General features: G+C 39.4%; 1 protein-coding gene across 1 annotated transcript; it reads left to right on the forward strand.

The window, feature by feature from the left end:
- Positions 1-45,366: 45,366 nt before the first annotated feature.
- On the forward strand, positions 45,367-82,349 carry SLC35F5 (solute carrier family 35 member F5; the record flags this gene model as incomplete). Its single annotated transcript, XM_084238231.1, has 15 exons — positions 45,367-45,421; positions 46,211-46,301; positions 46,447-46,588; positions 49,712-49,855; positions 53,519-53,581; positions 55,368-55,452; positions 56,207-56,397; positions 61,051-61,132; positions 61,861-61,948; positions 66,372-66,436; positions 67,563-67,667; positions 71,726-71,885; positions 75,430-75,520; positions 81,563-81,717; positions 82,274-82,349. Exons 1-15 carry the CDS (start codon positions 45,382-45,384, stop codon positions 82,347-82,349), a joined length of 1,578 nt encoding a protein of 525 aa, XP_084094357.1. The 5' UTR covers positions 45,367-45,381.
- Between the last annotated feature and the right edge of the window lie 61,830 nt (positions 82,350-144,179).

Raw genomic sequence — 144,179 nt, forward strand, 5'->3', positions numbered from 1 at the left:
AAATCTTTAAAAAAAAATGCACCTTCTAAATTCCCCATGCCATTCCAATTTGAACAATACTGGCTTACACTGCTGCCCTAGGTTAATTCCTTAGTCACCCTGGTATTACACACTATGGAAAATCTGAAAATCTTAGGATAAACAGTGCAGTTTTTTTCAAATCTATTTAAATTTCTCAAATTTGAAGCAGTGATATTAAGTGTTACCAGTTTTCACAAATTTGAAATAATGTGAATCCTTCCAAAATTAAAAAGTAGTTAAAATTGAATTAGATTCAGGAACAAAAAAGGAACATTAAAAAATAGTGAACTTTGAATAAAGTAGTTTGTGCTCATGTTGTTTTCTTAATTTCTGTTAATATTGCCTGTTAATAAGAGGGGAAACTGGGTGAAGAACACATAGAAACTTTATAAATCTAAAGTTGTTCCCAAGTGGAAAATCTATTTTTGAAAATCAAAGCATTAACAGTATTCTGCAAGAAATGTTCTCTAATATTATAGGCTTATGAATTCTGAGAATGCCATCCCTTGCGTGATGTGGATTCTTCTGGGAGGAATAGAATAGCCTGTCTAGAATTATGCAAGTTTTAAATTATGTGAGATTTCAGGAACTTAGTCCATGAATATTATTCACTGCCTGGTGAATTATATATTCATATCCCGTTTTGAAAACTAAAACAGGAAAAACTAAGGATTTAAGTTTGAATCATAAACCTGATAGAAATCCCTCCTCCCAATAAAAACCTAAACCAAAACTCCCTCTTCCAGTTTCTGACAACAGAATTGTGACAGTAAAGCCTATCACCCTATGCAATCTTTGGATAAGTATGTGATTAGAGGCCTGGTGCTCAGTGGGGAATCTGGAAATCATGTGCCCAGGTAGAGTTTTTGTTTAACTCCATAAGGCAGAAATATAAGCAGGTGAATCCAAATCATGCAGGCATAAATCTTTTTTAAAAATTTGGCTTTTGTCCATTCAGTCAGTGTGATGTCCCCCTCCTACCATTTTGTTCTCTCCCATTACAATCATCTTGGGAGGGGTGGTTTTAGTTTGGTATCATTTCACATTCCTCTGTAGGTTTCTTAGTAGATAAAATTTATCTTTGTATAGACTTCACAGTTATAAAGTAAGTCCTAATAATTTACATTCCAGGTGTCTCAAGAATTATAGTTCCTACTTTTTCTGTTTCTATTTAGAGCACATATCTTGAAATACTATGCTACACTCCCCCCACCTCCACCCCTGTCTCATTTCTTATACTAGCTTTTCTCTGATATTGAGTGGCTTTGGGATAAACAGTGCAGCTATATTTCACATTAATTTGAATTACCAAGTTTGAAACACGGAGCATTGAAAAATATTATTAAACTCTCACCTTTTGCATACTTATTTAAATAGTGTGAATTCCCCACATTAAACATTAAACATTGTATATTGTGCATTAAAAATAGGTTGATATAAAGAATGCATTACAATGGCCTAGGTTTATGTGCACTAGGACTGTTATTTCTTGCATTGCAGTTGCTCTTAAGGGGAAAATCTGTCTGGATGTCTTCTACATTTGTGAATAATGTGAGGTTTTCAGGAGCTATTCCTAGAATGACTCTCCAGGGGTTTTGTGATCCAACTCCCCTATTGTGTATCTGTTTTATTATAGTTGATGGTGCGATTGTATCAGGGTGCAAAGGAAATCATCCTTTACTACTCTGGGCTCTTCTAGACTGGCAAATAATCAAGCAAGCATCAGACAGATGATAAGTGAAAAAGTCAAAAAAGAAATTTAGTAATAACATGCATATTTCCTGTACACTTGTTTCAACCAGCATGACCAAGTCATTCATGTGGCTTAGACATTATCTTAAGTAGCTAAGCCAGAAAGACTGGGGGCTGGGGATAGAAAGGTAAGGTAAATTAGGGAGATTACCAGGGAAGCTATAGGAGACTAAGATATGCAGATTTAAGTTTGCCTTTACAATAAAAAGGAGATTAGATCTTCCTGGTACAAGCCCTTACTGAAGTTTATATATAAATATCTTTTTCATTTTTTAAAGATTTATTTATTTATTTATTTATTTATTTATTTATTTATTTATTTATTTATTTATACAAGCACTGGGTACAGTCAGAAGCGCAGGAGGGTGAGAGAATTCACCAGAGCCAGAGTGGGGAACAGAACAGGCAGAGTGACGAAATACACTGCTGAGGGGAGCAGCAGGCATGGCAGGAGAGGTCTGTCTGTCGTGCCATGTGGGACCCTCGCTGGCAGGTGGAGATCTAACCGGCGCTGCAGAGGCTGCAGGCAGCTTCATAGTCCAGCGCTCAACCGCTGCGCCACCAGGGGAGGCCCTATAAATATCTTTTTCAATAGCAAACTCTGCTCTTTAGAGCACTCCCATGAAATCTACCTTTTGCCAAAAAGATATATTTTAGGGTGGTAGATGTTTGCTCCCCTAAACTTGCTTTTCCTTTTAGTGAGTCCCTGTAACAAGGGACCCCAAACTTAAGGACCGCACACTCTGAAAGGGGGTTCTGCCATCTGCCATATAAAGGGGAAGGAAGCAGACTCTTAGTGTGAATGATCATTAATAGTACTGTTAGTGAGCAGACCAAGGGGGGAGTCTCTGAGAATCCCCAAACTTGCATTCGGTAAATGAGTTCTGCCATCTGCTACATAAAGACAAAGAATACTCTCAACCTGAAAGAACTTTAATAAGATTACTGTGCATAGAGAGAAGAGGAGAAAGGATAACTTTCCCAATAAAACATCCAAAGTTACTGATCCCTGCATAAGTAAATGTCCAGTCCAATAAGGTTGGCCCAAAGTGGGATCACTGAGGCCAAAAAGCTTACCATGAGTCTAAGGCACCTTCTTGTGAGGAGCCATGGGAAAGAGCAGAAGTTGGCCAGGCAAGTCTGGGATGAAAAGAGCAAAATCAAACAAAAGTAGCAGCATGTGTTATCAATCTCCCCACCTGTCTCTCACCCAGGTCTCCTCCAAGTTTGTCTACCTATCTCGACTCCACATGTCTCATTCCATGTCCCCCAAGTCCCTGGTGCAAGTGCAAAGCCGAGAAGCAAGCACAGCTTCTTCACATGTCTCACTGCTCCACTTGTCTCCTCTAAGGTCTTCTTCCAAGTCTCTACATCTTCTTGCCACTCAACTCCAAACTTCCTTAGATGGAGGTGGGGGAACATGGAACCTCCTCTTTTTATGGAGATTACTCAGTATAGAACTAGTGTGCTTAGAAATAAAAGAGAAGAAAAGATATTCCTAGCAATATATTTTTTTCCCTGCAGTTAAATCCCTCAAATTACCTATCCCCTAATGGAAAAATATCCAGCCAAACAGAGTTGGCCTGAAGTGGGGTTGCTAGGGCCTGAAAGCCTAAGGTAACATTTGGCAAGGAACCATAAGAATAGGGTTAGGCAGGTCCCAGAGCGCTATGAAAGAAAGAGGTACCACATCAGGATAATGACTGCCATTGTTTTCCAGTTTTAGGTTTTTATTTCTCCTTGGTTCCGATATTAATCTTCTGCTTTTAGGAAGGCAGCTCCACTCTGCTGAGATAGATGGGACTAGATAGAACAATAAGCCATTTTACTTATGGAATTGTTCAAGGCTGGAAACGCTGTTAAACCTTTTTTATATGTTGTTCACTTGTTTGTTTCTTTTCATGTTTGACTTTTCCATGTCAACTGAAATTGCTCAGTCTTTTTAAAAAAGGCTTTGCATACCTCTTCTTTAAACAACTAGATCTCTAACCATTATTTTTCCTTATTCTAACAGTGGTTCATTTTGTTAATCATAAGATGAAAATAAGTAGCTTTTTGCCCATGCAAACAGTTTTCCTTTTTGGATTAAAAAATGTGAATCAATTCATCTTCAACAGACACAATTTGACTCTAGCTCCCCTGAGGCATTCCATGGCCTATAATTTAATTCCCTTCCCTAAATCTTTCGGTTACTGCAGACCAGTGGGAAAAAAATGAAGTCTTTCCATGTTTGCCAATCTTTGGGTAGAGTTTAAACACCTGGAATGGAGGAAGGTGAGTTGAGCTAGAATTGGGGCTTTCATACTCCACACAAATTTTTTTCTCCATGAATTTCTGTGTTTTTTTTTATCCAGAAAGATGTAGCCACTTTCATAAAATTTTATTAACCAAAAAACTAGTGCAGTAATTCATTACTGTAGTAATCTTTGCAAAATTGTTGTTGCTTTGTTTTGTTACTTCATGAAGTGAACATCACGAAGGCATGGACTTTGTCAGAGAAGACCAGTTGGCACATAGTAGGAATTACACACATTTTCAATGAATGCATGATGGTTCAATAACTGAGATCTTTTGAAATAGCTTCAGAGGAATTGAAAGAATGACGTAGAGAACAAGAGTAGAAGGAGCATTGGACGAGGAGTCAGAAGGGCTGAGTTCTACTTCCACCTTGCTCTGAACTAGTAAACTATATACCTTGGGCACGTCCCTAAACTGATCTGAAAGTCTTCTTCTCTCTAATTAAATTCTTATGATAGTTACTTATGCTTTGCTTTAGTTTCTGAATGTCAGTTCTGATTCAAGATTCTTACAGATTTAGTAGATGGAATACTAAAATATGAAGCATTTATGCAGTCTATATAGCTAATGCCATACATTATGCATTAGAATATTTTTTACCTAAAATATTAAGACTTGTGACCAACACAAGTCTTAACAATGATTTCACTCTAAGATATATGTTATATCAGGGTCTCCCCGGTGGTGTAGGGATTAAAGTCTCAGTGCTATCAAGCTATTGTCAGCCACTTTGGCATGAGTTTAATCTTGGCCAGGCAGCTAACCCCACATGGCTGCTACAGACCTCTCTTGTCCCACCTAATGCTCCCTTCAGCAGTGTATTTCAGTAGATCTGCCTGTTCTGCTCCCCACTCTGTCTCTAGTGAATCCTCTCACCCTCCCAACTCTCCTGCACCTCTGGCCTAAACCCCAGTTCTCATATGCATAAATAAATAAAAATAAATAAATATTTAAAAAATAAAAGATTTGCGTAATATCAAATGTCATTTGTTTAGTCAAAATCAACATCTTTTAAAAACTATACCCCTAAGGTCTTTTATATTTAGGACTACCTCTATGTATTTACTTAAATGATTTCACATTGTTCCTTTACTAATTTAAGGACTGTTCATGTTAAGGAATGGTCATTGGAAGGCTAAGCCCAGAGATAGATGGTTGATTAGATTCAACCTACAAACCAAAGAAACCACGTGTGTGATTCAGACTGCATAACTAGAATTGGAATTACTCTTGTAAAGCAGCCAGTGAATAAACAATATCCCTACTGGGAGTTAGCATTTTCTTAACTTCATGATCACCTGAAAATGTCAAAGGCAAGGGCAAGCTGAATCTTGCTGCCAAATAAGTACAAGCATCTTTCCTCTAAACTTAAAGGATGAGGTAACTGGGATTCTTGTTATCTGGAACTCCAGTTGCCTTCATCCAATAAGTACATTTCTAAGAAAGGCAAAAATACCTAAAGGCAAGAGAATGCAAGCTTTCATAGTTGTTTCATTTAGTTATCTTTCATTTGTCACTTATTTTGAAGGAGACACTATTCCAGATCAATGTTTTCTAAACCAATTTATAAGTTTATGAAATGTAGAATGATAAAAATACATTTTCCATCTCAAGCCAGTACACTTAACATATACATATGCAGGTGCACACACACCCACACACAGAGGAAAAACTGAAACCAAGCTTCTTAAAAATAATGCCTATCTTAACTATAGTCCAGCCATCTTATGGTTCTTTAATATCATTCCTTTTTTCAAAAAGTACTGAGTAAGGGATCTCCCTGGTGGCACAAGGGGTTAAGCCTCAGCACTATGAAGCTATCAGCAGCCACTGGAACACGGGTCCTATATCCAGCCAGGGAGCTACCCACATGGTGCAGCAGACCTCTCTTGTCTCCCCTGCTGCTCCCCTCTGCAGTGTATTTCAGTAGATCTGCCTGCTTTACTTCCCACTCAGTCTCTGGTGAATCCTCTCACCTTGCCATACCTCTGACCTACACCCCAGCTCTTGTATGCATAAATAAATAAATCTCTTTTTAAAAAAATGTACTTTAAAACGTTTTTAAAAAAAAAACAAATAAACCTAAGACAACATTTTCCTACATGCTTCCTGGAGATTCAAAGAGAAATGGGATGCCTCTCACCAACAAAGAGGCAAACAGTTCAACAAATAATCAATAGAAAGCCAAACACATACAGTTAATGGTGGCACCTGGGTTAGGACTCGGGAGTCTTGCCTGCGCAGTATCTTTTCTTTGCACTGTTACAACAACTTCTGGACACCTGCCAGAGAGATTCCATGAGCCCTGCAGTGTCCTCAAGTTCTGCCCGCGCCTCTCACAGCTCCAGAAGAGGAGTGGCCTTATGACAGAGGATTGGCAAGATGGTGACTGAGGTGGATGTTTCTCTCCCCTGCAGCCTGAAATTTCCCAAGCCAGGAAAAAAGATGAGCTTTGAACCCAGCACAGTATTCACTAATTTTTAGACAATGGGGACAAGATTCTATTCTTTGAGAAAGATGTTTTTGACTAGAAAGGAAATTACCTGGTGCCTCTGGAGAAATCCATCAATATCGCTCTGTCTTCAGGAGTGTGAAACATGGTACAGGACCTAGTCAGATGTCTGGCCCTCAAGAAGCCCTTGGTAGTGCACCACAGGTACTTCTTTAAGCAACCGCACATCGGTGGCCAAGTCTCCTCCGATCAATGTCAGCACATGACCAAGGGGTAATCAGGGACCCCAAACTATTAGGAAATGTATGCTCTAAAATATATCCAGCCACACATGTGCACAAAGGCAAAGAAAACATACTCTTAGTGTGAAAGATTTTTAATATAATTAGTGTAGAAATAGAGAAAGAGAGAAGAAAAGATATTCCTAACAAAACTAAAAATTCCCCAACCCTTTTTGGACAAACACCAGCGAAATAGGGTCAGCTTGAAGTGGAATTTCTGTGGCCTAAAATATTGCCATAAGTCTATGGAAACTTCTGGCAAGGAATCTTAAGAAAAGAGTTAGGCAGGTCCCAGAGAGTTGGGACAGAAGGAGAGACACAAAATTCAAAACCAGGCCTCCCCGGTGGCACAGTGTTGTGAGCGCAGTGCTGTGAAGCTGGCTGCAGCCTCTGCAGCACAGGTTCGATTCCCACTGGCCAGGGAGATTCCCCACATGGTGCGGCAGACCTCTCCTGCCTCACCCACTGCTCCCCTCAGCAGTGCTTTTGGTCTGTCTGCCTGTTCTGCTCTCCATTCTGTCTCTGCTGAATCCTCTCACCCTCCGGTGCCTCTGGCCTATACCCCAGCTCTTGAATAAATAAAAAAAAAATAAATAACTAAATCTTAAAAAAAATTCAAAATCAAATCACAAACCAAGGTAATGGTTGCCATTGTCTCTGCCAATAATCAGCAGCAAAAGTTCTCTTCAAGTGTCTCCATGTGTCTGTCTTCCATGTATCTCCTCTCATGACCTGGTTGCAAGTTAAAGCATGAGAACCAAGGGAGGTGGGCCTGCTTTCCTTCTGTATTATGTAGGTTCACCTGGCCATTCAGTTCCACTTCTAGTTCCAAGTAGTTCCCTTGCTTGGAAAGTCTGGTTTGTGACGTAGTGATATTTGTAACCCAAGGTGGCTGCATATAAGTGGGGACAGAGAAAATGGTGCCTTCCCCATTTCACAGAGGCGAATCTGTAACATCAGGATGCTTCCTTCCTTTACACAGAGCCCCTAGGCAGGGTGCTTGGGGTGTGGATGGTGCTAGAAAGGCCACACTGTGGAAGGGTTGCCTCTAGTTCATCCTTGACTCCCAAGCTGATGGAATGCCCAGAAAGATGGTGTGGCCATCACAGAGGTGGGGCACTGTCCCTTCCCAGATGAAAATGTGCCCACAAATCCCAGGGCCTTGCCCAATCCTTCTGGGTTTTCTTTCTGCCAGTGTCTGTGCCACTCGGCCCTCCAGACAGGCAAAAAACCCAAACAAACATAATATATGCTGTCCTGGGAGCTGGGCCACTGGATACCACATGCAATAAGAATGAAGATGAGGGGCCATCCATCCTTGTGGCGCAAGGGAGTTAGGTCTCAGCACTATGAAGCTGTCTACAGCCACTGTGGCATGAGTTCGATCCCCAGCCTGGAAGTTAAACCACTTGGCACGGCAGACCTCTCCTGTCTTGCCCACTGCTCTTCTCAGCAGTGTATTTCAGTCGGTATGCCTGTTCTGTTCCCCACTCTGTCTCTGGTGAATCCTCTCACCCCCTGCACCTCTGGCCTACACCCCAGATTTTGTATGCTTAAATAAATAAAATAAATCTTTAAAAACAAATGAAGTTGAACTACCTAACACCACATACAAAAATTAACTCAAATGGTTCAAAATCCAAATGTATGAGAAAATAACTAAACTCCTAGGAAAAAATATAGACGTAAATCTTGATGACCTTGAGTAAGGCAGTGATTTCATAGATAAGACCTAAAATACAAATACAAGCAACATGAGAAAAATAATAGATAAATTGGATGTCAAATTATCAAAATTAAAAAATTTTGTGCTTCAGAAGGTATCATAAGGAGAATGAAAAGACAAACCATAGAAGAAGAGTAAAATATATATCAGAGGAGATACATGTATCTAGCATATATATAGAATTCTTACAACTCAATAAGAAAAAGACAACTAAACAATAGGTAAGAGATCTAAATAAGTATTTTCCAGAACAATAAGCACATTAACAAATTGTCAACATCAGGGCAATGAAAATCAATACCACACCCACTATAAGGGCTATAAGAAGAAAGACACATAATGACGAGTATGGTCAGGGATGTGGAGAAGTGGAACACTTGTACACTGCTGGTGAGAATATAAAATGGTGCTACTTTGAAAAACAGTCTGGCTGTTTTGTTAAAATTTATATTCCTAAGAACACCTGCACCCCTATGTTTATAGCAGCACTGTTTACAATAGCTAAGCTTTGGAAACAGCCCAAATGCCCAAAAATAGATGACTGGATCAAGAAGATGTGGTACATATATACCATGGAATATTACTCAGCATTCAAAAAAGATAAACACATGCAATTTGCAGCAACATGGATGGCGCTGGAAGGGATCATGCTCAGTGAAATAAGCCAAAAAGAAAAAGAAAAATACCGGATGGTCTCACTCATAGCAGGAATCTAGAAAACTTAAATAAGGGACCAGGAAAATGAATAACTATAAGAAAGTGAAAATCAAAATCAACAAAAACTATGAACCAGAGACACTTTTTGGGGGGCGGGGGGCGGGAGGGGAGGGATTGGGTTCAGAATGGGGGGATTGCAATTGTATGGGGAATATAAAAATAAAATTTATTAATTAAAAAAATTTATGTTAAAGTAGCATTTGTTTATAACATTATAAACATTGGGGATATGAGGGCGGGAGAACAGTATTCTAAAAGAACTAACATTTTAATTTAGGACATGCTATGTGTCTTAAGTCCCTGGGAGGGTGGCTGTTTGAAACTGGTAAGTAATGAGATTGTAGTGTAAACAAAGGTCAAAAGTTAAAGGATAATACCCACCAATTTAGACAGTTTGACCTATTTATCAAGGGCATGGGCACCGTTGTTCCTTTTTAGGGAGTGATGTTTGTATTATTTTATGAAACTGTCTGAAAGATATAGCCATACATGCAGACAGAAGAGAGACTCAGGGTAATACCTCAGTTTATTTTACTTACAAGTTCTAGAGACAAGAAGCATAGCATATTTCACAGGGACACATGGGAAAGACCCCAGGGTGGTCAGGAGGCAGAAGCTGAAAGCAAGATGGTTTAGGTGGTTGCCTTTGAGGTTTCCACAGGAAAAGCAAGACAGGGCAGGGTTGAGCTAGTCTGAATAATTTTGGTGGTCTCTAAGTGTTAGAGTTGATCCTTAGCTTCTTGGTACCTAACCCTGGCATGATTAAGGATTATTGCCTTCTCGGGTACACAGACCAGATAGAGGCTGTAAGGCTCAGGAGTGATTAGTTTGCATTTCAAAGATATGGTCCAGATGGCCCCTTCTCACTAAGAGTTGGCTAGCTCCTGGAAGGGAAATCTCTTCTTATTCAGAAAGGTTTTTTAAAGATGTCAAAATAGGGCTTCCCTGGTAGCACAAGTAAGTCTCAGCACTATCAAGCTATTGATCCCTGTCCAGGGAGTTCGATCCCTGTCCAGGGAGCTACTCACATGGCACAGCACCCTCTCCTGTCTCCTGTCTCACCCTTTGCTCCCCTCAGCAGTGTTTCAGTAGATCTGCCTGTTCTGCTCTCCACTCTGTCTCTGGTGAATCCTCTTACCTCCCCTCCCGCACCTCTGGCTTACACCCCAGTTCTTGCATGCATAAATAAATAAAATAAATCTTTAAAGATGTCAAAATATCATAATACGCAGAAATTAAAAACATTTACAACATAGTTTTGGTTATGTGGAGAATGAGGTACTTCAGACACACATTTGAGGGTTAATTAATGATAGTTTTTTCTCTCACCCTTTCACTAGAAATCAAAAATTGGTTCTTAACTTCAAAAGTAACTTTTTGATCCCAACTTCAAGGTGATCCTTATAAATAACAGTTATATACATAAAAAATATAAAACATGTGAAATGAAAGCTGGCCTGCAACCACAAATCACTGCTACTGTTCAAAATTATTTTGAAAGCGTATGTTTCATAATGAAACATATATTTATTGTGCCTTCTGGTGAGAGTTATGTTAAGGAAGGAGCAAATAAAATTTGAGATGTGGATATTATTCTCATGCAGAAATATTGGGTGTCTGCATCATTTCCTGTGGTTCAAAATGTGGTTGAAGATTTTGAAAAGGACAGATAGAAAATTTGGTATGGGTAGCACCTGCCTATACCATAAAAATTGTGACGGCTATTCCATTGATATCACTGCCATTGGACCAGGTGACCATGTCCCCTTGCCTCTTGGTCAGGACACTATCCTCAGTATAGCATCTATTTTTTCTAAAGGTTTATTTATTTATTTATACAAGCACTGGGTACAGTCAGAAGCACGGGAGGGTGAGAGAATTCACCAGAGCCAGAGCGGGGAACAGAACAGGCAGACTGACGAGGAAATACACTGCTGAGGGGAGCAGCGGGTGCGGTAGGAGAGGTCTGCGCGCCATGTGGGACCCTCGCCAGCGGCCAGGGATCGAACCGGAGCTGCAGAGGCTGTGGGCAGCTTCGCAGCCCAGGGCTCAACTGGTTCGCCACCAGGGGAGGCCCCTCAGTATAGCATCTTAATGAGCTCAGGGATTATTTCTGAGTCATATTGCTATTCTTTCTGATGTTAACTCAGCACTGTTTTTTCCCCACTATTTAACTTTGTTCAAATCCCGTAAGGAAGGAAGAAAGATGACTGGCTTCAGTGTTAGCCATTATTAGCAATAAAAAATTAAAATAGCGGCCAAAAAATATTAAGTGCTTGCCATGTGCAAACATTCTTAGAAGTCTTAATCTCGTCTTTTAGGAATAATCCTCGTACTTTAGGAAACTGAAACATTAACTCCATACCCTTTGAAAAGAAAGAGAAAAAGGAAATAAAAGGGAAGAAATCCTTTGGCACAGATATGCTTGTATCCTGGAGTCCTTTTCTCAGCTTCAGGTTTTGTTTTTTTGTTTTTTAATTGAGGTAATGGTTTATAACGCTGTATGTGATTCAGAGATGTAGAATCACACCCTCCAAATGCATGTCACCATACCACACCCACAATCAAGGCACCCAGATTTCTCCACCATAGTCCATCAAGGCCCCCACTTTGCTTTCCACCTCACCTTTTGTAGTCTCAAATCAGCCATCAGATTTCTGGTGTTTATTATTGGCTTTATCTGACTCTTTGTTTTGTTTCTCTATATTCTGCATATAAATGACACCATTTGGTACTTGTCTTTTTTCTTCTGATTTAACCCCGAAACACTATCCCCTCCAGTTCCATTCATGTTTTCACAAATGGAGTTTATCTTTTTTAATAACTGAGTAGTAATCCATTGTGTATGATACCACATCTTCCTGATCCACTCATGTGTCTTTGGGCATTAAGATTATTTCTATTGTTATAGAGCAACCCTGATATTAAACGGGTTCCTGGCTGTGGGTCCTCACCCGCGCGCTTTAAAGGGACTTATGAATACTCTACTACAGACACACACAAAAGGGTTAATAAAAGGTTTATTTACAAGAGAAAAAGAAATAAGGAAAATGTACAACTCAGGGAGAAAATAGGGAAATAAAGTCCTTAATGCATCCTACCTGATCCAACGACCTGGAAACCCAAAGTCACTCTCAGAGCTGGCTGGACGCTGCGAGCTGGCCGAGAGCCCAAAAATGGAGAGACCCCCAAAGCCCACGTGTCTGCCTTTTGTATCCACCTGGCTGCTTAACCCCACCCTCAGGTCCCAGCCACCTTCCCTTTGGTGGTGATGGGATTTGGAGTTCCCAGTGTCTTTGGCTTTGACCTGGGGTGGGGGTGGAGTCCACAAAGCCTATATGGAATTTGCTTTGGGACATCCTTTTCCCCCTAACACTATGACTTGTAAATAGTGCTGCAATGAACATAAAAATGTGTATATATCTCTTAGGATTAGTGTTTTTGCATTCTTTGGGTGGATACCTAAGAGTAGAATTGCTGGGTCACATGGTAGATCTATTTTTAATATTGAAAACCTCTATGCAGGTTTTTTTTAATAGGAGTTGTATCAGTCTACATGTCTACCAATAGTGTATAAGCATTCCTCTTTCTGCACATCCTCACAATACTTGTATCTGATCTTTTTGATATGGGCTATTTTCACAAGTATGAGGTTGTATCTCAATGTGGTTTTGATTTTCATTAACCTTCATGATAAATGATCATCAGCATTTTTTCTTGTGCCTGTTGACTATCTTTATATCTTTGGAGAGGTGGGCACTAGTTATTTTTTAGGTCAGAAAATAGAGATACAGGAAGAAGGAATTCAAGATCACCCTTACATGGTCATTCATTACTATGGACTCTCTGAATGTTCAAGTTGAAGAGGACCCTGGTCCAATTCGTTCACTGAACAACAAAGTCCCAAGAGATGCAGTGACTTTGTCAAGTCACTTGTCCAATTAGAAAGTAAGGTTAGAAGAATTGAAGTCTTAAATGAATAAGATAATTTGGGATTTTTAGTGGTTAAGTATTGTTATAAAGCAAAAGAAAATACAGAGAATAGAAGGACCAAGGAAGATGAAGGAGGGGGATGTTAGAAAGTATGCAAAGTTTACATTTGCCATGGTGACCTTTGGTCTCTTAGACACAAGTTTTGCAATTTTGTGAAATGGGAGTTAGGATAGGAATATCACATGTGGATCTTAAACCAGAATCACTGCATGAGTACTGTGGGATTAGATAATTTAAAAAACATGCAATGCGAAATACTCAATATTCATTTAGTGCCCTCTGCAGTTCTCTTTAGAATCATCCTACTGGAATGCTTTTCTATTTTCTATTTCCATCCCCCATCTTCATTTCCTCAATAAGCCACTTCTTTTCCATATTTCTCTAGAGACTTAGTATACTTATATTCTGGAGAAAATTCTTGCCCAAATATATGTGTGTGTATATATAAGTATACATATGCACACACATACATATATACATACATTTATATATCTAGTAAAAATGTATAGATTCATTGATTAAAAGTTTAAAAAATTCAGAAATAAAAGCAAAATTTAAAAATCACCATCATTCCAGACCTCTCTGGTGGTGCAGGGGTTAAAGTTTCAGCACTATCAAGCTATCACAGGCCACTGTGCTTAAGTTTGATCCCTGGCCAGGGAGCTAACCCACATGGTGCAGTATATTTCAGTAGATCTGCCTTTTCTGCTCCCCACTCCATCTTTGGTGAATCCTCTCACCCCTGCACCTCTGGTCAATACCCCAGTCCTTATGTGCATAAACAAAATAAATCTTTAAAAAAATAAAACTCACCATCATTCCCTACTACCTAGGTATAAATATTGGTAATATTTTTTCTTATCTCTTCAATTTTGGGGAAGGATTTTTTTAATATATACACACCTAAGCACACACATTGCAAAAATAGTTGAGACCAGCTATATACATGTAATCACTTGTTTTCATTTAAAGCATTATAACCATTTCTATATGCCATAATCTTCTTTGTTATTATTATAATCATCTTGAATATAACTTTGTCTGAAATAACACAATTTATTTAAATCAATCACTAGTATTGGATATTTTGGTTGTCTGAAATCTTTTGTTAATATAATATAATACCTTATTGGGCATCATTGGAGCAAGGTCCCTGCACACAACAGTGGTGATTGTTTACTCAGGATAAATTCCTAGAAATAGTTTAAAGGCAGGAATGTAATTGAGCACAAATTAGGTAAGTACATAATTAAGGGTCTGATATGTACTGTCAAATTGTACTCCAGAAGAATTATGGAATTTTACAGTCCTATTAGCATTATAAAAAAGGTAAGTGTGTGTATGTATGTATGTACATATGTATAATTGTACCTGTATGTTTATAAGTATGTGTAAGTGTATGTTTCTTCCAGTTAGGTGAAGTCCTACTTAGCTTAATTAATTATATTGAACTAACTCGAACTGTTATAACAAATAAAATCTAAAGTTGCAGTGGATTAACATAACAGCTGTTTATTTTTTGCTCATGTAGGTGTTCATTGAGGGATTCTGTAGGGCTGGTCTCTCCAAAAGTGTCAAATGGGCATTTTTCATTTTGTCCAGAAAAGGCCTCTTGAGCTAGAGGGATTTGAACTAGAAATCAATCAAGTGCCTATAAACCTTGGTGTAACAGAGTGGTGCCCAGGAAAAGGGGAGGTTCCAGGTTCCCCGTCCCACCTAAAGAAGGGTGGAGCTGAGCAGGGAGGAAGAGAAGAACCTGGAGAGGAAACTGGAGAGGGAAGGAAGCAGGATGGAGAGCAATGTGGAGACCTGAAGTAGGCACATAGAGCAGAGAGACTTGTGAAGAAGCTGCACTTGCTCCTTGGTCCTGGACTGATTGAGACAGATGTAGGTGAGAGACCCATGCGGAGGTTAACAATGGCAGCTTTTATATTGATTTTGATTTTGCTCTTTCCTCCCAGACTTCTCTGGCTGTTTCTGACCCCTTCCTATGGGTCCACGCTGGGTGGCAGGCTTTCGGGCCTTGCTCTGGGCCAATCCCATTTGAGTGGACTTTTACCCACGAGGGGATGGGTAACTTTGGGTGCTTGATTTAGAAACTATATTCTTTGTCTTTTCTGTGAACACTTTTGTTCACTAATTGTATTAAAGTTCGTTTCCATTGAAGGCCTTACATGTTTTGTCTTGATGAAGCTGATGGCAGAACCTATTTAGAGTAGGCAGGTTTGGGGGTATTGGGTGCCCTCTCCCTGCCCTGTAACATTGGGAGGTCTATTACCATCACTTAAAGAATGTAAATTGTTTTGGGATGAGAGAAATGAGGACCCAGAAGGCTAGAAGAAGCTTCTGTCCTTGCCTAAGTTCCTCACCTCTCCCAAATCAAAGAAGAGATACCTAGAAGAATGTGTTTTAGACACCCTCATCCAGTTGTACTTTTATCAGTGAACATATCTTTTTTTTTTAAGATTTATTTATTTATGCATGCAAGAACTGGGGTACAGGCCAGAGGTGTGGAGGGTGAGAGGAGGATTCACCAGAGACAGAGTGGGGAGCAGAACAGGCAGACTGACTGAATTACACTGCTGAGGGGAGCAGCGGGCGAGCCAGGAGAGGTCTGCTGTGCCATGTGGGTAGCTCCCTGGCCAGCCAGGGATTGAACTCATGCTGCAGAGGCTGTGGACAGCTTCATAGATTGCGTCTTAATCACTTGCACCACCAGGGAGGCCCTGGTGAACATGTCCTTTTATCGAAGAATGTCTTTTTTACTCTCAGTATGGATGAGGTAACTCCCTTCCTTTTCTATCATATGAAGTCTCCTCCTCTCTCTACTGATGCCCCAAGTCCCTAAATACAGGATAAAATGCCCCTGGTCCACCCCACTAGTCTTTAGAATTTATAACCATGTAAATTCTCCTTACATGTATTATTAGATTGATTGTTTTTCCCTTGCTAATCTGTCTGATGCTGTTTTGATTTCTTGTTTAGCCCCAAAAGACTCCAGATAGGTTTGAGATGATTTCCTTTGAGCCCAAACAGTTCCTAGTTCAAGATGGCTTCGTTCCTTGGAGTGATTTCCATCTTTGGGCTAGGAATTCTCTAGTGCCTCAGCATTGTTGTAGCCATCTGCTGGGTATAGAGGAGGATGAGAAAGCATGATGGAGGTAAAATGTCATATTCCATTGGTTAGAACTCACTCACATAGACAAGCTATTTATAAGTGGAAAATGTGGTCATAAATTGCTGCCACAGAGGCCAAAAAGGTTAAACCTAAGCAGAACAACACTGTAGATTCATGAAATTAAAAAACTTACTGCTGACAGAAGCAGTCAATTGCAGTCTTTAGCAATGACATTCCCTCCTACACATTGAAGTAGTTTTTTAGAATTTTAATTAGGGCAATTTAAGTTCTCTGAAGACTTTCCACCTGCATATTTGCAAATATATGATAGGCGTTTTTAACACCAATTTCACACTTAAGAAGGTCTTCCCATTCAATATAATATTGTTAGTTTTTCAAGGTAGTGCATTTATATGATAATGAAAGGTGTTAAGTGCCTCATTAAAATAATTAATCATGCACAGAGTATGACTTTACATTTGACAACACTCAGTCCATTTATCTGCGGCAGTGCTTAGAATAATACTCAGGCAGGTAAATTTGCAGGTACATTGAACACAACCGTGAAGGCTGTCCTTCTATTTGATAGATGTGTTACCTTTTGTCCTCTTCTAGAAGACAGCGCATTGCTTAACAAAGATATATTTAAGGTCAACTTGTAGAAGCATGATTGGCTTTACGTTATTTCACGTTAAGTGAAAGCTAAGCAATCTGCCAAGATGATTATTAAATAATCTCAGAAATGTTCATTTAGAAGGTTCTGTGAGATTTTCATAGAACTTGCAACACCACACTTTGTCTCCCTAAGAATTACCTTCAGCATATTTTAGTCACATAGGAAGATTTAGGAGAAACAGAAAGCAATTTCAAGAGGAAAAAAATTGTTTCCTGAGCAGTTCTCTGGTTATGCTCCCTTGTCTCCCTGATTTGAACTATGATAGAGAAAATAAAGTTTAATCTTCCTTCAAATCTTTCAGGGCTTCAGTGCTAAAAGGAATTAGCTGTATAAGTTTAAGCATAATTTTGAGCTTCTTAGTGACAAATAACAATATATACGCATTAAAGATCATGCTATTCATTGAATGCTTTGTTATTATTTGTCAGTTTTAAGCAACATTTGTGTTTTGTTATAAGGTGTGAAACAATGACATAGGCATTAATATTTGCTTCAATGAAAACAAGAGGTTCTGACAAGAAAATAGGCTCACTGCCAAAATGTTAAATAAGTGGTGGAGTTGAGCCCAAATGGAAACCAGGAGCCAATATTATAATGTTACTAATGGAGAAAGAATCAAATTCTTGCTTTCAAATCCTGGGCAAATATGCTGAACAGCAGTAGAACAAGATCAGTAAATATAAAAATACAGTGGTCAGAATGTTGTAGAGCAACCCCGATACAAAACGGGGTGCCTGACTGTGGGTCCTCACCCGCGCGCTTAAAAGGACTTATCAATGCTCTACTGCAGGCACACGTGAAAGGTTAATAAAAGGTTTATTTACAAGGGAAGGGGAAATGAGGAAATGTACAGCTCTGGGAGAAAAGCGGGAGACAAAGTTTTAAATGAGTCCTACCCGATCCGCCGATCAGGAATCCCAAAATGGCGCTCTGAGAGCTGGCCGCCAGCCAGGAGCGGTGAAGCCGGGAGGCGAGCGATCGCGAGCCAGAGAGCCCAAGGCCCACGTGTTTGGTTTTTTATATCCAACCTGGCTGCCCAACTCCACCCTCAGGTCCCGGCCACCCTCCCCTTGGTGGTGATGGGATTTGTCTTCCCCAATGTCCTGATGGTTTTAGTCTGGAGTGGGGGTGGAGTCCACAAAGCCTGTATGGGATTAACTCAGGACATCACTTCCCCCTAACAAGAACAAGGAAGATAATGAAAAATAAAAGGAAACAAGGGGAGATAGAATCTATTAAAATGCTTGAGGATTTGCAATGAATTTGAAAATATATAAGCCCCTACACAAATGTATGTGCTGATATTTTAACAAAACTCTTCTCATCTTGCCTGATTGCCAGCTTCTGATTCTTTTCCTGGCAAAAACTGTTTTACTTCTGGCACTTTAAATAAAAGAAGCTCTTGATACACATAAGTGGTCCACTCTACCTAATTCCAGAAAATATCCACCTCTACTCAAATCTTTTTGTTGTTGTTGTTGTTTGTTAATTGGCTATTATACTGTGATAGGTATCGGGCTAGCAGGAGACCTGACAGCACAAGCTGTTACAGGGCAGCCCCGTTATTGAACGGGTTGCCTGGCTGTGGGTCCTCACCCGCGCGCTTACAAGGGACTTATTAATACTCCACTACAGACACACACAAAAGGTTAATAAAAGGTTTATTTACAAGGGAAAAGGAAATAAGGAAAATGTACAACTCAGGGAGAAAACAGGGAAATAAAGTCTTTAACGCATCCTACCCAATCCGCCGACCTGGAAACCCAAAAAGCACTCTCTGAGCTGGCTGGACGCTGCGAGTAGGCGGGGAGTCAAAATGGGGGACCCCTCCAAAGCCCCCGTGTCTGGCTTTATACCAACCTGGCTGCTTAACCCCACCCTCAGGTCCCAGCCACCTTCCCTTTGGTGGTGATGGGATTTGGAGTTTCCAGTGGCTTTGGCTTTGGCCTGGGGTGGGGGTGGAGTCCACAAAGCCTGTATGGAATTAGCTTTAGGACATCCTTTTCCCCTTAACAAAACTTCCATCTGGACTTGAGTGTTATGGGATGGGATAACCCTGTATATTTTAAATACTTAAAGACTTTCAATGGTTATTAATAACTAAGTTCGCACTGAGTTGCAATGTATAGCAAGCAAACATTAACCATATGAAGTCCTTTGGCTTTATATTAAACTCTTTGATTTCTGAGATTAACTTTATAATTTTTTTTAAATCATATTTCAGGTGCTGTGATTTTGAAAGATGCCCTGAAGCAACTTGCTTGGTGTTTGCCACTTTCCCTCATCAATTTAACATCCCTTTATGTATCCAGTCTCTCCTGTTATTACTCTGTAAATTGCTATTCTGCATCTTTCTGTGGTGTAATTGCCTAGGTCAGAGCTGGAATCTAGCACCAGTTCAATAGAGAGAGGCTCATCCCAACAATGATTTGCTAGCAGTGATTTAAGGCACACACCTTCATATGCTCAGCCTGATCACAAGCTTTCATAATGATTCTTCACTGACTTTTAATTTCCTTTCTTCCTTCATTCAACAAATATTCATTGAATGGACAGATGCTATTCCTAGCCTTGGAGATAAAGCAGTGAGTAAAACAAATCCTGTTCTCAAGGATTTGACATTTGAGCATAGGGATAAAATTAGTAAACAAACAAAACAAATATGTAATATGGTGGGTAGGGAGATAAAGCAGGAAGATGGGGACCAAGTATGACCTCATTGTGAAGAGAAGGTGCTATTTTTACATAGGTGGTCAGAGAAGATCCTGTTACAAGGTAACATTAGAGCAGCTATTCAGGGGAGTAGAAGAAACAGACTTTGTCAAGGCCTGTATTTGTTATCTATTACTGCAAAACAAATTATCTCAAAGTTAATGGCTTAAAAAAAAAAACAATGTTTATTATCTCACCCTTTCTCTTGGTCAAGAGTTTTAAGTGACTTCACTGGGTGGTTTTGGCTCAGGATCTCGTAAGAGGTTTCTGTCAAGATGTCAGCCAGGGTTGTAATCTCTGAAGGCGTGACTTGGGCTGGAAGAACCACTTTCAAAATAGCTCACTCACGTGGTTCTGGTTGTTGGCAGAATCATCACTTCTCCTTTATGGACCTCTCTATAGTCTGCTTAAGCATCACCATGACAGTAGCTGGCTGTCTTAACCCAGAGCAAACAGTCCAAGAAGAGGAAAGAGAGAAGCCAGGTGTTTATTATGACCTACCTGCAAAAGTCACCAGCCCCAAATCGCTGTAAAATCTGATTGCTTCACAAATCATTCTGTTAGGGGGAAGTGATGTCCTGAGTTAATCCCATACAGGCTTTGTGGACTCCACCCCCACTCCAGACTAAAACCATCAGGACATTGGGGAAGACAAATCCCATCACCACCAAGGGGAGGGTGGCTGGGACCTGAGGGTGGAGTTGGGCAGCCAGGTTGGATATAAAAAACCAAACACGTGGGCCTAGGGCTCTCTGGCTCGCGATCGCTCGCCTCCCGGCTTTACCGCTCCTGGCTGGCGGCCAGGTCTTAGAGCGCCATTTTGGGGTTCCTGATCGACGGATCGGGTAGGACTCATTTAAAACTTTGTCTCCCGTTTTTTTCCCAGAGCTGTATATTTCCTCATTTTTCCTTCCCTTGTAAATAAACCTTTTATTAACCTTTTACGTGTGCCTGCAGTAGAGCATTGATAAGTCCTTTTTAAGCGCGCGGGTGAGGACCCACAGTCAGGCACCCCGTTTTGTATCGGGGTTGCTCTATAACAGTTTGGCGCCCAACGTGAGGACTTTTGCTTTCCACAATGGACAATACCTGGAGGGATTCGTTTTCTTTCAGACTGGAACCCTGGAAAACTTTCATCTGAGACTGTATCCCAGCATCCATATGTTTCATCTTCATCACCATGGAAATGGTGGCAAAAAGTGAAAGGGGAGAATTGTTAGGGGGAAGTGATGTCCTGAGTTAATCCCATACAGGCTTTGTGGACTCCACCCCCACTCCAGACTAAAACCATCAGGACATTGGGGAAGACAAATCCCATCACCACCAAGGGGAGGGTGGCTGGGACCTGAGGGTGGAGTTGGGCAGCCAGGTTGGATATAAAAAACCAAACACGTGGGCCTAGGGCTCTCTGGCTCGCGATCGCTCGCCTCCCGGCTTCACCGCTCCTGGCTGGCGGCCAGCTCTCAGAGCGCCATTTTGGGGTTCCTGATCGACGGATCGGGTAGGACTCATTTAAAACTTTGTCTCCCGTTTTTCTCCCAGAGCTGTATATTTCCTCATTTCCCCTTCCCTTGTAAATAAACCTTTTATTAACCTTTCACGTGTGCCTGCAGTAGAGCATTGATAAGTCCTTTTTAAGCGCGCGGGTGAGGACCCACAGTCAGGCACCCCGTTTTGTATCGGGGTTGCTCTATAACAATTCCTAGAGTATAGGAGGGCAATAGAGAAGGGCCTGGATCCCATGAGATGAGGATCATCTTGGAGCCTGCTTTCCACAAGTTTTAGTAAGGAGAGAGGTTGGAAAGTTCAGGGAACTTGAAGAAGCATGGTGTGACAATATGGTGGGTACAGGGAAATGAGAGAGTCTGAGGAGCAAGGGGAAATCAAGTCATGCTTTACTTTATAGGTCAAAGAAAGGACTTTAAATTGTTTTCTGAGTGAGGACAGTCTTTGGATGATGGCAGGATCATTTATTGAATTGCTAAATTCTGTTTGTTCTTCTAACATTTTCCCTTCCTCCCCACTGCCTCAGGGCTTATGACTGAGCTGAAAGTAGAAAAAGCCTGAAGCTAAGTAATCCTATAAGGTCGTTAGAAACTTAACCTCTAAGATTAAGAGGTTTTGGGTATTTTTTTTAAAGATTTATTTATTTATGCATACAAGAGCTAGGGTACAGGCCAGAGGTGTGGCACCAGAGACAGAGTGGGGAACAGATCAACTGAAATACACTGCTGAGGGAAGCAGCAGGCAAGGCAGGAGAAGTCTGCTGTGCCATGTGGGTATCTCCCTGGCCAGGGATCGAACTCATGCTGCGGTGGTTGCGGACAGCTTCATAGGTTGCGTATTAACCCCTTGTGCCACCAGGGAGACCCAGGTTTAAGAGTTTTAAATGATGCCTGTTAGGTTTCCTGTTGGACAGGGGACAAAATATTGCTTTGATTAACCCCATGAGTGGGGAAAAAAGGTTGCGAGAGGCACTGAAATCTATTTCTAATCCTGGGCTGTTGGACTCTCTCCTTGCTCCATTTGAGTATCACTGAGAGAGTGTGGAAATGGCTTTGTGGGTTCTTGGATAGGGAGGATTGAAGCAGAAGAGCCACAGGACCTGGGTGTGGTTTGCGATGCAACTCAACAGTAGCTAGCATGACTCTGCCAGGTCCAGGGCTTTTGCACAACTATTCTTGCAAAATAGTTCTTCAAAGTTACTGAAGTTAAATTTCTCACCAGTTCACCAGGAGAGAGGATCATTTTGTGCACTGATATTCATTCACAATGGATGCTTTAAAGAGGTTCTGCCATCAACTGCAAATAGACAAAGCATACTCTTAGCGTGAAATAACTTTACTAGAATAATATGCATAGAGAGAGAAGATAAGAAAGGATAATAGTTTCCCAAAAACACCCAAAGTTACCCGTTTTCTCATGGGTATATGCCCAGTCAGGCAGGGTTGCCCCAAAGTGGTCCACTAAGGCCAAAAGTTGCCACAAGTCTAAGGCTCCTACTGACTGGGAATGATTGAAAAGGGGCAGAATGGGGCCAGGCAAGTCTGGGATAAAAGCAAGATCAAAATACAAATCAAGGTAACGGCTTCCATTGTCAGCTTCCACACAGGTCTCTCACTCATGTTTCTTCCAAGTGGCTCTACGTATTTTTCCTCCAAGTCCCCCAAGTTCCTGGTTCAAGTCCAAAGCCAAGAAGTAAGCACTCCTTCTTGCGCATGTCTCTGCTCTACATGTCTCCTTCAAGTCCTCTTTCAAGTCTTCCAAGTGTTCTCTCCAAATCTTTGCTAGTTTCCCCTCAATGCTCAGCTCCACCTTCATTACATGGGGTGGGAAACATGAAATCTTCCCTTTTTACACTGTTATAGCAACATATAGCCAATGTGTTTTACTGAATTCCACCGCTGTTACTGTTTGCTGGTTCTTGGCTTACTTTGAATCCATCACATTAGCATAGACATTTTGTTTTTTGGTTTTTTTTTAAAGTTTTATTTATTTATTTATGCATTCAAGAACTGGGGTATAGGACGGGGGGGGGAGGGAAAGGATTCACCAGAGAGAGTGGGGAGCAGAACAGGCAGATCTACTGAAATACACTTCTGAGGGGAGCAGTGGGTGAGACAGAAGAGGTCTGCTGCAACATGTGGGTAGCTCCCTGGCCAGGGATCGAACTTGTGCCGCAGAAGTTGCAGATAGCTTCATAGTTCTGATGCTAAACCCCTTGCACTAAGGTCCCTGGCATAGACATTTTGAATGCAGCTAGATTCCCACAAGGATCTCCCCTCTTCGCATCTGCATGATCACCATGAAATGACCAGTCTGCCACCTTAGTCGCCATTGAATCCAGCTTGGTTTTCCAGCTGCAATAAACTACAGTCTTCTGCCTGAAGATGATGACCTGAAACAGTCTGAAGCAAAATGTGAAACTCTAGCTCAGGAAAAGCCATCTTTGCCAAGATGCCTGGTGTGATGGTCACACCTAGAACAGTGTCATCTCCACAGAAAAGGGAGGCTCCAGTTTCCCTGCCCTACCTAGGGAAGGGTGGAGCTGAGCAGGGAGGGGAGGCCACAAGGGACCTGGGAGAGCACTTGGAGAGATGATTTGACAGAGGCACATGGAGCAGAGAGACACATGAAGACGCAGCCACGCTTGCTTCTTGGCCTTGGATTTGCATCAGGGACTTGGGGCACATGGAAGGAGATACTCGGAAAAGACCTGGGTGAGAGAACCATAGGGAGGCTGGGAATGGCAGCCTTTATCTTGACTTGTACTTTGATCTTGCTCTTTTCCTTCCAGACTTGCCTGGCCCCTTCTTCCTCTTTCCTATAGCTCCCCACCGGAAGGTTCCTTAGACTTGTGGCAAGCTTTCAGACCCTAGTGGCCCTGCTCTGTTTGTCTGGGCATTTACCTCTGAGAGGATGGATAACTGAATGTTTTATTGGGAAATTAATTATTGGTTCTTCTTTCTATAACATGCTAATTTTTTGAAGTTCTTTTCTTTTGTTTAGAACTTTTTTTTAAAGATTTACTTATTTATGCATACAAGAACTGGGGGGTAGACCAGAGGGGTTGAGAGGATTCACCAGAGACAGAGTGGGGAGCAGAACAGGCAGATCTATTGAAATATACTGCTGAGGGGAGCAGCGGGGGAAGCAGCAGAGGTCTGCTGCATCATGTGGGTTGCTCCTGGCCAGCAGGGGATTGAATTCATGCTGCAGCAGCTGATGATAGCTTGATAGCACTGTCTTTAACCCCTGCGCCACCAGGGAGGTCCCTGAATTCTTTTCTATTGAAGGTCTTACACTAACTGTTTGTTTTGTCTTTATGCGGTGGATGGCAGAAACTATTTAGAGCATGCAAGGTTTGGGGGTCCTGGGGTGCTCCTCATCTGCCTGCTAACTACACCACTCTGAAAGGAATGGGTGCTATGAACTGTAGCATCTACACCTGAAATGTTTGCTCTACCCTGCTGCAGTTATTACGGTCATTGTCTCTGTTGACCAGTGATAGTGGAGGTTCAAATGTACCCTGGCAGAAGCTGAGAAGGTGACTACTTTTATGGGTCATTGCATGTTCCAGGAGATAATTTCCACAGTTGTATTGGGGTTACTGAGGTTGAATTTCCTGGACTCAGCAGTGCTGTTAACTGATTTGCATTTAGGAAGAGATGCCTAACAGCTGTTAACTCAAGTCTGGCAATCACTTCCAAGAAATGTTGATGGAAGGATGACAGAAAAAGCTGGCCTGCTTGTCTTATTTGGCATAAGAACCATGGTGATCTTTGTCACTGGTTGTGTGGCAGAGAAACAGACACTGGGAATCTAAGATTTCTATGGAGGAAGTTTATGGTGGAGGAAATGGAACTGGGTTTTAATACCAGCACCTATGAGGGAGTGATGCAAACTGGAATAAGCAGAAATCAACTGTCTCTTGAGTTGCTCTGGACCTATACTATAGATTGTCCTGATTAAGCCTAGGTTATCTTTGTCCCTCATCTTTCCAGTCTTGCTTTAATAAGGGCTGCCTCCAGGGCAGTGACCTTGGGTGAGGTTGTTCTTTGGTGACTCTGCTGAGAGCCCTCTCCCAGCAGCTAGAGAAATGCAAGTTGTATAACCTGAGAAGATGGGGCTAGGAGGAGGGAGAAATGGATCTTGCAACATACAATATCCACCACAATGTACAGAATGTCTTCTCCAAGATTACTTGCTTATGAATTTTAATTCATTCTCCAGTTTTCCTACTTAGCATTATGAGAAAGTATAACAGGGTGGTCCCCAGGAAAGGGGGAGATTCCAGGTTCCCTGCCCCACCCAAAAGAGGGTGGAGCTAAACAGGGAGGAGAAGAAGCTAGAGAGGAGACTGGGGAAGAAAGGAAGCAGGGTGGAGAGCCAAAAGGAGACCTGGAGGAGGCACATGGAGCAGAGAGACAGGTGAAGAAATTGTGCTTGCTTCTTGGTCCTGGATTGGTTGAAACAGATGTGGGTGAGAGACCCATGGGGAGGTTAACAATGGCAGCTTTTATCTCGATTTTGATTTTGCTCTTTTCTTCCTGGACTTGTCTAGCTGTTTCTGACCCTTTTCTGGGGGACCCTGCTGGAAGTTGGCTTTAGACTTGTGGCTGGCTTTTGGGCCTTGCTTTGGGCTGATTCCGTTTGGGTGGACTTTTACCTACAAGGGAATGGGTAACTTTGGGTGCTTGATTTGGAAACTATATTCTTTGTCTTTTCTGCATTGCACACTAATTGTATTAAAGTTCCTTTTCATTGAAGGTCTTGTATGTTTTGTCTTGATGCAGCTGATGACAACCTATTTAGAGCAGACAGGTTGGGGGTTCTGGGGTGCCCCTCTCCCTGCCCTATAATAGAAGAATTGTGGAAAGAGAATGCAGGTGGTTGAGCGCCGCACTGTGAAGGTGTCTGCAGCTTCTGCAGTGCGGGTTCAATCCTGGCCGGCCTGGGAGAAATCCATATGGCGCAGCAGACCTCTCCTGTCTTTGTCCGCTGTTCCCCTCCGCAGTGTATTTCAGTTATCTGCCAGTTCTGTTTCTCCTCTGTCTCTGTTGAATCCTCTCACCTTCCTGCACATCTGGCCTGTACCCCAGTTTTTGTATAAATAAATAAATCTAAAGAAAAGAAAAGAAAAGAGAAAAGAAAGGGCTTTGGTACTGTTCGGTATGAGGGGGAAAGTGTTGTTTGCAAACATGGCACCAATGTCAAAAGTCACTTGCTTTTTACCCAAGCTGTTTTTCCTCTGAATCATTGCATATTACTAAGTCAAGTATGGTTGGAATTCCCCTATCTGCTGTTTGGGATGCCTTTACTGTAATGTACCAATAATTCTTGGTATCAAATCCTGTTGTACAAGAACTGTGAGGATTTGGGATTCTCCACATGGCACAATACCAGCTTGGTGTTTATAGACTTTTGACCTTACCATTAGTAATGTAAATGCCAGTGGCCTGATCTATATATTTTTATGCACAACCGTTATAGGGCAGCCCCGATACAAAACGGGGTGCCTGACTGTGGGTCCTCACCCGAGCGCTTAAAAGGACTTATCAGTACTCTACTGCAGGCACACACGAAAGGTTAATAAAAGGTTTATTTACAAGGGAAGGGCAAATGAGGAAATGTACAACTCAGGGAGAAAAGTGGAAGACAAAGTTTTAAATGCATCCTACCCAATCCGCCAATCTGGAATCCCAAATGGCACTTTGAGAACTGGCCGCAAGCCAGGAGCCCTGAAGCCAGGAGGCGAGTGACAGAGCGAGCCCCCCAAGGCCCACGTGTCTGGTTTTTATACCAAACCTGGCTGTTTAACTCCACCCTCAAGTCCTTGTCTTTCCCAATGTCTTGATGGCTTTGGTCTGGAGTAGGGGTAGAGTCCATAAAGCCTGCATGGAATTAGCTCAGGACATCCTTTCCCCCTAACACAATGACAGGTCAATCAGAATCCTATTATTTAGAATTGCTGATTATTCAATAATAGATAGTGAATATGCAAATAAGTGGCTAGGGCCTCCCTGGTGGTGCAAGGGGTTAATATGCCACACTATGAAGCTGTCCACAGCCACTGTAGCATGAATTCAATTCCTGGCCAGGGAGTACCCACATGGCGCAGCAGACCTCTCCTGTCTCATCCACTGCTCTCCTCAGCAGTGTATTTCAGTTAGTCTGCCTGTTCTGTTCCCCACTCTGTCTCTGGTGAGTCCTCTCACCCCCTGCATCTCTAACCTGCACCCCAGCTCTTGTGTGCATAAATTAATCTTTTTTTTAAAAAAAGAAAAGAAGTGGTTATGCAGAGTTTAGGGAAACTGAAAATACTAATTATTATTACATATTCAGATGTCATGCAATTCTTGTTTTTATTTATTCATTTGAGTTCTGCCTGCATTAGAAAGTTTGTAAGTGACCAATTTACAGGAAGGGGAAAATTCAGTCATAGTGCTATCTAGGCCTTTAGGAAAAAAGTGGTTATTTAGGAATGTTAATTTTTAACTGAAAAATAGTTGACTGTTTGCCTGGAAAAGATTTTACCACTGGAACACTGAGAAGTTGGCACCTTTCTTTTCTCTCTTCCCCACAATGCTTCTACATAATGCTAAATAGGAAAACTAGAGAATGAATGAGAACTCATAGAAAAGTAACCTTGGGGAAGACATTTTGTGCCTCATTTTCATCATCTATATAATAAAGGTGTCAATCTTTTCCCCACTAGCACCTTTCCTCATTGTTGTAGTAAGTGAGTGAGGCTTAATTGTTGCTCTCTGTTTGGTTCATTGAACACCTTTGTCTCGGGGGTTCAACAGACAGACATTGCAAAGTTTACTAGAAAAGGCATGGATATTGAAAGGAGTAAAAATTGGATCAATAACACAACCTATCAGGGTGATTTTCCATTATTATTCTTTTATTTTTCAGAATACTTCTACAAAAAGGAACTTACTAGTTTTTCAAAATAGTTGATACTTAGCAATTTTCAAAGACAACAAATGAGTTTCAAGGGATTTAAAATAATTGAAAGATTTCAAACATCTATTATATCAAAATCTATTGCAATTATTCTGATTTTGCTTAACTTATCCCATCTTTTGCTAGTGAGAACTTAATGAAGTTGTTCCTGAATCATTTTGACATGACCAAGTAATCTTTGATAGCTTTCTGGCTTCTGGTATGACAGGATGCTCCAGACCTCAAATCAGTCATTCAACACTTACTTTTATAATGTTTAGGCAGACTGGGCCTCCCTGGTGGTGCAAGGAGTTAAGCACCTCGAGATGAAGCAATACGCAGTCTCTGCAGCACTATTTCGATACCAGCTGGTCAGTGAGCAACCCATATGGTGCAGCAGACCTCTCCTGTCTCACCCACTTCTCCCCTCAGCAGTGTGTTTCCGTCAGTCTGCCTGTTCTGTTCCCCACTCTGTCTCTGGTGAGTCCTCTCACCCCCTGCGTCTCTGGCCTGTACCCCAGCTCTAGTATGCATAAATAAATAAATCTTTAAAAAATAAAATTTTATAATGTATAGGCAGACTGAGTAATGGAAGGCCAACTTTTTAACAAATCTGAAAAGAGTTTATTTTTAGTTGCTGAAAGGTTAAGTAAGTTTGTTAGCAGGACAGAATATACTTAAAAATGCAAATGATTTAATACAGTATTGTGATTCTTTTCACTGATTCTTTTTGGAAAGAAAGCCAAAGTTTGATGAGGGCTGACTTCAGAGTGACTAGGAGAAGGGAAGAAGATCACCTCCTCTCTCTCATATTAGCTTCAACCTCTCTTCAGTCTTGAAACAGGGACCTAGAATATGACATCTTACTATAAGTGCTAAGAATTACTATTCATCTTTGGTTTTATACAAAACTTTTTTTTTTAAAGATTTGTTTTTTGTCTATACAAGAGCTGGGGTACAGACCAGATTCGCAGGAGGGTGAGAGGATTCACCAGAGACAGAGCGGGGAACAGAACAAGCAGACTGACAAAATACACTGCTGAGGGGAGCAGCAGGCGAGACAGGAGAGGTCTCTTGCCATATGGGATGCTCTGAGGCTGGCAGGAATTGAACTGGCACTGCAGAGGCTGCGGACAGCTTCACAGCGCTGTGCTCAACTGCCTGCTCCACCAGGGAGGCCCCTATACAAAACTTTTAGATAGCAGCTATAGCCAAATGTATTTATTTCATTACTCAATTAATTCAGCAAGTAAAAATTGAGCTCTAGTATTACACAAAAGCAATCACATAGACTTTGTGTGCAGTATAAAATAATTACATGAGAAAAATAAAATATATTCTGCTTATAAAGTGTAGAAGGAGAGACAAAATAAATGCAGGAAAAATTAGATTATGATCTGGTATTAATATGTAATTATGTGTTCAAGCAAAGTGATATTTAATACTTATTGCTATAAAGCTTCAGAGGAGAGGAGACATTAATTAGTTTAGCATTGTCCGAGATGGATTTATGGAGGAATTGGTCTTTGATCCAAACCCTGAAGAATGAGTCATTTTCAAGGATTGAAGAAGGGGACAGAAACATGTGAGCAGTTATAAAGCTGACAGTAAAAATGATACAGAGAACAGTGGGGAGGCGAGCCACTTTAAAGCCTGAGAATTTGGTCAGTACCTTTAAAATACTTCGGCCAAAATCAACTTCATGGCAAGTATGAATGTTACGTGGAGAAGATTAGATTTCAGAAAACCATCTGTGTCCTTCATCTCCATTGCCAAGGTCTTAACTGTTAACTAGTGCTAACATTTATTTCTGGAAAAAATCCAGGTGTATGAGAAAAGCAGGAAAAGAATGATAAGAATTTGAAGCGGAAAAGAAAATACATGCAGGATAGAGACACGTTAATGGCAAGGAAAATGAGGTAGTAAATTACTCAAACAGAGTAGTTTACTCCTTATTTGACAAATATTCATTGAATACGTAAATGTTCAAGTTATATGCCAGGCACTAAGGATACAGAACAATACTTTTTATTTAAATTTGTTAATGCTGTGAATAATTGAAGAACTATCAATACCTTGATGTAGATGACTTAATAATTGAATCCTTAAGATTGAAATTTCAGACTATGCAATAGTCCCTTAGAGGGGATATTTTTTAAATTTGGTCACAGATGCCTTTCTTATCATCTCAGATGATCCCATGTGTTTAGGTACCTACTCTGCTATCAATGTGTAATGCCAAATCTGAAGAGTGAATGGATCTCCTCCAAACTGTTAATCTCCTCTCTCTCTCATATCCCTCGCCTTTAACAACTCTTAAGAGGACAAGAGAGCAGTAACAGAAAGAAGTCTGAAAAATTGAGGACCATGGATCTAAGAACATTAACTATAGGCTAGCAACTGTGGACCAGGGGGGGTCCTTTAACAAAAGTTGCCAGAGATTTGTCAGGCATTCATTCCATTGATAAAAATTAATTTAGCTTCTCTATGCTTTAGACACTGAGCTGGATGCTAGGGATGTGGTGGTGAACAAGACAGAAAAAAATCATGAAGAGGATACTCAGGCAGAAAATAATCATATACATACACACACACATATATATATGCATACACATATGCATATTTGTTTATACACACTGTATTTTCATTTAGTGGTAAATTGTAGTGAAAAAAGTCTGTAGTAAGGTAGGAGAATGATGAGTGTTCAGGGTGTGCTTACATGTGCTAGAGGGTGGGGACCAGTAGTTTTAGATTGTGTGAATTTGGGGAAATCTCTCTGAGACGACATGAAACACTTCAGGAGTAGTATTTTTTTTTAAGATTTATTTATTTATGCATACAAGAGTTGGGGTACAGGCCAGAGATGCAGGGGGTGAGAGGATTCACAGAGACAGAGCGGGGAACAGAACAGTCGGATCGACTGAAATACACTGCTGAGGGGAGCAGCAGGCGAGAGAGGAGAGGTCTGCTGCACCATGTGGGTCACCTTCCTGGCCGGGGATCGAACTCATGCTGCAGAGGCTGTGGATAACTTCATAGTGCTGTGCTGAACCCCTTGCACCACCAGGGAGGCCCAGGAATAGTATTCTAAGGAGAAGAAATGGAAGATGTAAAGGCTTTAAGGTGGAAAGGGCTAAGGATGATAGAGACAGCAAGAAGATGGTGTGTCTGGAAACATTAGAGGTAGGTGATAAATGGCAAAGAGGTAGAAGCCCGTGAACTCAGGGTCTTGGAAGATCTCAATAAGGATTTTGGATTATTCAGTGTGATGGAAACTGGGATAGTTTTGAGGATAAGCATACTCTGATTTTATATTTTTAGAGGGTTATTCTAAATGCAGTTGGGAACTCAGAGCAGATCCATAATGAGGCACTTTTAAGTAGTCAAGGTATGAGTTGATGGTAGTTTGGACTAGAATGTGGGAGTGAAGCTCATGAGAAATAACTAGACTCAAGACTTTTTGAAGGTGGAGGTGACAAACATGATGTGCTTGGGTGTGAGAAAAGAGGCAAATAAAGGGTAACACTCCCTACCCCCCATGGTGAATAGCAGACCTATTTCCTGAGATAATGAAAGGTTGTGAGAGGAAGAGGTTTGACACCCATTCAATGTTTGTCAAATGATCCAAAGACTCAATCAATGATGTTCCAAACTTGGGGTGATGGAGCTGATGAGTAATTTACTTCTTCACTATTCCAAGATGGTAAAAGTGTGTCATAATTTGGAAGAGCTTTAGATCGTGAGAGAGTTTCTCGAGTTTTAGACATTAGGGGTATAGAAATCTCTGAAGAACTACAGAGTATTAGACATTTTACATAGGAAAAAATTAAACTAGTAGTCTAAAAGAATTAGTACTAGATTGAAGATCAGGATATTTTCAAGATTTTAGATGAGGAATAGAGGAAAAAAAATAGGTATTTTGCTTAAAGGCCTCTGACTTTTTCCTTGACCATGCTCCTCCACTGACATCCCTCTTTAGAGGTTCAAGAATGGAATTTTTTTTTTTCTTGACAGCAGACAGCATAGGAATAAGCAATTAGACACTGTCCCTTCAACTGAAATGGGGACTCAGAGAATCTCTCCAAGTTTTACATGGTTTCTTACAAATGTAGCTTGGCATATGCAGCCCAATAAAAGAAGCACACCACTTCCTTAATTAGTCAGTTCCATCTCACACAAGAACCTTCTTGTAGCCACATAAGTGAATCATGTTTATAGCAGATGGCAAAGGTATAATTCTATTTCAGGAAACTATCTGTCATTCTTCTTTGCTTTGTGCATTCAAGCAATTGCCAAGTCCATTTTCCCAACAGTGTTTTATATATATTTAATTTTTAAATTCTTTATTTTGAAACATTTAAATTTATAGAACAATTGCTAAGGAAACTGCTATGAACTCTTGAATATTCTTCCTCTAGATTCTCTGTAGTGTCTTACCATATTTTCTTTATCACCATCTCCTCATAGCTATACATGCATGTAAATGAACACATGCATGTTATTAGTACTATTTGTGTTATTGCACCAATTAAATGTAAGTTACAGATACCATAATTCTTTGCTCTTTTTTTGATGTACCTCCTATGCACACAGCCATTCTCTTATAACCATAGAACGATGATGGCATTCAGTAAGTTTAATTTTAATATTGTATTACCCTTTAATGTAAAGTCCATATTCAAATTTCACCAGTTATCTCAATAATAGACTTTCTATAGCTTTTTTTCTTTCTGATCCATTGCATTATACTTAGTTGTCATGACATATTTCATGCTCCTCTTCTTTTCCTATCTCTGTAGTTGATATTTATGTTAAGATAATAGTATTTTCTTCCCTTAAAGAAATCACCAAGTACCTGTTACATGTTTGGCATTATACAGGGCCAGGAGAGGACAAAAAAGTAGAGATGACATTTCCTGTTTTGTTATCTCTTGGGAAGACAATATTGCTCTTCATGAAATAGCTAGGCTAGCTTCAAAGCTATACACAATCAATTATGAAATAAAGTGTAGGTAAGTGCTGAAGGAATTTGGAGAGGAAAGAAAGGACTAGAAAGAAGGGAAGGAGGGAAAAAGCATGGTAGGGTGATAATTAACCTCCACCTCTCCAAGTTAGGCTCTACATTTCTCTTTTGATAAGTAGAGAGGTGAGAAGGATGATTTACTTTATTGTTCTATAAAACTACAAGTAAAATTTCCATTCATTACACCCAAGTATGGCAACTTCAGCACTACTGCCATTTTTTAAAGATTTATTTATACATACAAGAACTGGGCTACAGGTCAGAGATGCAGGGGGTGAGAGGATTCACCAGAGACAGAGCAGGGAACAGAACAGGCAGATTGACTGAAATACACTGCTGAGGGGAGAAGTGGGCGAGTCCAGAGAGGTCTGCTGTGCCATGTGGGTAGCTCCCTGCCCGGGGATTGAACTCCCGCTGCAGCAGCTGCAGACCACTTTATAGGTTGCGTCTTAATCCCTTGTGCCACCAGGGAGGCCCTTTACTGCCATTTTGGGTTGGGGATAATTTTGGCATTTTTTGGCATTTGTTAAGGGGCTTTCCTGCATATTAAAGATCAAACATTCTCTCTTGCCTCTACCCATTAAATACCAATGGCACCTCCCTTGTAACAAGCAAAATATGTCTCTGGAGGTTGTCAAGCATCTTGTGGTAGAGAGGGTTGGGGTGGGGGAGGGTGGATAAAACCAGCCTATAGAGAACCAACACATTAGACTGAGCTCTTGAGAAACAGGGGCCATTTCTGATTTATTTATGACTATGCAGCAAGCACCTTATCTGACCCAGAATAGGTATGTGATAAAAAGCAAGTTAACATACCAAAGAACTATATTTCTTCTAATTTGTTCAACATCCCTACTGTGTTCATATTGAGTTGTCTCCACTATAGATTTCCCAGGGATTAAAAAGAAAGGGTTGGGTTGGCTCCAGGTAATCTTTATGATGAAACTGCATTTCAAAATTCAAAGAGGGAGTTGACCAATTATTACAAAAAATAGACACACAAATCCAGCAAGGTGTGCAATTAGTTTCAGAAGATTTATCATTTATTTAAGGAAAAAGATCATTGACAAATGGCAGGGAAGGTGGTGGGATGAACACAGTTGACAACTTACCAACAACATGAAAAGACTGAGTAGAATATGCAGAGGAGCTGGTTTTAATGCATCTGGGGGAACTGACTCGGTTTTTGAAGAAAATAGAAGTTTAACCATGTTAAACTATGAAAGATGCATTTTTATTTCAACAAAGGCACATTGTAAAAAAATCATTTTACTTGTTTTAAAATCATTACATTTAAAATATTACCTTAATCTTTGCAATGTGGGATGTTGGTAGAGGAGGATGCAGTGCATATGTGAAGGCAGGGGATCTATGGGAACTCTCGTATCTTCTATGCAACTTTCTGCAAATTAAAACTGTTCTCAAAAAAAAAGTATTGAAAAAATATTAAAATATTATTTTAACATTTACTAAGATGTTAATGCTAAGTTCGGTAGCTTCTAACCACATTTTTCAAATTCTCCTATTTCATGTGTGATTCTCATACATGATGATCTAAAAACTCAGACTTTTACAGTGATAATAGTTGCTCCAAAGAGTCATTAATGAGGCAAATTCCTGGCAAGGGGAGAAGCTAAAGTTAAGGTCACTCTGAGATGAGGATTTTCTGAGAGCTTTGGCTGTCTTCTGTTCTCACTGCCAACAAGTTCCTAATTTTGAAAGTACCTATTTTATATGTTAATTGAACTGCAGTTTAAAACCTTTGAAAGCACAATGAAAAGGACTTTAGAAGGTGAAGTAGTACTCTAGGAATTTTAAATTTTGCACAAGTTAGCTTTTAAAATCTAGCCTAACAATATTCATGTAAAAATAGTTCACTGCTTAAGTAAATGAGACCTGGATACTTAGGTGTATCTTTTAGGAGGTAAATTGAAGACATTTTCAACAGGATTTATATTCTCCTACCACCTGCAAGGCACTATTTTCATTGCAATACCCTATCATTAGTCAACTCATTCCATTTCCCAGCTTGGAACAAGCAAGCACTGGGCTCCACTTTGTCAGCTGTCAATCCTATTTTGTGTTTCAAACTACTTTGCACACTGAAATAGTTGAGCTCTAGTTTTATCTCTGATATTCTCTCATGGCTCTTATAGGTAATACATGGGTTAGGCTTTAATGACACTATTCTTTATTTCCTGTTCTATTCCTATGTTTTTTCTTTTTTTCTTTTTTTTTTTTTTTTTTTTGAGGGACCCTTGCTGGCGGTCGGGGAATGAACCAGCACAGCCTCACAGCCCAGCGCTCAACCACTGTGCCACCAAGGGAGGTCCTTCTTATGTTTTTAGTGCTCAACCAGTTGCATTCATTCAACAAATGTGTACATTTTCTAGGTACTCTTTTAGGCACTAGAGGTATGCAGATAGGGTCAATATTTAATACTTTTTATGTTAAAAATGTTCTATTTTCAAAATATTTCTCAAATTTGTCTTTCTCTGCATTTTCAAGACTCCTTATCAAATCCAAGGCAACTTTGTCTCTCTCAAGATTCACACAATATGCAGCCTCTGCAGCACTGGTTGGATCCCTCGCCTCTGGTGAGGGTCCCACATGGCCCTGCAGACCTCTCCTGCCATGCCCGCTGCTCTCCTCAGCAGTGTATTTCGTCAGTCTGCCTGTTCTGCTCCCCGCTCTGGCTCTGGTGAATTCTCTCACCCTCCCATACTTCTGACCGTACCCAGTGCTTGTATAAATAAATAAATAACTAAATCTTAAAAAAAAAAAAAGATTCACACAATAACCTTCTGATTCCTCCCTTTGTTGTAGAGCAACCCCGATACAAAACGGGGTGCATGGGATTAACTCAGGACATCATTTCCCCCTAACACCTTTCCTCACTATCCACTTTCCTTTTCATTTTTCATATGCCAGCCAGAGTAATCTTTGAAATATCACCAAGAATATTGTCACTTTCTTACTTAAAACTTATCAATAGCTTCCTATTGAACTAAGAAAAAAATTTAAACTTTTAAAAAAAAATTATTTATTTATGCATACTGGGGTACAGGCCAGAGGTGTGTTGGGGGGGAAGTGTGAGAGGATTCACAAGAGACAGAATGGAGAACAGTACAGGCAGATTGACTGAAATACACTGCTGAGGTGAGCAATAGGTGAGTCAGGAGAGGTCTGCTGCACCATGTGGGCAGCTCCCTGGCCAGGGATTGAACTCATGCTGCAGTGGCTGTGGATAGCTTCATAGCTTGCATCTTAACCCCTTGTGCCACCAGGGAGGTCCACAAAATTAAAACTTTATTCATGATCTGTGGGACTCTGTACGTTGGTCAACATTTACCAACTTCTTTATTCCTATTTCAAGGCTTTTGCCACACATGGTCTTCTTTCTTAAACCTACCTGTTTTCTCTATTATTTTGCTGTCCTCATAGTGTCACTTACCGGCTCAGTCTTAGTCTTCAGAACAAAGATCACCTCCTTAGAAGAGCATAACAGATCTTTGAAAACAGGCCTCTCCTAATTACTATCACATTCCTATGTTTATTTCCTTTAGAGTCCTTATCACAATCTGTATTTACTCTTTTAAGTATTTATTTGCTTATTACAGTCTACTTCTCCTTTATGGAAAACAAGTTCCAGATTTTAAGGAGCCTTACTGGTTTTGTTTATTGCTGTATCTCCAGTTCTTTGATGTTAAAGTCATTCTAAGTTGGTCCAGTGACTTGACTAGAGGATGGAACACAGTAGGCATACAATGGGTGCTGAAGACACAATGACTATATCCCCGTATCATCTAACAAGGGCGACACATAACCGCATCAATAAATACTATTAATTGTCAAATAAAGGCTTATGATAGGAAATACCTTTTCAGACTTATGTTTTAAATTGTAGTTAAATAATATTTTGCTATTCAGAGTTACTAGAAATTAGTCTTACCAAGCTTATGGAGTAAGATGGCTAGTGTAATAAGTAATAAATATGCACATATTTGTACCAACCTGTATTGTAAAACTTTCTAAAGAATGTCCTGTTCATAAAAAGTCATTTTAAATATTTAAAAAATTATTACATCATGAATAAGGGTCTCAGTCTTGTTCCTGATTCTTTCTTTCTTAGGTTGAGTCATTTTCCAGAAAAACCTTGTGGGTCTGCTAGACTTAAGTGGTCTGCTCAGCCACCGTTATGGTTACCTGCAATTCTGCATTCCTATACAAAAGTCAAAACTGTCCAGTCACAATCATATTAATTTTCAGGAACCATTAGGTTAGTTTGTCAAAGACTTGGGTAGAGCATTCTGAAAGCCTCTTTGACTCAAACTACAGCTAGAGATAAAATGATTCAGCTATGCCTTAAATTCACAGGTGTTTTAGCTTGTGATAATTTGACTATTGCAAATGCATGTGCATTTCTTCACTTAGGAATGCTTATTGCTTATTGTTTTATAAGGTATGCTTATAAGTTTATTGTATGCTTATTGTTTTTTTTTTTATTAGATATGATTTCTGGTGTTAAAATATATCCACAAATTTAACACTTCCCTCTGCAAAAGGTCAAAGTGTAATTCCATTTCCTCCCTTCTCTACCCAATTGTGTGTGGGTGAGACTTAACAACTTGCTTCTTATGACTTGTGAATAGTAGTGCAAATGATGGCTTGATGCCCCAGGATAGGTCATAGAAGGATAGGTCATAGGTTATACTGCTTGCTCTGGAAGAATCCATAAGCCACCATGTCTTGAAGACAGAGTCCTTTCAGATGTCTGCCTAAGGAGGAGCTGAGACCTATTGCCAACAACTCACTATCATGCTATCACCAGCCACTGAAGCATGAGTTCGATCCCCCACCAGGGAGCTACCCACTCGGCACAGCAGACCTCTCTTGTCTCACTGCTGCTCCCCTCAGCAGTGTATTTCAGTCAGTCTGCCTGTTCTGTTCCCCACTCTGCCTCTGGTGAATCCTCTCAACTGCCTGATCCCTGCTAACCCACACCTCTGGCCTACACTCCAGTTCTTATATGCATAAATAAATAAAAATAAATCTAAAAAAAAAACAGAACACAAGTCAAAGATAGGAAATGAGATAACTTAGAAGCTGAGGAGGTTGAGATCATGGTGGTAAGTGGATGTGACTGTCAGTGAGCGCATTACCATGTTCTAGCCTTCTGGTACAGGAACTCAACTGTCAGGAAGTTAGTAAGTTAGTTAAAGACACAGCATGTGTATGGACAGTACCATTTAAAATTCTTCAAGAGCAATTCGATGGACCTTATATTCTCTTTTCTAGTTTCTTGTTAATTATGCCCTTAGCAGTAAGATATACAAGGAAGTAATACTCAAGTGAGAGCATTTTCAATATGGTGATCAGTTTGGTGTCCAGCATGGTACAGAGTTAAGAGGATACTGGAGGAGTACATTTATATTCAGTATTTTCTAGCTGAGCAAATACCTGCCCTAATTAGATATGACAACTTTTTTTTTAAGATTTATTTATTTATTTATACAAGCACTGGGTACAGTCAGAAGCGCCGGAGGGTGAGAGAATTCACCAGAGCCAGAGCAGGGAACAGAACAGGCAGAGTGACGAAATACACTGCTGAGGGGAGCAGCGGGCGGCGGGAGAGGTCTGCGCACCATGTGGGACCCTCCTCCGGTGGCCTGGGAGCAACCGGGGATCGAACTGGTGCTGCAGAGGCTGTGGTCAGCTTTGCAACCCAGCGCTCAACCGCTGCGCCACCGGGGAGGCCCCCTGCCCTAATTAGATAATCAGTTTTATCTATGACATTATTTCCTTTTTTTTTTTTAATAGAGGCATGTTTATTTATTTGTTTGTTTGTTTTGTTTATACAAGCACTGGGTACAGTCAGAAGCGCTGGAGGGTGAGAGAATTCACCAGAGCCAGAGCGGGGAGCAGAGCAGGCAGAAGGACCTAAGTACACTGCTAAGGGGAGCAGCGGGCGGCAGGAGAGGTCTTCGCGCCACGTGGGCCCCTCCTCTGGTGGCCGGGGGGAGGGATTGAACTGGCACCGCAGAGGACATGGGCAGCTTCGCAACCCAGCGCTCAACCGCTGCGCCACCGGGGAGGCCCTATGACATTATTTCCTTTAAGGCAGAACCCATGTCTTTAGCAGTGTCCCTACAATACCACTACACAGATAGACATCAAGTGGATATACAATTTCTGATTTATGAGAAGTGTTCTTATTTAAAAGTTCTTAGGTTTTATCATATACAAAAGTCCTAACTCTTTGGGCCTAATTTCCACAGTATGCAACAGCCTCCACACAGCTTACCTACTCTGTCTTACTCCCCAGCGCTACTCTCCATTCATCTTATGTTTTGCAAATCAGCTAATAGCTGTCTCTAGAACAAACCATTTTTCTGTTGCTCATGCAGAAAACCAGAATACGGCACCCCAAAATATACTATTTTGGCCAAAGGATAATTTTGAGCTGGAGGCAAGTGAGAATCAATAGATGTAGAAAGAAGTCTCCTGGAGTTACCCTTATCTGACTAAATGCAGGCATTTCTGAAAAATGAAAACTGCCATAGTTTCCCTTCCAGGGAAGTTTTATGCACAAGATGATAACAGAAAATCAGTGCTAAGATAGGCCTACACAAACAAACATTTAGTGCATTAGTTTCCCACTATTTGACAATCTTCAAATTCTAATTTTTTTCCTTTGTCTTGTCACTTATCTACAAATTGTTGTGTTAAGATGTTATATCAGCCAAGGTGAGTTACTTTTTGCTAAGCATTCTTCAGAATGTTGTGTACTATATGTGTTAATAAGCTATTTGTCTCTTGTTAATCTTTGCCAGTCTAATTTCATAGGCCTGGCCAGGGAACCTAGGAGGGTTAAAGTAATTTTTTGTCCGCTATACTCATTCTTTTAGGAAAAAAATCACTTCTCCCTGGAGCCCCTCACTAAATCCTACTCATCATTAAAATGAAGTTCAGACTCCATCTGTTTTCTAAAGTGTTCTTTTACTCGAAGAGAAAAATTATACTCCCAGAACTCTGGGCCATGCCTTCAAGGATATTATGAATAGTGGCCACTAATCAAATACTATCTTGCGGTGTCTCTTCTATGAATATATGGACCTTTTATTAAAATTTGTTGATTTCTCCAATCTGCTTGCAAATCCTTTAAAATGCAGGTCTTGACTTTATACAGTAAACTGTATAAACTGGTAGTTACTTAAATATCTTGGAACCACAAATGTTTATGACTTCTACAGCTGTGATTTACCCCGTAACATACAGAGGGTCAAACTCAAAAGCAGTCTTTTATACACAGTAATTAAAAAAAAAAAGTGGGGCCTCCCCGGTGGCGCAGCGGTTGAGCGCTGGGTTGCGAAGCTGCCCGCGGCCTCTGCGGCTCCGGTTCGATCCCCGGCTGCTCCCCGGCCACCGGAGGAGGGTCCCACATGACGCGCAGACCTCTCCTGCCGCCCGCTGCTCCCCTCAGCAGTGTACTTCGGTCCTTCTGCCTGCTCTGCTCCCTGCTCTGGCTCTAGTGAATTCTCTCGCCCTCCCGTGCTTCTGACTGTACACAGTGCATGTATAAACAAAAACAAACAAACAAACAAATAAATAAAACATGCCTCTATTAAAAAAAAAAAAAGTGAATCTCTATGCTCTATCCAAAAAAGTGAACCTCTAGCCATTCTTAGAAACAAATCAAACCATACATTTTTTTAAGATATGTGCCCTGCATCTGGTAGGTACTACAAAAATAGGATTTACAGTAGCTCATTGACTTCTATCTTCCTTAGTTTCTACCCTTTTTACAACCTGAGAAAGGCAAATATGTATCTTTAGCCAACTACAAAGGATGTCTTCCTTCTAGTAAGAGTGCCTTCAGTTCCCCAGGCCAATAACTTTAATCAGGGCATACTTGAAGCCTTTCCTTTATTCTGCGAAAAAGCTTTTGCACTGCCCTGCCTTTGAGTCTCTGCCAAATGCAAGTGATGGTGACTGATTCGTTGGTTATAGTGAGCTCTGAATAAACATCGTTCTCCTCATTTGCGTGTTTTTATCTCCATATGTGGAATTTACATAATTATAAGTTACATAATTTACAACTAGCGCCTTAAAAACTCTATATATGTCTACACATAGTTATTTGTAATTTTGCAACAGGGTGGTCCCCAGGAAAGGGGGAGGTTCCCTGCCCCACCCAAGGGAGGGTGGAGCTGAGCAGGAAGGGGAGAAGCTGCAGAAGAGACTAAGGAAGGAAGCAGGATGGAGCCAGGAGACCTGGAGGAGGCGCATGGAGCCTAGAGACACGTAAAGAAACTGCGCTTGTCTTTTGGTCATGGACTGGGTGACACAAATGTGGGTGAGACCTGTGGGGAGGTGACAGTGGCAGCTTTTATCTTGATGTTGATTTTGCTCTTTTCCTTCCGGGCTTGTCCGGTTGTTTGTGACCCTTTTCTGTGGGTCCCCACTGGAAGATGCTTTAGACTTGTGGCAGGCTTTGGGGCCTTGTTCTGGGCCGATCCCATATGGATGGACTTTTACCCACGAGGGGACGGGTAACTTTGGGTGCTTCATTTAGAAACTAGACTCTTTGCCTTACCTGTATTGTTTCCTAGTTTTATTAAAGATCCTTCCCATTAGTCTCATGTGTTTTGTGTTGATGCGGCGGATGGCCGAACCCATTTAGAATAGGCAGGTTTGCGGGGTTTGGGCTGCCCCTCTCCCTGTCCTATAACAATTTCACTAAGGCTTAAATCTGAAATGTGGTTTTTGACACTAGTATATAAGAAAGTTAGTGAGTAACTGCCCTGTACATACACACCACTTTGCTTTCATATACATATTAAGGTGTATGTACTTTACTGGGGAAATTACATTCTTTGTATATTGGGGGATTTTTTTAAGGAGTCACACTTAATGCTTGATGCATGTTAAGGCTCCACTACTCAGAGTTCAAAAAGACTTGAAGAGTAAAAAGGAAATTAATCAAAATGGAAAGATCAGACTTTTTAAGCCTGTGAGATTAGGAAAATGAAGGTATCAATTTATGCTCATTTTTTAGTAAGCTGACTAAAACTTTAGGTATTAAAAATGTCAAGAGACAGCAGGATGTTTAAGTTCATTCAATAAATTTTTTAAAAAACATTTATGTATACAAGAGCTGGGGTGCAGGTCAGAGGTGCAGGAGGGTACGAGGATTCACCAGAGACAGAGTGAGGAGCAGAACAGGCAGATATACTGAAAAACACTGCTGAGGGGAGCAGCAGGTGAGTCAGATTTCTGGTGAGCAATGTGGGTCAGCTCCCTGGCCAGCCTGGGAGCAAACTCATGCTGCAGTGGCTGTAGATTGCTTCATAGTGTTGAGATTTTACCCCTTGTACCACCAGGGAGGTCCCAATAATTTTTTTAAAAAGAATATTTATTTGTAGAAGAACTGGGAAGTAGGCCACAGGTGCAGGGATGATAGGATTCACCAGAGACAGAGAGGAGAGCAGAACAGGTGGGGTTATCAAACACACTGCTAAGGGGAGCAGTGGGCAAGACATGAGAGGTTTGCTGCCCTATACATGGGTTAGCTTTTGTATGGGGCTTGAACTCAGGGCATTGTGGTGATGGTGTCGAGATTTAACCCTTAGGCCCCCGGGGAGGCCCCATTCAATAAATTTTACCTGCCAACTCTAGGTATTATCCTACATGCTAGAGAAAAATATAAACAAAAATCCTTGCTCTTATATGGTAGATATACAGATCTCCCTGGATTTAAGGTCATGTTACAGCATGATAAACCCATTGGAGGTTGAAAATGTCAAAAACACATTTAATAGACCTAACAAACATTTTATCTTAGCCTAGTGTATCTTAAATTTGTTCAGTAGCCTACAGTTGGACAAAAACATAAAACATAGAACCCATTATTAATAAAGTGTTGACCACCTCATGTAATTTACTGAATACAATAACTGAAAGTGAAAACATTCTGGAGTATTGTTTTTTAATTCTCATGAACTGGTGACTGACTCAGAGCTGTTACTCACTGCTACTGCCCAGCATCATGAGAGAGTGAACATACAGAATATGACAGGGAAAAGATCAAAAATCATTATTCAGGGTATGAATATTGAATACTGAATACTTGTGTACCACCATAAAGTTGGAAAAATTGTGAGTGTATCTGAAAATTTAGGCAGTGAGGAATTGGTGTCAAGGAAAAGGTAAAGATAAATGCTTGTTAGACTTAGTCTCATAGAGGTAAGAATTGAAATTACCAGATCAGAAAGCAGTTTTCAAGATACTGAAGTTACTGAGGATTTAGACTTGGGCAAGGTATATATAAAAGGACAAAAGAGATTGCCTATAGGTAGGCTGGTTGTCACAAAGCAGTCTAGAGGAATTTCCCTCAAAGAGGGCTGGGAAAGAATGTTAATGGAAGACTAACCTAAAATTTGACACTATTTGAAGAAGGCCTGTTTAGAATTACCTTACCCATTAGAACATTGCAGCATTGTGCTTTAATTTATCAAATGCTCTGGTGGTAAGTGGTAATTTAAGTTTATGTACAGTTACAAAGTACCATCATTTGCATCATTTCTAAAGAATGTTAAGAAAGGAATAAACGGGTGCTGGAATACTTAATATCTACAACCAAATTTCCCCCAACTAGTAATTTCAAATAAATGTTTACAATTTTTCTACTTTGCATGATAGGTATCTCCGTGCATGATGCTGATAAGTAATTTATTAGAAACCGATTGCATCAACACAAAAGCTGTGCACTGGTATTGTTTTACGTTGGAGTGTGTATCCAATTTCAGTGAAGCAAGATTTTAAAGACATATCTTAAAGAAAATTTAATTTCTTCTACTATCTGATAAGACACATGTAGTTAAATTATAGAACCCTCCCTTTTTAAAAATAATTTTTAAGAAAGATTTATTTATGCATGGAAGAGCTGGGGTACAGGCCAGAGATGCTGAGTGTGAGAGGATTCACTAGAGACAGAGTGGGGAGCAGAACAGGTGGATCGACAGAAATACTCTGCTGAGGGGAGCAGCCCAGGAGACAGGAGAGGTCTGCTGCGCCATGTGGGTAAGCTCCCTGGCTGGCTGAGGATTGAACTCATGCTGCAGTGGCTGCTGATAGCTTCATAGTGCTGAGACTTAACCCCTTGCGCCACCAGGGAGCCCCTAAATTATAGAACCCTTTAATCAATTTTTGTTTTCTAAATACAAGCCAGGACACTGGCCAACACTTTTCCCCTATGGCATATTTAAGAGATTGCTAAGAAAACATCTCCACAGTTCAACAGTTACTAACATTTGTGAAGGTCTCAGTAACTGATATGAAGTGACCAAAGCCCTCACAACTGTAAACTCATGTCGTCGTGGCATACACAGAAAAAACGAACGAGGCAAGTACTACCATTTCTGCCCATTTTTTGGATGAGGAAACCGGCAGCCTAGGGACACAGTTACAAACTTCAGGAGCTAGGAAGTTTACAATCAAAAGGATCCAGAAAGCAAAAGCTCCTGGAGCTCTGCTTCTCAGTCTCCTCTCCTTGGAGCGAGGGCTACGAGTCTCTGGGACTTTGGAAGAAATGCACTTGCTAGTTTTCGCTCCACGGGCGGAGCCCTCTGGAGGTTCGGCCGTCTCCCTAGTCCCGAGCTCTGCCCCAGCCACCCATACCCACGCCCCGCTCCTCCTTCCACCGCGCCCAGCTTCACTCCTCGCCTCTCCGCTCCTCCCCGGCGCCGCTCCCGCACCGCTCCCTCCCCGGGTGCCCAGCAGCACCCAGCTCAGCTCCGCCAAGTCACCCACGCGCCGTCGCGTGGCCGTGACGTAACTCGCGCGCGCCGCCGTCGCGCCGGGGGCGGGGCCGCGGGCGTGGAGCTGGCGGGCCGGGGGCGGGGCGGGGCGGGGCGGGGCGGGGCGGGGCGGGGGCCAGGGTCCAGCTCGGGCCTCGGCGCACAGTGCTGCTCGCGGGCTCCCTGACCGTCTGCGCTCCCGCCCTCCCGGGTCGCGGAGACCGGTGTCCGGGCGGCGCGTCCCGAGGGGCGCCGGAGCGTCAGGGCTTGGGCCTCCAGCGCAGCGCCATGGCAGGCGCCGCCACCGCGCTGTGAGGCCGCGGCCGTGGCGCTGGGCGCGGCGGGGCCGGGCCGGGGCCGCTCATGGTGCCGCCACGACGCCTTCGCGGGGCAGGAAGGCCAGGTAGGCGGGCGGGGGCGGCTCCCGCAGCCGCCCGAGCCCACGGCGGGGCCGAGTGGCCGCCGGGAGCCACGCCTGTTGCTCCCGGCGGCGGCCAAGCGCCTGGACGCCGCGGGGACTCCGGGGCGCGGGGGGGAGGCGGGCGGCCGGGGAGCTCGGGGGCTCGCCCTGGGAGGAGGCCCTGGCGCTGCCGGGCTTGCCTGGAGAGAGGAGCTGGAGCGTTGTCTTCCACAGCTGCTTCCTCCTCCGGCTCCTGAGCTGCTGTTTGGCTCCCAGAGGACGGTGTCGTGACAGGAGTGAGGCGGGCAGCACGGAGAGTGCTTGCTCGTTGTCTCGGAGGTGACTGCAGACGCGCCCCAAGACTCAAAGCAAGTCACCTATCCTGACACCACCAGACTGTAGTGGAGGCGATCTGGGACTTACAGGACCCCTAGATACAGGCGCTGTCTAGACACAGTCTCCTGGGATGGAGTCCTCTGGAGGCGCGTGGGGGTTCTGTGTTTAGGAACCTCGGAGGAGCCCCTTGCCAGGAGTGAACTACTTTTAAACGTGTTAGGTTTTGAGTATTATAGATTTTTTTCCTTTACCGTGTACTAACTGAGTGTAATGTGGAGTGTGCAATAGAGAACACAAGTCTAGAGAAAAGTGTCACTGATAGTTAACACACTTTGGTGGCTTTCTTTAATTTGCATTCATTTTGAAGATGGAGAGTAAAAAAAAAATGTGATGAGGCTTATTTAGAGTGTTTCATATTTTCCTAAGCATTTTTTTTTTTGTTGTTGTTCTTTTTAGATGTACTGAGTCCTTCACCTCCCTTTAAAATCAGCTCAGTCAAGTTTTCAGGCTTGGCTCTTGAAGATCTCAGAAAGGCCTTTAAAATAAGGTAAATTCCACACTTTTTAATTTGCTGTGTGACTTTCAAACTCGTTTTCTTTAGCTAGCAAATGTTATGTTTCTCTTATATTAATTTTCTCGTTTTTATTTTTCAAAAATCATCTCTAATGTGATCTGTATTTTCTAATAAACAGACTGCAAATGGTGTGTGTATTTATCATGAACCGAATGAATTCCCAGAGCAGTGGTTTCACTCAGCGCAGGAGAATGGCTCTTGGGATTGTTATTCTTCTACTTGTTGATGTGATATGGGTGGCATCCTCAGAACTTACATCGGTATGTAATTGTTGTTTGGGAATTATGTTGCATTATGGCAATTTAATTTCTGTTTCCTACAAATTATAGTTATAATTCGTAGTATTGTATTTTAAAATATCTCTAGTCATTACTATCTGTCATGATTACTTCAAGCGGTATCTCATGAATATTGTTGAATTATTATGTTTTCTTGCATATTGAGTTGCTGTCAATTCACGTTGAAACTGAAAGGATACCCTTTTATTGTTTCATGGTTTTCTTGTGTCTTTCAGGGAAGTTTATTTAGAAGGTGAGGCTATATAATCATTTTCTAAATATTTGAAGGTCTTTGTGTTTAATTCCCCTAAATTCGTTTTTTTTTTTTCTCTCTCTGTAAGTGTAGTTTTCTAATGGAATAAACATTTAGAACCCAAAATCATTTGTCACCATTTAGTTGAAAGTAGGAATGTTTTTGGGCAAATGAGTGAAGGTGATCAGTTTTCATGTATAGATTTCTATTGTGTACAAGTCTGGGTGCATGCACGTTATGTATTTGCTGATTTAGACATTAATGTGAAGTGCATGGTAAGCAGTGAATACTTTCAAATTTTATTTTCTCTATATAGATGATCTATAGGTGGAAATGTGATATTCTGAGTTCAGGAAACTAGTTATTCTTTCTATTGGTAAACTTTGTTCTGCTTTGTTTCTGATCCCTATAAAAGATAAACTTAGTTTCAGAAATTAGTGCATTTCAATTCACATGTTACAGTCTTAAAGCTAATATACAAAAGGAAGCTAGCATTGTAAAATGAACTTTAAATGTCAGATGTGGCTAGTCATATCACCATGGCTAAGTAAATAGTTGAGATTATATTCAGTGACTAAATAAATTTTTGGTTTTTTTGAAATTGAACTATGAAATACAATAGACCATTTATTTTTTACTCTTCTATAACCTTTCACTTTAATCTCTTTTTCAGATTAACATTCTTTAGTTTAACTCCAAAGTGATCTCTTTAATGTTGACAGACAAAAAAAGCCTATAAACCTATTTTAATTTTAAATAAATAAAACTGCTTAAATCATTTTAGTTTTAAATAGTTATTAATTTATATAAGCACTGGATACAGTCAGAAGGGGGAGAGGGTGAGAGAATTCACCAGAGCCAGAGAGGAGAGCAGAACAGGCAGACTGATGAAGTACACTGCTGAGGGGAGCAGCGGGCGGCAGGAGAGGTCTGCGCCCCATGTGGGACCCTCTCCCGGCAGCCGGGGATCGAACCGGCGCTGCAGAGGCTGCGGGCATACTGCTGCGCCACTGGGGAGGCTCTCAAGGACATCTTTCTAGGGAAAATATGAAAATGCTTTACACACTAACGTATTGTTTAAGTCACCTGTGTTTCTTAACTGTATCCCCTCTCTTTTTAAATGTGACCTTGATTAGTTGAAGAGAGTGGATCACTTTTCCTGTAGGTTGTATCACACTCTCTCACTTTATTCAACTTCTATAACAATAAGAATGCAACAAGCCTGGGTGACTTAAACAACACACATTTATTTCTCATACTTATGGAGACATCAGAGTTGCTGGCAGGTTCAGTGGACCAGCAATCCTGGTTCTTAGATGTCAGTCTTACTGTGTTCTCACAAGGTAAATAGGGCTAGGGAGCTCTTTGGTCGCTTTTTACATTAAATTTCTAAGCCTGTTCATGAGGACTCAACCTTCATGACCTAATCACCATCCAAAAGCTCCCCACTTCCAATACCATCACATTGGGGGTAAACATTTTTGTAGGCACACACATTCAATCCATAACACATTTCAGATTTAACTGACAGTTTTCTTGGGGCATCATTTAAATTGTTCCTCTTTTTTCCTATAAAATGGTAGGTGTGAAGTCTACAGGTTTGATTTTCAGGTTCAAATTTTAGGAAAAAAATGCTTTGGTGGTGTCCTATGACATCATAACATGGGGCACATAATGGTTACAATTTGAGCACTATAATGTTTCTCATCAACTTTTAAGTTATAGTTGAATATCTATATGATTATTGCCCAAATGGACTATCTTTAAGGATTATGTAATGGTGATTTATCTAAGGGTTATTCCTTCTGTATTTATTAGCTGGAATACTTAGGGGGAATTTTCCCACCACTGCTGTTTTTGGTTATCCTGAAATACAGTTCATATAGGAAAGGTTGGATAAATTTTAATTGTTTCCCTCTATTCATTTTAGAGTAATGTTGCCTAGTAACTTCCAGTAGTAACCATTGAGGTTTTTTTTGAGTATCATACATTCATAGATTTTTGTGTATTTGAAATATTTGTAATTACTATACCCTTTGATATTTAAATTCCTATCTAACCAGTGGGAGCTTCTTAAATTGACTTAACTGTCCTTTCACTGTGACCCCATAAGTCTTTTAACTTTCTGGCAGATGTGCCAGTCTCACTTTGGACATTTCCTTGCCCATCCATGGGTGCAGATCACTATCTGGATTTTAAGGTTGCTCGTTCTTCCTGAGTTGTCATTTTTTTCTAGGGCTTTTCAGTGCACATACCTAGGAAATTTTTTGTTTTTTTAAGGAACTGGGATTACAGTTTTTTTGTATAACTTGCTAATAACATCAAATTGTATGGAATTTTCTATAAATGCCATTCTGTTTTGTTGTTTTATCTCTATGCTATTCATTCTGCTGGGCTCACTCTTATTTGATCCTTTGGACAGTTTAAGTATAGCTTCACTAGGGAAACTTAATAACTTCAAAATGATCTGTCTCACTTTGCTATTCCCAGTGTACAAGATATACCCATCATGGACTTAGCACATTATGTTGTATACACTTCACAGATACTTATATTGCCTTTCTTACTTTTCTTAGTGGCTAGCACAAGTATTGTTACATATTAAGATTTCAATAAATGTTGAATAAAACTTTTTTTCTAAGTTGTTGCTGCTGTGTTGGAATTATCATCTTTCATATGCAAGGCAAATGCAGTATTCAGAAAGGAATCTAAAATATTTTTATAATCCCTTTTGATCTTTTTCTTTCAAATGAACTTGTAAAGAGTTAAAAGTTATGTAATGGCCTTATTTATTGAAGATAAGTAATAAAGTTAAACTGATCTCCTAGTTTATGTACTTTTTTCCTTTACAGTATGTTTTTACTCAGTACAACAAACCATTCTTCAGCACTTTCGCAAAAACATCCATGTTTGTTCTGTACCTCTTGGGCTTTATTATTTGGAAGCCATGGAGACAACAGTGTACAAGAGGATTTCGAGGAAAACATGCTGCTTTTGTAAGTGTCGTTGGAGAGGTATATTTTTCTTTTTTTTTTTTTTTAAAGATTTATTTATTTATGCATGCAAGAGCTGGGGTACAGGCCAGAGTTGCGGGGGATGAAGGGCGAGAGGGTTCACTAGAACAGAGTGGGGCGCAGAATGGCTGGATTGACTGAAATACACTGCTGAGAGGAGCAGTGTGCGGACTGGAGAGGTCTGCTGCTCCCTGTGGATCAGACTCCCTGCAGTGGCTGTGGATAGCTTCATAATGCTGAGACTTAACCCCTTGTGTCATCAGGGAGGCCCAGAGAGGTATATTTTTCCAATGTTTAAAGATGTATTAGTTTCTTGAAGGATGGTCAGATTTTAAGTTGTTCAATTAGTGAGTAAAGCATGATAAAAAGATACACCTATTTTTGTCCAGTATTTTAAGTTCGCTCTATTATTAATCAAGTTGGTATAAGGCATAAGTTGTGAAAAAGATACGTAATCACTTCCTCTCCCTTGCCTCATGACATCCATCTGAGTTGTTAAAAATTACTGAACTAGCTTAAATTGATTCATGTAAAGAAGATGAAAAGGAAATAGAAGCTATCTGGAGTCTGGCCATTTGTAGATGAAATGAGTCATCTAATTCATTGTAAAGCTGATTGTAAAAGCCAAATAATTCAAGATTTTATATATTGAAATGAAAATAGCATACTCCAGTGCATAGTTCAGATATTTGGTTAATCAAATTATATTTTATCTCATTGATACAACATAATATGCTGATTCATAGTATTGAAATAAATGGCAGCTTACATAGTGATGTATCATCCTTATACAAGTAGAAATTGAATTTTTGAGAATAAGGAATATAAAGCTGTCTATTAATCCTTTTTTCATTCTCCCATAAAATTATGGTAAAATATACATAACTTCAAATTTGCCATTTTAATCATTTTTATGTTTGTAGTTCATTAGCATTAAGTAAATAAACTTTATTATGCAACCATCTTCACCATCCATCTCAGAACTTTTTCATCATCCCAAATAGGAATTCTGTATCCATTAAATAATACTTCTCATGCTTCTCTCCCAGATTCTGATAACTACTGTTTTATTTTTTATTAAAGATTTATTTATTTATTTATTTATTATTTATGCAAGCACTGGGCACAGTCAGAAGCGCGGGAGGGTGAGAGAATTCACCAGAGTCAGAGCAGGGAGCAGAGCGGCCAGTAGGGCCGAAGTACACTGCTGAGGGGAGCAGCGGGCGGCAGGAGAGGTCTGCGCCTGTGTGGGACCCTCCTCTAGTGGCCAGGGAGCAGCCGGGGATCGAACCTGCACTGCAGAGGCTGCGGGCAGCTTCACAACCCAGCGCTCAAACGCTGCGCCACCGGGGAGGCCCTACTGTTGTATTTTTTTGTCTCTATTAATCCTTTTCGTGTGTGTGTGTTATTTCTTGTGCGTTAAAAGTTTCTTATCTTACCTAATAAGTACATTCTTAAGAAATGTACTCATTGGCTATTTGTCAGGGGCTTTTCTGTAATTGTTTTTGAGGTAAAGCCTAGAAATGTATACTTATAAATACAACAATTAAACTTACCAAAAACATGAATGTTTATTTTTCAAAAATAAGATATATAATAATAGAAATTCATATATGCTATAGTATTACATCTAAGAATATGTTACATATTTTTAAATACATTGTCAAATACTAAGAACAAAATACCAAGAACAATAAGAAGAAAACAATATATTCTACCATTCAAAGAATAACCACTGGTGGTATTTAGGCATATATCCTGTCATTCTTTATTATGTGTGTTTGAATTTTAATTTTTACAAAAATGAAATTGTCCTGTTATGCTCTATTTTATAAATTGCTTGCTGTACTTACAACGAGCAACTTTCTGTCTACTTTAGTATTACTAGAGCTATTTTTAAATTTTGAAGATGATTTAAATTTAGTTTTTTAAAATTGTGTCTTTTTTTATTGCAGTAACATTGGTTTACCACACTGTATATAATTTAGGGTATAGATTCACACCTCTTCATGTATGTTGCCATGCTACACCCATCACCAAAGCACCAATAGGAAAGCGATATCTTAAAATGAAAATTACTCCTAATGAAGATGCTATGAACGTTGCTGAGAATTTAGAGTATTCCATAAGCTTAGTTGATAAAACTGCAGTGGGCTTTGAAAGAATTGACTCCAATTTTGAAAAAAAGTAGAACATTTTTTAATGCTACGTATTTTTTACTTATAGTAGTGATGTTCATTGTTGAAGACAACTTATGGTTAACAAGTAGACTAAGAATAACCACAATCTCTCCATATTAAGACCACTATAAATATTTGATACTGTCTATAGCTATATATTTATGTGTACATATTAAAAAATTATAGCAGAAATAAGTTTTTTTCATTTTCTAACCCAATTATTTTTTAATTTAACAATATATCCTGAATACTGCTATGGGCTAACATAAACATTTGCTCTCTTTCCCTGTGTAATTCATCTAACTCTTGATAGATTTTTTTTTTCTTTTACACAAGTAGCAAAAATTTTTATACGTATTTGTAATATATGTAGGATAAAGCATAAGTGTTGGAAAGACAATAATGCCATTTTTCTTTTTTTTTTTTTAAAGATTTATTTTCTATTTATACAAGAGCCATGGCACAGGCCAGATGCGTGGGAGGGTAAGAGAATTCACCAGAGACAGAGCAGGGAACAAAACAGGCAGACTGACTGAAAATACACTGCTGAGGGGAGCAGCGGGCAAGACTGGAGAGGTCTGCTTGTCATGTGGGGTGCTCTGAGGCTGGCGGGGATCAAACCGGCACTGCAGAGGCTGCGGATAGGCTTCACTGTGCTGTGCTTAACAGCCTGCGCCACCAGGGAGGCCCAATGCCATTTTTAAAACTTGTTTCTTGTTGCTAAATCATTTTATATCTCTGTTAGCAGTATATGGGATTAAACCCTTAACTAAATCTCTTAACATTTCCCAATATGATAGGCGAACAATAATTTACATCTTTTGGGTTACTTTTTTCACAGTAGAATTCTTTTGTGAGTTGTCTATATCTTGTCCTTTTTTCCAATTGACTTTTTCGTGCTGATTTATACGTGTTCTTAAGAGCATGGGTTCTGGTTTTTTTGAATCTTGTTTGTCGCTTGCCAATTATGTGACCTCAGCAAATTTTTAAGACTTTAAGCAGGAATAATAATAATAATAGGTTAGTTGTGGGTATGAATAAAAACATGTTATACAGCACTAGCGGAGAGTCTCAAAGTGTAATGCATTCCCTGAGATTCATTTAGGGAGTTCCTAAGATTAATGCTGTTAATGATGATGATACTATGATGTTATTTGTCTTTTTCACTAATTGATCCATCCTTTTCTTACTCAGTCTGAAATGTAGTACAATAGTATTGTGAAAGTGGACTTTAATCCTGGGTCCTTTACTTAGATGATCTCTCTCAGCCTCAATTTCTTCATCATTAAAATGGAGATGATAATACCTACCTTGCATGGTTGCATACTTGGTATTAGCTGCTATTAGTAATAGTTATAATCTTATAGTTCTACTCTGGATTGTTGGTTTTATTCTTTTGTGCTGTGGCTAACACTCTTACTTTGTAGGATCAGTTTAATTGAATTTTATGTCCTGTTATCTGTAGTTCACAGATGCTGAAGGTTACTTTGCTGCTTGCACAACAGATACAACTATGAATAGTTCCTTGGTAAGTGGAGAGAGTGGAGTTGAGCCATGGTGGGAAGGATTGGAATAGCTTTGATAGCACCACAGCTACGTTAGATTATAGATATATCTCATTATTGGGTGTCCAACATTGAGGATTGTAATTTGGTACTGTCTTCCCTTAGATGCCTTGGGCCAGGAAGTAGAAGTTCAGCCTCCTCTGGGAGTGAGGGGAAGAGGAATTAGTCAAGGAGTGCAAACAGTAAAGGAGTTTTTGTCCATTGTTTCTTGCCAATTCTGTCACTTAATGTTCATTATTATATTATTATTACTTAGAAAAAAATATTTTTTACTTGATACAAAATATATGAGGAAGCTGTTTATTCAATTACCCCAGAAATTTTAGGGAGCATACATAGCTTATATTTGAGGATATAAGAATGTATGTTTTGGGGAGGACACAGATAATAAGCAAACAATAAACCAATATGTAAAAAAGAGTTCCTTCTTAAATTCACTGTAAAATTTATTACCAGTTTATGAAGCAATAGCGTGGTGAGCTTTTGATAGTACAGATTTTTGATTGTCTGGCTTTTAGACCTACATTTACATGGAGGATTGGTTATTTTATGTGAAGAGTTTATGAAATGTAGAGAAAAATGTCATTTCTTTTCTCTGGGATTAATATCAGCTCTCTAACAATGTAGAAAGCAGATTGGAGATGGCAGCCTACTTTTCTAAGTACTCTTCTACTAATTTTTGCTATTATTTGTAAGATGGATATGTCAAATTGTTCTAAGCCAAATCCTATAATGAAAAATACAGTGTAACAAAGAGAATGTATATAATTCCAGGTTCTAGTGTCTTTTTTACTGAATATTTTTCATTGGCAGAGTACTATACCAGTAGTTAAAAACAGAACTAAAGAAATAAAAAAACATTTTCTGTTAATGTAAGAAGCAGACTGGTTGGCGAATCATGTTTTAAATATAGATCTTCTCAAGAACATTTTGTAAAAACAGTTGAGAAATTTAGATCCACTTAACCTTTAGAATATGGTTAGACAAACTTGGCTATAATTCTGCTCTCTACCATAACTTGATTACTTTATATCTCAGCTTCTAGAAAAGTTCCTTTAAAATAACATTTTATAAGTTGTTCCAAGGACTAATGAGAAATGTGTGTTTAATTGCTCTGGCCTTGGTACCTCATATATAGTAGGAATTCATAAATGATAGCTATTTTTCTCTTATCAATCATATAAAAGTTTTCAAGAATTTTTGGTTTTTGTTGAATCTTGAATTATAAGAGTAAACACTTTGGCAAATACACACACACAATACTCTCTCACACACACAATATGATTTACTCATTGCCTTTTCCATTAGATTACATGATCATTGAGGACAAGTTTGTTTTTATTCAGTCTTATATTGCTCTGACCTCCAACAGCTTTAGACATAATAGGAGCTCAGTATGTATTTGTTAAAAGAATGAATGAAAAAGAATGTGAAATAATATGCTGCTGAGAGAAAGATCTGTTTTTAATGGCATTAAATTTTAAATATGTATCAGCACTGTTCTGTTACATTTTAAGCTTTCAACTATTATGTTTTTTTTTTTTCTTTCATTGTCCCCTTGTAGATCATTTGAGTTTACTTTTTAAGTCTCAAAAATGTATTTTGGGAAGACAATACTATGTAAATATAGTAACAAATAGCCATGTTCTGGGTAGTATATATATCTTTTACCATTCACTTAAATTTTAGTCAATGTGTCAGTTATTACATTTGCTGTTTATATTTGTTCTTGTGTCTGTTACATTCCAGAGTGAACCTCTATATGTTCCTGTGAAATTTCATGATCTTCCAAGTGAAAAACTTTCTGAGAATGCAAACATTGATAATGAAAAAAGTAAGAAAAATTTAGAATTTTGTAACTTGGAAATGGGTAGAAACATTAGTGTTGTTAACTCTATGGGTTGACTGGGATCATCTGGCAGTTCTTTTATCAAATGTGTAAGCTTCATCTGTAATTAAGTTTGATTGTAAGTTTTTAATTAACTTAGTTGAAAATGATTTCCAAATACCAGAAAGAAATCTCTGTGGTTTCATTATGTATGTATGTATTTTAGGTAAACAATATCCTGCTCATCTATGCCCTCAAAGATGTTATAGCAAATTACAGGAGTTTTTCTGGTTCTTTGTATTTAGTAAAGAACACTTAGCTTCAATATAAGACACTGTACCTTCCTATAATATGTCTTAGAAAGAATGGACCTGTAGAGGAATGATCTGCTTTCTTGACTAGGAAAATAATTGTTATAAATTGGGTGTCTGTGAGGAAAAATCCAAGTACAGTTTTATGATAGATGCTAAAATTATAATCCTGAACCAGGAAGTTCTTTATGTGTACACAATTGCGGAAACATTGTTTGAACATTGGTCTCATTTTAAAACCTTTAAAGCAGTTTTCATAGATGAAAATGTTTTTCCTGTTAACTCTTTTGAGTGAACAAATCTGCCTCCAGAGAATAATACAACTCTGGTTTTCTGACTGATTATAGATGGGACTAAATAATATATATTCATCAGCAAATTAAACTCGTGACTTCTGCTGGGTTCTACAGGAAATGCTTAATGATTTTTACTGTACTTTTCCTTTTAAGCTCCCAAAAAATCTCGTGTAAGGTTCAGTAATATCATGGAGATTCGGCAGCTGCCATCGAGCCATGCATTGGAAGCTAAGTTGTCTCGCATGTCATATCCTACTGTGAAAGAACAAGAATCTTTACTCAAAACTGTGGGGAAACTTACTGCAACTCAAGTAGCAAAAATTAGTTTTTTTTTTTGCTTTGTGGTAGGTTTTCTTGTTTTATATGTATGGGATTTGAATTTTAAGGTAGAATACATAATAACAATGTACTCTTACAGTATAACATTATTTAGGTTGCTTCATCATGATTTTAAACTGCTACTTTGCATCATTGGGAGTTAGAGTATCAAAGTTAATAAATGTTTGTTATACATCAAATAATTCAGTAAATACTGTACTACTATAATGCCTCATAATGCCTCATATATTTGACAAAATACTAAATACAGTTATTTTACACTGTGACGCATATAAAGGCTAGTAAATACCCAGTTAAGAGTTTAATGTACACATTGATTTCTTCAAGTGTTTCTGCAGTTTTGTATTAAATGCATGTAAATGTAGTCAAATATTTTAGCATGTATTCATAGTAAACATTTCCATAGTATTTATTGTGGTGTTGTTGATAGCTTCTCTGTTATAATATATAAACTGAAAAAAGTGCTTAATATTTCACACAAATCAGAGACTTGCCTGTGTTAGTGAAACTATGAAGTTTAATATTTAAAACATGAATTTCAGTCCTTTTATATTTTTATCACTATAAGTAGACAAATTCAGGGTTGTTTAGTATGGGCTTTAGATTCACATTTATAGTGGGCATTTTTTTATCATTAATGTTAATGTCAATATTACTTGGCCTGATTATGTCAGTTTTTCCCCATACATTTTGCAAAGTCCATTTTTTCCACCTGTGCCTGAATAACCTGTAGTTTAGTGATGCCTTGATTAATATGTCCTACCACACAAATCAGAAAATCTTTGGAAGTTGTAATATAATTTTTTATATATATATATGTAATGAAGTTAATTTAAAGGTTCATATATTTTGATTATGCTATTGGCTGTGATTTTTTTTTTTAAAAGATTTATTTATTTATTTATACAAGCACTGGGCACAGTCAGAAGTGCGGGAGGGTGAGAGAATTCACCAGAGCCAGAGCGGGGAGCAGAGCAGACAGATGGACCGAAGTACATTGTTGAGGGGGGCAGCAGGCGGCAGGAGAGGTCTGCGCGCCATGTGGGACCCTCCTCCAGTGGCCGGGGAGCAGCCGGGGATTAAACTGGTGCTGCAGAGGCTGCGGGCAGCTTCGCAACCCAGCGCTCAACCGCTGCACCACTGGGGAGGCCCTGGCTGTGATTTCTGTTTGCTTATTTTAAATAAGTATAAGGCAAGACTAAGATTTATTAATTATATGTTACCTAATTTTCAAAGGACACTTAAGGTGAGGCATAACAAAATCATCTATGCATAAAAGTTTTCTGAAAGTGAAAAGATAAAACCCAGATTAAATGAGCAATATTGGGATGAGAGTGGATGGGTGGGTGGGGAAGCCTGACCGTGGAATGGGATTATATCAGGAACTTTTATTTAAGAAACTATGTCAGTACACAATTCATCTCTAGGAAAATTGGCAGGAAGGCAAAAAGGAAAACTTCCTGATATGCATCTGATTGTTTATTAAAATGAAGTATCTTTTTTCATTAAATAACACAAACCTTTTCCTAACTCAAATCTTCAAGAGAAGTGTATTGCAAAGATTTTTATATAATAAAACTCTTTCTGTAAGCAGATTTAGTTATGTACAGCCTATTTAAAAATTTGTGAAATATGCATCCCATAAAATTTGCCTTTTTTATAGTTTGTATGTATATAAAGTTTGTGTAATGTATTCTCATTGTCATCACCCATCACCACTATTCATCAATGAAACTTACGTCATCTTGCAAAACTCAAACTGTACCCATTAAGTGAGCATTCCCCTTTTGGATTTCCCCCAGCCCCTGATAGCCACCATTCTATTTTCTGTCTCTGAATTTTTGACTAATCCTAAGTACCCCATATGAATGGAATCATACTGTACTTTTCTTTTTATGACTGGCATATTTCACTTAACACAATGTCTTTAAGATTCATTCTTACACCTGATAGAAATTTCTTAACTTTTTCAGCTTGAATATTTCCATTGTATGAATATACCACATTTTGTTTATTTATCCATTCCTCTATTGATGTACACTTGAGTTGCTTCCACCTTTAGTAGCTTTAAAAAAAAAAAATGATCTCAAATTACAAGAGGAAAAATCTAAGTTAGTCTTTGGTAGTGACTTTTCTATGGACTATCAGAGTAATATAGTGCAGGTAAACAGCTTTTCTTGAAATCTGAGTACAGTGATAAGCTTAGGGCAGTGTTGTTCAATTGGATTAGAAGGTAAGCCTAAATTAAAAGATCATGTACATATTTTAAAAATTTCTAGTAGCCACATTAAACAAAAAAACAAAAGAAGCAAGTGAAGTTAATTTTAAACCTTTTTTAACCTACTGTGTCCATAAAATATTTCAACTTGCTATCAATATAAAAATTATTTGTGAAGTTATGTTTGTACTAAAATTTATGACTTTTAATTTCTTTCTAGAAATAATTTAAATCCTTTTTCAGTTTTTATTTCATTTCAGCTTCAGATTCTTTAAAATTCAGTTCTAGTTTTTATGTCAGTTTCAATTTCTAAACATTTCAATTCATACTAGACACATTTCAGTTGCCCAGTTGTCATGTGTGGCAATTGGCTAATATATTGGATAGTGAAATTAAAAGGAGTAAATAATCACTGTATTTGCTAGTCTTCCTTGAATATCTTTTCTCTTGGAAGGGTTTAGATGTTTTAATTTTTCATGTAGGATATAATTTAGATCATATAGACCTTACCTAGAATACCTTTTATGATCATTTTAAAGTTGAATTACCACTCATGAAAGAATGAAATATAAATTATTTGTGATAGATTAATTATTAGTAAGTGGTTGTCTCAACCCTGTAATAATGGGAAATGTTGTAAAGATAATTTTTATTGGCGGGTAATTGAGATAGATCTTTTGTGGTAAAAGTGCCTTGGGTTTGAGAGTCAGGGTATAGTGTTTTGGGAGCAGTGGACAATTAGAAAGTCTTTCTGTAAGAGTGATGAATTTTTATTATCTTTGAATGTCTGTCATCTAAGTGGTCTGCTTTTATTTCTTTATGTTGATTAGCAGAGAACAGTGAGTTTGTTTAGAAAATGAGCCCAGTATTTAAATATTAAAATGGTAAGAGAAATGAGACAAGAAACCTAATTATCACTCTTTACTATTATCCATTATAGCAGAAAATCACGAAAAGATAATTAAGGACTGAATCTTTGTTCTCTTCTAACATTCCAACTATAAGCAGATTGTGGTTTCTGTTGATGTATACATTTGATGTCACCCTTCTCACAAGTTGCTATCATGTTTTGTAGTTTTGATAGTTGAATGAAATTATCTAGGAAGCCAGGTGACTACAGATGGAATCTGAATCACTTTGCTGAGCTGTCACCTAGTAGTGCTCTAAGACTATGTGTTTATTGCTTTGAAATGTAAATGATAATAATTACTTAACTCTTAAGATCAGACAGAGATCAAGAGATGTCTTAATATAGACAAGTCACTTCAGTAGAATATGATTATCTAGTCATCTTTTTAAATAACAGTTGCCAAAAACAATTAGACATGCAGTTAATTTACTTTGATTGACCCAACATTCTGCTTATTAGTATATACATTAGTAAGACCATGCACAGAAGCACCAGGAGGCTTACTCTAGAATGTTCATGGTAACGTTATTTGAAATAGTAAAGTACATCAGTTGAAAAAGGATGAGTTGTGGTAATATGTATTATAATATCTGATAGCAGTGAAATTAAATTAACTTTGTCCGTGGAGGTCTTACTTCATATTCTCTGTATCAGGTAGGCTCAGGGTTGGGAATAAAAGAATATGTTAGCTTAGATGAGTAAAAGGAAAGAATGAAAAATGCCTCATATCCAGAAAACTCCCTTTATTATATCCAAAGTTATGAAAACTCTTTGTATATTATCTCCAAACTGAGAATCAAGGAAACAACCAATTAGCCAGTAAATTCACAATTTCCTTGGACATTTTTAAATATACAAAGTGAATGTAGCCTTTTATTTATCAGTCTGACTAGTCTGAATTATTCTAATTCATCCCCACAAGCTTTATCTTATTTAATAGATTTCTCATCATGACATACTATTCACTTGTACATATTTTAATGTTTGAGAATTCCCTTTAAATTTGACTTGGATAAAATCATTAGAGTGGTAGGTTGGATAAAGCCAATTTTAAAGCTTAATTTTGTGTTTTACCCACATTTAAAAAAAAATGCCTGAATGCCAAAATTCAACCAAATGTTAATTTATTTTCTTTTTAAGCATTGTTTTTAATTTATGCATACAAGAACCGGAGTGCAGGGCAGAGGTGCAAGGGGGTAAGAGGATTCCATAGACAGAGTAGGGAGTAGAACAGGAAGATCTACAGAAGTACACTGCTGAGGGGAGCAGCAGGGCGAGACTGGAGAGGTCTGCTGCACCATGTGTTTTAGCTTCGTGAGTGGAAATAGAACTCAGGCTGTCGCAGTGGTAGCACTGAGCCTTAACCCCTAGACTACTAGGAAGGCCTTGTGTATTTTCAAAACAGGGCAGCTTTTAAAGCCTCTCGTGATAATAGTTTTTAGGGGAGAAAATAAGGGGCAAACTATAAATTGTAACAGCAAGTTATGAACTTATCTTTCATTAGATGTCATTTTGGTTTTTTTTTTTTAGTGGTTTTTGGCAAATTTGTCATATCAGGAAGCACTTTCAGACACACAAGTTGCTATAGTTAATATTTTGTCTTCAACTTCTGGTAAGAAATTTGTCTTCACAGTCTTCATTTTAAATTGAGTGTAATTCTGATGTGTATGTGTATGTATATGTACATGCATATATTTTTACAATTAAAAATTATTGTATTCATTCTAATGTACGCTATTGTATTGAAACTACTTAATTGTTGTAGTTTTATGCCATAACCTTGTGCTATTTATATTCCTTCATATACATTACAGTATTTTTTATACAACAATATATTAAAGATTTATAGGCTGGCTCTTTCTGTTACAGTTGTCCTTCCTTTCACATTTTCTTTGTAAAGATCTTTTTCTAGATCCTTTGACCAAATGTAATTGCTATTTCAGCACTATAATTTGCCCTGTGAAAGGTGTTTTATTTTTAAAATTGAATTGCCTTCTAAATTTGGAAGATAAAAGTATTTTGAAGTTAAAAAAATGGCATATATGCTTGGTTATGATGAGGTCAGATTGTTACTCAGTATTCTCAATTTAGCTCACTAATTAGTTTAAAATGAATAGAACTGTTTTTGATCTGTATCGTTGAAATAAACATGATTTAGTTTAGAGGCTGCTTTTATGTATGATTTTTAAACATTTCAGCCTAGATAATTGCAGTATTATTCTTAACTTTGAAAAATTAGTTTAAAAGTTAGGTGTATAATTTATTTAAACAATCAAGTTGATAATAAATTACTTAACAGTGCGAGCTCATGTGTTTTTTTTTCATCTTTTCTCCTCATAGGACTTTTTACCTTAATCCTTGCTGCAGTGTTTCCAAGTAACAGTGGAGATAGATTTACTCTTTCTAAACTGTTAGCTGTAATTTTGAGGTAAGAATGTAACTTAATAGCTAATTTACTGCGCTTGAAATTATGATGTTTGAAATAATCACTTTTTATAGATATTGAAAACAAGACTGTGAAGTAAAGAAACCATCACCATTTTCTTATTGAGGAAATCCTCTCAAAAAGTCTAAGGCTTTGTCTAGGGGCAAAGAACAGAAATCTGTTTCAAAGGGCGTTCTGAGAGCTAAGAAATACCACTTTCTCCATTAAATTATTCTAACTTCTCTGACTTAATTTCTTCTCTCAAAAACAAGTTTTATCAAACCAGTGTATCTTTTGAGTACTACTAGTAAGAAAATCCCTGTGGTAGGCCTTTACTGACACAAAGAAATACAAAATAAGGTTTTAGCCTTTAAGGGTTTACAGTCCATTAGGGCAGACAGGAATTACATAAAGTCAAATGAAAATAAAAGATCTGGATATAGTTACCAGTAATAGTGATTTTATAATACAATATTGCCTAGTGAATTATACAGAAAATAATGAAAGGTTACTTGAGGGTGAGTCAATCAGAGAAGACTGTATTTTTTCTGGAAGTAGGACATGTAGAAACTAAAACATTTTGTCTCACTAAAACAGAAGGAAACTTGTTTTAGGAAAAGGAAATTGAAACTGGGGAAGTTTTGAGACTTAAGTTGCCACATTAGGTTAAATGTGAATGTATGTTTGCTTAGCAAGTTAAAGTGAAAGGAATGGGAACTGAAAGCTGCCTTGAGGCCTCTCCCTCTAGTTACCTTTTCAGGAAGGCTTGGAAAACTAGTTAAGCAGGTGATGGAGGGCTGAGTAGGATAGTGTCCATTTAAAACCTTTCGTTTATCCTCACCTTTCTTGATGATACAGTATGCTATAATATAAACTATCCTATTTCACTACCAGAAACTTTTCTTAGAGACTGTTACTTGGTAATCATGTAAGTCGTAATTCTTATTTTGTGTCTTTCTCTGTTAGGTATAAGGGTCAATTCATGGTAGTTTCCATGGGTATTCTGGTTAATATAACTGATTTAACGTTTAGACTTTATGGCCACTTTTTCTTTTGCATGATTGGCTGATTTTTTATCCAATATAGTTTTACCCTAAGGAAATGCAATATATATATATATATTATTTATTGGGAGATATATATATATATATTTTATTGGGAAGAAAGGTTTTATATTTTATTAAAAATTCTTTTTCTTTGTATTATCTTAATAAAGAAAGATTTACTAAAGAAGGAAATGGATATAAAATGTTAAAATTAAAAGTATTTTGACAGGGTCTCCATTACTCTTTACTAAAGTAGCTAGAACAGGGGTCAAAAAAGTATTATTTTGGGCCTCCCCGGTGGCACAGCGGTTGAGCGTTGGGTTGCGAAGCTGCCTGCAGCCTCTGCAGCGCCGGTTCGATCCCCGGCTGCTCCCCGGCCACCGGAGTGGGGGTCCCACATGGCACGCAGACCTCTCCTGCCGCCCGCTGCTCCCCTCAGCAGTGTACTTCGGTCCTTCTGCCTGCTCTGCTCCCTGCTCTGGCTCTGGTGAATTCTCTCACCCTCCTGCGCTTCTGACTTTACCCAGTGCATGTAAAAACAAACAAACAAATAAATAATAAAAATAAATAAATAAAAATACATGCCTCTAAAAAAAAAAAAAGTATTATTTTTGGGTCTCCCTGTTTCCCCGGTGGTGCAGGGGTTAAGTCTCAATGTTATCAAGCTATCATAAGCCACTGCAGCATGAGTTTGATCCTGGCCAGGGAGCTGACCCACATAGTGCAGAAGACCTCTCCTCTCTCGCCCACTGCTCCCCTCAGCAGTATATTTCAGTAGATCTACCTGTTCTGCTCCCCACTGTTTCTGGTGAATCCTCTCACCCCCTGCACCTCTGGCATAGACCCCAATTCTTGTATGCATAAATAAATAAATAAAATAAACCTTTAAAAAAAAGATTGTTTTTGTAAATAAGCTTTCATTGGAACACAGCCATTCTTCTTTGCATACCATCAGTGATTATAACAAAGACCATGTGACCTACACACTAAATATTATTTTTCCAAAAAAAGTTTCCTTAACCCGTGTGCTAGAAATTTTATTTATTTTTAAAGATTTATTTATTTATGTTTGAAGATTTATTTTTTTATGCATACAAGAACTGGGGTGTAGGCTAGAGGTATGGGAAGTGAGAGGGTTCACAAGACAGAATGGGGAGCAGGGTCAGGCAGCTCTACTGAAATACACTGCTGAGGAGCAGCAGGCAAGACAGGAGAGGTCTGCTATGCCATATGGGTTGGTTAGCTCCCTGGCCGGGGAGCTACCATGGCTACTGTTAGCTTGATAGCATTGCGTCTTTAACCTCCCTGCCACCAGCGAGGCCCCTAGAAAATTTATTACTTGAGAACTTTTTTGTATATCTTTTATATATCATTAAGGATACCTAAGAAGACATTTTTTAATATTTTATTTTGAAATGGCCTTGTATATACAATGAGATTTAGTTTCTGAGATTATAACAAGAATTTAGCATAGCAACAATTTTCAAAGAAGTCCTGTGTTAAGCTGAAACACCTCATTTTATCAATTGAGATTAATAAAGAGGATGACCTTAGGCCAAACAACTTCGAATCCAGTCTTTCCTGCCTTATTAATAAATTAGATATCTTGGGCAAGTTTCTTGCCTCTCTAAGTCATAGTTTCTGTAAATTGGTACTTCTAATAAGATTTGTCTCAAAGGATTGTTAATAATATTAAATGAGTTAAAACTTATAAAGTGTTTGGTGCACAAAATATTGAGTCTTTTTTTTAAAGATTTATTATTTATGCATAGAAGAACTGCGGTGTAGGCCAGGGGTGCGGGGGATGAGAGAATTCACCAGAGACAGAGTGGGGAGCAGAACAGGCAGATCTACTGAAATACACTGCTGAGGGGAGCAGCAGGTGAGGCAGGAGAGGTTTGCTACACCGTGTGTATTAGCTCCCTGGCCAGGGATTGAATTCAGGCCATAGCAGTGATAATGCTGAGATTTAACTCCTAGACCACCAGGGAGGCCCAGTCATTATTATTATAATCTAAAGGGAATTTGAACATCTGGTTTCTAGTATGTTGTGGGTGCTCAACAGGTTATAGCTGAATTTGAACAAAGATTATTTAAGAGGAAATTATGATGATTTAATTGAAAGATGTAATTTAATGTAAGGACTACATTTGTGTGCTGTTTTTTTTTAAAGATTTATTTATTTATGCATCATAAGAGCTGGGGTACAGGCCAGAGATGCGGGGGGTGAGAAGAGGATTCACCAGAGACAAAGTAAGGAACCGAACAGGCAGATCAACAGAAGTACACTGCTGAGGGGGGAGCAGTGGACGAGTCAGGAGAGGTGTGCTGTGCCATGTGGGTTGCTCCCTGGCCAGCTGGGGGTTGCTGCAAAGGTTGTGGATTGCTTCATTGTGTGGTGCTTAACCCCTTGCGCTACCTGGGAGGCCCAGGACTACATTTGATTTACCATGACATAATTCCATAAGGGAAAAATTTTCTTTTTCATGTTCTACTAATGCCACTTGATTTTTGTGATCAGTAGGTAAAAGAATTAGACCTTTTTTTTTAAAGTTAGCAGTATTTCATCTGCTTGAAAAATATATACTGTTTGTAAGCTGCATAGAAATAGAAAGACAAGCTTCATGAAGACAGGACTCACATCTATCTTGCATTATTTATTTATACTTTGAACTCCTTCCTATACTACCATAGGACCTAGGTAGGGTGGTCTTTACTTGTTTTTGCCTGTTATTATATTTATTTCTTGAAATACTATCTGACTGACATCTCTGTATCTGTCACATGTATAACCCAGTACTTAGTTCAGTAAATAACAATTGAATAAATGACCTGATTCCTTAATTCAATTTCATTTTTAACCTGTTAAAATAATAGGGTTAATTTAATTATTTAAATATTTAAGGATAATTTTATCCTTAAAGTAAGTAAGTAAGAGATTGTAAGTAAGGGATTGTGCTATTGCCAGGGTTTAATATATGTGTCTCTCCAAAGGAAAAATTGTAAGAGGAATGAGATAGCATAGCAGGTACAAACATTAGACTCTGGAAGCAGATTCCCTATGTTTCATGTGATTTTGGTCAAGTGACTTATTTTTATTTCTTTGTTAGTAGTTTTCTAATGTGTAAAATGGTAATGGTAGTAACACTTCCATATCAGGTGATATTATGCTTTTTGTAAGGATTAAATGAGTTAATACAAATATAGCACTTATTACTGATATCTTTAGATATGATTAATTTACCCTCTACCTTTGATAGTTTTACCCATTTTGAGAATAATCTTTATCACTTGTAAATCATTATCACTTTCATCATTATGATTAGCTCTTTTAAGGAATTTGTTATTTTGCTCATCAGTAATCACTGTTATTCTCATAGTATTGGAGGCGTTGTGCTGGTAAACCTGTCAGGATCTGAGAAATCTGCTGGAAGAGATACAATAGGTAAGTATCTTACTCTACATTCTTTTTGTTAAAGTCCACAAGAATGTCCTTAGTGCATCACCATGTGTGTCTGTATTTATGCACATGCACACAGAGGGTAGGCACTATTAGCCCCCCCACTTTTTTTTTCCTTAAACTTTTCCTTAGAAATAAATGTCATAAAATTCAAGTAGTTCAGAGAATTCTCATGCAGTCTTCACCCAGATTCTCTGTTAACACTTCAATTAATACTTTTATCTTTATGATTAGCTCTTTTAAGGAATTTGTTACTTTGCTCATCAGTAATCACTGTTATTCTAATGGTATTGGAGGCGCTGTGCTGGTAAACATGTCAGGTTTACCAATTTGTTTCTGTATGAAGTTATTAATTTTTCTCTTTGTAAGTAATAAGCATCATTTAGGGAGATATTTTGAGCCTGTACAAATACTCTGTTCTATCATTCTTCTACCCACTAATTCACCTTTGATGCTTACCTAAAACAGTTACTACTATGGTGAACACGTATTTTTTATCTATTTTGTTTAGATTTAACAAAATAAAGGTAATCAAAACCCGACTTTATGGATTTCCTGTAGATATCTTTTTAGATATTTGAAGTTTATTGAATAGAACAATGCTTTCTAAACTATTCCTGGTTATTGCCCGGTGAGCTGTGCCTTGAACTACCTCACCTCTTTCTTGTGTGGAGCAACTTTGCATGTAAAACACTAAATGAAATTTGCAAAATGAAGACACTGGGGAAAAAAGTAATATATTTAATGATGTAAGTATTGTCTAAATTAGAAGACAAGAAGGATGGAAATTCAGTGGAGTAAAAAGAAGATGCTATTTTGGTAGAGGTGGACTTTAATAGGTGATGGTAGTGAAGAGAGTGGTGAACATATATTAGAAATGATGCATGCTGGGGTGAACAATATAAGCAACAGTCCTAGAGTGCATGTTTTTGCATTTATTTGTTTACACTTTAAACTCCTTGCTATACTCCTGGAGGTGGGGGTCTACCTTATATTTTTATATTTGTATGTTAATTTCTTGAAATAATACCTGAACCATTGTTAGATTTTGGATAATCATATGTTGAATGCATTAATGAATAAATAATTTAGATCATGTTGGTATTTACAGGTTCCATTTGGTCTCTTGTTGGAGCCATGCTGTATGCTGTCTATATTGTTATGATTAAGAGAAAAGTAGACAGAGAAGATAAATTGGATATTCCAATGTTCTTTGGTAAGATTATGTTTAATCTGTGAGGCTATTTACTCTGCATGATTTTGTGTTTTTGGAGGGAATAGAAAAGCTTTTTCCCTTCCATATGCTTCTCTAAAATCATTAAATTTTAAAGATTGTGAAGTACAGTTGCAGTGTTTTCTCGTACCTTGTTCTACATAGTTGTGCATAAATGAGGGAACCCTTGTCCCCTCAATGTGAGGTAAATACAGAAATTCCTCTTATACCACCTTTTTTTGCGTCAGTGTCTTCAGCCTGTGAATCAGATGTTTTCTCATTGATAGGCAGATTGTGTTGTTATAAGCATGTGAGTAGATACCTCATTTTGCCATTTTTGAATTGTTGAAAGCATTGGGGAAACTGCTCCCAAATATACTGCTGTCTGCTTATTTTCATAACATTATGGATCATTTAAAGATTTGACATTTTAAGACACAGACTCTTTCATGACATAGATTTTAATATTACCCTGTAGTTTCTGGCATCATTTTTTTAATTTTGCTAAATTTTAATATTTCTAAACTTTTAAAAAAGCGTACTAATATGATTTATAAATCTCCTTCACCTAAAATCAGCTTAGAAAAGAACATGTGCTATGTGTAGGATTACAAAAGAAGAGCATACTGACAAAATAGTTTCCAAAAAATAACTAAATATCAATGATAATGATGCCTCATGATGAGATTTTAAAATATAACGTACAGGGAATCAGGAGACCTAAGTATAACTGTTACAACTTCATTTGTCTCATACTCATCTGAAAATGAGGCAGTTGGATCTAGCTGAATAGCTTTCAAGCTGATTTACAAAGGATCCTGGGAAGGTTCAGAAAGGTGGAGTCACGTACATCTGTCCTTCACTTGAATTCCTTTCCTGCTTAGCTTAAAAGTTTTGTTTTTTTGAACTTTTTGCTATAATTTATATTTAGGAAAGACTTTTCTGCTAAAAAGAGTTTGAATATAAGCACATATAGAGTGACAGTTTGAAATGCCACCAGATGAGATTACTCTATAGAATTAAGCAAATACACCTCAAATATGAAGATATTTTAATGATGTCTTATGTTTTAGAGACATAGAAAATTCCACCTGGAATGGAATGAAATGGTAATATGTTTTGAGCATTCTTTTTAAAGATTGGCAGCTTTTAAGACTAATTGCTTAATTTGCTCTTACTGGAGTGCACACAGAAGTAACTTGACTGGTCTTTATCATAAGTGATATGCTATGTAAAGCAATATTGATTTAACCTGGGGTTTGGAATAGACAGAATTGGAGAAGTTAGGATTGGATTATGGAAAATTCTTTAGAGGTGGGGCAGTGAGCAAAGCTTAGCTGGCACAGTGAGTGGATTTGTGTGGTTGGACTAGAGGGCTCACTTTAGGAAAGAACTGGAAGGTATTCGGACTAGATTCTGGAGCATCTGGAAAAGAGGTGAAGGGATTTGGATCTTTGTAGGTCTAAAGTTGTTAGTGTACATGGAATTTCATAGACTTCATCGTTGAGCAACCAGAAAATAGACTTGGTAATTTGGTTCTTGATAATGCCGAATTTTGGTGCTTTAATTAGAACAACTTTTTTTTTTTTTTTTTTAAATAGAGGCATGTATTTATTTATTTATTTATTATGTTTGTTTGGTTTATACATGCACTGGGTACAGTCAGAGGCGCGGGAGGGTGAGAGAATTCACCAGAGCCAGAGTGGGGAGCAGAGCAGGCAGAAGGACTGAAGCACACTGCTGAGGGGAGCAGCGGGTGGCAGGAGAGGTCTGCGCACCATGTGGGATCCTCCTCCGGTGGCCGGGGAGCAGCCGGGGATCGAACCGGTGCCGCAGAGGCCGCGGGCAGCTTTGCAACCCAGCGCTCAACCGCTGCACCACCGGGGAGGCCCTAATTAGAACAACTTTTTAGTGTTATGCAAGCCTTTCAGGTCATGATAGCATTTTGTATGTGTGCCATTTTATTTGTTTTGATTTAGCACCAGTTATCTTAAGTTGGGTTTCCTGGGAAGTAGGATATGAGACAGGGCTTTGCTGAGGGTGATTTACTGATGTGGTGCTATATAGGAAAAACTAGCCAGGGAATGAGAGAAGCAGGGTAGAGAAGAAAAAGAACCGTAATATTTCAGGTAGAGTTGAAGTTTGGCACCATTCATGGCAAGTGTGGGGGCAAGGGGCAGAGGGAGAGAGTAGAGTTGTCCTGGCCTTAAGCTGTTAGGATTTGAGCCATGAAGGCCAGCCTTATGAATACCCCATCAGTCAGTCAGTACTTTACTGCAGAGGGTGTGGCATGGGCAGAGGCAGGAACTTCTTACTAAAGGTAGGCTTGTTTTTCTCCCAGACAGTTCTTTAGAGAAGCTGTCTCTCTCTTTTTTTTTTTTTTTAAAGATTTATTTTTATTTATACATGCAGTAACTGTGGTGTAGGCCAGAGGTGCAGGGGGTGAGAGGATTCACCAGAGACACAGTGGGGAGCAGAACAGGCAAATCTACTGAAATACACTGCTGAGGGAAGCAGCGGGCAAGACAGGAGAGGTCTATTGTTCCCTGGCTGGAATCGAACTCATGCCACAGTGGCTGGCGATATCTTGATTTCGCTGAGACTTTAACTCCTGCACCACCAGGGAGGCCTTAGAGAAGCTGTCTTTAGCAACAGAAAGAGAATAGGTCCTCCATAGTGTTATTTCCATTTAGCTAGGAATCTTATTTTTTTAAAGACTTATTTATTTATACAAAACTGGGGTACAGTCAAAGGCGTGGGAGGGTGAGAGAATTCACCAGAGACAGAGCAGGGAGCAGAACAGGCAAACAGACCGAAGACACTGCTGAAGGGAGCAGTGGGCAAGGCAGGAGAGGTCTGCCACGCCATGTGGGTTTCTCCCTGGCCAGCCGGGAATCAAACCTGCGCTGCAGAGGCTGCGGACAGCTTCACAGCGCGGCACTCAACCCGCTGTGCCACCAGGGAGGCCCTTGCTAGGAATCTTAAATACTAGTTTACTACTTAGCTTAAAAGTGAAATAAATATCTACTATAATTTAGCTTTCTTTTAAGAAAACTGTGGTTGCCTAGTGAATATATGCTGTTAAGCTATATAGAAAGCACAATAAAAAAATGCAATAAAATTTACTTTTTTTGGTTGTTACATTCATAAGTAGCCAAATATAAACTTAAATTTCAATAATAATAATAATAATTGGCCTTTATTAACTGTTAACTCCATGCCAGAAACTGTGCTATGTTTTATAAGTATTTTGTTTAATCTTCCCAGAAAACTAGTTAAATATATTTTACATTTCTATATTGGAAAACTGATGCTTAACAGAGGTTCTGCATTTTGCCTAAGGTGTACGATACTAGTGAATGGTGAGGCTGGGATGGGAACCCGGGCAATAAGACTGCTGAGTATATACTTCTAACCCCTAAACATTATAGCCTTCCTTTATAAGTTGTCATTCTTGTCATTCTGTGTTTAGTTCATATATCAAATAGCTATTCATGTGTATATATTATATCACTAACTGACTTACGCACTCCAGGAAGAGGGGAACCAAGAATATTATCTTTTGTAACCTTCCTCCATTAACCCTAGCTCTGTGTGTGTGTGTGTGTATGTGTGTGTACACACAGAGCTTTATATATATAGGTGTTTCAAACATAAATATGATTTGAATCAGAAAGCAAACAGTCCAATTCCATAATTAATTTAAGCTGACTGTACGAACACAACAGTGATTTTTTTTTTTAAGTTCTAGCATACTGTATTATTAGTAGCTAAGGTTATTAACTTTTTTTTTTCCTTTTTTGCATTCTTTTAAGTAGTTTATTGCTTGTATTGTGAATAGTCGAACCTTGAAGACTACTGCTCACCCGTTGCTTGATACAGTTTTTTTCTGGTGTTTCACTATACATAGGACTGACTTAAAAACAAACAGAAGATTCCGTTAAGGGAACATTTTGGAACCCTTTGTGCTATATCGAATGCTTTCTAATTATACAGTTACAAGTTTGGAAAATTTGAGTAAATTACAGTTACTAACTTTTGTCTCTTTTATTTATATTTAGGTTTTGTAGGTCTGTTTAATCTGCTGCTCTTATGGCCAGGTTTCTTTTTACTTCATTATACTGGATTTGAGGACTTTGAGTTTCCTAATAAAGTAGTGCTAATGTGCATTATCATTAATGGCCTTATTGGAACAGTTCTCTCAGAGTTCCTGTGGTTGTGGTATGTACTGTTTATTACCCTATGATTTACTAGTTTTATCTATTCATGCACTTTTGGATAGTTTAAGCATTTTTATTTCTTTTGTCTTCTAATGTTGCTCCTGTGCACTCCCCACTCCCTCCCATTTACAGTTCAATACAATAATTCCATTAGAGCAGACACTTTCATTTATTTATTATTTTACTTATATAACCCATTATGTAGAGTAGTACCTTGCATGTAGAAGGTCAGTACATGATTGTTGAATGAATGAATATGAATGATCTTAATTTGTAAATTTTTACAAAGCAGAGTGTTAAACAAATGAAAGGCATGATTATTTAATGAACTCCAAACTTGAAAGATATGTGTCTCAAGCACGAATTTTCTAAATGAGAATCTAGGAGATTTTGTTTATTTAGAACCTCTGTTTTATTTAGAGACTTTGGAATGCCTGTTAGGTTCATAACTTTTTTGTTTTATTTATTCTCAAGACTCTTCATATGGTGAACCAGATATATAATTCCTAAACTATGATTAATTTGAGATGTTAATATACTTTGCAGATGTTATAACATCAAATATGGAGATGTGAAGATAGGATTGTGTATGGAGTTTCAGAAACCTTCCTTTCTCCATGATAGGTTCCTTGATGTTCTTCCTATACCTCTCCTCCCTTCCTAAGGATATATCTCTATTTTCTTTATATACTATACAATCTCTTCCTTTCACATAGTACTTAAAGATTTACTTTTATTTTTTTTAAGATTTTTTTTAGATTTTTTTTTAAATTTTGTTTATTTATACAAGCACTGGGTACAGTCAGAAGCACGGGAGGGTAAGAGAATTCACCAGAGCCAGAGCGGGGAGCAGAACAGGCAGACAGATGAAGCACACTGCTGAGGGGAGCAGCGGGTGGCAGCAGAAGTCTGCGCGCCATGTGGGACCCTCGCCCGGTGGCCGGGGATCGAACCGGTGCTGCAGAGGCTGCGGGCAGCTTCACAACCCAGCGCTCAACTGCCGTGCCACTGGGGAGGCCCTAAAGATTTACTTTCTATTGTAGTAATTTATGTACTTACCTTAAATTCCTTTGCTTATCTAAAACTTTGATATCAGGATCCATTTACTTACTCATTTTTCTCTTTTGTTACGTACATTTTAGGTGCTTAGTTTTCATTACCAGAAGGAGTGATTATTTTACTCTATATATTAACAAATATCATATTCTCTCTTGTTTTTTTGTCCTATCACTTTTTTTGTTCTGTCATTTTTCTTGCCTCTCTTCAATCTTGGCTCTGAACACATAGAACTATTTACTGATAATTTGCTGCTTTTTTTTTTAAATTTATTAATTTTTTTATTATTTATACAAGAGCTAGGGTACAGGCCAGATGCGCAGGAGGGTGAGACGATTCACCAGAGATAGAGTGGGGAACAGAACAGGCAGACTGACGAAATACACGGCTGAGGGGAGCAGTGGGCGAGACAGGAGAGATCTGTTCGCCTTGTGGGTTGCTCCAAGGCTTGCGGGGATCAAACCAGCACTGCAGAGGCTGCAGACAGCTTCACAACTCTGTGCTCAACTGCCTGCGCCACCAGGGAGGCCCCTGATAATTTGCTTCTTTTGAATCCCCCCACCCCGGAAGAAGACAGCACATTTATTAATGCTTGTTCAAGTCTCTCAAGTCCTGCAGGTTTCTTGGTCTCACTTCTTGTAGGGGATGGAGGCCTAGACATTAAGAGGTCTCTACCCCATTCCTCTCCCACTCCTCCCCACCCCGCCCCAATGCTGTTCTCAGTCAGTACTGGAGTTGTTGGCTCCCCTGCACTTCAAGTACCCTGGGAGTTCACTGTTTCTCAGCCACAGGGTTCTCAAAGTGGCTTCAGGCAGTTTAGCTAAAAGAGCAGAACAGGTCCCTCATTCTGTGTCTCCTTTGGCTGAAATTGATTTTTGTTGATTAGGAATTTTTGATCTTGAATAATATTTTACTCTATCCTCATAGAATTCAACCCACTAAACCATATGTTGTATGTAGTTATGCATTTGCTATATTTTAATATAAGTTCATCTTCTCTAGTTTTCTCTTTAAATTAGAAAGTCACAAAATATGAATTTTTTAATTATTTGAAATTTAAACTAGAGAGGGGTTTAGTATGGTCCTTATTACATTGAGACTCATGGTAAACATCGAGTTTGCCACCTACAAATATCAAAATGTTTATTGAGAGCTTTATTTTAATAAACATGTAATAGAATTTCATTATGTTGAACAGAATTTAATGTAGACTTTGGGGAACAATCAAATATGAATTGTGACATAATTTCTTTTATAGAACTTATTAAGTTTGTTCCCTTGGAAAATTATACATTAAAAAATAACTTATTTTGGAATAGTTTGTCTTCTTATTTAACTATTTTAAAATTAAAAGAGTAATACCTACAAAAATGTGCAAAAGGTTTACCATAAAAACCTCCATTTTATCCCAGATTTCCAATTCTTCCTTTAGTATATGTGCTACCAAAGCAACTACCAGATTTCCAGTTTTTTCCCCCAGAGTGACCACAATTAACTTCTAGACTTCTTTAAAATGTTCTATACCTACAAAAGTATGTATCAGGCTCTTACTTTTCATCCCAATTTGCTTTAGTTTTAACACACAACTGGGATCTATATTGTTCTGTACTTTGCTTTTTTTAATTTTTACAAATTGTCTTATAAATCTTTACATATCAACACTGAGTCAATTAATTTTTTTAAAGCCTGTGTAGAACAGAACAAGCCATAATGCTTTCATTTCTTTATTTTCTTCAATGAAACAAAAGTAAATGCAGATTGATATTTCAAAGTTTGATACCAGCATTGATAATTCAAGATGAAAATAAAACAAAGAGCTTAGGTTTAGTAGGATGATTGTTGGAAAAAATGGAAAACAACAGGCAATATTATGAAAGAATCAGCACTTTCCTTTCAATGCTAATTCAAACTGAAAAAGCAACAATTATCTAAGACTCCTAGTTTTCATAAGGGTGAGATATCTTTGCTTTGGTGACAGACTTGGCTGGATTATCGCTTTTTTAAAGTTTATGTTGTAAAGTATTGTTCTACATTTTTAATAATTATTACTTTTGTTAGCTAAATATCACTAAACTATTATGAATTCTTCTTAAATAAGAATATATATTTTATAGATCTTCTTAAAAAATATATCTTTTATATATCTTCTTAAAGAAGATATATAAAAATGTTTATATAGTAGTAAGCTGTGCATCCTAAGGTAAATAGTATCTGTAAGCAGATCTTGAAAATAGTATAAAGTACTTTGAAATTTTATTCTTAGCTATTTGGATTGTTAATACTTAAAAATGAACTTTAAGAACCTTCTTAGAAACTATTATTTGCTATGTCTCAGTCCATTTTAAGCTTTTATTTTTTGCTCCTGATCTGTCACTCCTGTATTGTAGATAGATAATCATTGATTGGTGTATTTCTTTGGTTCTTTTTTTTTTTTTTTTACTATGGAAATACATATGTTGTCTTCTTTTTTTTTTTTTTTTAATTTTTAGGGGCTGCTTTCTTACCTCATCATTGATAGGCACACTTGCACTAAGCCTTACAATACCTCTGTCCATAATAGCAGACATGTGTATGCAAAAGGTAAGGCATGCTCTTTATTAGATATAATATGTATATTATTAAAACAAAACTAATGAAAGTTAAGGAATGTGACTTACTAGAAAATCCCTTATAAAATTTTAAGTGATGTGACTGTGAATAACAACAATTGATACCTTCTCTTCCAAAGTTCTTTACTACAGAGCATATAAAAAGTACCAAGGAAATGAATAATTTCTTGCACATTTACCTTTTCAATTTTTGTCCTCTTAATGTTTAAATTAAGGGTAGTATTTGCATATATAGTTCGTTAGTTTTGGAGGTGATTATGTTCCATATGTTCTTTGGTAAGTCAGCAGTGTAGAATAGGGAATGTATTTTACCATATCAGTGGTAGCAATTTTCTGAGATAAACCTCAACTACTTAACACTTCCCTTGTACTGTTATGAGCAGCACAGCAACAGCATTTCTCAGTGAATGCTCCTTTCTCCTGGACTCTGCAAGGCGGGTACTCCTTTCCTCTTCTGTGAAGTCCTGGTCTGGATATGGGGGTTCTTGTCAATACTGGCAGTGACAGGATCGCAGAAGAGAGAATCGCAAGTGTCCTTCCCAGCAGCCTGTAAGGAAGAATTGCTTTAGTTCTGTTAGAGGAAAGAGCAAGAAAAGAGGTGTGCCATTGGCTAAGGCAAAGAGAGGTACTGTAGCCATTATCAGCCAATTCAATATTTGTAAGCTTTTAACTCCAAGTAGTAATTAACATATTGATTTGTATGGGAGTGAGTGGTGAGTTAGTATAAGGTGAAGAGGGACTACTTGAAAATAAAAAGCTTATAATATATAGAAGTTATAATTAGTTTTTTAAAGGTACTTTATTTAGATTTCTGTAGTTTTTAGGATAAAGGCAAAATACTATCAGTGATTTGTATACTCTATAAAACAATTCTGTGCTGTTATTTAACTTTGTTGTGTGGTTCAGTAAATTCTTATTTGTCATGGTTAAAAGAAATTTTCCTTTAATTGAGAGATAACGATCTTATATGTCATACGTGTTCAAAGAAAATGAATGTTATAAAATACACATGACATTAAAGTTACACATCAGATTTTTTCATAGCTGTAAATAATATCTAGGTTGTTCCACATCTCAGGGTCACAATTTTTGATGTCAACCAAAATTGTTCTAATTAAACTAGGAAAGTGCTTGCTTATTAGAGGATTTTGGTAGACTTAAGTAAACGCACTTTACCCTACTGATATGAAAATATCTGATTTTTCACATTTGAAAAATAAAAATCGAGGGCCTCCCTGGTCGTGCAGCAGGTTGAGCGCAGCACTGTGAAGCTGTCCGCAGCCTCTGCAGCGCGGGTTCTCTTCCCAGCAGGCCAAGGAGATACCCACATGGCGTGGCAGACCTCTCCTGCCTCGCCTGCTACTCCCCTCAGCAATGCTTTTGGTCTGTCTGCCTGTTCTGCTCCCCGCTCTGTCTGGTGAATCCTCTCACCCCCTGGCACATCTGGCCTGTACCCCAGCTCTTGTGTAAATAAATAAATCTTTAAAAAAAAAGAAAAAGAAAAGTTGAAGGTTAATTTTAGATTTTTTTTAAAAGAACTACCCCAGGCAACCTAATTTCATTAAATGATTGTATAATTTGTTTAATCAAATACTGTACGATAAAGGCAAAACATAGGAATAGAGAAAATTTAAGTATATGTAGTTGACTAGAGAAACATTAAACATTCAGTCTTTTCTTGATTATATTCATATCTAGAAGTAGACAGCCTTTTATTTATTATTTTTTAAAGATTTTATTTTTATTTATACAAGAGCCGGGGTACAGGCCAAATGCGCGGGAGCGTGAGAGGATTCACCAGAGACAGAGCGGGGAACAGAACAGGCAGACTGACTGAAATACACTGCTGAGGGGAGCAGCGGGTGATATAGGAGAGGTCTGCTCATGATGTGGGTTGTTCCGAGGCCGGCTGGAATCGAACTGGCACTTCAGAGGCTGTGGACAGCTTCACAGCACTGTGCTCAACTGCCTGCACCACCAGGGAGGCCCTAGTCAGCCTTTTAAATGAGCTGTCTGTGCCTGAGGTGGAAATTGAAACTAGGGAGATACCTACTAGAAAAAGTAGCAGTGATACTGTGGCGTGGTAATAGAAACATGGTAGGAGAATCTACTTTCATGGTTTTTTTAAAAAAGATTTATTTTTATTTATTTATGCATATGAAAATGGGGGTGTAGGCCAGAGGTGTGGGGTTGAGTGAGAGGATTCACCCGACACAGTGGGGAACAGAACAGACAATCTACTGAAATACACTGCTGAGGGGAGCAGCGGGTAAGACAGGAGAGGTCTGCTGCACCATGTAGGTTAGCTCATGCCACAGTATCTAGTGATAACTTGAAAGCACTGAGACTTATCCCCTGCAACACCAGGGAGGCCCTGGGGTTGTTTGATTTTAATAGCCAATTGTTTTATACACACACAGTTATACACACAAAATAATGTGATACTGGGATAAAAATAGACACATAGACCAAAGGAATAGAATTGAGAGCCCAGAAATAAACCCACTTTTATATGGACAATTAATCTATGACAAAAGAGCCAAAAGTACAATGGAGAAGGAGTCTCTTCAACAAATGCTGCTGGGAAAACTATACAGCTACACGCAGAACGATGAAACTAGAACACTCTCTCACACCATATGCAAAAAATTAACTCACAGTAGATTAAAGACTTAGATATGAAACAGGAAACCATGAATACATGGAAGAAAACATAGGCTAAATACTCCATGACATTGATGTCAGTGATGTCCTTCGTGACTCGACTCTAAGAACAAGGAAACGAAAGTGAAAATAAGCAAATTGACTGTCCATCAGACTACATCAAGCTACTGTATGATAGAAAAACTATTATTAAAGCAAAAGACCCCCTATTGAATGGAAGAAAATACTTGGCATATCATACATCTGTCAAGGGGCTAAAATCCAAAGAACTCACATAACTCAACAAAAAGGAAAGGAAGAATCCAATCAGAAAATGGGCAGAAGAGCTAAATAAAAACTCCTTCAAAGAGAACATGCAGATAGCCCAACAAGCACATAAAAGAAATACTAAATATCACTTATGGTCAGGAAAATGCAAATTGAAACCACAGTGAGATACCTTCTCACTCCCATGAGAATAGCCCATTATTAAAAAAGCAGTAGCACATGTTGGTGAGGGTATGATGAAAAAGGTGCCTTCATATACTATATTATTGGGAATATATACTGATCCAGCCCCTATGGAAAAAACATTATGAAGCTTCCTCAGAATATTAAAAATGTTTATACCATATGATCTGATAATTCCATTCTTAGGTATCCACCCGAAGAATGCAAAATCACTGATTTGAAGGATGTAAGCACTTCTGTGTTCATTTGTAGTACTGTTTACGAAAATAATCTAAATGCCCGATGACAGGAAAGATTAAGAAGTATGGTATATATATACCTGACGGAATTCTACTCAGTTATAAAAAATGATGAATCCTTGCCATTTGGGACAACATAGATGGAACTAGAAGGGATTATGCTAAATCAGAAGGAGCAAAAAAAATGTCAGATGATTTCACTGTGTGGCATATAGAGAAAGAAAACAAAGAGGCTGACAAAACTAAGCCAGAACCAACCCTAGAAATATGACTGCAGGGTTGAGGCTACTGGAGGGGGAGGAAAATTGGGAGTGGGAGCAAAGAGGCAGCGGCAGTGGTCACAGGTCAAGGACTGGAGGTGATTTGATGTTGGAGGCGGTATGGTGAGGTACACCTCAAGACGAGTGTGAGCCTGTTCCCCTAGATCATGTACAGTTTTGTGAACTAGTGTTACCTCAATTAGAAAAAAAAAATTCAGGGACCCCCCTGATGGCCCAAGGGGTTAATTCTCAGCACTATGAAGCTATCAGCAGCCACTGCAGCTCCCTGTCAGGGAGCTACCCACATGGCACAGCAGACATCTCCTGACTCGCCCTCAGCAGTGTATTTAGGTCAGTCTGCCTGTTCTGTTCCCCGCTTTGTCTCTGGTGAATCCTCTCACTCTCCATACCTCTGGCCTACTTCTCAGTTCTTGAATGCATAAATAAAATAAATCTTTAAAAGGAAAAAAAAATCATAGTCTGTTGGAAAGCAAATTAGAAATTTTTTACTATGTGGCAACCACAAATAACTGCATTTTTAAAGTGAATTTTGCCTTTCAAAGTCCTTTGTTTACTTATCTTTATAGAGTTTGTCTTTATTCAGTTATAGAGTATTTTTTAGTTGAATATCCATGAAGTCATTCTATCAAGACTTTTAAGTCAGTCACAGGTATTTCATACTTTTTTAAATCTTAGACCATTTAACTAAATCATGTATTTTCTAGGTAAAGTGTCTGGCAAATATCCAAAAATTTATTATGCCCATAATTTGATAATAATAGGAAGGTTTTTTTTTTTAAGTTTTTCTTAATGTTATTTCCTGGGTGTTCTTAGAGTGACTCAGCCTGTGTGTGTATCATATCAGCAGGCTGTACATGTTAGAAATTATCAGTGAATTTTCTTGTGTTATGTATTGAGTCCCTCATTAAAAAAAAACTTTTTCTTACAAAACCCCTCCATTGACTTATGGTGCTGTGAAATGGAATAGTGTATGTTTCCCACTAGAGGGAGTCTTAGGTACCTATGATTCTAAACCTCATTTTTTTTTTAATGCTCAAAGAGGGTGAGTGCAGTTTTTCTTATTTTAAACACAGGAATTACTATTTTCATCACTATGAAAGCACACTACCAGTGTGTTGCAGCTGAGTCTTAGTGGTTGATCAGTGCAGGTGATTTGACCATTGTTTTTGATCATTAGTTAAAATCTAGATGGTAAAGGTAAACTAGTAAAAGAATGATTTTCTTTAGTATCTTTTTAGCACCAATTTTTTACTTTTTGTAAGAACCCTGAGAAAATGATGTATTAAAGGGTAAGACTTGGATATGTGAGGGCTTTTCGCTGCTGAGGTTCAGTTTCCTTTTTGTCTTTACCAGTGGCTAATATTTCTTAGTAAAAGTGTTCCTATTTGTTATCTTTCTTTTTCTTTCTTTTTTTTTTTTAAGATTTATTTATTTATGCATACAAGAACTGGGGTACAGGCCAGAGGTGTGGAGGGTGAGAGCATTCACCAGAGACAGAGTGGGGAACAGAACAGGCAGATTGACTGAGATACACTGCTGAGGGAAGCAACGGGAGAGACAGGAGAGGTCTGCTGTGCCATGTTGGTAGCTCCCTGGCCGGCCAGGGATCACACTGGTGCCTGGCTGCGGATAGCTTCGTAGTGCTGTGATTCAACCCCTTGCGGATAGCTTCATAGTGCTGTGACACAACCCCTTGCGCCACTAGGGAGGCCCTGTTTTTAGTTTTCTTAGTGAATGTTTCCACTTGAAATTTTTCATTTGTTTCTAGAAGGCTAGTGTTAAGAGTAAGGATTAGAATTTGTTGATAAAAGGCCTGAGATAGTTGTACTTCAAAGTTTTTAGTACTATTTTAAGAATATTGTTTAATTATAGCAACTATAGCATAAATATACACAACTTAAATATACACACATTAAATAAACACAATTTAAATATACACAACTATAGCATAATGTAGTTTTTAATGATCTGAGTTTTTGAAGATGACTTCAGAAACCGAAAAGGAGAGTTCAATTGAGAATAGGGAGTAATCGGTAAAGAAAAAATTGGCAATGTGATGTGTAAGACAGAAGCTTCAAGTTTCATAATTCTGCTCTGGAATGTACTAAACCTAATAAATGAAAAGCATACTTACTGTCCTTCCTGTGGAATATTTTCCAAGCGAGAAGTATATCTGTTGGTAATTTAAGCAAGTAGTAGTACATTGAAGTCTCCAATCCTATACTTACTAATAATATATGTAGTATATTGTCAGTGCTTAATATTATTTTCTTAGTGTTTTAAGTTATTCCTACAAGTTTTCATAAATGGAAAATGCATGTTAAAGGGGAAAATTGTCTTACTGATAATTGTAAGAGTTTTCTGTCTTTTTTTTTTTAGGTGCAGTTTTCTTGGTTATTTTTTGCAGGCGCTATCCCTGTATTTTTTTCCTTTTTTATTGTTACTCTTCTATGCCATTATAATAATTGGGATCCTGTGATGGTGGGAATCAGAAGAATTTTTGCTTTTATATGCAGAAAACATCGAATTCAGAGGTACATGTCATTCAGTATGAGTTTTTAATGTTTGCTAAATTAACTGGGATCATGTCATGCTGGCCTAGGGTTAGATATTTTTGTGAAGAATTTTTGAGGTTATAATTTATATAAAGTACTATTTCAGATAAAACTAAAATATTTTGTTCAGATCTTCTGAGTGATGTAGTAGTTTCTTCGCAATTACTTTTTAAAATTAGGTTTCATACACAAGTAGAACCAGATTGCTTACTGTTTGGCTGTAATTAATTTAAAAATGGAAAACTTGTATTAGTTTCAACAAAATTCATAATGAAATGTGATAATAGCACATGAAACTTTAAAAAAAATTCTCCGTTTTAAAGAGAGAAAGGTTTTACTAATCTATTATAAAAAGTAACTTGAGACCCATTGTTAGGAAATCTTGCCCTAGTGTTGCATCTGACCACATAGTTTCCGCTGACAGAATAAATCATTTTTAAGAGTTCCTTTTAGCTCTAAGGCTTTCCTTAACTGTATTCTCTCTCTCTCTTTCTCTCTCTTTTTTTTTTTTTTTTTTTGTATTCTCTTTTTGAAGGGTTCCAGAAGACAGTGAACAGTGTGAGAGTCTCATTCCTATGCATGGTGTTTCTCAGGAGGATGGATTGAATTAGCTGTTGTCTGTAAACCAGGTTTGTATGTTAGTGGCATTAGTGCTGACTAAGGTTCTTATTGTTATAATGCTCCTATACAAAATTGATTTTCCATAATTAGTTCTTTGAGAGGTAATGCAGCTTAAAGGCTAAGGGAATCAAACTGGGTTCCAATTCCAAAGTCTCCATGTACCAGCTCTGTGAACCGATGTAAGGTTGACTCCTATGCCTCAGCCTTCTTTTTTGTGAAATGAAGTTACTATAGACGTGCGCTTATAAGAGTGTTAGAAGTAGTAAATACTTGGGAAATTTAAAGTATGTGCAATAATACCTCACTCGAATTAAGTAATCCCAAGTTTACTTATTTTATTCATGCTTAGCATAATATTTTATCTAATGTCATATGTTAGAGATATATTTTTTCTCTGTGTATGAAAGTGAGAAGCCTAATACTTTGATGTATATATCCAGTCTTTTCTCTGTGCACATGTGTGTTTACCGTAATTGGATATGCAATATATATCCTAAGTCATTGACTGCTTTTTCACCTTACAATAATTCAAAAACATTTCCCCATTTTTTTCAAGTTTTAGGAAATACTGTTTTTTATATTTCTTACATGACAGAAGGAGTAGCTGACATTTTATGTTTCACTGAATGAATGCTTGAAATGCATTAAACATACGTCTTTGGCAGGTACAAAAGTGATTATGTATTTTAGAATGAGAGATCTCAGTAAATTACTGAAATTCAGGTTCATTTTTCTGCAGTAACTTTAGGCAATTTATATTGAAATGTTTCCTGATTGCAGTTGAACTTCCCTCTTCACCCAGAACGTAAAACAACTCTGAGCACCTTGCATCACATTGGCCTTGAAGCCTGTTTCTTTATCTTTGTGGTAAATTTACCTCTACTCTAAGGCTAATTGTTTTATGTTTTTCTTTGTTCATTTTTTATTCTAGCATTTACTGTTATGATGGTTATACATGCAGATAATTTGAAGATTCAGAGTTTCATAAGACTTCTTGGATAAGGCACTAATGCTACCCTGCTCTACCTATCCTGCTTTCATTCTTTCCCAATACAGGGAATCACTTTAAACTCTGTAGTCAGTTCTTCCCTCTCTAAGTACCATGCTTATACTTCTGTTTCTTGATTTCTCAGTTTTAGGCATCTTCAATTGATTTTCCCACTTTGGTAGATGAGTATAGATTGTCAAGTTTCTCACTTCACTTTTCCCAGCCCACTTGCCTGCCTTCATACCATATATAATTCCTACTTTGTTATTGCCCCAGTACAGTTATTACATAATTATGGACAGATCTATAATATTATCAATGTTTACATTGTTTTGACTGTAAAAATGTTACTTTCACCTGAGCCAAGTAAGATTGTACTTGGCGTTTTCCTAGTCCACAGGCCCTCTGTTCATATCCTTTTTAGAGAATGAACCTCAAATACTCTCCTGACATGGAGAAGTACTTGATCAGCTGTAAAAAGTAAGGGGAGGGCATCTCAGTGTCTCTTTTTTCCTATAAACTTTGTACCATTTTCCTGTTTTTAGTTGTTTCTTAACCTCTCCTTACAGAGATGACTGGTTTTATTGCCCTGTTTCTACTAAGGGTTAGCTGCTATTTTCTTGGCTCTGCTCTTTGCTCATGTGGTTCATTCTTTAAAAAACAAAATCCTTTCTTTTACTGAGGTTTTGAGGCCAGAGACACACTAAGTAATTATTTATTTGCTATCGTAAATTTTAAAATGACACACAGTTATCTTGAAAGACTTTTAATACTATAATTTATGCATTTTTTCCCTAGCATTGCTGTGTGTTATTTCTGTACTCTCACTCATACCCACTCTAACCCAGGCAAGGTTTCAATTTTTGGGGAAGTGAGAGCTGAGTAAAAGGGCTAGAGTGAAGATGGTAAAGAGATGGTAAAGACCTGCAGTATAGTGAAAATGAGACAGGTTGGGTAGGAGTCTTTATCTTCACAGGGGTAATAGTGGAATATACTGGCATTACACAATCTTTTAAGTGTGCTGGACATCAGCATTTGATATTGCTATCCAACTCATTTTCAGGAGTTCTTGGTGCTCAGAGTTTTGAGTAGACAGTTATTAAAGTAAGTATATATACTGCATTTGATACATATTTCAATGCTAAGATAGTTTGCTTTTTAAAATGTGTAGAAAAATAAAAGCTATGACTGTCATAATCTAATGATGATTTTGTATTTTTTTAATTTTAGTTTGAAAATGGAACATTACACAGCGAAGAGACAATCTCTAGCAAGTTTTCGTAGAAAAATGTTCAGTGCCTAGTCTGAAAATAACAGTTTCAGTTCTTTGGAACTCTGAAATATATTTTCCTCATATCTGTTTTCTTCATTTTTGTAATGAAGAACTTTGTTATGTAGTTGTGTACATATCACTACAATTATAGGAAGTTCCAGTCTACAGCCCATGTAAAGGACCAATTTGCCTTACACATCTCAAGGAGTTCAGCTGATGACATGATTTGAATTAATCAAGGAATAAAATCTTAATGTCTGGAGACTTTATTTTCACATATTATTTGTTAAATGCTGGACTATATTATGAAAATGTTTTTAAGAAATCATTTAAGTATGTAGATCCATGTTTCTTACAGATAAAATGCTAACATAAGATGCCTATAATAGGTACAGGTTATATTTTTGAGTTTTGTAGAATATTGCAAACTAACAACACAGAAAAAAAATATTTAATTTATGTAGCAGGTATGCTCATGCAAATTTATTGGGACTTTAAAAATAGCATTTTTAGAAAATTTCTGGTTCATTTACACTACATATACTGTGTTATCCTTTCATAGCATTAGGTGCCTTGTATTTCAAATCTGTGACAAACCATGACAAATTGTTAAGGGGAAGTATTGTAAAATGAAGAATTATGTATTTCTAAAGGATGTATTGCTATAAATTTAATTGATAAAAGCTCTTCTTAATTTAGAGTTTTGAAGAAATAGTCTCTTCAATTAAGAAATTTTCATAATGGAATGACTTTAATTGAAGTGATAAAGAAGATTAATAAAATAAAATGTTTATATATGTGTATTTGTGTATTACAGATCTGTTAATTGGTTTCTGATTTTTTTTTCCTACATATAAATGTGGCATATTACTCTAGAACTGGATATCTCTTTAAATAATTCTAGTTTTTCCAAATAAATATTTAATGACTAAAATACAAAGAAGGCAAGAATTCTACTTTAAAAATTAAAATTGAATTTTTCTTCTACCAAGCTTAAATTATTGAATATTCCTAGTTACAACCCTATAACTTAGGTTTTTCTTTAAAAGGCATTTTATAATAAATACACCTTAGATGTAGCAGTAAAATTCATTATTGTTACCATGAATCTTTTAAAACAAAAGAACTTCACTGAGGGCCTCCCCGGTGGCGCAGCGGTTGAGCGCTCGGTTGCGAAGCTGCCCGCAACCTCTGTGGTACCGGTTCGATCCCCGGCTGCTCCCCGTCCACCGGAGGAGGGTCCCACATGGTGCGCAGACCTCTCCTGCCGCCCGCTGCTCCCCTCAGCAGTGTACTTCGGTCCTTCTGCCTGCTCTGCTTCCCGCTCTGGCTCTGGTGAATTCTCTTACCCTCCCGCGCTTCTGACTGTACCCAGTGCATGTATAAACAAAACAAACAAACAAATAAATAAATAAAGCATGCCTCTATAAAAAAAAAAAAAAAAAAGAACTTCACTGAGATAATGATCACAATGTGGGAACTGTAGACCCCCAGATTGAAAACTTGTAAGGAACCAAAGTGAAAAAAGTAATTCCAAAACTAAGTTAAACTTTGGTCTTATATGTATTTACTGTGTAACTGCTCCTGGTCTCTATGATAGATATCAGTTGATGAATAGGTCTTAGGATTCACCCAGGTTTTTGATTAGTCAGAACTGATTTCCTGTTTTGTGAGGATAGTTTATTTCTCTTCAAGTTCCATAACAAATCTGATTTTTTACAAATCCTCTTTGCATTGTTTAACTTCAGTTTGTCCTTTCATATTCTTAAAATTACGTTGGTGTTACCGTGAGTCTATAATGAAGTTTAGCCATCTTCTTAGTCCTGTGAATTTTTACATGGTATTAATTGAAAATATTATCTGTGATAGTAATTTAAAAAGAATACAGATAGCTAGCCTCCTATTTTTTGTCACAATAATTCTTATTAAGAGTAATACTGGTTTAGTTATCTTGACACAGAGTAAAAGTCACGTTAAGAATGTGGATCTCTGAGGACTTTTAAAAAGAGCTTAGTGAAGTACCATTTCATTTACTTTGAAGACAAACTTTGGTTAAAGTTTATAACTTATACACCTCTACTTTCCTTTTTTTGCTGTTTGAAAGTTCAACACCTTTTGCAGTTTTCTAGATATAGTAATTGGAACAGTGGAGATGAAACCCAAATTTTAAATTATTCTATAAATATGGTAGGAAAAGAGGTTAAACTTATAATTTTTGGTTTGTTCATGTGCTTTGTAGTCACACTAACATACATGTCCTGTGTTGTCACTTAGGATTCTGGAAGTAATAAGCCTTAGTTAGCAGACTAGATAGTTCTTGAACAGGACTTCTTCCACTAGGCTGCTAGTTTTTTTTTTATTAAAGACAACCTCTTAGAAGGAAGCATCTTTAAATTAGCTAACTGAAAGTATGAATTATTGTTGCTTTACTTGCCCGCTGTTATCTTTTCCATCAGGTTTTATCTGAATAATTTTTGTATTTGAATACTATAGCCATGGCAAGTGAACAACTGAATACTTCCTTTTTCACCCTTATAATTAAGGGCTCATCTTTTCAGGAAATAAATTTGTGGATTACTTTCTTTCGTGATTACCCAAATATCTAGGTTTCAAGGCCCTAGGATCACAGCAACCACATTGCAGGCCTTTGTAAATGCTAGGGAGAGGTTACCTTTAAGTAACTGCTGATGTCCTTCTGTAGTGTCCTTCCTTTGTTAGAGGAGCATTGGCCCATTATTATATTTTTCTGAATTTAAAGACACAATCGGGATTTATAATAACCTTTCAGTCTTCTACTTTTCTTCCCATACATAATTTAAAACCTATTGTTGTCTCATGTTTCAAATTATGACCTTGATTGAAGGAAGTCTGCTATTTTGTCAGAAAGATTTTCTGTCAGAAGAATTTCAGAATCTCTACTAGAACAACTGAAAAGTGAGGCAGCCTTAAAAGTGCTTAGATGAATGCTTTTTGGAGTTTATGAAAATCGTTCGGTATATGTAATGCACCTATACTTGTCCTTTAAATAAGTTGTTTTTTTTTTTTTTTTAAATTGGTATATTGGCCTCTATCAGCCTTCTTAATTCCTTACATTAAACTGATTTTCCCCCTTGGCAACTGATGAATAAAGTCCAGTTTTTATAGACGTGAGCTCACAAGGTTAAATGTGAATTTTCTCAAAGGTATACAGCATTTTTCAGTAAGAATGCTAATGCCCACTTTACAATCAATCATGCAGAGCCAATTTGAGGTTACAAAGTATGATTCCTCTGGAAGCCAAGCTTTTTCATAAGACCACAGTAGGTTCTGTAGCACTAATCCTCAGTGAGCTGATTGAAGAAATAAAATACCCTTAAAGTAGGATGAAGTTAGACTTAATTAGAAAATATTTTTCCCATAATCATTTGCAAATAAATGACATTTTTAATATAAGTGATTCTTTGTTCTAATCCTTCATTTCTTTCTACTTCCATTTTAAAATAGTCTGTTACAAAACCAGAATTACATAGTTAACTTACATAGTTAAAATATTGTTTGATTTCTTTTTTAAAGTGGTGTGACATATATGAGATATTCAGTTGACAGGATTTAGAGTTGTGTTTAAGTGTTTGTCCTGTACCCAAATTCCATTTTGATAAATTGAGATAAATATTTTACATAGACTTAACATTTTTAGCACTTCTCACTTTTTTTTTTTAAATGATTTTTAAAAAAAAAAAGATTTATTTATTTATTTATATAAGAACCGGGATGCAGGCCAGATTCGCGGGAGGGTGAGAGGATTCACCAGAGACAGAGCAGGGAACAGAACAGGCAGACTGATGAAATACACTGCTGAGGGGAGCAGCGGGTGCGACAGGAGAAGTCTGCTGTGCCATGTGGGACCCTCGCTGGCCGGCCAGCATTGCACCGGCGCTACAGAGACTGCAGACAGTTTCACAGTGTGGCGCTCAACCACCTGCGCCACCAGGGGAGGCCCACACACTTTTTTTTAAATGGTAGCAACTTTATCTGTACAGAAATTAATACTGTGGTGTTTGGTAATTTGTACACTGTATGAACACAGAAAATTTCCCTTTAAATTTTAAGAGCTTTTTATAAATTGGGGACAGAAAAGGAGTTTATTTTAATCAGAAGTAATGGCTGAGAATATGAAACTTTTTTGTCATCAGAAATAAAAATTGCAGAATAATTGAAATATTTTAACTTTAACTCATTAAAGTTTAACTCACTTCCATTTTGATATTTTTTGTAAAACGATTGTGGTTTACATATCTTTAAGAATTATTTTAATATTGCATTTAAAAACAATGCTTCCCTATAAAATTTCCTATATGCAAAATACATTAGTAGTAAATGTCAAATAATAAAGTCATTGGCATGTATTTAAGGAAATATTACATGTAAAAAGTAATTAATACCCTTGGTTAGGCATAAATGACAAGCTATACAATGAGAATATTTTGCTTTTGATAACTCAAAATGTGTGTGTGTGTGTGTCGGCACGTTTGGGGTGGAGAAGCACTCAGATAAAGACATTTTCTTCATGATATTTTAAACTTGGAAAAGTAAAAATTTTTGGTTGAAACTTAATAGGGCACTTCATGAAATTTTTAGTTTTTAGGGCCTCCCCGGTGGCGCAGCGGTTGAGCGCTGGGTTGCAAAGCTGCCCGCAGCCTCTGCGGCACCGGTTCGATCCCCGGCTGCTCCCCGGCCACCGGAGAAGGGTCCCACATGGTGCGCAGACCTCTCCTGCCGCCCGCTGCTCCCCTCAGCAGTGTACCTCGGTCCTTCTGCCTGCTCTGCTCCCCGCTCTGGCTCTGGTGAATTCTCTCATCCCCCACACCTCTGACTGTCCCCAGTGCATGTATAAACAAAGCAAACAAACAAATAAATAAATAAAACATGCCTCTATTAAAAAAAAAATTTTTTTTAGTTTTTAATTTAAGTTACAGGTGATATTTTTTCTTAAGACCTACTTTTACTAACTTTAATTTAGATCCTTGCATACCATTGCTTCTCTGCCTTTTGGCTAAGATCAAGTGTAGATCCTTGCATACCAAGCATTCAGTATTTCACTACTTGTTTTTCCTATACCTAGTTCTAATTATGCAAGTAATAATAAAGTTAGTCATGCTAGTGTCCATAGATTTCAGTGGGGCCCTTGAAAGGCAGGCATAAGATTTCTGTCTTACAATTCTTCAGAATCTTACTACCAGCATTTGTTTATTTAGAAATAGTTTTCATGGGCCTTCCTGATGGTGCAGGCAGTTGAGCGCAGCGCTGTGAAGCTGTTCCACAGCCTCTGCAGTGCCAATTCGATTCCTGCAGGACTCGGAGCAATACACATGGCGCAGCAGATCTCTCCTGTCTCTCCCGCTGTTCCCTGAGCAGTGTATTTCGGTCCTTCTGCCTGTTCCATCCCTCCTCTGTCTCTGGTGAATCCTCTCACCCTCCTGCACCTCTGCCCTGTACCCTGGTTCTTGTATAAATAAAATAAATCTTTAAAAAAAAAGTTTTCACATTTTTTTCTTGTCAAATAACTCACTGTCACATACCATATAACATCCGAAACAAAATTTTGTTGAAGGCTACTACCTTTGTGTTAATTATTCTGATGTGGAGTATAATACTCTTAAGTTCTTTTTTATATTTTTTTAAAGATTTTATTTTTATACAAGAACCAGGGTACAGGGCCTCCCCTGTGGCGCAGCGGTTGAGCGCTAGGTTGCGAAGCTGCCCGCGGCCTCTGCGGCGCCGGTTCGATCCCCGGCTGCTCCCCGGCCACCGGAGGAGGGTCCCACATGGCGCGCAGACCTCTCCTGCCGCCCGCTGCTCCCCTCAGCAGTGTACTTCGGTCCTTCTGCCTGCTCTGCTGCCCGCTCTGGCTCTGGTGAATTCTCTCACCCTCCTGCGCTTCTGACTGTACCCAGTGCATGTATAAACAAACAAACAAACAAACAAATAAATAAATAAAACATGCCTCCTAAAAAAAAAAAAAAAAAAGAACCAGGGTACAGGCCAGATGTGCGAGAGGATGCTAGGATTCACCAGAGACAGAGCGGGAAACAGAACAGGCAGCCTGACGAAATACACTGCTGAGGGGAGTAGTGGGCGAGACAGGAGAGGTCTGCCGTGCCATGTGCTATTCTCGCCAGCCGGCCGGGATTGAACCCACTCTGCAGAGGCTGCGGACAGCTTCACAGTGCCACGCTCAACTGCCTGCACCACCAGGGAGGCCCTACTCTTAAGTACTTTTGACCTTTGTAATAAGGTAGTAAGTTAGTGTAAAATTGTATATATTTTAATATATATATGCTCTAGGTTTCAGGGAGATAACATGCTATAGCCATGGCTCCCAAACCTGATCACACGCCAACATCACCTGGAAGGCTGTTAAAAACAGATTGTTGAGGGCCTCCCAGTGGCACAGTGGTTGAGTGCTGGGCTGGAGGCTGCCCGCGGCCTCTACAACTCTGGTTCATTCCCCAGCCACCGGCGAGGTCCCACCAAAAAAACAAAGCACAGATTGCTGAGCCTCCCTCAGAGTTTCTGATTAGGTAGGTCTGGGGAAAGACCAGGGGGCTTGCATTTCTAACAAGTTTGCAGGTAATTTCGCTGCTGATGATCCCAGGACAGCACTTTGTGAACCATTACCTCCGCGGAGAGAGCACTAACTTTGAAGCTAGATTTCCCTTCTCCCCATTAATAATTTTATTTGGGAGAGGGAGTAAGGTATTTAATCCAAGTCCAACATTTTTTTTTTTTTTTTTTTTGGTAAAGTGGAGTTTAATGTCACTCACCTGAGAAAAGAGCCCAGCCCCCTGTGCCTGGGTCCTGAGTAAGTGCTGATTACCTTAGCCCTACTTTCACTACTGGCAAGTGAACAGTGAAGAACTAAGCTCAGTATCCTCTAAAGTTCTCCTCAACTTTCAAATTCTGTGTTATTTCCAGTAAGATAACAATTACGGCAGGTGGGTTGGATGCATTATAGAGAGAGTAGTAAAAACAGTGATGTTACATAGCCCATAGCTGCATATTTGGCTTTTGTTAGGGCTTAGCATCATGATTCTAAATTTCTCAGTCAACTGTAGGATGGGGGAATGGGAGGGGCGGTCAGAGGCAAGAGAATGGAAGTTCCTGAACTCACCTCCCTTTATGGACACATCAAATACACACTTATATATGAAATAATTCTCTCCAAAAGAGAACTGACCACTAGCTAAATAGCTTCTCTACATCATAGGACAAAGGCACACAACCAAATAGGAGAGGCAGAGACATGTCAATAAACCCCCTTTGGGCACTTCAATCCTTGGGAACTGCACAGAGAAATGAGCCCCTAAAATGTCTGGTTTTGAAAAACAGTGGGTCATGTGTCCAGCAGAACCAAGGGGCTTTAGGGTACTGTAAAGGCAGGACAGGACACAGTGCAGGTTTTCTGATCCCATGCAGACCGGGTAAAGTAGCAGTCAGAGTCCTCAGTGGTTTTTGCAGGTTTTTTATTGGGGTTCACCAGGCACATGGCAGGCAGGAAAGCTGGGAGGCTGGCAGTCCTCCCAGCCCCCAGCAAATCTTCACTCTATCTGGGCTCTCTGGCGTTCTCTGCTTCTGCTTCGGGCTTCTTCTCTTTCGGCTTCTGCTGCCGCTGGCGTCCCCGTGACACGGCCCTTAAAAAGCACAGTCTTAGCCCAGGTGAATGCCATCTACCTATGCCCACACCCTATTCCAGGTGCCCGCCATCAGGCATGCATTCAGGACCTCAAGGATCCATCATCTATCCTGATGGCGGGAGGGCAGAAAAGCCTGACATTTTTCCTTACCCTACAGGTACTGAAAATATTTCAGATTTATAAAGAATCATTGAAGAAGTTATATTAAAGAACAGTTTGAACTCCTGAATTTTATGAAGGTTGAGTATATCAGATAAATGGGCTAACTTTTCTAACTAACTGGCCTTATTGAATTTCTGCTACACTAACCCCTATAACACATATTCAAAATACTACTCTTCATTACCTGCTTGATTTTCAGACAGCATTAAACAAGATGCTAAACAAATTGTAGGGTAAGGAAAAATGTCAGGCTTTTCTGCCCTCCCGCCATCAGGATAGATGATGGATCCTTGCAGTCCTGAATGCATGCCTGATGGCGGGCACCTGGAGTAGGGTGTGGGCATAGGTAGATGGGATTCACCTGAGCTAAGACTGGGCTTTTAAGGTTGGCGTCACGGGGACGCCAGAAGAAGCCAAGTAGCCAAGAGAGAAGCAAGAGCAACAGAAGCCGAGAGAAGGCCGGAGAGATAGTGAAGACTTGCTGGGGCCTGCCAGCCTCCTGGCCCCCCAGCACCCCTGCCTGCTGTGTACCTGGTAACCCCAATAAAAGACCTGCAAAAAACCACTGAGGACTCTGACTCCTCCTTTACCCAGTCTGCTGGATCAGAAAACCTGCACTGTGGTCCTTCCTGCCCCCTACACAAATCCAAACTAAGATTGTGAGCATGATTTAATATAGCATGTAACAATATTCAATATTTTATTAAAAATAGTCAAAAGTACATTATTGTGAATTTATAACCTTAAAAATAGGGAATGCTGAACCTATCAAGTTAAAATGCAATTAAGCTTTTTCAGTTCTATCTTGTTAAGAGAATCATAACCTTCCCCATTATCTTAGATCTGCAATAGTGTAAATATGGGGAGAAGTATATATAACAAAAGGCATATATACAATTAGTTAGGGTTTGGAGCCATCTGTGGAACTTGAATAAAGCATTTTCATCCATCTTGTGAGCTCTTTTTAAACTACTGACTGCTGGGTACCTGCAAAATGAACATCAGGGCCAGGGTGGGAGATTTGCCCCATACATTGAACATTGCAACTGCATTTGAAATATCTATTTTAAAAACCTGAACACCAACAGAAAAAAGCTAGAAAGAAAGCAGATAGGTCGTTAAAAATGCCAATTCTCTTTATTATAATAACATGAAATATTTGATAAAGGCAAAAATAATCAGTTAAATGTTGGACTAAAATAACGTAGGGTAAAGTTCAACGTACATAACCTAAAGTGGATCTTATTCAAATTAGTGTTCGAAGTTTGGCAGCAATGCTTGTGTGGCACCAGATCTGTGTGTGTGTGTGTGTGTGTGTGTGTGTGTATTTAATTTGCATTTATTTACTGTTTGTTCTGGTAAATTTTTGTTAAGATTTGTTTTGCATCCAACATATTTCCTATGGAAAAATTTTATATTCTTAATCCCTCCTGACTAGTGAATTAGAGCTGAAGTTATCAGGTGTTGACATATTGCGATTTGTATTTTTACATAAGAGTTCATTATTCTTATCAAGGTGCAGCATTTTAATTTTATCTAATAGTTCTGTATTGAGTAATCAGTTATTATGGTCAAATACTCCCATGGATGTAGTAGTTAGTATAGAAATTATTTTATATTAAAGTCAGTTTAATTACCAGACTCAGAAGGCCAGAAGTAATGAAAAAGTATTTTAGAAAGATAAAATAGTTATGATAAGTAAGCAGTATTTTAGATATACTTCCTAGGTGTAGATAATTTAATGCAGATTTTTATCTCAAATTTGTTATAACATTTGATAATTGTATTCTTTACTTAATAAAATGAGTATTTTCAGATTCTGGAGTATTTAAAATTTAAACACAATTATAAAATTAATTTCAGTTACTGTTGCAGCTTGGGGTGAAAATTATCCCAGTGGGCAGTTTGAAACTGTTAATTTATATACTGTGTGATTTGGGAAAGATAACTTACTGAAATATAAAAGCACATTAAAAAGTTCATATAGCCTTCTGCAAACATTTGATTTTTAAGGTTTCCTTTTATTAAAACATTTCCACTCATTTATTCTTATGCTTCATTCTCTAAGATGCATCTCAGATGTTTGATAAAGTAGATCTTCCTGTGGACCAACATGGTTGTTTTTGTTTTTTTTTTTAAGATTTATTTATTTATACAAGAACTGGGGTACAGGCCAGATGCAAGAGAGGGTGAGAGGATTCACCAGAGATAGAGCGGGGAACAGAACAGGCAGACTGACTGAAATACACTGCTGAGGGGAGCAGTGGGCGAGACAGGAGAGGTCTATCACGCCATGTGGGATTCTCCCTGGCCGGCCGGGATCGAACTTGTGCTGCAGAGGCTGTGGACAGCTTCATAGTGCAGCGCTCAACTGCCTGCACCACCAGGGAGCCCCTACAACATGGTTCAGTTTTGAGAAATCAATTCATTAAAAACAGGGAGTGAGTAGCATCTCACATTTATTAAGTTCTAAAGCCAACATAAAAGGGGAAATTTTCAGTCAAATTACTCTTGGGAAGATTCTCAGTGGAATATAGGCTGTAGGGTAAATGAAGATTGGTCAGGCTTTTACTCCACTGGCCTCTGTACTATCACCTGTGGCCTTGGTGCAGAAGGCGCTTGGGAGCGTGGGTGCGGGGCATGCATGCCTGATTGTGGACACCTGGAGTATGGTGTGGGCGTGTGTAAGTGGGCACACCTGGGCCTGGAGGCTGAGGCTATAAGCGCGCATCACACAGAGCACAGGTGTGGCAGAGAATGGCTACTAGAGGAAGACCGCAAGAGAAAGCCCAGAGGAAAGACCATATAGAGATTCGCAGAGGGGCCCAAGTTGCTGTTTCCCTGCTGCCTCATTTCCCCCAACGAACTATTAAAAAACCTGTGGGGATGATGCCAAAGTCTCCAAGGTTCTCTTTCAAGCTTCCTGACGAATGGTGAACCTACCTGGCCTGGGATATACAAGGCACGTCTAGTAAGTTTTTCCTCCAGATTTGGAAGAGCTTGTTATTTTCTTGAGTACTATAGCAAGTTTACACACACCCCAAAAGCACAAACCAAAAGTTACTCTTGAGTATTTGTAAGGGCAGGATCGGACACGGTGCAGGTTTTCTGATCCCATGCAGACAGGGTAAAGGAGGAGTCAGAGTCCTCAGTGGTTTTGCAGGTTTTTATTGGGGTTCAGCGGGTACGTGGCAGGCAGGGGTGCTGGAGGGCCGGGAGGCTGGCAGTCCTCCCAGCCCCCAGCAAATCCGCACTCTCTCTGGGCTCTCTGGCGTTCTCTGCTTCTGCTTCGGGCTTCTTCTCTTTCGGCTTCTACTGCTGCTGCTGGCATCCCTGTGACGCCGCCCTTAAAAGCACAGTCTTAGCCCAGGTGAATGCCATCTACCTATGCCCACACCCTATTCCAGGTGCCCGCCATCAGGCATGCATTCAGGACAAGGATCTGTCATCTATCCTGATGGCAGAAGGGCAGAAAAGCCTGATATTTTCTTTACCCTACAGTATTTTAAACAGAAAGGATTTAAAGCAGAACTGATCACGTGGGTATTACTGAGTGATAGGAGAACAGGCAGAAGACTGAGGCAGCTTCAGAGATTAGCAACGGCAGGAAGTCAATACTATGCCTACACTGGTGGGGCAGAGGGAGAGTGTTAACAAAGCTCAAGGCTGGGGTGTTCTAGAGCAACCCCGCCATACTAGAGAAGAGCAGGAACCTTACAGATGATGTACTGATAGTCTGAGACTGACTTTTGCAGTTGAGGCCTAACAGCAGAACCTGACCGGAAGCCAGCTGCCAAAGGAGCAACGAGGCCTTTGAGAGTCAACTCCTTCAAGTTAGAGAGAGGGGACTGAGCATGCCTAAAATTGACACAAGTACTAAGTAGCTCGAATTGGGAAATTGTGGTAGGGAATGTACCTACTACCTCTTTCAGGCTCCTAGGATCATCCCATTTAGCTCCCAGATGCAGACTGATTAGAGCCAGACTGTCAGGCCTGCCTGGGCTAGTAAGCTGTCAGAACATTTCAGGCAGACCTGCATGATTGCCTCCTATCTCTGTGTTGAAACGGAGGGTTTAGAGTTGTGAAATGCTTCCCAACCTAACAACTGCTGCTTTGTTACTGGGTTCATGTGGTGTGGGATTCCTGAATACCAAGCCCTATTGGCTTTCAGAGGTAGGTGATTTAGAGGCCCTGTCCCTCATGTGGCAACCCTAAATGTCGGTGCACTTGAAGTGTGGTTTGGACTCCACTCTTCAGTGAAAGGCTAGGAATGAGAGGTTTCTTCCTAACACTAGACTTCAATGCTTGCATTTAAAAATTGTTTTAATGTGGAAGCAGTTATCACTTATGGGCCAGAAAACAGTTCTGTTATATGTCTGAAAACAACGTAAATAGTTAGAGCTATGTAGTGAATGATAAATTACACGAGTATGGGCAAAGAGCCTCACAAGGAAGGCTTGTACCCAATGCACAGTGTGGAGAATATAATCAGGTGCTTTGAAAAACGTCAACTATAAAATTTTTCTAAATGTGCTGCAGAGAAAAATAAGACAGCTTGACCAATAAATCAATCTGGGCTGTATTAAACCCAAATTGAAAGAAATCCCAGAAGCTCAACTAAGGGTACATTGAAACACTTCAACAATCAAAATAAGGACGGAACTATGAGAACTTTCCTTTTGGGTGAATGTCAGAACTACTAACCCTACTTTCTTGGATAGCATTGAGAAATCACTTAGTCTTCAATGTACTTGCGTGAACCCAACTTTCCAAATCAGATAAACTTTTTTTAAACTTTTAATTAGATTATTTAAGCATACTTACTGAAACTATTTCTCCATTCAAGTCCCATCAAATACTAGTGTCTCATGAGATTAACTAAATGGGTGCTCCAAAACAAAAGAGAACAAAACAGATTCCATGGTTGAACATATTGGGAAACATGCATGTTTCTGTTTCACTGCAGGATTAATTGATATGTTTATTATATAGGTGTGTATATATACCAAATTAGAACTCATTCCCAGAGAGTGTATATGTTTATGCATATGGACTCCCTCTGGGAATGAGTTTTAATTTGTGCTTTCCTTCAAACATTGTTGATTAATGATTTCCTGCCACCACCCCCACCGCCCCCATACCTCCACTTCCTGCATAACCCTTTGCTTTTTTTGGCAAAACATCTATATATGCAGAGACTCTTCTGTCCCTCAGAATAAGATTTAGAAAATGCTGATATCAATATGGGAAGTGACTGACAAATGTCAGCCATCTTTATGTATGTTTATGTCATTTTGAGATTTTTGTAAAATAAACGTTTGCCCCCCTGAGATTATGAGGCTGAATGAATGACATATTTCCTTAGTATAGCCTACTGATTGGAGGTGCTTTGGCAAACAGCTTTGTGTCCCTAATAAGTACAAAGTGTTTTTACTTTCCCCTTGCAACAAAACTTCACACAGCATGAAATTGGTAAAACATTTGAAAAATAATGTTTCCTGTCCTTTTAAAATTAGATTCAGAAAAACCTGAAGTAGCTTTGCAATTCCTGCCAAAACATGTCAGAGGGCATTAGCTTGGTAGAAGCTGGGGAGGAGAGGGAAAGGTGGCAGAGGATTGTCATTAAGAATAAGGACTCTGTGGCCTCCCCCGTGGCGCAGCTGTTGAACACTGTGCTGCAAAGCTATCCACAGCATCTGCAGCCCGGTTCGATTCCCCGCTGGTCAGGAAGAGTCCCACATGGTGAGGCAGACCTCTCCTGCCTTGCCCGCTGCTCCCCTCAGCAGTGTCTTCAGTCTGTCTGCCTGTTGTTCCCCGCTCTGTCTCTGGTGAATCCTCTCACCCTCCCGCGCCTCTGCTTATACTCTGGTTCTTGTATAAATAAATAAATAAAACTTAAAAAAAAAAAAGGAGGACTCTGCTACAAGGATTTGTAGGAACAGTACTTTGTTATTGGGGCTTGATAACATGTATTTGTTTTGAAATTGTAATTATACTTTGTGAATTTAATAATAAGCAGGGATGTACATTTTCCTGAATATAAGAATATGTATTAGCTAATTTTGGCCATAATTGTAAAAATTATTGCCCTTAGCATATATAATGTAACAATAGAAATAATAACATTGTGATGTATTTTTCTTTTGTGTAGTTTTGTTTTGCTTTGCAAGTTATAGGTTTTTGCCATAATGATTTGCAAGTCATGGCAAAAGCCTGCCCTCAGTGGAGTAGGGATATATAATCCTATGGGAAGGAACAGCAGATATTTTGAAAATTTGCCTATATCCTTGAGTCTTTTGCACTTAATTCATTAGATGGTTAGGAGCTATGACAAGATTCTGAACAAGAGCATGCGGCTTGATAAAAAGGTGGTTTTTATATTTTGTGTGCATGGGTATACAAAAGAATCACAAGGGTATTTGTTATAAATGGAGATTTTGAATTCTTGGTCTGATTCAGGATTCCAGCAATCTGCATTTTTTAGCAATTAGCCAGATAAATAGTAAGTAACTGGTCCACAGATCATATTTAAGAAACACTGGATTGAGGAGAGTAGAGATTGAGCAAACTGTCGGTGAGATGAAGCAGTGAGCAAGGGAATGGCAGGTTGTCTGTGGGTGCAATGCTGAGTTGTATTTAGTAAGCGAACAGTTGTACACAGTAAGTGAGCAGTATAAATACAGATAGCTACAGTGAAGAGAATAGGTAGAGCTATAATTACTGAAGGAAGAAAGACCTGGCACAGAAAATCAGGGAACTGAGAGGTAAAGGAGTAAACCTCTCTCTCTCTCTTTTTTTTTTGGTTTTTGTTTTTTTAAAGATTTATTTATGCATACAAGAATTGGGGTACAGGCTATAGGTGTGGGGGGTAAGAGGATTCACTAGAGACAGAGCGGGGAACAGAACAGGCAGATTGACTGAAATACACTGCTGAGGGGAGCAGTGGGTGAGTCAGGAGAGGTCTGCTGCGCCATGTGGGTAGCTCCCCGGCTGGGGATCGAACTCGTGCTGCAGTGGACGTGGGTAGCTTCAAAGTGTTGTGCTTAACCCCTTGCGCCACCAGGAAGGCCCCAAGTAAACCTGTTTTGGACCGGAGATTATATTCTTAATGAAGGAGCTTCATCACTGGGTCTTGTGGGTCTTATCTGCTCCTCTCTGTCATCCATGCCATGGCCTCATCATCTCTTATCCTTTCTTCTCTGTATTATTTCAGTTGGGTCCACCTTCTTGCTGCCAGAACTTCCCTGCGTTAATTTCCATACCACACGGCTTCTACCTAATCCCTACCTGAAATGTAGATCTGATCAACTAACTCACTTGCTAACAACTGACTAGGGTCTCCTGATAAATAAGTGACCCACACGTAAGTGGTTGGCCAAAAACCTGTCCCTAGTCTCAGCCCAGACCATGAGAGACAAACTTGTCCAGCGGTCAAGATTATTGACCTGTGGCCTTGAAAGCTCAGGGGAGTATGGGTTCTGACTAAACAAAGGGGTGAAGTTACAGGATTCTGAAGGTTGGAGTTCAGGCAAAATCTAAACGAGGCCATGTTTTGGTAGATACAGAGCAAAGCACTCTGTGAGTACAGGAATCAATGTGGGGTTTGCACTGACACATGGCCTCGTGGCCTCTTAATTGGAAACGGCAAGGCTAAGATCGATGAAATAGGAAGGCAGGTGAGGGTTGCTCTGTCCAGGAATTCATGTGCAGTCTACCCCTTGGATGAGCACTGAAGTTGTGTTTTAAATGTAAAAGTGAGGTCAATCTCCCAGTTTTATTGCTATTGTTCTAACAGCAAAATTCCTTACAGTCTGATTTTAGAGATGAAAAGGAACATCAAAGGATCTTGATCTTCATTGAGAAGCAGGAGGTAAGCCTATCTGATACAAGAAAAAAGCTGTGAGCTTGAGGAGAGCAGATGTAATTAACAGGAAGTTTCAGGAAATGTGATTTGTTTAGAGCACTTACCTGAAACAATCCTTGACGGAAGCCATAAAAATTTGTTTTTGCATTGGGCCAGCAGGGGGCACTTTGGTCGCACATATATTAATAATTGGGCTCAGTTTCTTAGACCCAGCTCTTGTTGAGTAGGATTATTAACCCGACCTACAGGGCAATTTTTTTTTAGGACCTTCATTTATTACTTTTATAGCTGTGAACCTTCTTAGAAGGAACTTTTGAGATTTCTCTTTAATTATTAAGGCATCGAGATTTTTTTTGAACTGCCAATTCCTATAGTCAAAAAGAAATTAATTCCATGGACTTTAAAGGAATTATTTTCCATTTATTGACTTCACTTGAGGCTTAGAGTAGAGAGGAGAAAGAGAAGAGAAATGACAGAGGAACCAGTACAGTGCACTCGTAGCGGAGTTCCTGGTAGGGAATCGCTGGGTCCTAGGCTCTGGACCTCCCTCATTTTGTTATCTGCTTACCTTTGTGCTGGTTTGCTGTTTACACAAGTAATGCATGAGGGTCTTCTTTTTATAATTGTTATTGAAGTAATACTAATTTATAACATTTAGGTTTCTGGGGAACAGTCTTTTGTGTCTTGTCTCTTAACACCTGAAAACCCACAATATATGACTTTTTAATATTGATGGAAGCACAGAAACGTGGGGTAGTTTGAATTTGCAGTTTTGTCTCGTGGGAGGATGACTACTTTCTATATTCAATTCTTATTTTTACATTTTTTCCCATGAACTGTATTTTCATTTCCCCAATGAGTTGTTTATCTTTTTCATGCTGATTTGTAGGAACTCTTTGTAAGAGATCAATCAAAAGTCTTAGAGAACAATAGACTAATTGTACTTTTCCATAGATGATGGTGATAAATGGCCTCAAGAGCACTCCTCCCTACTTACTCATTTGATCTGCTAATCACATAACTTGTTGGCATGCGTCTAAAGCTACCATTTTCTTTCCTTTTTTTTTTTTAAGATTTATTTATGCATACAAGAGCTGGGGTACAGGCCAGAGATGGGGTGTGAGAGGATTCACCAGAGACAGAGTGGGGAGCAGAACAGGCAGACCGACTGACCAACCGAAATATACTACTGATGGAGGGCAGCAAGCAAGAGAGGAGAGGTCTGCCTCGCCATGTGGGTTGCTCCCTGGCTGGCCAGGGATAGAACTCGTGCTGCAGAGACTGCAGATAGCTTCATAGTGTGGTGCTTAACCCCTTGCACCACCAGGGAGGCCCTAAAGCAACCATTTTCAATCACCTTTGCATAGTCTGCTCTGTAGAATTGTCTTAGGAATGCCAAATTTCTTTCATTTGGTAGCTCATTTCAAATCGGAGAAGTCAAGAGTTAAATGCTGACAGTGGTGAATGGCACATTTTTACAGGTCTAAAATGACTGAGTGGTAGGTGGTTGCTCAGGTTCTCAGTGCTTCACATGGAGCATTTTCAGAAAACGTCCTGGATGTGAAGATTCAGTAGGTTTTGAGCAAGGCTAAGATTCTCTAAAGCTGATCAGTGATACCCTTGCCACCACTGGGCCTTCATTACTTAGTAATCAGATTACACTGGTTTATAATAGCTTGGGATATGCAAAACACAATTTACCCATTTAAAGCATATAATTCAGTGTTTTTAGTCCATCCATTCACAGAATTGTGTAAAAACTGTCAATTTTAGAAATCTTTCATCATTCCCAATTTTCATCTACTCCTTTACTGTCCCCCACATTAAACTTCCATTCTCCCCAGCCCTAAGCCATTGCTTATCTGCTTTCTGTTTCTGTATGTTTGCCTATTCAGGGCATTTCATATAATATATGATAATTTGAGTCTAGATTCTTTTTTTGTATTTATTTATTTTATTATTATTATTTTTAATTTTATATTTTTTACATCATTTTTCATTTGTGCACAATGTATGCATTTTCATCTTGGTTATAGTCCCCATACAATTCCTTAACATAATGCTTTCAAGGTTCATCCTTGTTACAGTGATCTCTACTTCATTCTTCTTTATGACCAAATAATTTCCATTATATGGATGTGCCATATTTTGTTTACCTATTAATCAGTTTATGGACATTTGTGTTACTACCACCTTTTAGTTACTATGAATAATGATGCTACAAATATTTGTGTACGAGTTTTGGTGTGGACATATGTTTGCATTTCTCTTGGGAGTACAATTGTTGTGTCAAATGGTGACTATTTTCAGTGTTTAAAACCTGCTCACCTTTTCTAAAGTGACTGCATCATTTTACATTTTAACCAGCAATGTAAGACAGTTTCAGTTTCTCTACATCCTCATCAACATTTCTTTTAATTCCATTTTTCATTTTAATTCCATTTTAACTATAATAATAGTTATCCCAGGAGGATGAAGTAGTGTCTCACTGTAGTTTTTTGGCTTTGTTTTCAGAGTCTATGCTTAATTTTTTTTTATTGTGGTAAGATATGCACAACATAAAATTTCCCAGTGTTACCATTCTTAAGTACAACCAGTGACATTTAGTACAGTACAAAGTGCTGTGAGTCATCAGGACTTTGATTTGCATTTTCCTGATGACTAATGAAGAGCAGCTTTTCCTGTTAGTGTTAACTAACTGTAAGTAAGTATGTTACTTTTCCATTGTGTTGTCTTTTTGTTGTTTAATTGTAGCAGTTCTCTATAAATCTAGAGACTAACTCTTTGTAGGATATATGTTTGGCAAATATTTTCTCCAGTTCTGTGGGTAATTTTTTTACTTTTTTTGATAGTATTCTCTGAACACACAAAAGTTTTCATTTTGATAAAATTTCTTTTACCTATTTCTCCTTTTGTTGCTTGTGTTTTTGATATTCTGTCAAGGAATACACTGCCAAATCTAAGATTATGAATATTTACCCTATGTGTTCTAAGAGTTTCATTGTTTGATATTTAGATGTTTGTCCCATTTCTAGTTAACTTTTATATAGTGTGAGATAAGGGTATATCTCTTTATTTTATTTATTTTTAATTTTTTTTAAAGATTTATTTATACAAGAACGGGGATACAGGTCAGAGGCACGGGAGGGTGAGAGAATTCACCAGAGAGTGCAGGGAGCAGAACAGACAGCCTTACTGAAATACACTGCTGAGGGGAGCAGCAGGCGAGGCAGGAGAGGTCTGCTGTGCCATGTGGGTTGCTCTCTGGACGGCTGGGAATTGAACCCATGCTGCAGAGGCTGCGGACAGCTTCACAGCACAGCACTCAACTCACTTTGCCACTGGAGAGGCCAGTTTTTTAAACATTTGTTTATGCATACAAGAACTGGGGTACAGGCCAGAGCTGTGGGGGGTGAGAGGATTCACCAGAGATAGAGTGGGGAACAGAACAGGCAGCCTGATTGAAATGCACTGTTGAGGGGAGCAGCAGACGAGTCAGGAGAGGTCTGCTGTGCCATGTGGGTTGCTCCCTGGCTGGGGATCGAACTCGTCCTGCAGTGACTGCAGAAGCTTCGTAGGTTGCGTCTTAACCTCATGCACCACCAGGGAGGCCCAAGGGTATATCTCTTTAAAATATTCCATGTTACATGTTAAAATTAGCTGCAGAGGAGCAAAAATATGTCACCCCAAATTTTGCCTTTTTTTCAGCAGGTAGCTTATTTTATAGGAGCGCCTGTGAAGACTGGGTAGAAGTTGCCTTTGAAAATGACATTGACATGTGTAAAGGCTCTAAAAAGGAGTCTGCCTCACTGTTTTGGGAAGACTTAATTTCCTGATCTCTTGCAATGGGGAAGACTGGATTTAACAGCTGTCAAATCTTTGTTTACTGTGCCTTCTCTTGCTGAGTAACTGCTCTCACTGACCTTTGCTCCTTCCTCCCCTAAACCTTTGTCCCTTGTCTGAGATGAGGTTATGGTATATGGTCTCTGAAGTCTCTTGGGTGAGTTATGCAGTCTTACTGGTTTTCTCCCAAGAATTTATTAGGTATATATATACATTGTTATTCAATTGATTTTTTTTCCTCTGCTGTTTTGGCCATCAACCAATTCAAAAAGACCCCAGAAGGGTGGGACATTTTCCCCAATATGCCAATGAAGGGTGCCCCTGTGAAAGGAATCTGGCAATATTCATTGTAAATGCTTATCTTCCCAATTCCACTTTTAACAATTTATCCTGTAGAAACATATTAAGTGTCTGTGTGTAAGTTTACTCATTATAATTTTTTTTAATGTAAGGAGTTGCAAATAACATGGATGTCTACCAATAAGACTGTTAAATAATTTATGGGACAAATACCGTAATATGAAACCATGAAAAAGAATGCTCTTATGTGTTGAATTAAGGTTTATGGGGGAAAAAAAGGTTTAGAATAGAATATTTTTGCATGTAAGAAATTAGATAGTGTGTATATTACATATTTACATAAGTATCTTTATAATAATATTTCTTGAATCTAATCTATGTAAAGAATTTCTGGCTCACCTTCTCCATACTTTGCACCTCCATATTTTGTTGCATAACATTCTAGGAAGTCCGTCTCTTTGACAGTGTCCGTCAGAATTAAGAGTGCCTGCAGGTCTCCCAGTCTACTACACACTCAAAGGATTGCAAGGCATATTGGGGCCAACATGTGTTTTCAAGTTTCCAGTCTCAGGTTCACATGTCTACTACAAATTTGCTCCCATTGCAGTGCTAAGCACAGGAGTCAGAAAGGGGAAATGTATTTTCAATGAAGAATTCCACATTGAAGGGGAAAACACTTTCAGCAAAACAGGCCTTGTTTTTCAATGGATTAAGAAAAAAATTGCTGAGAGATAGCTTTAGAAACTTTTAAAGACATAAGCACGCTCTCCAAAATTGCTATTAGAATCACCCTGAGTGTAACACCAGTAGTGAGGTTTTCAGCAATGTCGGACTTCTCCAGGCTAATGGGAAGTTATGAATGTGCTAGGGAGGCTTATTATTTTTTTTTTTTTCAAGGACACCTACAACCCATTGCCTAGGGATAAGAATGTTAAGTGACGTAAGTGTGAAGATTCCTCAATGGTAAAGCAATGAATTGCGTAATCATATTCCATTGTGGATATATACCACAGCTTTTTTTATCTACTCATCTGTCATTGGGCTCTTATTGATAAATTGTTTCTATAACTTGACCATCGTAAATAGTGCTACAATGAACATAAGAGTGCACATGTCCCATTGAATTAGTTTTTTGGCATTCTTCAGATAGATGCCTAGGAGTAGAATTGCTGGATCATATGGTAGATCTATTTTTTAATATTTTGAAAAACTTCCATACTATTTTCCACAGGGGATGAACCAGTCTACATTCCCATCAACAGTGTTTTTTGACTATCACCAACACTTGTGTAAGGGCAGGATGACACAGGGCAGGATCTCTATGACGAGCAAACGGGGTAAAGGAGGAGAGAGTCCTAGAGCCCTCAGTGGCTTTTCAGGCTTTTATTGGGATTTACCAGGTACACAGCTGGCAAGGGGTCCCAGGGGGCCAGGAGGCTGGCAGGCCTCCCAGCCCCCAGCCAGTCTTCACTCCATGTGTGCTCTCCGGCATTCTCTGGTGGTCTCTGCTTCTCTGTTCTCCTGTGGTTTTCTCTCTGCTCTCCCTTTCGTTCTCTGGTCCCCTGCTGGCATCTCCGTGAAGCCGCCCTTAGAAGCCCAGTCTTAGTCCAGGTGAATCCCATCTACATCTGCCCACACCCTACTCCAGGTGCCCGCCATCAGGCATGCATGCAAGACCACAGGGATCCATCATTTATCCTAATGGTGGGAGGGCAGAAAAGCCTGATACCTTTTTTAAAAATTTTTTTTATTTTAACATTTATCATTTTTCACATTTTTTTAGACAATATTTCCTTCCCCCCACCCCCTCAGGTGTAGTCCTCATAGAATTTCCTTCCCCAATGCACCTGTGTACCATCACCTCAGTCCCCTGTGCTCCTCCCTCCCTCCCTCTGATCCTCCCCCTCCGCCTCCCCTGCAGGATGTGTCTGGTTTATAATTGTCTGTTTTGTTTTCAAGTTTCCAGTCTCAGGTTTTGTGTTATGTACTGTTATTAATTTTTTTACACTGATGTCTTATTTGTTTCCCCTATAGTCCTGTTATAAGTGAAACCATCCGATATTTTTCTTTTTCCTTCTGGCTTATTTCACTGAGCATAATTCCTTCCAGCTCCATCCATGTTGCTGAGAATGGCGTGAGTTTCTCTTTTTTGATTGCTGAATAATATTCCATTGTGTATATATGACACATCTTCTTGATCCGGTCATCTCTTTTGGGGCATTTGGGTTGTTTCCAGGTTTTACCTATTGTAAATAGTGCTGCAATAAACATAGGTGTACAGGTGGTCTTTTGAGTCACTGTTTTTGTGTCCTTTGGGTAGATCCCTAGGAGTGGAATTGCCGGGTCGTTTGGTAACTCCATTTTTAGTAGACTGAGGAACCTCCAGACAGCTTTCCACAATGGTTGGAACAGTTTGCATTCCCACCAGCAATGCAGGAGAGTTCCTTTTTCACTGCATACTCGCCAACATTTGTTGTTGCTTGTTTTTTTGATATGTGCCATTCTCACTGGTGTAAGGTGGTATCTCAGTGTGGTTTTGATTTGCATTTCCCTGACAAATAGGGATGTTGAACATTTTTTCATATGACTGTTGGCCATTTGCATTTCCTCTCTAAAGCCTGGTAACTTTACCTTACCCACAGCTTGTTTCTGATCACTTTGATATGGGCCATTTTCAATGGGTTTGAGGTGATGTGTCATTGTGGTTTTGCTTTGTGTTTCTGTTATGATTAGTGATGATAAACATTTTTTTTTTCATGTTCCTGTTGGTCATCTCTATGTCTTCTTTGGAGAAGTATCTGTTGAGATATTCTACCCATATTTTTAAAATTTTAATTGAAGTAACATTGACTTATAGAACTATATCTGATTTATGAGTCTGTCCATTTTTTTATTTTTCCCCCCGTCTTTTCATTTTTTAGTTTTTATGGGTTGTTAGAGGAATAGGCCTTCAGACTTTTGCCTTTGTGCCTGTTGAGGTAATTGGAGAACTTGTACAGGCAAGGAGTAGTAGGTAAAAAAAGGACATGGACAGTAGTAGGTAAAAAAGGGAGCAGAGTATCACCTCCAGCAAGCAGTGAATACTAAAGCTTTCTGCTGCACTGTGGTTTCCAGAGTTATGTGGTGGGATCCACAGCTGTGAACGTCCTCCAGTGCAGCTCCTTTGCCTTATAGTCTCACGTCAGCTTCTACCTCTAGGCTATTTTTGAGCAGTAGGGGCCTCACTGGGTGTGGATTATACTTGATATGCAGTCACAGACAAGGGTTGTCATCTTTTCCAGCACAGTTTTATCCTGGGGTGTTCGCGCCTGTTGTTAACAGGTGCTTAAATTCAGGTATAAGCACATGTTCATTTATTCGTTGTCATGGTTTCCTCCCTGCAATTAGGGATGGGGGGAGAGGGAGGTGTTTTGAATATCCCGGCATCAACCTCAAATCGTAGCCTTTGCTATGAGAAGACACAGGTGTCTGGACCTGTTCCTTCTCACCAGCTCAGACTTCAGCTGTTGCATATTGAGAGCCTCCGATTCAAACTGAGCCCTTGCTTTTCACTCCTGCCCCTGGAGTTCTCCAGTAGTGCTTCCTCTGTCCCAGACACCAACTCTTTGCATCCCCTAACTCGGTGCAGTGCAGGTAAGCGTCGCCGATGTTGGTATGTGCCTCTGAATCAGCAGCTGTAGGAAGCTCTACGTAGTAGTTGTCACTCTTCTTGTGAGTTATACTGTCCTGATATCAGTAAAAACACAGTTCACTAGTTTTTTCTACCCCTTTCCACAGAACAGTTGAACCGATGGTATGCTGTGGTCGTCTATTTTTCCTTCAGGAGTTTTTGGCTTTATTTTGCTGCAATATGGTTTGAGTCTATGGAGAGGGGAAGCCGGCACCTTCACTCTGCTACCATCTCAATTTCTGCAATTTTATTGTGAGAAAAAACAAATGACTGAATGTTATCCACTGGATTCTAGGCTTTAGAGACTTGATCAGTCTAATTTTATTAGTTGTAGTCCTTTGTATGATACATTTATATAACAGATGCTAAGGGTATAGCTTGATAAACTGTCACTTAGCAAATACACTCATATTCAGCTCCCAAATCAAGAAAGAGGACTCTCATTCCCTAAAAGTCCTCTTGGACTCCTGAACTCCCTGTCTCTTGCAAACCGTGACCTCTATCCTGACCTTACCCAGGTTAGACTGCCCTTGTGCTCACTAAAATATGAGTCATAGCTCTCTGGCCGGGAAGATCATGGATAATTTTAACTTTCTAGTTACCTTTATTTTTTTCCTCAGAGACTATCCTTGTCTTATTTCTACATTTGTTTTAATAAAAAGCACGGGTAGTTAACTTCTAGTCTAGAAAAACAATGAAGCTGTTTTCACTTGAAAGCAGAACCCAAAATGAAACCAAATCTTGTCAGCATGCACTGGCTTGGCTCAGTCATCAGCCACTTTCCATCTGGGACATAACACTGAGAGGCACTGCGGAAAGTGTCCTCTCTGGGTAGGCTCTGGAAGTTTGCGTTAGTAGAGAGTGTGCAAGTGAAGAATAGCTTTTATTGCTTAAAAGCCATGTGCTCTCTCACACCCAGCTGAGCCTAGGAGACAATCCTGCCATAAAGACTGGCTAATTACTTCAATTGCTTTTCTTTGTGGGAGCTAACCTTCCCAGCCATGGACTAGGCTTATTTGGCCTGATTGCTGGAGTCATGCTGCTAGCTGGGATGAAGAGAAATCATTATTACACTGTGCAAGTGTAATGCCTTTGTTTACATTTTGCAAGGCAAACAGGATTACTTCCAGTCTCACCGAGCCCAATTTCTTAAAACTGGGACTGTAACAGTTTTTACATGTTGACACCTGCCTGTTTCCTCTCTCCCATTTTCTTATGTTTGGTTCTGCTGACCCATACACCAAAGACATGACAAACCACCAACCAACCGCTTTTTAAAGACATACCGCTTTTTAAAGTTTATGAAACTACTACAAAAGTTATAGAAGAGTTGCAAGTATAGCACAAAGAACTTTCCCCCCGCCCCAAATCATTTTAGAGTAAGTTGCCTATTTGATTCTCCATCATCTCAAATGTTTTAGTATATCCTGCAAAAAAGGACATTGTCCTACATGTAATCACAATACTATCATTCCAGTGGGGAAATTAATATTGACACTACCACTGACCAAATTCAGCTTTCTTTAATTTAATAATGTTCTTTATAGCAACAGGGGCCAATTAGAGTGCACACTTCATTTAATAACTGTTTTTGATGAGGGTGGAAAAAACTGCCCCTGTTTCAAATCTGAGCAGCTGTTGCTGGCTTTTCTTGTTCCTGCCCTGGCTTCCCTCCTCCCTCCCCTGCCTCCACTTCTACATAGGGGTAGTAGGCAGAGAGGGTGCCTGCTTGCTCTGGAAGCGTATAAATGTAGAATGAGGGGCCAGCAAGTAAGGACTGCACAGAGAAGCAGTGGAGACGGCCATGTGGGCCAAGGAATCCTCTCGGACCAGCACCCAGAGAAAGTCAGGTTAGCCCCAAAGAAAATCCCCCTGGCTGCTCTTTTTTATTCTTTATGTATTCTTCCACCATTGTCTCCCCTTCCCCATCACTTCTATCTTCTTCACTCCCCTCATTTTATTTTCATAGACTTCTCCATGTTTTACTAGATTCCTTCAAAATTCTTCCTTAAGAAAACTATAAACCATTAAAAATTGTTATTGAGAGATGGAAAAGCAATCAATAAGACTTCCTCTAAGTAGCTTTATTATATTTTGTAAATGATATTTTAATTTTTTTATTAAAAATCATATTAATAGACTACTTAAAAAGATAATCCCCCAAGAGGGTCTTTTAAGACATCAAACAGAAAAACATCGATGGAGCCCTGCCTTGTGTTTTGCTCTTGTTACAGGTCCAGACCCCAATATGTGGGTCCTGTGCCATTTTGGGATAAGAATTCACCAGAGAGCATCAGGCAAGGCTTTATTCAGGAGACTCATGTACTAGGGAGCCAGGGAAAGGAGAACCAGCCTGGCTCCTTGAAGGGAGTTAGGAGGAGATGTTTAAGGGTAAGTCCATGAGGCAGGGAGGAAGAGCACAGCCTCATAAGGTTTTCTGGGTTGGGCTATACCTGAGCATGCTCAGAAGGGTTATGTTCCAGCTGCACATGTGAGCTCTCAGCCTTCTCCAGGAAATTGCGAGATAATCATTAGTGTCTTATGCTTTTCATCTACCATGGCGTCTCATGGTCAGAGTGGTGGGCCCAGTTGTTTGGACAGGACTCCCAGTCCATGATTTAGTCCACCTGTTCAAACAGGACTTGGGGAACTCATCCTTCAGGCTGGCAATTTCTGTAACCTAAGCTGTCTCACTCTTACCCCAACAAATAAGTTCATGCTCCAAGAAATATCTTGGAGAAGTTGCTTCAAACTTTGAAAGAAAGAAATAAGAATTCAAGACAGTTAAAATTTAATTCAAGCCAAACATGAAAATCAGAAAATCTGGGAAAATGCTGCAGATACAGAAATTATAAAGTTCTGACTGTATTTCTCTCTGTCACTGAGGCAATCTTGATGCTCCTTTGGGGTTGTGGTTAGAAGACCTGACTTCCAGGTTGACTTTTGCATCTATCATGGCTTTAACAAGTCCTTTCTCTTCTGGCACTTTTGTTCTCCTGTCTTCCTCCCCTCCTTGGAAAAGAGCCTGCTTGGAATCTAATCTTAACCTGCCACTTTGCTTGCTGAAGAAACAGTTGATACTTCTAAGTGCAGATGGGTCTGGGGAAAATGCATGGTGCTCCTGGAGCAGCAGACCCATCTGGGAAGAGCCCACCCACAGAAGCTGCTGCAGTGTGTGAACGCGCCACCCTTAGGTTCCAAGAAGCTGCCACTTTAAAATTCATAGAACATTTAGAGTTATCTTTTCCTAGAGTCTGAGGCACTTCAGGGTACTGGTAAAAAGAATGAATTAGAGACACAGATAGGTCCCATTATTTGAGTCTTGATTCTGCCATTACTTAGGTAATTTTCCTAACCTCTTTTGCCTCCTTTTACTTCTCTATAAAGTGGAAACAATGGTGTCTTTTATTGGGCAGTTATGAGAATAAAACTGTATATAAAAACTGCATGTTAGTGCCTCACACATGGACATGTAGTCATATAAAGATTCATATTCATCAAAGCAATGGCACTGCCCACCCCCCAAAAAAATACATACTAACAATCAAACTCAATCCAACAGGTTCCTTTGTGCAACCTACCTCTAAATCGATTTTAAAAGGTTAGGTATCATGCTTTCTATCTTTATTATCTAGAAAATAACAGAGTTGCCTTGTGCCTGCCTGTGTTTCTTTGTGAGTTTGCTCTCACAGCTTCTGCTCAGGAATGTGTGTCTCAGGAAGGCCTGGGAGATGTTTTTCTTTGAAATCCTATGGTTATCTCTGTAACTGTTCTTCCTCAGGCCCCTGATGTAGGTGTTCTGCAAGCATCAGTCTGGCCCTGCTTGCTCTTCAGTGTTTCTCATCATCCCATCCACTCTCATGACTTCAGCTCTATGATGATTTTCAAATCTGCCTCATTCAGATTGATATCTGAGCTCCAGGGTTGCATTTGCAATTGCCCATTAAACGCAACCAAACATATGAGTGATATTTCACACCCCCAAGCAACTTAGCCTATAAACTTCTGATATGAAAACTTGTGTATTTTCAATTCCTTCTTCTCTTTCACCCGGCCCATCCAAGGTTTAGCAAGTTAATTATTTTTTTAAAGATTTATTTATATATACAAGAACCGGGGTACAGGCCAGATGTGCGGGAGGGTGAGAGGATCCACCAGAGACAGAGTGGGGAACAGAACAGGCAACTGACGAAATACACTGCTGAGGGGAGCAGCAGGCGAGACAGGAGAGGTCTGCTGCACCATGTGGGTATCTCTGTGGCCGGCTGGGATCAAAACCGTACTGCAGAGGCTGCGGACAGCTTCACAGCGCTGTACTCAACAGCCTGTGTCACCAGGGAGGCCCTCAGTTATTTATTTATTTATTTAAATAATAAATTTTATTTTTATATTCCACATACAATTGCAACCCCCCCCCATTCTGACCCCAATCCCTCCCCTCCCGCTCCTCACCCCCCAAAAAGTGTCTCTGGTTCATAGTTCTTTGTTGATTTTGATTTTCGCTTTCTTATAGTTATTCATTTTTCATGTCCCTTATTTAAGTTTTCTAGATTCCTGCTATGAGTGAGACCATCCGGTATTTTTCTTTTTCTTTTTGGCTTATTTCGCTGAGCATGATCCCTTCCAGCGCCATCCATGTTGCTGCAAATTGCATGTGTTTATCTTTTTTGAATGCTGAGTAATATTCCATGGTATATATGTACCACATCTTCTTGATCCAGTCATCTATTTTGGGGCATTTGGGCTGTTTCCAAAGCTTAGCTATTGTAAACAGTGCTGCTATAAACATAGGGGTGCAGGTGCTCTTTGGAATTGATGTTTCTGTGTCCTTTGGGTAAATACCTAGGAGTAGAATTGCTGGATCATATGGAAGCTCTATGTTTAGTAGGTCCAGAAATCTCCACACAGCTCTCCATAGTGGTTGGACCAGTTTGCACTCCCACCAACAGCGCAGAAGAGTTCCTTTTTCTCCACACCCTCGCCAACACTTGTTGTTGCTAGTTTTTTTAATAAGTGCCATTGTCACTGGTGTAAGATGGTATCTCATGGTAGTTTTGATTTGCATTTCCCTGATTACAAGTGATGTTGAACATTTTTTCATATGCCTGTTGGCCATTTGCATTTCCTCTTCAGAGAAGTTTCTTTTTAGCTCTTCTGCCCATTTTTTGACGGGATTATTTTCTTTGTTGTTGTTGAGTCTCATCAGCTCTTTGCAGATTTTTGTGATCAGTCCTATATCATTAGTGTTGTGTGCAAAAATGTTCTCCCAGTTGGTGGTGTTTCTCTTTGGTTTTGTTATTGTCTCTTTTGCTGTACAGAAGCTCTTTAATTTGATGTAGTCCCAGCTGTTTATCTTTGCCTTCACTATCACTGCTTTGGGTGATGTGTCTGTAAAGATGTCTTTGATGTGCAAATCACGTAGTGTTTCGCCTATATTTCTTTCTATATATTTTATGGTTTCAGGTCTTATGTCTAGTTCTTTAATCCATTTTGAGTTGCTTTTTGTGTATGGTGTGAGGTAGTGGTCAAGCTTCATTCTTTTGCATGTAGCGACCCAGTTTTCCCAGCACCATTTATTGAACAAACTTTCTTTGCTCCAATGCATAGTCTTTGCTCCTTTGTCAAAATTAGTTGACCATAAATCTGTGGGTTTATTTCTGGATTTTCTATTCGATTCCATTGGTCTGTATGTCTGTTCTTGTTCCAATACCATGCAGTTTTGATGATTATGGCTTTGTAGTAGAGTTTGAAGTCTGGGAGTGTGATGCCTCCATTTCCTTCTTTTTTTTTCAGAAAAGCTTTGGCTATTTGGGGTTTTTTGTGATTCCATATGAATTTCATCAATAATTCTTCTATTTCTTTGAAGAATGACATTGAAATTTTGATTGGAATAGCATTGAATCTGTAGATTGCTTTTGGTAGGATGGCCATTTTAATAATGTTTATTCTTCCAATCCATGAGCAGGGGATGTCTTTCCATTTCTTTGTGTCTTCTTCTATTTCTTTTAACAGTGTTTTATAGTTTTCTTTGTATAGGTCTTTTACCTCTTTTGTTAGATTTATTCCCAAATATTTGATTTTTTTTGTTTCAATAATAAAAGGGATGGTTTTTTTGATTTCTTCTTCTTCAGATTTATTGTTTGTGTATAGGAAGGCTACTGACTTTTGCATGTTGATTTTGTATCCTGCCACTTTACTGAACTGATTGATGAGTTGAATTAGTTTTTCTGTGGAGTTTTTGGGGTTCTCTATGTATATTATCATATCATCTGCAAATAGTGATAGTTTGACTTCTTCTTTTCCTATTTGGATTCCTTGGAAGTCTTTCTCTTGTCTTATTGCTCTGGCTGGGACTTCCAGTATTATATTGAAGAGCAGTGGTGAGAGTGGACATCCTTGTCTTGTTCCAGATCTTAATGGAATTGCTTTCAGCTTTTCACCATTGAGAATGATACTGGCTGTTGGCTTGTCATAAATGGCCTTTATGATGTTGAGGTATGTTCCTTGTATCCCAAGAATTTCAAGGGCTGTTATCATGAATGCGTGTTGTACTTTGTCGAAAGCTTTCTCAGCATCTATTGATATTATCATATGGTTTTTATATTTCTGTTTGTTGATGTGTTGGATAACGTTGATTGATTTTCAGATGTTGAACCATCCTTGTGTCCCTGGAATGAATCCTACTTGGTCATGGTGAATTATCTTATGGACACATTGTTGGATTCTGATAGCTAAAATTTTATTGAGGATTTTTGCATCAGTGTTCATTAGGGAGATTGGCCTGTAGTTTTCCTTTTTTGTGTTGTCCTTGTTCGGTTTTGGTATTACTGTAATGTTGGCTTCATAGAACGTGTTTGGTATTGTCCCTTCCTTCTCAATTTTTTGAAAGAGTTTGTGAAGGATAGGCACTAATTCGTCTCTGAATGTTTGGTAGAATTCATTTGTAAATCCATCAGGTCCTGGGCTTTTGTTTTCGGGGAGGTTTTTGATTACCATTTCAATTTCGCTAATTGTAATTGGTCTGTTTAGGTGTTCTATTTCTTCTTTATCTAGCTTTGGGTGATTGTAGAGTTGTAGGAATTTGTCCATCTCCTCTAGATTGTTAAACTTGTTTCCATATCACTGTTCATAGTAGTTACTGATTATTCTTTTGATTTCTGCTGTGTCCGTTGTGATTTCTCCTCTTTCATTGATGATCCTGTTTATTTGTGCTTTCTCCCTTTTTTCCTTTGTGAGCCTGGCTAGGGGTTTGTCTATTTATTGATTTTTTTCAAAGAACCAGCTCTTGGTTTCATTGATCTTTTGGATTGTTTTTTTAGTTTCAATTTCATTTATTTCTGCTTTGGTTTTTATTATTTCTTTTCTTCTACTGGTTTTGGGGTTTTTTTGTTGTTCTTTTTCTAGATCTTTGAGCTTCGAGATTAGGTTGTTTCTTTGAGTTCTTTCTTGTTTCTTGATGTGAGCTTCTATTGCTATATATTTTCCTCTTATTACTGCTTTTGCTGCATCCCATACATTTAGGATATTGGTGTCCTCCTTGTCATTCTATTCAAAGAATTTTTTAATTTCTTCTTTGATCTCCTCATTAGTCCAGTGGTCTTCCAGTAGTGTGGTTTTTAATCTCCATGAGGCAGGAAAGTTCCTTGCCTTCTTTTTATGGTTTATTCCTAGTTTGATGCCTTCATGGTCAGAAAAGATGGTTGATATGATTTCAATCTTGGTGTATCTGTTGATGTTTGTCTTGTGCCCCAGTATGTGATCGATCCTGGAGAATGATCCATGTGCGCTTGAGAAAAATGTGTACTCCGTGTTTTTGGGGTTTAGTGTTCTATAGATGTCTGTTAAGCCCAAATACTCTAGGTCCTTATTTAGAGCTTTAGTTTCTTTACTTATTTTTTTGTCTTGTTGATCTATCCATTGTTGATAGTGGTGTGTTGAAGTCTCCCACTATATATGTGTTTTCTCTGATGTCTGTTTTCAGAGAGGACAACAGTTGTCTGATATATTTTGGTGCTTCTTCGTTTGGTGAGTATATGTTAATGAGCATTATTTCTTCTTGAAGTATTGTCCCCTTGATCATGATGTAGTGACCATTGGGGTCTCTTTTTATTTTTTTGAGTTTGAAGTCTGTTTTATCTGATATAAGTATAGCTGTTCCTGCTTTCTTTTTTGGTCCATTTGCTTGTAGGATTGTTTTCCATCCTTTAACTTTGAGCCTATTTTTATCTTTTGTAGCTAAATGTGTTTCCTGGAGACAGCAAAAGGTTGGGTTTTGTTTCTTAATCCAGGCTGCAACTCTGTGTCTTTTTATTGAAGAGTTTAGTCCATTTACATTTAGAGTTAATATTGATATGTTAGCATCTGTATTTGCCATTGTGTTTGTCTTTCCTTTGATTTTATTTATTCTTTTAATAACTTTATTTTTTTTTTTGGCCTTCTTTCATTGTTATTCGTCCTTCTGAGGTTCTGGCTTTAGGATTCCTTGTAGTATTTTTTGGAGTGGGGGTTTAGTCGTAATGAAATTCCAGAGTTTCTCTTTGTCTGGGAAGGTCCTTATTCTTTCTTCATAGAGGAAGGAGAGCTTTGCGGGATAGAGTATTCTTGGTTGGCATCTGTTTTCTTGGAGTCTGTTGACTATGTCCCTCCACTCTCTCCTTGCCCGTAGTGTTTCCTCAGAGAAGTCCGATGTCAGCCTGATTGGTTTTCCTTTGAATGTTATCTGTTTCTTCCCTCTTGTCAGCTTCATTATTTTTTCCTTGTCCTGGATTCCTGGGAGCTTTACTATTATGTGTCTTGCTGTGTTTTTCCTTTCGTCGTGGAAGTTTGGTGTTCTTCTTGCTTCTTGTATATCAATTTTCAGCTCCTTCTTCACATTTGGGAAGTTCTCTTCAATTATCTCCTGGAATATTTTGTCTGTTCCTACATCTCTCTCCTCTCCTTCTGGAATTCCTATAACTCTTATATTTCCTTTCCTCATGGAGTCAGATAGTTCCCGAAGTCTTTCTTCATTCTTTTTCCTTCGTACTTCTCTTTCCTTTTCTGTTTTGGTTCTTTTTATTTCTGTGTCTTCAAGAGTACTTATTCGTTCTTCCATTTCATCTATTCTGCTTTCATTGCTTTTCCCAGAGTTCTTTAGTTCCTCCTTTAATTCTTTGATTCCCTGCGTTTCTTTTGCTTCCCTCTTTAGGGACTCAATTTCCTTCTTCTGATCATTGTTTTCCTTTATGAGTTCTGTCATTTTTTTAATCATGGCAATTTTAAATTCTCTTTCTGGAAGGCTCAGAAGTTCTTCCAAGTTACTGTCGATGCAATCTGGGGGGTGGTTTTCTTTTTGTGGTGTGCTTTTTTCCTGAGGAGTTGCTAGGTTGCGTGTGGTTCTTCTACTCCCTACTGTCTGTTTTCTAATTTGTTGTATGCATTGGGACACTGTTGCTCGGACTGGCCGGCATCTTGGGTGAACTTCTCCGCTCCCCTCTGGCTCCTCCAGGAGCCATCTCTGGCTTCTGAGGGAGCTTTCTGCTGGTTTCAGTAAGACTTTACTGAAGAAATATTCCTGTTCTAAAATGGCAACGCTGGACTCAGTCCCTGAGCATCCGGTCTCAGGCACACTCTTCTGCGCGCCCGGTCTGCCCCAGCCGTGGGTGCCTGTTGCCTTTGTGGGCTCAGACTGCTGGTTGGAAGGGGCCTGGCGTGGGCTAACTTCCCAGCTGGCCACTGTCTCCTCCGGGAGCCTTCTGCCCTTTTCAAGCTGACTTAAGAAATTTCCCTGTTCTATGGGGTGTTAGTGACTTTTTTTTCTGGTCACTAGGTGGCGCCAGAGATCTCTCCTATTGTCCATGGGGGTCTGTTTTTCGCCTCCCCCCACCCCGTGGGACAGGGAACAGAGCGGGAATGGTAGGGTACACCTCAACAGCTTTGGGGTGCTGTGTCTGCCTTGTGCCCCACTGTCGTGGAGAACCCACGCCCCGAACTTCATGCCCCGGGTCTCAGTTCAAAGCCCTCAGGTCCAGGACGCGGGCTGTAGCCCAGTTCAGTGGCGCGGGAATGGCGCCTTTTGCACCCGCTCCCGTGCCTGGGTGCCTGGTTCCTGCTTCTCAGTGAGGGACTTTCACACCCGTGAGGGCCTCCGCGAGTCTCCCCGCAAGCCTAGGTCGCAGGCGTGGAGACCTGGGCAGCCGCGATCCCAATCCGCGTTTGCTTTTCAAGCGCGCTGAGCGCGCCCTTTTCCGCGCAAGCTTACTGGCAGCCCGGGCTCTGTGCGAGTCTCCCGGGGTCTTTGTTCTTCTCTAATGGCGCCCGGAGCTGTTCGCTCACCGCCACGGCGAATCCTGCAGGGTTCGCCTCAGCTCCTGTTCACGGGGTGTGGTGGCTGCAATAGTTTCTTTCCACTCACAGTCCCAGTCCCGCTTGCTGCGTCGTTTGTTCTTGTTGGCCGTTTTGGTTTGTTGTTTCCCTCCTCTCTGCCGGTCGGAGAGTGCCGCCTCTGTGGGCGGGGGAGGGGAGCAGGGTTCTGCGCTTCCCTCCCTTCTAGTCCTCTTTTATGGCCACTTTCTTCTTCGGGTAGTTTGCTGGAGTCGTCCGTTTATCTTCCGTGTCCCAGTTCTCACTGGGACCTGCCGCTTTTCCTCCCTATTAACTTTTTTTAATGGGAGATCTTACTCGCAGCGTCTCCTCGCCGCCATGTTGCTCCGCCCCTCCTCAGTTATTTATTTTAAATATTTTATTTTCTGTGTGGAGGGGCAGGACAGGGACAGAGCAGGTTTTCTGTGATTTGGCAGACGGGTCAAGGAGAGTCCTGGAGCCCTGGGTGGCTTTCTCAGGCCTTTATTGAGCTTTCACATGTAGTGCAACAACCAGATACACAGCAGGCAGGGGTGCTGGGGGGGTTGGGGGGGACAGGAGGCCGGCAGGACTCCAAGCCCCTCCCCACACACACACAAGTCTTCACCCTGGGCTTCCCTGGCCGCCTTTCTCCCCTTCTCTCTCCTGCCTCTGCTTCTCCTGGGGAGTAAGTATCTCAATACTGCAGTCCCGGCCCACAGAAGTAAACAATATAACTTATAACAATGTACAAAATGCAGGTGCCTCACCAGGCAGGGCAATCCTAATGGCAGAGGGCAGAAAAGCCTGAAAACCATTTACCCTACACTGTGCCATCCCCACATGACTTGCTTCTGCTGTATTTAATAGATATATTATTTTTCCTATCCCTATTCTAGTACTTTTTCATTTCTAATTCCTTTAACAGCTTTGTGGAAATATTTACATGCAAAAAAATGTTCACCCACGATAAAGGTAATGTTCAATTTTTTTTGTAAACGTAGAGTTGTGACACCATCGCTAGCAATTTGTTTTTAGACATCAACTCAACAAGTTCCTTTGTATCCATTTGCAGTTATTTCTCATTTTCACCTTCAGACCCAGGTAACCACTCACTTACTTTTTATTTCTGTAGATTTTCCTTTTCTTAAAAATGCATATAAAAATTAAAAATTTCATATAAATTTGTGTCTGGTCTTTTATTTAGCATAATGGTATAGAGTTTTATCCATGTTGTTATCATAATTTTGCTTCTTTTTATTGCTAAATGCCATTCTGTCATTCAGATATAGCACCGGTAGTTTATTTTTCAGTTGATGAACATTTGGATTATTTCCAGTTTTTGCTTAATATGAATAATGCTACTTCAAGCATTCACATGTAAATCTGTGTAGAAAAATGACATAATTTCTTTTTAGTACAAACTTAGGAATAGAATTGCTAGATCATTTATTAAAAGATAAATTTTATTTGTTAAACTTTTTTAGAAAGTTCCAACACGTTATCCACAGGGGCTAGCCCATTTTAGAATCTCACCAGCGCTTGGTATTGTCAGTCTCTTAATTATTGGCATCCTTGTGGATATGTATGGAGTGGTATTTTATTTTGATTTGCATTTTCCTAAAGATAATGAGTCATTCATATATTTTCTTGGGTTATCATGTTTACTAAAATCTACACATGAAAAAATATCCTCATTATTGATCTGTAAGAATTCTTTGCATGATCTGGATACAAATCCTTTACCAAACACACAATTGACAAATATTTTCTGCGAGTGTCTAGTTGTCTTCCTATTTTCTTGATGGTATCTTTTGAAGAGGGAATGTTTTAAATTTTCTTTTTTTTTTTTTTATTTTTTTTATATATTTTTTTTTTTTATAAATTTTATTGTTATATTCCCCATACAATTGCAGCCCCCCATTCTGACCCCAATCCCTCCCCTCCCGCCCCCGCCCCCCTAAAAGTGTCTCTGGTTCATAGTTTTTTGTTGATTTTGATTTTCACTTTCTTATAGTTATTCATTTTCCTGGTCCCTTATTTAAGTTTTCTAGATTCCTGCTATGAGTGAGACCATGTTTTAAATTTTCTTGAAGTGAAATTTGCTATTATATTCTTTAATCAATGATGTTTTTGGCGCCAAATCTAAGAATTTCTTGTCTAACACAAGGCCACAAAGATTTTCTCTCATGTTTTCTATTAGAAGAATTATAACTTTGAGTCTGACATTAAAGCCTATAGTTTATTTTATGTCAGATTGTGTATTAATTTTAAGTTAAATTTTATGTAAGGTAAGATCTAAATAAATGTATTTGCATATGTATATTCAATTGTATCAGCACTATTTGTTCAAATAACCTAACTTTTCTATAGTGAATTGTCTTGGAATCTTTATAGAAAATTAATATACCCCATTGATGTAGGGGTATATTTCTGTACTTTTTCCCCATTCATTATGCAATATATCTGTCTTTATGTCAGTGCCACACTGTCTTGATTACTGTAGTTTCATAGTAAATTTTAAAATGAGCTAATGTGAATCTTTCACATTTTGTTTTCAAACTTATGTTGAGTAGTCTAGGTCCTTTGCATTTTTCCATACATTCTAGGATAACTAGAAAAATAGAAAATAGAAAATTTCTAGCAAAATAGAAAATTTTGCTAGGATTTTGTAGGGATTGCATTTGAATTGAAAGGTCAATTTGGGTAGAATTGCCATCTTAACAATATAGAAATTTCCAACATTCTATATTGTTGAAAAACATGGTAATTTTCTCTGTTTATTTAGGTATTTAGAAATCATCATTTTCAAATCTCAGCATATAAGTTTTACACTTACTTTGTTAATATTTCTCTAAGTGTTTTATTCTTTTTGTCACTGTCATGAGTGGCATTTTTTCTTTTAAATTGTTACTAGCAGCTTATGTTATTGACTATACATCTTCATTTTAATTTAAGTATTTAGTGCTATTAATTTTATTCTATGCATTGCATTAGCTGCATGCATATATCTTAGTATGTTTGGTTTTGTTTTCACTCAGTATGAAGTAGTTTATAATTAACATTGTGATTTCTTCTTTGATCCATGGGTTTAGAAGAGTTTTTCAAAGATTTGAGGTTTTCTCAGATTTCCTTCTGTTGAATTACAATTTAGTTCTGTGATGGTTGGAGATTATACATTCTGTGATTCACTCCTTTTCAATCTATTGAGACCTGTTTTATAATTTAACATATGGTCTATCCTGAAATAGCTGGTTGATAGTTGTTCATTATAATTATTATATATTCCTGCTATTTTTATCCTTTTATCATTACACAATGTCCCTCTTACTCTAATTCAAGTAGAATTGACATAAAACATTATTTTAGTTTCATGTGTACAACAACCATTTGATATTTGTGTTGTGACATGATCATAATAAGTTTGTTATCTTAGTAACTTTCAAATTTACAATAACATCTTCTTGATTATGGTCCCTGTGCTGTACATTATCTCTCAACTTAATTCATTTTGTATCTGGAAGTTGTGCCTCTTGATCCCCTACACCCAAGTCACCTATGGCAACACTCTTCACCTCTGTTTTCTGTCCTTAAGATTTTAGTTTAGTTTTTTTTGGTTTTTAGGTTCCACACATAAGTGAAATCACATGGTATTTATCTCTGTCCTACTTATTTCAGTAGCATAATACCCTCAGAGTTTATCCATGTTGTCACAAATAGCAAGACTTCATTCTTTCTTATGACTGAGTAGTAATCTATTGTTTGTGGATCACATCTTCTTTATAAATCCATCAATGGACACTTAGATTATTTCAACATCTTGGCTATTGTAAATAATGCTGCAGTGTACATAGAGGTACATATCTTTTCGAATTGGTGTTTTAAATTCCTTCAAGTTATTTGTCTGATAGAAGCATGACTATACCAGTTTTCTTTCTTTTCCATTTACATGGAATACCTTTCCCCCTTTCATTTTCAATCTGTGTCTCTTTAGTTCTGAAGTGGATCTCTTGGAGGTAGCAAAGAGATGATTCTGGGTTTTTTATTCACTCATCGTTTCTCTTTCATGGGAAAGTTTTTTCCACTTGCATTTAAAATGATTATTGATAGGTATGTATTTATTGCCATTTTGTTAACTGTTTTCTGGTTGTTTTTGTATTATGTTCCTCTCCTTTTCTTGCTCTTTCCTTTGTGGATTTATGATTTGCTTTAGTGTTTAGATACTAATTTTAAAACTGTGAATTTTTATCTACTACATTGTAGTGTCATATTTTGTATCTGTATTTGCATTTCTGTATTTGTCTTACAATCTTTGTGCTGGTTTTGTAAGTAGTTAATCCTCTACCTTTTCTTGTATTTGTCTTTACCACCAAGAATTTTCTTTCGTATGTTTTCTTGTCTCAAGTTAGTGACATTTCTCTTCAGCTGAAAGATGACCCTTTCATATTTCTTCTAGAGCCAGGTTAGTGTTAATAACCTCCTTTAGCTTCTGATCAATATCATTAGTGAGAGTTTTTACACTTTCCCCCAAATCAAGTCTACTCCTCTGGTGGCAAGATTGCTGGTTTTCTCTGTGCCTTAGTAGTAAAACCTACTGTTATCATCAGCTGAGCTCTGGTGGGGGATCCAAACTCAGATTCTTGCTGTTCATATAGGCAGTTTGACTAGGTTCTTATGAATAAACATTTTTTATTTTATTGTTTCATGTTGATTTCCAATCCTAACATTGTTGTTAATAACATACATATTTTTGTACTTAATTTTGTGGAGAGGATCTTTAACTTTTTCCAACCACCATAGCCAGAAATAACATCTTTAGTATGTTTCTAGATTTCTTTTTTTTTTATGTTTAAATCTTGAATCATCCTGGAATTTTAATCTTGTTTTTAGTTTGAAATAGGGACCTAAGTAGATAATTTTTCTAAACAACTTTTGGTTGATTGAGTCATATCCAGTCTTGGTTTGTATATAATTTTTGAATGAGATTAATGTTGCTTTATTGTGCATATTTGTACATTGGTACAACTATAGAAGAAATGGCATGTAGTTTTTAATAAGTAAGTTGAATCTGCCTCAGTATGTCAAGATAAGGTATAGTAATAGATGAGACTAATCAGCACAAAACTTCCCAGAAATTACTAATGTTTAGACTGGATTTGAAAGTATCACATCTGAATTTGACCCATTTATGACTCTGTGTACTTAACTTTCATGTCTTGTCTAGATGTTTTCCAGTGTCAAACTTCAGTCCAATATTTTGGTGTTAGCTTTTCTACTATCTTGGAACACAATTTTGACAGTAAGCAGAGCCCTTAAAACCAGTGATTCCAACAGGCCCATCTCAGCTAATTGAGCTATGGGTTATTTTCTCAAGCAGAGGGGTTAAGGGGAACCTAGCCTTGATGTTCAGATTAAATTTATCTTTTCAACCCTTTTTTTTTTTTTAAGAGGGGAGGTGTTTTGTTTTTGTTTTTTTTTTTTTTTCATTAAGATCAAAATACTCATCCTACTGTGAACTTCTGTTCTCACATTAAATAACAATAGATTGTTTATTCGTCATAGATTGTTTATTCCTCAAAGACTCTTATGCTTGGTCCTCTGTCACAGATAATTTAAAACATTTTCAAGGAAAGTCACATTTCTTTTTTTTTTTTTGGCCCTCATGTGCTATGTGGAGTTGAGTGACTTTTCCTTTGGTTTGTCACTACCCAGTTACCAGTTCGAGGCCCTGCAAAAGTACCTGGGAGTGCAGGCTGGCTTAGGGCAGCCCACCTGGGTGAGTTTGGGCTCAGCCAACTGGGAGCAGAGGTGTAAATTCTGAGAGTGGGGTGGCCAGGCAGAGGGAGGAGAGGAGGGAGCAGAGTTAAGCTTTGAAATTTCAAAATCTGGCTTTGAAACAATAGAAGCTCTCAGAGCAGGGCTCTAGAGTTTGGTGAAAGCAAGTTCCTTCTTGGTGCTTTCAGTTATGCAGACTGCTGCTCTCTGTTCTTTAAATAAGAATAATAATTATCAAGGTTACAGAGTTCTCAGAACTCCAATGACCTGAACATGGGTGTTTCTCCGGTAGCGAGTATGCCAGGTTTCCCTCATATCTCCATGGGACTTGGCACCATGCTGTTTGCAATATCTGGAGCTGTGATGACAGAGAAGTCACTTCACTGCTGGAGCAATGCAGTTGCCATTTTAATTATTTTTCTGTTTTTGTCACCAGATTCCAACAAGAAGTCTAGCTGCTAGAAGGCAGGCTGGCCCAGGTCACTCTGTAGGACAATATGCTGAGTGATTTCCACCACCTTGACTACAGCCTCATAGGACATTCTGGTGGCCAGTGAATCTGTTGTCACCAAGTGCTGTCTAGGTTAGACTCTGCAGGCTTGAGCCATATCAAGAAGACACAACCTGTCCCAACTTTTTGGCACTGCACAACCATGCTGCCTCGAGCCCTTTGTGTCTTCGAGCTCAGAGCTGCAGCTTATTCTGCTGCTGCAGCTGTTTCTTAAAGATGGGTTTCTTCTTATTCTTGACCACTTGTTTTAGAACCAGATGTGGCTGACCTGCAGGTTTAGGCTGGACATCTCCACTGGCAGTTCCTTCATGAGTGCCTTGGGATGGTTTGGCAGAGGAGCATGTGAGCAGAGTCTGCAGCTGCTTCTCCTTGAGCACAGTCTGCAAGCATGTTGTTGTCTCCTTCTGCTTGTGCATGTGTGAGCAAACTGGTGCCCAACTTGAACTGGGGTCCTCCAGGATGCTGGGGTGAGAGGTGAGAGATGATAGATGAGCTGCCACCCTCCAGTGCATTGTAGAGTAAGCGCTTCCTTCTCTCCTCTTTGCTCAGCATGTGAAAAGTCTCCATGTATATATTATGTTTCCATGGACTCAAAGCCAGTACTTGGAATTATTTTTTTCTCTAGGTAGATAGGAGAGTGGACTTACCTTGGCACCTGGACTCTTTACTTAGTGATCATGTAGGAACAGCAACTTTTATTTAATAGACCCAGTTTATTACTTTTGTCATGATCTTGCCTTACAGAGCTGTCTGGAAAAGTCAAAAGGTTGCAAGAAGTGTGTGGTTTTTGAGGCATTTCCCATATAAGTTCCTCCTCCTTTTTGAGTGAGGTTAGTCTTGGCTGCTGATGTAGATGAAATGACATGATGCCACTCTACAGTAAGTTGCATTATGACTTCTTGACTAACACCAAAATACCAGGCACAAAAAATTGTCAAAATCAACCATCATAGAAGAGATCAGCTAGCTGTTAAGCCTTCGGAGAAGGAAGACATACTATGAGATAGATAAATAAGTTGTTCCATGATGATGCAGAGAATGTTCCCCAATATCTTACAGGATTGTTAGTAAAAATATCATAAGTTTGTCATTTCTATTAAGGAGCAAAGAAAAAAATTTGTATAGACTTGAGTATAGATTTTGGTGAAAATTAGAGATAATCTATAGGAAGTGCTCAGTATACCTTAAATGCTGCATATTGGCATTATTTAAATACTTTAGTGATATCCATTAACGACTCATGTGTTAGAGGTTTTTTGTATGCATGAAAGAAAAAATAAAATACTTGGTACATAATTGACCCTTAATAATTGGTAGACTATTATATAAATTTCAAGAAATATAGGAAGTTAACTCCTTTAAGAGTAACAATATTAAGTTAAGAGACTTCTTTTTGTCTTGACTCCAGTGCTAATTAGCTCTGTGCTTTTGAGAAAATCACTCTGGGCCCCGGTTTGCTCACTCAAAAAGTAGATAATTTGAATAAGTGAGAAGTCAAAATGTCCTTTTATATAAAGTAGAAAGAATATTATGCCTTATAGGGAAGGAAATTTGGGATACTGAGGAACATTCCAGAAAGTACAGTTAACATTAAGTAGTTAGGGTCATTAACTTTGCAAAATGAGTGATTTCAATGAAAATGAATGTGGAAGCAAAATGGTTATGCATAGCTATCATTCACTGAGATATAGTTTTTGGGTACCTGAGTCCTGAGGAAAATTTTACTGGGCTCTTCTGAGATCCTCCAAAAGAGATTTTTGATGGAATTTTATGTTTTGCTTTCTATGCACATCAAAACATTCAGCATACTTTAAATTTAAAAGCAAACTTTCCTCCTGGTATTAAGAAAGCAGTGAGCACGTCCCTTCAGTTTTCTTTCTACTAACATTGGAAAGTTACCTGAACCCACCTGCTGTTTTAATATTTTTTCTTATTTTTTTTTTTTTCTTTTTTGTGAGCCCACGGGGTTGGCACTCCAGTCTCCTCTGGGATCTGGCTTTGGTAGAGTAGCAGCAATGGGGCTGTTATCTTTACATTATATCTCTGAATAGGTTTTGATTACAAATACAATTTTTTTTAATATTAAATTTTATTTTTATATTCCCCCATACAATTGCAAACGCCCCATTCTGACCCCAATCCTTCCCCTCCCGCCCCCCAACCCCCAAAAAGTGTCTCTGGTTCACTTTCTTATATTCATTTTCCTGGTCCCTTATTTAAGTTTTCTAGATTCCTGCTATGAGTGAGACCATCCGGTATTTTTCTTTTTCTTTTTGGCTTATTTCGCTAAGCATGATCCCTTCCAGAGCCATCCATGTTGCTGCAAATTGCATGTGTTTATCTTTTTTGAATGCTGAGTAATATTCCATGGTATATATGTACCACATCTTCTTGATCCAGTCATCTATTTTGGGGCATTTGGGTTGTTTCCAAAGCTTAGCTATTGTAAACAGTGCTGCTATAAACATAGGGGTGCAGGTGCTCTTTGGAATTGATGTTTCTGTGTCCTTTGGGTAAATACCTAGGAGTGGAATTGCTGGATCATATGGAAGCTCTATGTTTAGTAGGTCCAGAAATCTCCACACAGCTCTCCATAGTGGTTGGACCAGTTTGCACTCCCACCAACAGTGCAGAAGAGTTCCTTTTTCTCCACACCCTCGCCAACATTTGTTGTTGCTAGTTTTTTTAATATGTGCCATTCTCACTGATGTGAGATGGTATCTCATGGTAGTTTTGATTTGCATTTCCCTGATGACAAGTGATGTTGAACATTTTTTCATATGTCTGTTGGCCATTTGCATTTCCTCTTCAGAGAAGTTTCTTTTTAGCTCTTCTGCCCATTTTTTGACTGGATTATTTTCTTTGTTGTTGCTGAGTCTCATCAGCTCTTTGCAGATTTTTGTGATCAGTCCTTTATCATTAGTGTTGGGTGCAAAAATGTTCTCCCAGTTGGTGGGGTTTCTCTTTGATTTTGTTATTGTCTCTTTTGCTGTGCAGAAGCTCTTTAATTTGATGTAGTCCCAGCTGTTTATCTTTGTCTTCACTATCACTGCTTTGGGTGATGTGTCTGTAAAGATGTCTTTGATGTGCAAATCACGTAGTGTTTCGCCTATATTTCCTTCTATGTATTTTATGGTTTCAGGTCTTATGTCTAGTTCTTTAATCCATTTTGAGTTGCTTTTTGTGTATGGTGTGAGGTAGTGGTCAAGCTTCATTCTTTTACATGTAGCGACCCAGTTTTCCCAGCACCATTTATTGAACAAACTTTCTTTGCTCCAATGCATAGTCTTTGCTCCTTTGTCAAAGATTAGTTGACCATAAATCTGTGGGTTTATTTCTGGATTTTCTATTCGATTCCATTGGTCTGTATGTCTGTTCTTGTTCCAATACCATGCAGTTTTGATGATTATGGCTTTGTAGTATAGTTTGAAGTCTGGGAGTGTGATGCCTCCATTCCCTTCTTTTTTTTTCAGGAGAGCTTTGGCTATTCGGGGTTTTTGGTGATTCCATATGAATTTCATCAATAACTGTTCTATTTCTTTGAAGAATGCCATTGAGATTTTGATTGGAATAGCATTGAATCTGTATATTGCTTTTGGTAGGATGGCCATTTTAATGATGTTTATTCTTCCAATCCATGAGCAGGGGATGTCTTTCCATTTCTTTGTGTCTTCTTCTATTTCTTTTAACAGTGTTTTATAGTTTTCTTTGTATAGGTCCTTTACCTCTTTTGTTAGATTTATTCCCAAATATTTGATTTTTTTTTGTTTCGATAATAAAAGGGGTGGTTTTTTTTATTTCTTCTTCTTCAGATTTATTGTTTGTGTATAGGAAGGCTACTGACTTTGATCTCCTGCATTTCTTTTACTTCCCTCTTTAGGGACTCAATTTCATTCTTCTGACCATTGTTTTCCCTCTTTAGGGACTCAATTTCCTTCTTCTGATCTATCACTTTTTTAATCATGGCAATTTTAAATTCTCTTTCTGGAAGGCTCAGAAGTTCTTCCAAGTTGCTGTCGTTGCAATCTGGGGAGTGGTTTTCTTTTTGTGGTGTGCTTCTTTCCTGAGGAGTTGTTAGGTTGCGTGTGGTTCTTCTACTCCCTACTGTCCGTTTTCTAATTTGTCGTATGCGTTGGGACACTGTGTTGCTCGGACTGTCTGGCATCTTGGGTGAACTTCTCTGCTCCCCTCTGGCTCTTCCAGGAGCCATCTCTGTCTTCTGGGGGAGCTTTCTGCTGGTTTTAGGCAGTTTTTACTGAAGAAATGTCCCTGTTCTCAAATGGCGAAGCGGGATGCAGTCCCTGCGCCTCCGGTTTCAGGCACACTCTTCTGCCCACCCGGTCTGCCCCAGCCGTGGGTGCCTGCTCCCTCTGTGGGCTCAGACTGCTGGTCGGAAGGGGCCTGGCGTGGAATAACTTCCCGGCTGGCCACTGGGTCCTCCAGAAGCCTTCTGCCCTTTTCAAGCAGTCTTAAGAAATTTCCTGTTCTACGGGGTGTTAGTGACTTTTTTTCCTGGTCGCTAGGTGGCGCCAGAGATCTCTCCTATTGTCCATGGGGGTCTGTTTTTCGCCTCCCCCCACCCCGTGGGACAGGGAACAGAGCGGGAATGGTAGGGTACACCTCAACAGCTTTGGGGTGCTGTGTCTGCCTTGTGCCACACCGTCGTGGAGAACCCATGCCCCGAATTTTCATGCCCCGGGTCTCAGTTCAAAGCCCTCAGTTCCAGGACGCGGGCTGTAGCCCAGTTCAGTGGCACGGGAATGGCGCCTTTTGCACCGCTCCCGTGCCTGGGTGCCTGGTTCTTGCTTACTCAGGGAGGGACCTTCACCTCAGTGAGGACCTCCGCGCGTCTCCCGGCAAGCCTAGGTCATCTCCCGGCAAGCCTAGGTCATCTCCCCGCAAGCCTAGGTCGCAGGTGCGGGGACCTGGGCAGCCGCGATCTGCACTTGCTTTTCAAGCGCCGAGCGCGCTGCTTTTCTGCACAAGCTTACTGGCAACCCGGGCTGTGTGCGTGTCTCCCAGGGTCTTTGTTCTTCTCTAATCTATTTTTTCTTATTTTTAAGAAGAACACCTCTTATGGTGGTCAAAAGATCAAGTTTACCTGGAAAGAACTTTTCCTCTTAATTTAAAAAAAGCTACAATGACATACTCTTCAAAAGATGACTTGAATTAAATTTCACTGGTTTGGTTGGGTGATGGTGAAAGAGAAAGTTTCTGAGATTTTGAAATAAATGTTATTAGTGGATTACTTGGATGTCTTTGCCAACAGATACATTCTTTGTGATTCATTTATTTGTTTTAATATGCTCAGTGCCTGGCACATAGCACGGACTAAAATATTTGTTAAACAAATCAATGAAAAAAAATCTTTTCAACATCAGCAAAAATAGCATAAACTGTCTTAGTGTGTTAATGGAAGATCCTGCTTTTAATAGATATTCACTGGGCAGGGCACATTGTTTTGGAGAAATTGGGTTTGGGCTTTAAGGAGAGAGAGATTGGTTAGGCTCCTGTTGGGGCCTCTTTCTTTTTTCTTTTTTTTTTTTTTTTTATAGAGGCATGTTTTATTTATTTATTTATTTTATTTGTTTGTTTGTTTGTTTTGTTTATACATGCACTGGGTACAGTCAGAAGCGCGGGAGGGTGAGAGAATTCACCAGAGCCAGAGTGGGGAGCAGAGCAGGCAGAAGGACCAAAGTACACTGCTGAGGGGAGCAGCGGGCGGCAGGAGAGGTCTGCGCGCCATGCGGGACCCTCCTCCGGTGGCCGGGAAGCAGCTGGGGATCAAACTGGTGCCGCAGAGGCCGCGGGCAGCTTCGCAACCCAGCGCTCAACCGCTGCGCCACCAGGGAGGCTGTTGGGGCCTCTTTCTGTGGGTGGAGCATAGGATAGAAAAGAAGGAAGAGTGAACCCATTGCTGTGGGCTCTACCATTCTGTCTTCAGTTCAAATAAGGTCTGGTGGCCACCTCACCGGTGGTTTGGTATTGGGTGTGCATGTGTTGTGAGAACTGGGTAGGAATAAACACTGCCTGAGTTCTTGGGAAGAAGCAGATGTTGCCAAAGAAAAAGTCTGAGACTAAACTTGTTTTTATATGTGGGATGAAGTAAGTGCCTGAATCTGGAACTCTCAGTTGGGACATAACGGCACTGGACTGATAGCTTCCCATATTGAAGACACCACTTTACTTACAGAGAACCAAAGGCTTCTCTATACCCATGGCAATGTGCACTGCTCATGGCAACAAAAGAGAACCAGACCGACTCCTGGTGGAATGATGTAGAAGGAGGTGCACTGGACTGGAAGTCATGGCTCACCTGATAAGCTGTGTGACTTTAGGCAAATTGTTTATAACCTCTCCAGGCCTCTGTGACAGCATCTATAATGCGAAGCGTTTGGACCTGATGAACTTTTTTATTCAGCTACATGCACTGTGCTAGGTGCCAGGCATTATGCCAGCAGTGGGATGCAGAGGTGAGCACACACAGTCCTCGTTCTTATTCCGGCTGAGTGGAGTGTTTGAAACAGGTTAATAAAATGCCAGTAGGTAAAGAGTAGGAAATGACTAATGATGTTTGCTAAGACTTGGGAGCTGACATTTGAAGAGTAGAAATTCAGTAGAAATTTCTTAATTCTGTCATCATTGATTCAACACATGTTGACTGGGTGCCAATTGTATACAAGGATTTGGGGAATAGCTGTGAAGAAAACAGACAGGATCATTACACTTATTTAGTTGAAGCTAAGCTAGGGGTCATGGGGGCAGTTGGGAAGAGGGATTATTAATATCTTACAATTAGTGAGCTTTTACTTTTATCTCAGTTCACTCTACCAATGTACCCACACTTTAGATTGTATTCCTCTTGGATGATGAGAAAACTGAGGAGCATGAGAATGAAACCATTTACCAAATCCACATTAAGAAGAAGCCATAAGGTGTCACTCCACCTTTGTGTAACTTCAGAGTTCCAGTATTTAACTGTGATACAATTTGTGGAAGGGGAGGCTTTGATGGCTGCTCAGTGGACACTGGTTTTTGCCTGCCCAGCATTCATTTTTTGAGCTACAACTTACATGTTTTCCTTTAGAGATCTAACCCCATCCACTTTTATTCCATGCATTTAGTGTAGAGTTCTTATCTCTCATGCTGTGGGTTTCAGAGGTGAGTTCTTGACTCAGGCTTGACCTGTCTGAGCACACATCCTTCTGGGCACAGTGATAAGCCCCAGGACTGGAACATGACAAGTTGCATGAATTGGAATTAACACCTGAGCATTTGCTGGAAATGTTGAAAAGAAGTCTTGCTCTTTTCCCGGGGTTTATTAAGTGACAGGCTGGAGCTGCTAATGAGGGGAGAAGGCGCTTGTTGAGAATGAAGCCAACCAAAAGGAAAGCAGGCCAGCACGACATTTTCCAGACATGCTTTATGTCCTTGAACCTAATTTTACCTGAGATGGGTACTACTCCTGTACTTTTCATTTCTGTGAGCTAACAGATTACTTTTTCCTCTGAAGTGGTCTGTGTTGCTGTCATTGGACCCAAGGGTTCTGAAGAATACAGCCTCTAAGAGTGGAGACTTTAAATCTCTCTTTCTCCCTTCTTAATATGTTCTCCATAGCTCCCGCAAAAGCCTCCATCAACCTCACCTAAACTTTTGTTCTTGGCAATTAATAAATAGGATGTTGTCTTTGCCTGGGTCCTTACAGCCCTGGTTCCTTACGAAAGAACACTCATTGTCTTCCTTTTATGGAAGGAGGGATATTGTAGGGCTCTGAATATTATTTTGTGTGATCCCACTATCTTATTTTGCTTCTAATATCTGGGGCCTGACTAATTGTTCTGTTGTTTCTATTCCATCCTCAGAACGCATTCATTCGAAGAGGTAGGATGGCTACATATCTGTTTCCAGACTACCCACAGGCACATTAACATCAAAATTGCTAATGTGCCACTCTTGTAAGCTAATAAGGGATGTCCTCTTTCTTATAACCAGAACAAAAATGCTCAGTGTTTTCATTTCATTGAATCTTTTAGTTTTTCCCGAAAGAGGTTCCACTTGGATCTGGGTGGTGCTTGCTGTAGAGTTTCTGTCTATGAAGTCACAGCCAGACAGTTCTCTGAGGTGCAAATATTCCTTCTGGACTTGGCCAGAATTTGCAGCATGATTTGGACAAGGGTGTCAGCTATTAAAATGAAATTATTCTGTCTGTTATTAAAAGGGTAATACTCAAGATTATTGCAATAGAGGTCAGTGCTGTTGAAATAAGGGAGAGGGACTGAGCTCAACTCTGAGTATAACAAGGGCTAGTGGGGATTTACAGACAACAGAGTGAACGGGTCAGGGATGAAAAATTAACAAGAAGAGAAATCAAAGATAGAGAGATTTTGCTAAACCGGCCTAACAGGATTCTTTGTGAGAAAGACAAAGGACTTAGACATTGAAAGTGGGGATGAGGTAATTAATCAGTTATCAAGAGTGATGAGGTATTAAGTATTGGGGCATGAGTCACAGGAGTTTTTGCTAAGTTTGGCTTAGGGCTGCCAAGGACAGAACCAAAGAATGAAGCCCTAGTTGAAAAGAGGGCTTAGAGGAATCTAAAGTTTGGTCAAGATGATAGTATTTGTCACAGTCATGGCCTTCCATGGTTTAGAATCCTCCTCAATATTAGTAGGTGAGCAGGGGGGAAAAACTTCTTCTTCCAGAAGGAAGACTGGGTTAAAGCGTTGGAGACTGTAGCAAACACTTCATCATGGAATACTTACAATGTTGAGTGGGAAGCTCCTGTGCCTTGACCTTTCTGTAATAGATTCACCAACATTAATATTGAAGTAAGGACTTTTAGATCTACCCTTAAAAAGTGCTGGATATCTGAATTGTGAAGTCCTACAATAATCAACAATCAATAAATGCCTTTGGAGACATCAGGCATTCAGCCTCCATCAGCAAAGCACTGTTTAACTTGAAACCATGAATGAGCTTACACAGTGGGCCTCTAACACACTCCACTCCACCAGCCATCTCTTTCTCTCTTCTTCCCTGCCTCCTTTGCAGCATCTCACTCTAGCCAGGGATGACGCTTCTTTCCTTTTTGTTAGAGGAGCACATCCTGAGGCCAGTTTCAGCTTTTGCTAAGAAAGTTTCACAAAGCATCATTGATAACCGCTCCAATGCCCTCCTGAGGACATGGGTCTGAGCCGGGAGAGGGGTTCCATGGTAGCATTTGGTGTAGGCCAAGACTTCCAAATAAAGCTCACTCTTAGAAGCCTTAGACATCCCTTTCTAGAACTAAAACCATACTTTTCAGAAATGTTCTGTAGAGACCAGCTTGCTGAGCAGGATCAGTGTGGGGAGCAGCTTTCCTGTGAAGAGGGAAGGTATTGCAGAGTGATACCTCCTCAGGGACACAGGTTCACAGAGAGGCAGCCAGGCTTCTTCCTGGCATGTGTGAGACACACCTTGGGGATTTGCACAACTGTATGGAGCAGGGGAGAAAAAAGGCAAGAATGGAAATGCCTGACTCTGCAAGCGGTTTCTTAGAGCTAGGGAGACTGAGGTTTTAACATGGTCACTTCCAACTCACCCTGGGGAGGCTGCAGAGCAGCTGGTCACACTGCAGATGAGAAAGGTGTCTAGTGTGAATCTGCTTCAGAGTCTAAGAAGCAAATTATTTCTCTCCCTGGCATTCTCCCTTGTATTCTTTTCAGTGCCCCTGATCACTGAAGGGATAGTGCAGGGGTTGCGAGAGGGCTGTGCTCAGCAGCATGGGGAGGGACCTGATGCAATAGGATAGGGAGTTTTCATCAGGACCCTTAAGAGGTATGTGTCCTGTGTGCCAGGTGTGCAAATGGGTGATACAAAATGCTGGGGGAAGATTTTGGAGCCACAGACTACATTGACTTCTGCAAGTATTTGGGGGAAGAACATTAAGGGAGTGGCAAGGAAGAGGACCTTGTAGTAAATGTCAGGGGTAGCCTAATTTATCCTCCTCACTGGTCTCTCAGGAAACCCCCATTATTAACTTCTCTACCAAGACCTGAAAGACCTCTATTAAAATGCAAATGAGATTTGCTAAAGACATCCCAATGAGCCTTACCAACAATTAATGCCTTCATTGCCCCTCCCTCCTAAGGTGGGAATTAGCCCTAGAAGGGGATCCAAGGCAGCTAAATTTTGGTGGAGGGGGTGAGAAAAATCTCCACCAGGGACGAGTTGGGAATGTAGTCAAGTAAGGGAAGACAGAAGGGGCCTGAAGACACAGGTGTCCAGCAGGGAAAGGGAATGACTTTCCAGGGGATGCAGAAGAGAGATCAGCGCTCAGGCCAATTTCACCAGTTTTCAGTTTCAATTGGTGTTGAAATTGTTCATCTCACTTACATCACAGTCTTAAGACTGGCCCACTTGGGAGTCACAATTTTCCTTTAGAAACAGGTATTTTCACGAGCACAGAAGTCCAAGTTACACATAATCCAGTGCAGCATGTACATACCTTTGTCCCTTTACCCCCCACCGCTGTCCTTCTGACTTTCACATGAACAGGGAAAGCAGTATGGAGGGTCCTCAAAAAATTAAAACTGGACCTGCCATATGATCCAGCAATTCCACTCCTAGTTGTCTACCCAAAGGACACATACACGTGAATTTGCAAGGAAAATTGCACTCCCATTTTTATTGCAGCCCTATTAACAATAACCAAGCTACGGAAACAACCTAGGTACCCCCAAACACATGAATGGATCAAGGAGATGTGGTACCTATGATGTCGTTTTGTGGAGTTGTGGGGTCCTTGGGCTCACTTTGGGAAAGGTGTCCCCAGAGCTCCCGTTTCAGCGGCACGTGGCGAGTTCCCTAGGTGAGTTTCTCCACGAGACAGAGACGTTAGCTATATTTAAAGAGCAGGTTTATTAGGGAAAGGGGCAGGTTTTGCTGAGAGAGGGCTGCATGGTTGCAGGTGGGCGGCCTTGGGGAGAGCGGCCTCTGCTGAGGGAGGTCAGTGAAGAGAAGCCCCGGCAGGTACAGGTCACAGGCATCCAGAAAGCTGCTGCCCTGCAGAAGGAGAGAGTTGGTGAGAAGAGGTACCTGCATAGTCACAGGTGGGCAGAGGGATTGCTGCCCCAGCCTGTGCAGAGACTGCCCTGATATAGTCCTTTTCTCTTTGGGAGGGGTCACTCCTCCATAGAGTGGCTGCTTGCTGCTGATGTTGGGTAACAGGCAAAACTAGAAAGGGACCAGAGATTTCAGGGTGGGCTCAATCTCCATATTTTTACCCTCAGGCCTGTGCTCCAGTTCCTATAACAGTCTGACCCTGCTTGTGTCTCATGCCTTGTGATAAGTCTCTGGTGCCTGAGGGTCACGACCTCTACAGCTGGGTTAATTGTCCTGTTATTCCCCTCCACCCCCACCTCCTTGTGAGTCAGGTTTTAGTCTTATGAGGCCTCCTTTCCAGGTTTTCTATTCTTGTCCTCCATCACCTATACACAATGGAATACTACCTGAAACCAAGCCTTGAAAGCTGACCATAGATCTGAGGCATCCAGAGGGGGAAGGGGAGGAAAAGGAGCAATAACGGGGTGGGAAGAGCGCACAATGGGCTTGGTAGAGGACTGTGGGTGATTAGGTGGTGGATATGCAACACTTCCAAAATACTAACAAGGATAAAAACCAATGATACATCAATAAAACAAACCGAAAAACCCCAAACAAATAAAAACAAGTTTTTTTTTTCTGATAGCCACAGCCAGCCACCCTAACTGCATCATTTTTCTTCTGGAGGCCTCTCACAATCTCTGGCCTGCTAGCCAATAGGAGCAGGCAGCATATTGTAGACATAATTCACTTTATAAATTATATGAAAAATGTTGGTCTTCAGTCTAGAATTCTTTTCAGACGCAAGTCAGTCTCAAAATTTAGGCTTCTCTTTGAGTTTTCTGAACACCCCAGTGTTTTCCATGAAGGGGCATGTCACCTAGTGGTGAGTAGTGGAATTACAGGCTGTGTTTTTCAAAGGACTGCTTAGTCACTAGTAAGATTTTGAATTCTGTTTGCTATTGGATAATTAATGGAGAAAAAATGTGTGTTTCAGACATGCCAAGTTAATATATATTTTCTCATTTTAAGACATCTAAATTGATCCTCCAATTGTATCTTAATTTTACAAAGGCAGATTAAATGTTTAAAGCTGGGCATATTTTATATCAAATTTATAATAGTGTTTTAATGTGCTATATAATTTATAGATGATGGGGGTTCCTTGAATAAGCAATATATTAAGTTCATTTATTTATGATTGTTTTATAAAGATAGAAGCATGAATTTGCTCCTAATATTGTAGACATTGGTAGTTATTATATATTGCTGGTCATGTCTGTAATTTACTTCACATTAATTTCTTGGCTAGAGTGCTACCCACTCTCTCCCTCTCTTTCATTTAAGATCTCATGCATGAGGTTGAATTCTACTTTCTAGCATTAAGTTAAAATCAGGACTTCCTGGATAATCAGTCCAAATTGGAATCTGTTGAAAAACAAAATTCAACTGAATAAATTTTGAAGAGCTTACTGGCTTATCCAATGATTAATTTATCCGCCAGCATTTATTCTAGCAAATAGAAACTTTGAAGAGTTGAACAAAGTGAAAGACTTTTGTAAGTAGAAGGGAGCAGAAACGAGGAAGTTAAGCTAACAGAAAGTGTGTTGGCCAAGTTACATTCCTTTAGGGGAGAGTAGGGACCTAGTAGGCATATTACCTGGTGCCAGTCAGGCAATTCCTGATAAACTGGTTAAGTTTTTCAATTCTGGGAGAGACAAAACTGTAATTACACCTTGGTTAGGTGACAAGACTTAGCATAAGTAACTCCATTTTGGACTTTTTGTTTTGTTTTGTTTTTAACAGTTTGAGCCTATTTTAACTATGGAAACCAAGAAGTTAATGTTTCTGAGATAATTTTTTTTAAAGATTTATTTCTATTTATTTATACAAGCACTGGGTACAGTCAGAAGCGCGGGAGGGTGAGAGAATTCACCAGAGCCAGAGCGGGTAGCAGAGCAGGCAGAAGGACCAAAGTACACTGCTGAGGGGAGCAGCGGGCGGCAGGAGAGGTCTGCGCGCCATGTGGGACCCTCCTGCGGTGGCTGGGGAGCAGCGGGAATTGAACCGGCGTTGCAGAAGCTGCGGGCAGCTTTGCAACACAGCGCTCAACCGCTGCGCCCTGGGGAGGCCCTCTGAGATAATCTTAATACCCCCGAGCATAAACAAATTGTTTTATTTTTTTTTAAGATTTATTTACTTATTTATACAAGTTCTGGGTACAGTCAGAAGTGTGGGAGGGTGAGAGAATTCACCAGAGCCAGAGCGAGGAACAGAACAGGCAGAGTGACTGAAGTACACTGCTGAGGAGAGCAGCGGGTGCAGCAGGAGAGGTCTGTCGTGCCATGTGGGACCCTCACGGGCGGCTGGGGATGCTTCCGGCAGCTTTGCAACCCAGTGCTCAACTGCTGCGCCACCAGGGAGGCCCCATGAACAAATTCTTAAAATGCATCTCAGCTCTTAACCTTTGGAATCTATCTTTTAGGTCACAGGCTGGGAGAAAGATGGCTGTGGCTATTCCGGGGTACTCCCCTCTGGGGTGCATCTGTCTGCCTGCCTTGCAGGCTCTATGCTCCTTTAGTTTGTCTTGGTTTCCTCTATTCTTTTTTGAAACAGTTGGTGGGCGTGTGCTTGCAAGAAGGAACAAATAAGCAGATTCAGTGGAAACCATCAAATGAAAATAAACCTATCCCCAATGTGGACACATGAATTTGGTTCTGTTTTATATTTTTTCATTATATTACCTCAAAAGAGATCCATTTTCATAAGTTGAGGGCAATAAAAATCCTTTAATTCCTGAGTCAAGATGGACCTCATAGTCCCCTGGAAACATGGGTGCCACTACTTCTCGTTAGCCCTGGGATTTCATGGCAGCCTGTGACAGACCTGAAATGGTGGAAGCCCCTTGGAGAATAAAGGAGGACTTGATATTTAGCATTTAGAAAGATGCCAAAATAAGTTCACAATTTCTTTTTTTTTTTTTTAAGATTTATTTATTTATGCTTACAAGAGCTGGGGTGTAGGCCAGAGGTGCGGGAAGGTGAGAGGATTTACCAGAGACAGAGTGGGGAACAGAACAGGCTGACTGACTGAAATACACTGTTGAGGGGAGCAGCAGGCGAGACAGGAGAGGTCTTCTGTGCCATGTGTCTCAGCTCCCTGGCTGGCTGGGGATCGAAACTCAGTGCTGCAGAGGCTGCAGATGCTGCAGATAGCTTTCTAGTGCTGCATCTTAACCCCGTGCGCCACCAGGGAGGCCCCAAGTTCATAATTTCTTTCCCTTGAAGATTGGTTTGATGAGGAGGTATAGAGGGAAGGGGTGTGTATGTGTGTTATGGTGCTAGGTTGTAATTGAGCATAATGCCCTGCATGCTGTAAAGTGTTGGATATTAATTTCTTGACAGGCTCTAAAATGCAAAGAGCTGTGTTTAATCTCCCTTGTCTTTAAATGAAGAAGTTGCTGGCTATCCTATTCATTGATGTTTTCCCCAAACTCTGGGGCATTGATCTGGGATGCAAACCTCCACTGCTAACACACTTCCTTAGAATTCTGTGTAAGTATCTTCTTAGCCTTGAAATAGTTCCACACAAGAAAACAAAAGTAGGAAAGGGAAGAATTCCTATGAAAGATTCAAACACACATCCAAAATGCTCCCCAGAATACAAAATACGTCTTTTGTAGTGATCTGGTTATTTCAGGTGAGAGGTTTGGGAAAAGCATAAATAATTTGCATAATTACTTTTTCCTTTTTATTCAACATGTGTAATGGCCCAAACCTCAGAAATTTCACCCAGAAGGCTCCCATGCATCTGGTATTTTGCTTAGTCACCTGGCATTATGAGGGAGATTATGTGGGAATATGATCATTCAGCCCTAACTATCATGATCAAAGATTCAGGCAATCTCCCAAAGATAAAAAAAAATCATGCTAAAATCCAAGTGTTAGTGTTAAAAAATCTGGGTCAGCGTCCTGCTTTTATAAACACCGCCCACAGAGAAGTAAATTTTGTTGATTAAATTTATCCAGATTTCCAAGGTTGTTTTCTTGATTATTAAAATCTTCAGGTTCAGGCTGTCATTGTGGATAGAAATGAAAACCGGAATGAGTACATACTGTCTCCAGGATTTTTCTTGGAAGAGGCATGTTTTATACAAGTAAACCCAGATATTAGATTTTTTTTTTCCTATTACATCTATCTCTTTCCAGTCTTAATAGAAACAATGCCAAATTTCTAGTTAATGGAGAGTTTGTATCCTGTTCATTTCAATGAATTTAAATGTTATTAAATTTTGGGTGGTCCAGATAAGTCCTAAGGCTTTATAGCTCCAATGTCTTCTTCTATTTCAGGAAATTTATTCTTTTATTTTTATATTCCCCATACAATTGCAACCCCCTAATTTTGACCCCAAATCCCTCCTTTCCCTGCCCCCCCCCCCAAAGTGTGTCTCTGGTTCATAGTTGTTTGATTTTGATTTTTTTCTTTCTTATAGTTATTCTTTTTCCTGGTCCCTTATTTAGGTTTTCTAGATTCCTGTTATGAGTGAGACCATCTGGTATTTTTCTTTTTCTTTCTGCTTATTTCGTTGAGCATGATCCCTTCCAGCTCCATCCATGTTGCTGCAAATGGCATGTGTTTATCTTTTCTGAATGCTGAGTAATAGCCCATGGTATATATGTACCACATCTTCTTGATCCAGTCATCTATTTTTGTGCATTTGGGTTGTTGCCAAAGCTTAGCTATTGTAAACAGTGTCGCTATAAAGATAGGGGTGCAGGTGCTCTTTGGAATTGATGTTTCTGTATCCTTTGGGTAAATACCTAGGAGTGGAATTGCTGGATCGTATGGAAGCTCTATCTTAGTAGGTTGAGGAATCGCCACACAGCTTTCCATAGTGGTTGTGTTAGGGGGAAAGGATGTCCTGAGCTAATTCCATATAGGTTTTGTGGACCCCACCCCCACTCCAGACCAAAGCCATCAAGACATTGGAAAAGACAAATCCCGTCACCACCAAAGGGAAGGTGGCTGGGACCTGAGGGTGGAGTTAAGCAGCCAGGTGTGGTATAAAAACCAGACACATGGGCCTTAGCGGGCTCACTCTCTCACTCGCCTCCTGGCTTCGTGGCCAGTTCTCAGAGTGCCATTTGGGATTCCAGATCAGCGGATCAGGTAGGACGCATTTAAAACTTTGTCTCCCACTTTTCTCCCTAAGTTGTACATCTCCTCATTTGCCCTTCCCTTGTAAATAAACCTTTTATTAACCTTTTGTGTGTGCCTGCAGTAGAGTATTGATAAGTCCTTTTTTTTTTTTTTAATTTTTTTTGTTTTATAGAGGCATGTTTTTATTTATTTATTTATTTTATTTGTTTGTTTACTTATACAAGCACTGGGTACAGTCAGAAGTGCAGGAGAGTGAGAGAATTCACCAGAGCGGGGAGCAGAGCACGCAGAAGGACCGAAGTACACTGCTGAGGGGAGCAGCGGGCGGCAGGAGAGGTCTGCGTGCCATGTGGGACCCTCCTCCGGTGGCCGGGGAGCAGCCGGGGATTGAACTGTCGCCGCAGAGGCCACGGGCAGCTTCGCAACCCAGCGCTCAACCGCTGCGCCACCGGGGAGGCCCATTGATAAGTCCTTTTAAGGGCTCAGGTGAGGATCCACAGTCAGGCAACCCGTTTTGTATTGGGGCTGCCCTATAACAGTTGGACCAGTTTGCACTCCCACCAACAGTGCAGAAGAGTTCCTTTTTCTCCACATCCTCGCCAACATTTGTTGTTGCTAGTTTTTTTAATATGTGCCATTCTCACTGGTGTGAGATGGTATCTCATTGTGGTTTTGACTTGCATTTCCCTGATTGCAAGTGGCGTTGAACATTTTTTCATATGCCTGTTGGCCATTTGTAAGGAAATTTATTCTTGTCATTTCAGCAGAATGTCTTCTTACCATGTCTGGTGGAGCTTGGGGAGGAATGCCTTCTTGTCAACTTACATGTTGTGTTTGTTATGCTATGGATTCAGTAGGCTACTAAATCATTTTTATGGGAAAATATTTTCAAAGACCAACTCTGAATTTTAGGTCACATCTTTGACCCAGCTTCTCAGGAAGGAAAAACTCCAGTATATCCTACATTATCCATGCCCTCACCTATATACTACAGAGCCGTATATATATTTGTTTGGGCCATGAAGGAGACTGAGGGTCTCTAGTCTGCAATTACATCTATACTCCCTGTGATTAAATGTGCTAAAAATATTTCTTCTAGCATATTATGGGTGTTTTACACTATTTGTGGTTACTTTTATCATATAGCAATTTTTTTTTAAAGATTTATTTATTTATACAAGCACTGGGCACAGTCAGAAGGGTGGGAGGGTCAGAGAATTTACCAGAGCCAGAGCGGGGAACAGAACAGGCAGACGGATGAAATACACTGCTGAGGGGAGCAGCCGGCAAGGCAGGAGAGGTCTGTCGCACCATGTGGGACCCTCCCCGGCTGCCGGAGATGGAACCCGCGCTGCAGAGTCTGCAGGCATCTTCGCAGCCCAGTGCTCAGCCACTGCGCCACCAGGGGAGGCCCTCATATAGCAATTTAAAAATATGAAATCAAACTACTGAAAATTATCCATTACAGGGTCTGAGTCCCATGTCTTCTTAAGGAAAGACTACCCCAAACTCAGATAATGCAAAGAACAGAATAAAACAATTTTTTATGTGTTAGTTTTTGCTATGACTGTACAACAAATTGCCACTAACATAGCAGATTTAAAGAGCACAGGTTTATTATTCACAGTTTGGCTGTACTGGGAATGCAGGCATGCCTTAGCTGGGTGCTCTGCCTGTACCCTAGGGCTGAATCCAAGTATTGGTTGGGACCTAAGTCTTATCTGAGGTCTAGAAACCCATCTCCTTCCAGTCTCAGTGGCAGAATTAATTTTCTTGTAGCTAGGGAAGTCCTGGTGGCTTTCTTTTTCAAGGTCAGCAGGAGGATCTCTGAGGCTTCAAGTCTGGTGATACATTATCTTCTAGAGGGCCACCTGATTAAGTCAGGTTCACCCAGGGCAATTTCCCTTTCAATTGACTCAAAGTCACTGATTAGTGTCCTTAATGATATCTGCAAAAATCCCTTTGCCTTTAGCACTTAACATAACCTCATTAAAGGAATGACATTTATTATACTCAAATGTCCCACCCACGCTCAAGTGGAAGGTATTATATATATAAAGATTGTACCTCAGGAGGCAGTCTTGGGGTCATCTTAGAATTCTGTTTACCACATTGTATTTTTATAGCTTTTGGAAAGAATGCTTGGATTTTAAATCATTTCTATATGGTAGCAAAGGTGTTACAGGGCAACCCTGGTATAAAATGGGTTGCCTGACTGTGGGTCCTTACCCATGATGTGCTTAAAAGGGACTTATTAATACTCAACTGCAGGCACACACAAAGGCTAATAAAAGGTTTATTTATAGGGGAAGGGGAAATGAGGAAATGTACAACTCAGGAAGAAAAGAGGGAGGTAAGGTCTTAAATGTGTCCTACCCGTCTCCAAGAACCTGGAATCCCAATGGTGAGAGCTGGCAGTGAGCCAAGAGCTGTGAAGCCAAGAGAGAGCCCCCAAGGCCCACGTGTCTGGTTTTATACCAAACCTGGCTGTTTAACTCCACCCTCAGGTCCTAGCAACCCTCCCTTTGGTGATGATGGGATTTGTCTTTCCCAATGTCTTGATGGTTTTGGTCTGGAGTGGGGGTGGAGTCCACCACGCCTGCATGGAGTTAGCTCAGGACATCCTTTCCCCCTAACAAAAGTAGGTATAAGAATTTCCATTATAACTCAAAAATTTTCTGAAAACCCTCAGATTCTGCAAAATCACACTAAAATTGATGGAGGTTATGGGGAAAAATAAAATCAAGGGAGTCCATGTAAAATCTAAACTACTCTGTAGCCAGATCACAAAAAAGACAATAAGAATATTAATAAAGCTACTAGTATAGTTTAAAAGATAGTTTAAATGCCCAGTAAATAATGGAATATTACAGCAAATACAGAACTCTACCAAAAAAAAAAAAAATCCTGATAGAGAAGAAGTGAGATTGGTAAATACAGTGATAATGGAAAGTGTGTGAAGATTGGGATAATCTCGTGATAATCATTTTACCAAACTAAGTCAAGAGGAAAATGTGGGTTTAACAGGCCCTGTGTACAGAATTGTCTTCCTTTGCAGACTCTGAATTGAGATGTGTTAATGTATTTTGTGGTCATTTGCTATTACTTTACGGTAATGACTTGAACTTGCTGGGTAACTTGGATTATGAAAATGACTTCCACCTTAGACAGACATGATTTACTTTACTAAGAGTGATTG

Source organism: Talpa europaea (genome assembly GCF_964194135.1).
Source record: "Talpa europaea genome assembly, chromosome: 1".
Taxonomy (NCBI): domain Eukaryota; kingdom Metazoa; phylum Chordata; class Mammalia; order Eulipotyphla; family Talpidae; genus Talpa; species Talpa europaea.